General features: G+C 41.1%; 18 protein-coding genes, 1 long non-coding RNA gene and 7 other non-coding genes across 35 annotated transcripts in view; 13 read left to right on the top strand and 13 right to left on the bottom strand.

Moving 5' to 3' along the window:
- LOC116728243 (uncharacterized) overlaps positions 1-376 on the top strand; it is an 11,135-nt gene extending 10,759 nt beyond the window's left edge. The window contains exon 9 of the mRNA XM_032576181.1: positions 195-376. The gene's annotated coding sequence lies outside the window, so the exon portion shown is untranslated. The remainder of the gene's footprint in view (positions 1-194) is intronic.
- Positions 317-5,705, top strand: LOC116728803 (uncharacterized). Its single transcript, XM_032577121.1, has 6 exons — positions 317-736; positions 1,068-1,273; positions 2,845-2,944; positions 4,674-4,973; positions 5,393-5,539; positions 5,658-5,705. The coding sequence occupies exons 1-6, from the start codon at positions 317-319 to the stop codon at positions 5,703-5,705; spliced, it is 1,221 nt and encodes a 406-aa protein (XP_032433012.1).
- A 2,356-nt stretch (positions 5,706-8,061) lies between these two features.
- timd4 (T cell immunoglobulin and mucin domain containing 4) lies at positions 8,062-13,425 on the top strand. Its single transcript, XM_032576186.1, has 8 exons — positions 8,062-8,385; positions 9,077-9,255; positions 10,447-10,609; positions 11,676-11,780; positions 11,866-11,945; positions 12,201-12,312; positions 12,605-12,638; positions 12,797-13,425. Exons 1-8 carry the CDS (start codon positions 8,295-8,297, stop codon positions 12,879-12,881), a joined length of 849 nt encoding a protein of 282 aa, XP_032432077.1. The 5' UTR covers positions 8,062-8,294; the 3' UTR covers positions 12,882-13,425.
- On the bottom strand, positions 9,565-30,873 carry LOC116728251 (uncharacterized). Its single transcript, XR_004340968.1, has 3 exons — positions 30,290-30,873; positions 13,735-13,738; positions 9,565-9,578 (listed from the first exon to the last, which is right to left on the bottom strand). It is a non-coding gene; the product is annotated as an uncharacterized LOC116728251 (long non-coding RNA).
- Positions 13,773-13,845, top strand: trnav-aac (transfer RNA valine (anticodon AAC)). The gene has a single exon. It is a non-coding gene; the product is annotated as a tRNA-Val (tRNA).
- Positions 15,298-15,370, bottom strand: trnav-cac (transfer RNA valine (anticodon CAC)). The gene has a single exon. It is a non-coding gene; the product is annotated as a tRNA-Val (tRNA).
- trnav-aac (transfer RNA valine (anticodon AAC)) lies at positions 15,787-15,859 on the top strand. Its single transcript has one exon. It is a non-coding gene; the product is annotated as a tRNA-Val (tRNA).
- Positions 16,268-16,340, bottom strand: trnav-cac (transfer RNA valine (anticodon CAC)). Its single transcript has one exon. It is a non-coding gene; the product is annotated as a tRNA-Val (tRNA).
- On the top strand, positions 16,561-16,633 carry trnav-aac (transfer RNA valine (anticodon AAC)). The gene has a single exon. It is a non-coding gene; the product is annotated as a tRNA-Val (tRNA).
- On the bottom strand, positions 17,120-17,192 carry trnav-cac (transfer RNA valine (anticodon CAC)). The gene has a single exon. It is a non-coding gene; the product is annotated as a tRNA-Val (tRNA).
- LOC116728245 (early growth response protein 1-like) lies at positions 19,621-22,396 on the bottom strand. The gene is made up of 2 exons (XM_032576183.1): positions 21,911-22,396; positions 19,621-20,834 (listed from the first exon to the last, which is right to left on the bottom strand). Exons 1-2 carry the CDS (start codon positions 22,098-22,100, stop codon positions 19,819-19,821), a joined length of 1,206 nt encoding a protein of 401 aa, XP_032432074.1. The 5' UTR covers positions 22,101-22,396; the 3' UTR covers positions 19,621-19,818.
- drc2 (dynein regulatory complex subunit 2) lies at positions 23,853-27,969 on the top strand. Its single transcript, XM_032576182.1, has 9 exons — positions 23,853-23,976; positions 24,651-24,837; positions 25,165-25,332; positions 25,400-25,569; positions 25,780-25,930; positions 26,011-26,169; positions 26,412-26,630; positions 26,703-26,810; positions 27,506-27,969. Exons 2-9 carry the CDS (start codon positions 24,709-24,711, stop codon positions 27,818-27,820), a joined length of 1,419 nt encoding a protein of 472 aa, XP_032432073.1. The 5' UTR covers positions 23,853-23,976; positions 24,651-24,708; the 3' UTR covers positions 27,821-27,969.
- Positions 30,874-34,598: 3,725 nt separating the features above from the next.
- LOC116728478 (heat shock protein beta-11-like) lies at positions 34,599-37,588 on the top strand. 2 transcript variants are annotated; one of them, XM_032576620.1, is made up of 3 exons: positions 34,599-35,039; positions 37,154-37,231; positions 37,382-37,588. In XM_032576620.1, exons 1-3 carry the CDS (start codon positions 34,614-34,616, stop codon positions 37,490-37,492), a joined length of 615 nt encoding a protein of 204 aa, XP_032432511.1. In that variant the 5' UTR covers positions 34,599-34,613; the 3' UTR covers positions 37,493-37,588. The 2 variants fall into 2 exon arrangements, with proteins under 2 accessions (XP_032432511.1, XP_032432510.1); XM_032576619.1 differs by lacking the exons at positions 37,154-37,231; positions 37,382-37,588 and having other exon boundaries at positions 34,599-36,259.
- A 4,899-nt stretch (positions 37,589-42,487) lies between these two features.
- Positions 42,488-51,250, bottom strand: fam53c (family with sequence similarity 53 member C). Its single transcript, XM_032576618.1, has 5 exons — positions 50,753-51,250; positions 48,008-48,355; positions 47,872-47,929; positions 44,180-45,168; positions 42,488-43,830 (listed from the first exon to the last, which is right to left on the bottom strand). The coding sequence occupies exons 3-5, from the start codon at positions 47,876-47,878 to the stop codon at positions 43,543-43,545; spliced, it is 1,284 nt and encodes a 427-aa protein (XP_032432509.1). The 5' UTR covers positions 47,879-47,929; positions 48,008-48,355; positions 50,753-51,250; the 3' UTR covers positions 42,488-43,542.
- A 1,480-nt stretch (positions 51,251-52,730) lies between these two features.
- slbp2 (stem-loop binding protein 2) lies at positions 52,731-60,728 on the bottom strand. Its single transcript, XM_032577106.1, has 11 exons — positions 59,831-60,728; positions 59,677-59,697; positions 59,368-59,569; positions 57,895-58,050; positions 57,381-57,458; positions 56,897-56,977; positions 56,626-56,769; positions 55,622-55,783; positions 55,389-55,539; positions 54,312-54,438; positions 52,731-53,291 (listed from the first exon to the last, which is right to left on the bottom strand). The coding sequence occupies exons 3-11, from the start codon at positions 59,418-59,420 to the stop codon at positions 53,227-53,229; spliced, it is 1,017 nt and encodes a 338-aa protein (XP_032432997.1). The 5' UTR covers positions 59,421-59,569; positions 59,677-59,697; positions 59,831-60,728; the 3' UTR covers positions 52,731-53,226.
- zmat2 (zinc finger, matrin-type 2) lies at positions 59,652-62,975 on the top strand. Of its 2 annotated transcripts, none has more exons than XM_032577108.1 (6): positions 59,652-59,773; positions 60,728-60,810; positions 60,940-61,065; positions 61,143-61,216; positions 61,805-61,950; positions 62,513-62,975. In XM_032577108.1, the coding sequence occupies exons 1-6, from the start codon at positions 59,756-59,758 to the stop codon at positions 62,654-62,656; spliced, it is 591 nt and encodes a 196-aa protein (XP_032432999.1). In that variant the 5' UTR covers positions 59,652-59,755; the 3' UTR covers positions 62,657-62,975. The 2 variants fall into 2 exon arrangements, with proteins under 2 accessions (XP_032432999.1, XP_032432998.1); XM_032577107.1 differs by having other exon boundaries at positions 60,728-60,827; positions 60,942-61,065.
- Positions 62,976-71,460: 8,485 nt separating this feature from the next.
- lcp2a (lymphocyte cytosolic protein 2a) lies at positions 71,461-82,238 on the top strand. Of its 4 annotated transcripts, none has more exons than XM_032577186.1 (22): positions 71,461-71,793; positions 71,871-72,047; positions 72,838-72,900; positions 72,986-73,032; positions 73,178-73,240; positions 74,108-74,133; positions 74,430-74,467; positions 75,147-75,237; positions 75,432-75,523; positions 76,970-77,021; positions 77,418-77,495; positions 77,815-77,840; positions 78,049-78,068; positions 79,572-79,682; positions 79,756-79,774; positions 79,888-79,900; positions 79,985-80,069; positions 80,747-80,787; positions 80,912-80,982; positions 81,194-81,268; positions 81,351-81,500; positions 81,789-82,238. In XM_032577186.1, exons 2-22 carry the CDS (start codon positions 71,976-71,978, stop codon positions 81,933-81,935), a joined length of 1,380 nt encoding a protein of 459 aa, XP_032433077.1. In that variant the 5' UTR covers positions 71,461-71,793; positions 71,871-71,975; the 3' UTR covers positions 81,936-82,238. The 4 variants fall into 4 exon arrangements, with proteins under 4 accessions (XP_032433077.1, XP_032433075.1, XP_032433074.1 ...); XM_032577184.1 differs by having other exon boundaries at positions 75,147-75,324; positions 79,891-79,900; XM_032577183.1 differs by having other exon boundaries at positions 71,463-71,793; positions 75,147-75,324.
- A 349-nt stretch (positions 82,239-82,587) lies between these two features.
- On the top strand, positions 82,588-85,297 carry foxi3a (forkhead box I3a). The gene is made up of 2 exons (XM_032577052.1): positions 82,588-84,669; positions 84,741-85,297. The coding sequence occupies exons 1-2, from the start codon at positions 84,318-84,320 to the stop codon at positions 85,133-85,135; spliced, it is 747 nt and encodes a 248-aa protein (XP_032432943.1). The 5' UTR covers positions 82,588-84,317; the 3' UTR covers positions 85,136-85,297.
- Positions 85,298-89,799: 4,502 nt separating this feature from the next.
- nhp2 (NHP2 ribonucleoprotein homolog (yeast)) lies at positions 89,800-91,568 on the bottom strand. The gene is made up of 4 exons (XM_032576878.1): positions 91,276-91,568; positions 91,118-91,187; positions 90,784-90,889; positions 89,800-90,431 (listed from the first exon to the last, which is right to left on the bottom strand). The coding sequence occupies exons 1-4, from the start codon at positions 91,442-91,444 to the stop codon at positions 90,306-90,308; spliced, it is 471 nt and encodes a 156-aa protein (XP_032432769.1). The 5' UTR covers positions 91,445-91,568; the 3' UTR covers positions 89,800-90,305.
- A 780-nt stretch (positions 91,569-92,348) lies between these two features.
- LOC116728631 (cornifelin homolog B-like) lies at positions 92,349-94,673 on the bottom strand. Its single transcript, XM_032576879.1, has 4 exons — positions 94,341-94,673; positions 93,455-94,033; positions 92,990-93,144; positions 92,349-92,702 (listed from the first exon to the last, which is right to left on the bottom strand). Exons 2-4 carry the CDS (start codon positions 93,558-93,560, stop codon positions 92,577-92,579), a joined length of 387 nt encoding a protein of 128 aa, XP_032432770.1. The 5' UTR covers positions 93,561-94,033; positions 94,341-94,673; the 3' UTR covers positions 92,349-92,576.
- Positions 94,674-94,686: 13 nt separating this feature from the next.
- LOC116728629 (urokinase plasminogen activator surface receptor-like) lies at positions 94,687-97,664 on the top strand. Its single transcript, XM_032576877.1, has 5 exons — positions 94,687-94,834; positions 95,808-95,912; positions 95,998-96,153; positions 96,235-96,342; positions 97,252-97,664. Exons 1-5 carry the CDS (start codon positions 94,786-94,788, stop codon positions 97,524-97,526), a joined length of 693 nt encoding a protein of 230 aa, XP_032432768.1. The 5' UTR covers positions 94,687-94,785; the 3' UTR covers positions 97,527-97,664.
- Positions 97,665-98,721: 1,057 nt separating this feature from the next.
- LOC116728627 (hepatitis A virus cellular receptor 1 homolog) lies at positions 98,722-112,108 on the bottom strand. Of its 4 annotated transcripts, none has more exons than XM_032576875.1 (7): positions 111,949-112,108; positions 111,267-111,608; positions 109,178-109,246; positions 108,898-108,959; positions 102,578-102,671; positions 101,472-101,496; positions 98,722-99,871 (listed from the first exon to the last, which is right to left on the bottom strand). In XM_032576875.1, exons 1-7 carry the CDS (start codon positions 111,980-111,982, stop codon positions 99,718-99,720), a joined length of 780 nt encoding a protein of 259 aa, XP_032432766.1. In that variant the 5' UTR covers positions 111,983-112,108; the 3' UTR covers positions 98,722-99,717. The 4 variants fall into 4 exon arrangements, with proteins under 4 accessions (XP_032432766.1, XP_032432767.1, XP_032432764.1 ...); XM_032576876.1 differs by having other exon boundaries at positions 102,578-102,668; positions 111,949-112,107; XM_032576873.1 differs by having other exon boundaries at positions 108,898-108,962; positions 111,949-112,106.
- Positions 112,109-113,236: 1,128 nt separating this feature from the next.
- trnad-guc (transfer RNA aspartic acid (anticodon GUC)) lies at positions 113,237-113,308 on the bottom strand. Its single transcript has one exon. It is a non-coding gene; the product is annotated as a tRNA-Asp (tRNA).
- A 361-nt stretch (positions 113,309-113,669) lies between these two features.
- LOC116728802 (hepatitis A virus cellular receptor 1 homolog) lies at positions 113,670-122,623 on the bottom strand. Its single transcript, XM_032577120.1, has 7 exons — positions 122,530-122,623; positions 120,541-120,630; positions 119,859-120,200; positions 116,095-116,163; positions 114,978-115,018; positions 114,519-114,599; positions 113,670-113,987 (listed from the first exon to the last, which is right to left on the bottom strand). The coding sequence occupies exons 1-7, from the start codon at positions 122,621-122,623 to the stop codon at positions 113,913-113,915; spliced, it is 792 nt and encodes a 263-aa protein (XP_032433011.1). The 3' UTR covers positions 113,670-113,912.
- On the top strand, positions 117,080-119,479 carry LOC116727802 (uncharacterized). Its single transcript, XM_032575421.1, has 2 exons — positions 117,080-117,728; positions 117,820-119,479. The coding sequence occupies exons 1-2, from the start codon at positions 117,608-117,610 to the stop codon at positions 119,337-119,339; spliced, it is 1,641 nt and encodes a 546-aa protein (XP_032431312.1). The 5' UTR covers positions 117,080-117,607; the 3' UTR covers positions 119,340-119,479.
- A 989-nt stretch (positions 122,624-123,612) lies between the features above and the next one.
- Positions 123,613-127,482, bottom strand: LOC116727849 (hepatitis A virus cellular receptor 1-like). Of its 2 annotated transcripts, none has more exons than XM_032575495.1 (7): positions 127,331-127,482; positions 125,548-125,749; positions 125,256-125,317; positions 125,091-125,162; positions 124,855-124,928; positions 124,508-124,616; positions 123,613-124,412 (listed from the first exon to the last, which is right to left on the bottom strand). In XM_032575495.1, the coding sequence occupies exons 1-7, from the start codon at positions 127,362-127,364 to the stop codon at positions 124,333-124,335; spliced, it is 633 nt and encodes a 210-aa protein (XP_032431386.1). In that variant the 5' UTR covers positions 127,365-127,482; the 3' UTR covers positions 123,613-124,332. The 2 variants fall into 2 exon arrangements, with proteins under 2 accessions (XP_032431386.1, XP_032431385.1); XM_032575494.1 differs by having other exon boundaries at positions 125,256-125,395; positions 127,331-127,473.
- Positions 127,483-135,850: the final 8,368 nt, after the last annotated feature.

Here is a 135,850-nt window from a genome sequence, read left to right as displayed (position 1 = left end):
TAAACTTACATGTACTGAGCTCACAGAAAGAGTGAGAACTGAGCAGTGAAAGGAAAAAAATCTCAATGTTTCTCACCAGCTCTCATATGGTGCTGCTCTAAGAGCTGTGTGGTTATATTCAGCTATTCCTTACACTTATTCTTTAATAATCATGTATTGAAATATATGATTATTATATTTTGTTTTTTCTGCAGGCCAGAGCTGATTGACTCACTGGGTTCTGTCTGAACTGGTGAAACTGGTCTGAGAAAGTAGATCCTGACATTCTTGATTCTGGTTTTTCATTCTATTCATCTCACGCTGCACCATGGCAAAAATGGTTTTCCATAATCAGCATTTGAAGTTGGAAGACCTAAAAAGGCAACGTAGAGTTCCAAACAACTACCTGCATAAAGAGAACATCCCAGAATATCCTAAACCAGAGTTCTACGTGAGTCGTCTGAAACATGAAACTTCAGGATCAGCGCTACGTGGGATCAAGAAGGATGGGGGCTTCAGGAATCCAAGTGGAGAATCCCGGATATGGTGGAGTCTGGCTGTGGGTCCAGATGAAATAAATAACGCAGAGACGAGGCTCCGGGAGAAGAGTTCCTCAGACCGGGGGAGGGTGGCTCCTGAGCAGCAGAGCTTCCTGTGGAAGTTTGCCACGTCTCCAGCCTTCAAGGAGACGTCCAGGCTGGGCTCCTTCCGCTTCACCTTCCCCCTGCAGGAGGTGCTGACGGCCTACAAAGACCAGGTAACACCTCTCCTCTGGTCACACACCTCACTTTACCTATTGTCCCCTTTCCACTGTCTCTAATGGTTCCGGCTCGACTCTACTCTCCTCACTTTACCTATGAGACCCAGTCAATTTCCTCCACACTATTCCAGCCGCTCTCTGCTGTTTTGAGTTGGACCATCTCTGGAGCATTTCTGATCAGCCTCCATCTCATTTCCTGTCCCTGATCTTTGCACCTGTTCTTGTCTATCTTGGTTTATAACTTTTAGGTGTTGGCATAAATAAAAAATGAAGTTAATAATTTATATAAATGGTGAGTTCTATTAAAAATTGGTATTCCTTTCCACAGATTTGTTCTGGAGCTGATCCGGTCATGCGGGTTTTACGGACTGATTTGCATAAACAGGAAGTGGTTTATGCTATTCTGGTTCACAGTCCAAACTTAAATAAGAAGTTTTCAAAACACCCTCTACTGGAAGACGACCCAAACGCCATTTGTGTCTACAGAGATGGACGCTTCATCTGGAGGTCAGAGGCCATGTGTGAGACTCACTGGTAAGAACAAAGAAACCTTCTGCCTTGAAGTTTTACATTTAAAATCAGCCATTTTTTTTTTACCTCAACAATTTAGAAAATGCCTCACAAATAAAAAGCCAAAAGAAGTTCTTGCTGTTTTGTTATTGTACAAAAAAAGAATGAACATGTCACATCTAAAAATACTCAGTGCTTGTGCAAACAGTTTTTTAATTTATTTAATTAAAATATGTTTATTTAGAGTCATTTGTGTCTTTTTGTAAACTCCTGACACGTAGAAGATGTAAATAAATTATCATTATAGCGTTTAATATCAGTTGAATCAATCCCCAGGACAGGGGGAAGAAAATGTGGAGAGTAAACACTAAAGGAGAATATACATCAATATGATAAAAAAAAGTCACTAAAGTTTTTTTTAAACAAATATAGAATGTGATAAAATAGAACAAAGAAATAAGAAAAATAAAATACCAAACTAAATCATACTAGTCACGCAGTATAATTTTAGGAAAGTTCTTATTTTTTTGGATGCAATATTTGCCACATTAATTACTTTATCAAGCCATTTATTTCAATATTTTGGCAGGATCAGTACTCCATACATTTCCTCTTCACACTGCATCTGTGTCTCTTGAGAAGCATTAATATCACATTTCCTGCTGAATCTGCCTCATGTTTTCTTTTCACTGCTACTGAGTGAGGAAAGCTGTCTGAGCTGCAGAGCCAAGCTAATATTTTGTAGTCAGTTTTTACAAAACGAGCAGCTGATAAGCTGCTGTTCAAGCCAAGATAATATTCTGAGTCCGTTAGCCTGACACCTGTCTTTGGCCATTAGATAGAGGAATCACCACTGACCTCACCCTCCACAACAATTTGGGTCATTACCAGCATCTCTGGTGTCAGCGCTGCTTTCAGTGCTGCGTTTTGTGGTAAGAAAAACCTGGAGTTATGACAAAACTTTGTTTTATTTCAATCAATCAATCAATCAATCAATTTTATTTATAAAGCATCTTTCATGCTGGAAGCACATGTACAGGGGTGCTATTGGGAGATTGTTTTTCTGAACATTGTTTGAACTGTCCAAGGTCGCCGCCTGCAAATTCCAGAGTGATGAAATAAACTGATATGAACTTTCCTCCCCTCTTTGTGAATATTAAAAGAAATGTACTCTCTTCACTCTCAGTTAGCGAGAGTCACAATTGGTCTTTTTATTCCTCTTTAATCATTGAATAAAATAATAATAATGAATTTTGATTCATTCTTGATTGTCTCAGTGTTTCACCTTAAATAGGATTGAACTATTTCCTTTAGAGCGTCCAGAGAGAACCCAGTCAGCAGAACATGCATATTCCACTAAGATTGGGATTCAAACCTTTTTGCTAAACAAAACCAGTGGCACCCACTGAACTACTGTGTAGCCAGTTTAATTACTGTTTAGCTACCATAGGAAACACAAAATGTGTATTGGTTAAGGACATGACTAACAGATGGAAGCAGGAAGTGACAACTTGACGCCAAATGACAAATTGTACTTTAGTTTCGTACTGTACTTTAGTTTTTGTCCATGATTTTCTTTCCTGATATTTTCACAGGTATGAATTTGATAAAGATCAGATGGAAGCCAGACCTGTGTGGCACGAGTTTTACGTTTGGGACCACGTTGCTTTGGCCCTGCATGTGGAGAATAAACAGGTACCCTCACTGACCAACCTGCTGACAGACTAGAATCAGTTCAGCTGCTGGTCTCTAAAAGGTTGGGCATCCCTGCCGTTCAGGGTTGGTTGTCACACATGACAACTGAAAAGCAAATGGGGAAAAAGCTCTTTAGCTGACAGAATCAGTCAGTGTAACTTGTTCTGCCCAAGGCTAAAAGTTAGGAATAGTTCTTAATAATTTAGTGATAAAAATGTAAATATTTATGTAATAATTCATGCTTAAAATGATGGTCATTTAGTTAAAAAACTTCACAGTTAGTATTGGTTCATCTGTATTTTATTTGGTGAATTCTGGGGTCACATTGCATTATAGGTAGCAGAAACAGTTGCAGTCAAGACGACGTTTTTACAGAAAACGTTTGTTTATCTATGTGATAACTTCACCTCCTGTGTCTTAAATCTTTACTTCTTCCACCTCCGAAAGCAAAGGCTTTTCACTCAACACTTTCATTGAGCGTTTCCAAATAATTGTACAGAATTGTAAGCTGTCAAGAAGACAGTAATAAAGGAGCGAGATGCTCGGTTTCCTGGCTCATAAAAAGTGAGTTTGGCTTGCTGTTGATCTGCTTTAACATACACAGTGTATTCAACACATAACAATATGTAAGTTAAAAAAAAAAGAAAACATTTTTACTTAAGTATTAAAACCTTTACCATGTCCCAACATGAGGCAGACAATTTATAAAAAAACATTGAGCTCCTCTTCCTGCTCCCTGTGTTCTGTATAATCACACAGCCAGCACAGCCAGCCATGCTCTCTGGAAGTTTTTATTTACTAACAGGATTGTTTATGTTTTATTTTAATGCAGCCTGCATTAATTTATCAAGCGATTTATAAATTAATAAATGGCTTGATATTTATCAAGCCATTTAGGCTGCAGCCATTAATGCAGGCTGCATTTTAATGCAGCCTGCATTAAAATAAAGCTGTTTATTTAATGCTTTAAGGCAGTGCTGTGAGGTTTAGTAGAGTTTCTGTATAATTTAGGCTGTTAACCTTATTGTTTTCAATCTATTAAATATTATTGATATCAGGCGTTTCAGGCGTTCGTTTGACTGAATAGTTGCTGAATTGGGCCTGCAAGATTTTTTTTGTATGTTTTTGTATAAATTAAGGTGATTTTATACTTATTTTTGGCGGATGACAGACATTAACTTTTATACTGAAATCAAAAAAATTAACAGCCAATCCATGTGATTGGTGATCGGGATCAGTATTGGCAGCAAAAAGCCTGACTGGAGCACGCCTAGTTAAAAGTACAGCTGACGTAATTCTTTCCTTGCTGACATTCATGTACAAAAGGAGTTGGATGAGACGAGGAATGAAGAACTGATCTGTGCTCAATGCGAACAGAACCAAGGCCGCAGTACGACTGGGCCGGCCACTGCCAGGCTCTACAGTGCAGAAAGGCTTTTAGACTGATTTAAAACCAGACATGCCACGTTATGGACTGTCTCTGGAGGTTTTACAGCACCAGCAGGGAGACCAGTTAGGCTGTAGTCAGGGTGGGAGACAACCACAGGCTGAACCAGGAGCTGGTGGACTGTTGGTTAAGTTACAGTCCAACAAGCAACATGACCTAAATACAAAAGACTTGAGGTATTCGGTTATCTGTGGTTTTGTTGAAAAATAAACTATTCAGCTTTTCCTCATGTTCTGTAAGAAGCATGTTGCTCATCTTGTTGGGCTGCTTCCTTTTCATCAGGTGCTGGAGCTTGATATTGATAAACCAGAAGATTTCCTCACGTACTGTGAGAAAGATGATGTGCCATATCGTCAGGAATTTCAAAACCATCATGAAGCTAATGAATTGGTGAAGGAGGTGTGGCCAGAATGGGTGGGTCCTCTGGAGGCGGAGCGTCCGCTGCAGATGCATTACACAGGTAAGACACGTATGAACTCTGCATCACTGACTTCATTGCAACACAGCATCGATCTAACAGTTCCTCTCGTCTCTAACCTTCACCTGTTCCACAAAGTTCCTCCTTCGAGCTACAGTCCCCAGGTGAGCTTCCGCCTCACAGAGCAGCCCTCCTCCGTGACTGCACACGTTTGTTTAGTCTTATTTTATATTCTCCCACCCAGAACCTTTTCTGAGCTCAGTTCCCATTGTGAAAGTGTGATCCTGTTTAACAATAATATCCTGTTACTCTTCTCACAGGATTAGATTCAGTTGAGATGGAAGTGGACAACTTAGTGGTTAAAATCATCAATACTCCAGAGTTCTCAGAATTAACCTCAGAAGAAGCGAAAAAGAAAACTCTAGACGACATCAGACTCTCCGGCCCTGCTCTTCATGTCTACCTACTGGTCATCGGGCTGAAGAACATCAGTGCAAATCTGATCAGAAAGACTGTACAGGACTTTGAATCAATATTTCAGAACAAGGCCTTAAGACGCACCATGATTGTTTTCACCCACCAGAACCAGACAGAACCAGACATCCAGGAAATGATGCAAGAGGTTCAGCAATTCCTGACTGAGAAAGTAGGCAATAGATACCTTGTCTTCAACAACAGCCTGGAGGACAGAGATCCTCAACAGGCCTCAAATCTCCTGGAAGAGGTGAAGGTGATGTTAGGGGGTGATTGAATGCTAGAATGTTTTATATATCATCACCTTCATTATGGAACACCTAACCTCACTAATCGTTAAAGAATAATGTTTTTCCTACAAACCCAACTCTCAGTCCAGGCTCAGCCTCTATCTCAGCAGCAGGGCTAAAGAGCTGCAGTGACTGAAATCACTGCAGATCAGACACCAATATTTTATTTTTAATGTTTATGTTCATATATAAAGATACATGTAAATTGAATAATAATTTAAGTGCAGCAGATCATAATTTTAAAGCAATCTGTTCACTATTTGAGGACTGGGGTGACGCTCATACTGCCCCACACAAGATGCTGCCCTGGGTGGTTTCCCAAGTTTTCTACATCAGAAACCGCCATTGCAAATAGCCAATTTTTAGTTAATAGAAAAATGACAACATATTTAGGCCACCATGTTCAACTAATCATAGGTATTTTTAACATATACCTGGTTAATGAGAAAGTGCTGCCTCCCTACCAGAACCGTTTTCTGGAGCAAAGTTCTACCCTGGTGAATTCAGACAAACCAGAACCGAGCATGGTTCCTGTAGAGGAAACAAACTTATGGACGTTTGATAGGTATGACGTTTTAATCTTTGTCTCGGATCAGTGTCTTTCTTGGTGCTGTTCGGGTTTAATCTTCATTTAAAGACGGCCTAGAGACTCACAAACAATAATTTCTGAAAATGTTCCTCAGTCCTTGCAGTCAATAAATTTCTATATTTTACAGATCAATCACAGTTGTCTAAACTTATCTTTTAATTTAAATCTGATCCTGAACTGTGCTGCTGCTCTTCTGTCCACTTATAAAAGCTATTTCTGTTAGCATTTTAATCTTTATATAAAAGAAGGAATCTTTAATTATCTAAAATATTTTAATCTTTTACTGATCATTAGGTAAAGTAATTTTACTTATATAGCACATTTTCAGCAACAAGGTAATTCAAAGTTTTACATAAATTATGTTTTACATAAATTAGAGGAAATACAAACAAAAGAAAAGGAAAAGAAAGACAAAAAATGGCCATTTATGAACTAATAGGAGTTTCTCTGGATAAACTAATAGAAAAGTAAAAGTATAAAACTACATATTGGTTCCTCATGTGTAAGAAGAATAAGTAGTCCATAATTTATAAACTAGTAGGGGCTTCTCTGGATTCTTGTTCTGATAAAACTGGATGGTATTTTCTAAGTTTGTTCAAGTTTAGCAAACTAACAGGAGTTTCTTTAGGTCTTGCTCCAATATTAAAAGTCTAATGCTAAATGCTGATCTAAAGTAGTTTATCTGGATAAACTAATAAGACTTTCTCTGGATTCTAAGTTTCTTCTAATTTCTGCTCTGGGTTGAGTGAAGTATAAGACAAAAATATTACTGTTACTAATTATTACTATTTTATGGCTTTAGGGTTTACATTAATTTCTGCTTTAATTTAGGGAAAGAGGTTAAACTGTACTTTTAATGTTTTATGAAGGGTTTATAATGAATATATCTGAGCTGTTGTCTATATTTAGTGCAACAGTGTGGCTTCAATGATTATGTGACTTTAATGTCTTATGTAACATTTTAAATGTGAAATATGTTTTAAATGGAACATTTTTCTGTTATGATCATTTGATGGTGGTATGTGGGATATAATAAATAAATCAAACATAATGTTATGTTTTCCTTCATTAATTATGTGTAGAAACTGGTAGCAGCAGATTCAAACAGTTTTAGTATTTTCCCAGTTTGAGGAGTAAAGACTTATTTTTTTTTTTTAAAACTGTCCCGCAGTGCTAAGAGACAGGGTCCCTGTGCGTGGTCCAGGAGAGTTGCACTGACCTCAGATGTGCTTTCACTGGGTTTTTTTGTTTGTGTGGTTTTGGAAAATTAACGGTCTGGTTGGATAACATTGGTTCTTGCAGTGACGTGCTGCAACCTCTAGATGTCCTCATTGCCTCTTGTTTCTAACTAAAGCGCCACTGCTAGTGTTTTCCAGGTAACTAGATTCCTCCTGATCACCTCCACCTGCCTCACATTCACTTCAAGGTTACTTCTGCCATCTTATTTGAGTTTCCTGGGATTTTCAGGGATTCCTGCGCTGGTTGATTTCTTTTGTGTTAATCATTATTAAACGTCAGTGATTATTTATGTTAACCCTTTCTAGAAATACTAGGTTTACAAGCAGATTTTTAAAAAGGATTTTAGCGTCTCCACTTAAGGAGAAAGAGTCTGACGGTAACATCTGATGAGAATAAAGGAGTCCTCTGTGTGACTGCGACGTCTCCACAGTGTGTGTCTTACAGTGAAACAGAGTCAGTCTGTCTTCAGTTTTCTTCACTGTACACACGCTGCAGCCATCCTCAGTGATGTAGACATTAAAATCTGTGGCTTCATTTTTTATCTCAAACATACCCAACAATATTTTCTATTTACAAAAACCGAGAAAAACTAGGGGGAAAAAAATAATTATCAGCTCATATTCCTCAAAAACTAAAGTGTGATTTTAATAAAGATTCCATGTTTTAAATAGTTCGGCAGGTGGATAACATTAACCCTGTTAAATCCTCCAACTGTAGAATGATCTGAATTCTTTTGGAGACAAAAGTAAAATCATCATCGTTCTCAATTTGAGGCTACAAACATCGTCATCATCCGTCCAAACTGACACAAACGGACGCAGTGTGTGTCGCCCCTCCCTCAGTGACCCCCAAACCTCCGTCACAGAGTCTCACTGTTCGGTTCTCATCCAAACATGCAGCAAAAACACTCTTTGGTTGACAGGATGGCTGCAGCGTCACGTCCATCACCTCTGGCCTTCATCACCTTCATCTTCATCCTGTCAGGTGAGACCTGCATGCACTGATGGTGCCCAGCAGAACCAACCCTCCACCGTAAATCAGGTTTTCTCTTTGTTTCGTTAACAACTTTATTGTTTTGAGTTTTGAGTATGTTGTTTCATCATTAGCTGCTTGTCCATTTGAATCTGCTTAAAGCTTTTATTGTCTCTGAGGATGTTTTCCACCCCTCTGCTGTGCTTGTCTATAACTTGTTTCATGTTTTAAATGTAGTATCTCGGGGGTTCAGCTAATTTGTGTTTCAGCAGACGCTTCATTGTTGTTCTCTGTATTTCCAGGATCTAAAGCATGGAATCATATAGATTGGTTGGGGCTCCTTTAGCATGAATTACTGCAGCAGTGCAGTCTTTACTCCATAGTAGCTTCAAAAAGAGAATAATGTATTGAGAACGATGAACATAAATCACGGCTACGCAGACGGATAAACCAGACGTCTTTGGCTTTTCTTCCATTTAGGACTACAACCATGCTGAAAAATTTAGCTCTTTCCCATAATTAAAAATAAACCACAGGTCTGGATGACAAGAAGGCTACCAGAGACGTTAATCAGGTTTGACACTGTGGTATAAATATAACTGAACACCTGATAAAACCTTGAAACCTGAGAAACTGTCTGCTCTTGCATGTCTCCTTATCAAACAGGTGTGAAAATATAAAATCTGCTTTCTGTGTTCTTAAGGTGGGCCGCTGATGTCTGTGTCCTGTTTTAAAGTGACAGAAGGGGGCGTGGCCTCTCTGTCCTGTCAGTACTCCGTGAAGCGATTCGGTCTGAGTCGGGTCTGTTGGGGTCGAGGCTGCGGGACCTTCTGGTGCAACAACATCCTGGTGCAGACAGACGAGAACGGCGCCATCTCCAAGGTCTGCCGTCTTCCTTTGGTTCTCATTCCAGCTTCAGTCAGTTTAAACTGGCAGCAGTAAACGGCTCAGTCACACAGCAGGCAAATCCGACCCAAATCCGAATTTTCACAGCAGTGTGAATATCTCAATCCGGAATTTTCACCCAAAAGAAAATCTGATTTGTGCCACTATCATGCCTGGAACCAAACTGGATATGTTTCCAATAGTTTTCAAAATGACTGCAGTCAGAGCGATCATGTCATTTTATGTCATTGACGTGAGACTTTTGTCACAATTCTGCACAACAGGGGAAGCCAGACTTGGTAAATCTGGACATTAACAGACTTCTCTGCAGAAGCTAATGTCAATGCTGCACAAAAAGCCTTCTCCTATTAGCAAGGTTCCCACACCTGAAACGACGCATCGACTTCTTGATATATCTAGAAGAATCTGTCAAGTCTACAAGTCTTAATTGTATTAAATGATGAACTTGAGCAGAATAAGTTTGCGATTAACATAGCGAACTGTTAATTGCAGCCTGCGTCCGTGAGGTAGTGTCAGTGAAAATGATTGTGATGAAAGTAACTGCCCCATTTAATCAATAGCAAGAAAGACCACCAAAAAAAAAAAAATCTGATTTCAGCAACAAAAAAAAATCGCAATTGAGAATCAAAACTTGCTGTGTTAATGGAGCCAAAATGTTTTTCAGAAAAAGTCCAACATAAACCTGTTTCTGGCTTTTTCTTCTTTTTCTTTGATACAAATCTGCAAACATTATCTTTCTGGTCAATAGGGAATAATTTGATCATTTGTAAATTGCCTTTTTTTTTTTAAATAAAAACCTGAATTATTTAAGCAAACTAAGAAATTTGATTTTAGGTCTTTTAATTTTACGATTATTCAGATTTAGCTCAAACCTTTTTTTTCATCTAGTTAAATAGACACTTGCAAAATCCAGTTACATTTCTTTGGAGTTTAAAAGAATTAGTTTCATACTGATCATCATTATAAAACTTGTATTTAAAACATGTTCATAAATGTTCTGGTGCTGATTTATTTTACACACGAGTTAAAGTAGCAGCAACTGCAGATAGCTTAAAATCTGAGTAGTAGGAGAAAGCAGCAGAGAGGAAAGTGTCCTCCAAGAGCCTTCTAAGCCAGCGCAACCTTTTTCCAACAGCTAATGATCTGAACCTGACCTTGACCCTTCAGGTGGACGGCAGATATCAGCTGACAGGGGACATCCTGGATGGACAGATGGACCTGGATATCCTGAATGTGCGGAGGACGGACAGCGGGCCGTACTGCTGCAGGGTCAACGTTGACGGCCTGTTTAACGACAAGAAGATGATCATGAACCTCAGAGTGGTCAAAGGTGAATCAATCACGAGTTCAGTTTAAACAGAACTGCAACAAAACATTTTTCAAGGGAAATCAGATGCTGAAGCTCATTGTTCATGTTTCTTCAGAGTATTAGCATCTTCCTCCTTCATCATGTAAATGTACTGAATAAAACAGAAGGTTGGTCTGATTTAACTTCAGGCGGTGTGAAAATATATTTGTGTTTTTTTACACATTGTACATAAACATCTGATTTCAAGAGTATGTGGGAAAATCCCAATTTACAAAAAAGTCCAACAGACTAAATACATCCAGACTAAATGAGATCTGCAAAGGCTTTTCCACTGATAAAACCTGATGGTAGCAGGAGAAATGGCTCCAACTGCTAAAATCGGACACCTCCATTTTAGTTTCCATTTGGTGAAGAGGGAAGTAAGACTCAGTGCCTTCTTCAGAAGTTATCATGTCGTTTCCTCCAGTGGCTCTTGATGCAGCGCCCCCACAGTTGAGGAGGGGTACTGGTTGCTCAAAGGGTTGGCTAGTTTGTCTCAGCAGAGAGAAAGAGAACCACAGCAGCTGGAGCAGATGTTTGGGCTTCCCAAAGAAGACCTGCTAAGCCCGGTGGTAGGGGCGCTGAGGTCATTAGCAGCACAAAATGTTTTTGTGTTAAAGAAATGTCACAAGTTACACAAACTTAGAGGTGCACGAGGAGGCATCATAATTTGGAAATGTTAGCATGTGAAGTCAATGGGCAGGTCCACCTCAATGCCTCAACTATAAGCCTAGTGTAATCTGTTTTTACTGTCATTGTTACTGGTGTATAAAAAACCCTATTTAATAAACAGCCTGGTGGGGAGGCAAGTAAAACCTGATCGCCTGCCAGTCTTATAAAACACTGAGGGAAACCCTGAATGTTGCAATTTTGGTCTCCAACTGAACAGAATCTACCAGACTATCAGGAGGGATGTCGGCCTTAAAAACATGTAAATGTCAAATCACAGCCAACTGGTTTTCAGTTTCATCGGGCTACCTAACTTCAGGTTCAGTTAGTGTAGTGGGACCTCTTTCTTTGAACCCAGCTAACAGTGTCTTTCTCTCAGCTCCATCCACCAATCCTCCTCAAACAACCACAACCACGGTGATGACAACCAGCAGAGTCACAGAGGCGAGCGCCACTGAGGTCTCCACGGAGCTGACCACCACAGGTTAGTAGGTCCATGAGGACAGTGAGGCTGAAGCTCCTTCTCCTGTCTCTGGGTATCAACGTTGTCTTCCTCTGTCTCCTGCTAGTAAACTGGAAAACCCTGCTGTCGTCCCAGCTGGACCTGCTGAGGAGGAACTCCACGTTGCTGCGCTCTGACGCCATCGCTGTAAGGATCCTCACCATGTCTACTTTAATACTATGCAGCTTTTTGTGACGTTCTGCTGAAGCTTTGGCATTCAGAGAACCCTGAAGGACGTACTGCTGATTTCTGGTCACTCTGGGTTCCGTCTGAAATTATTTCCAGAAACAGTAAAAATGTTGCTCTATTGTGGAGCCTTAAAGGATAACAAACTGGGTTTTACAGATCAACCTCAGAGTGAACTGATTTGCCTACATGACTGACAGTCTTGTGTGGTTTCAGGTGGAGGATCCTCTACCGTCCCTGTCTCTTCAGATCAATGCTCCTGTCCTCTCGCTCTCCCTCAGCGTTTTGCTGCTCGTTGCTGCAGTTTTCCTCTTCCTGGCCTTCAAACGTACGTCACAAAGCTTTGGTTCACGGGACTTCACTCTTATTTCTCTGAATTGTTTTTCTGAAAATGAATTGTTTGATTTCTGTCAGTCTCAAAGATTAGATAATTTATAGATTTTGGAAAGTCTGAACAGTGGAATATCATCAGCGTATAAATAACAGGAAATATTTTTATAACATTTCATGATTTGACATTAAGGGAAAACGTATATTAAGAAGAGAACGGGACAATACAGCGTTAGGAAGTCAACTGTACTCCAGGTAGTTGTTTATTTTTCCTTTGGCTTTTGATGCAGGTAGGATCTACAGAGGCGGTTTAAAGACAGGATGGTGAGTGACCCGTCTACTAACTACTAACTTCTGGTTATTTCATTCTCTTGTGTTGTTCTGATTAGTCTTTAAAAGACCAGAGGATCACAGCTTATCCCGATGAAACACCCAAAGTCTCTGACCTACGCTGTGACCAGGTTTTCTTCTCTTCCCCCCAGTTTGTCTTCAGACGAACCTCCTCACATCATCTACGAGATCCGCATGAGGAGACCAGTGCAGGAGAACATCTACACTCTGGACTAGAACATTTATGGCACAGAAACAAACGGCCTCTTCACAAAGACAGAACTATAAAAGCGTCCGGATCCAGCCTGGGATTTTATGTTTTACTTTTAATGAGTCTGACTCTTTAACTGCGGCTTAAAGCAAAATTTGTCCATACGGGGATGATTTTGTTTTGAAAAAGTCTGTTTTCTTGGGTTGTAGATGTACAATGGAAAACATTGAAGATATGAGTGTATAATCAGGACTCAAACAGAATCATTCACACGGACCAGATATGCTGAATAAGAGCTGCAGTTTGCAGTTAACATGTTTTCAATTTTTGTGTTTTAAATGCTTTGTTCCTTCAGTATGATTTTACTGTTGGTAGAAAAAACAAGCAAGTTTCCGATGCTGTGTTTGCTGATTTCCGATAAAGCCCTGTGTTTGTTTCAGCATGTGAGACTGAGGCTGGAAGGATTATTCATAAAGTTTTAACCCCCCATGGACTTGTAGCTGCATTTCCATTGACCATAAAGTTGTACAAATTGCAGTTACAAAAATAAACTGGCTTAATGGAAACGCAGCAGTTTTTTGAAAAACTAATGTTTTTTGATAAAAACGTTTTTACGCTAGGATGAGGTGGTTTTTGGCTGTATTGAAATTGATGTTTGGTAAAATTACAATGGAAGAACTTTTTTCACATCACACGAGTCACAAAAGTTGGAAAGTGTTGAATCCATAATTGCTGACACCAATTTCCCAAAAATGCAGCAAACGCAGCTACTTCCAGGCGCAGATGCTGAGCTCTTCAGTGATCTTTCACTGCGGTTTTAAGTATCATGCTATACTTCGGTTAAACAATAAAAATACTGATGTGACCCATACTGGCCACATACCTAAATCTATACACATCGGTGAGTGAGCATGTGGGTTTCCGTAGTGTAGTGGTTATCACGTTCGCCTAACACGCGAAAGGTCCCCGGTTCGAAACCGGGCGGAAACATTGTTTTCCTTTTAGTTCAACATTTACTAAATGTAAAGGATTAACCACCTTTCCTATTCACCATTTTGTCAGAGTACTTCCAAACTGAGTGCAGCTCTTGTCTCTTATTTGACAGTAGCTTGATCAAAACATAGGAAATCAAGCAAATTCATGCATCTGGTGCATCAACGCGTTTTGGTTCCGATCCCAATAAGTGCGTAACAAGAAGTTACTGTTTGAATCAAAAAGGCAGAATCGGCTTCTCAAGAAGACAAGCAAAGAAAAAAAAAAGAAAATGTTTCCGCCCAGTTTTGAGCAGAAGGCCTTTCATATGAAACCACCATGCTACAGAAACGTTAAGAAAACACCAGCAACCCATCTACTAACCAAACATACATGAGAAACTGGAATGAATAAAGCAGAAAACTAAAACAGTGGAAAGATGGTAGAAATCAACGTTTGAAAAGGTTTTATTTTTTATATTCCTCCATATGACATCTTTACACCGCATCTGCATTCTCAGTAGCTTTGACCTTCACATACATGTGAATGTGCGCATGAATAGGTGAATGTTGTGATATATACATATGTAATTGCGGGCCATTTACTATTTCTTGTTGAATTTGCTGCATTTCAGCTAATAAGCTTATATCTTAACAAGAGGCTCATGTTTTGATTAGCTTACAATGACAGGCACTGAATTGGGCAACTCTTGGTTTCCTAGCAAGACAGAATCAAATAAAAACAATATTATTAACATGTGAGAGAACCAACCATTGTCTGTACTCACTAGAACTCCGACTATGCCAAAGAAAGTTAAAACAAGTCCATTGAGCTTTTGCCAGACAAGTCCTCATCACTGAGATCAGTGTATAATTAAGCCTTTTAAATGAAAGACGGCAACTCCTCCGTTTGTCTATATTGCAACACGTTTACAATATGCCAAAATAAATTCATCCTCCCCGCGTGACAGGCGGGGATACTCACCACTATACTAACGAGGAGTGACCTGAAGAACAATGGTCATGTAACACATTTAAGCCTGCCAGATCCTCCCTACAGGGGACATGGTGTTCTCTACAGCAGTGGTCCCCAACCTTTTTAATCGCGCGGACCGGTCAGCCCTTCGCAATTTTGCTGCGGACCGGGGAAGGGGAGGGGGGAGGCAGTACTCCGATGTTGTTTTGTTACTCATTCTGCTGCAAGTTGGCGGCTCAATTTTGACGCGCAAGACGTAACTGGTAAAATCCGGTTTAGGATTTTCAAAATAAAAGGTCCGGAAGTGGTTCATTATTTCTTGCTCGGCCCGGTACCAATTGGGGACCACTGCTCTACAGATCTGATAGCTGGGGACCAGCATACCAGGATTTCACGTTCGCCTAACAAATGAAAGATCAGAGAAGCATGTGCCGGAACATTTTAATGAACTATTCCAGCAGTGCGAACAGTAATAAATATAACTAAAAGAAAAGATGTTTCCGCCCGGTTTCGAACCGGGGACCTTTCGCGTGTGAGGCGAACGTGATAACCACTACACTACGGAAACCTGTAAGTTACTGTCAAAATCACCGTCTAAAAACACTTTTAGATAATTTTTTAATGAAACGTAATAACGGATTCAAATACGTTCCACTGTGCAGCCCTTATGTCTTTTTTTTCAGTTCCGATTTCAATTAATAGTATCGCCAAAAACGCGCAGTTGACTCCTAAAAAATTCAAATCTTCAATAAATGGTTACTGTGGACAGGGTAAAAAAACCCACCCACCCATCCTTGTACACCAGTACACCATGACATCAATGCTTTTACTTCCTGTCTGTTGACGAATAACTGCATATCTTCAACTATTTTGTATCTTACTTGTAATGAGTCGGGCTCTCCTATGACTGTTCACCGTAGTCAAACACATACCATCAGATAGTCACGACTACCAAAGTCTACATGTATTCATTACATGTCATGGGTTTCCGTAGTGTAGTGGTTATCACGTTCGCCTAACACGCGAAAGGTCCCCGGTTCGAAACCGGGCGGAAACATTTATGTTTTGTCTGAGAAGTATGTGTATGTACATTTTAATTAACTATTCCAGCATGATAAAAAAGCATAAGGGGAGAAAAGCAACAGATATATATCGCTTGAACCACCTTAATCTTAGCAGTTTTGAGAACAACTATGTCATAAAATACTTAAGCAAATAACATTTGACTTTTGAAATTACAGGTCTTTTCAAATGCAAACCTGACCACTTGTTTATCCGATATGTATCCAATTCAAATGTGACCTAACGTCCAGGTCGCATTCCTCTGACTTGAATGTCATTGATACTCGACAAATGTCCCCAGTCTAAAAATCCGATTTGACAAAAAATTAGAATTGGGTCACTTCAAGATGCAGTGCGAACGCAGCCTATGACCTATTTCCAGTAATAAATAACTAAATAAAACTGTTTCCGCCCGGTTTCGAACCGGGGACCTTTCGCGTGTGAGGCGAACGTGATAACCACTACACTACGGAAACTCATGGAAACGCCTTCCCACCCACTTATCCTTGTACACCAGCACACCATGCAGTAAATAACTACCATTACTTCCTGTCTGTTGATGAACAACTACATATCTTCATCTATTTTGTATCTTACTCGTAATGAGTCGGGGTCTTCTGTGACTTTTCACTTTAGTCAAACATACCATCGGAAGACCACCCTACAAAACCCACATGTATTTATTACCCACCAAGAGTTTCCGTAGTGTAGTGGTTATCACGTTCGCCTAACACGCGAAAGGTCCCCGGTTCGAAACCGGGCGGAAACATTGTTTTTCTTTAAATTCCACATAAAAGTGAACCCTCGCTCTAACGCGGTTCACCTTTCACGGTCTCGCTACTTCGCGGATTTTTTTGTGCAGTTTCTTTCACAGTGCATTGTGTTCTGCGTCCTGATTGGCTAAACAGTCTCCGCGCTTCTTCTCTATGTACCCTAACGTGCCAATAACGTTACGGTATTTAAATATACGTAATACAGCTTGGCAAATTTTGGCAAATATTTCGGAAAGAAAAGAAAAAAGAGCAACAACAACAACTACCGATAACTATGTTCTTCTCTCAAAAAAAAAAGGCAAATACAGTTGAATAGCAAAGTCTGTCTATGTCTCCTATTTAACAGGAGGTTGAAAGAATAGAAAGAAAATCAAGCGAATGCATGGAGCTGGTTTCGATTCCAAACCCAACAAGTGCGTAACAGAATTACGCCCTTGACAAACTTTGACAAAACTGGTTCCTTGAAAAAATTTAAATATAAATGTTTCCGCCCGGTTTCGAACCGGGGACCTTTCGCGTGTGAGGCGAACGTGATAACCACTACACTACGGAAACCTGTAAGCTACGGTCAAAATCACCTTTTAAAAATACTTTCAAATAATTTTTAAAAAATACGTTCCCCTGCGCAGCCCTTGTGTCTTGTTGACTCGCAGTTGACTCCTAAAAAATTCAAAATCCTCAATAAGTGGTTACTGTGGATAGGGTAAAAAAAACATAAAAAAAATTGCGACCTATCAGTTAATTTCTAAAGTACCATTTTTGATTAACATATCATCTCAACAATTAAACCCACCAGTCCAACTACCATGTTTAATTAAAAAATTATGAGTTCGTCTTTACATACTAAAATGTTATTTCTAAATAAAAAACTGTAACAACTTCGAAGCCGACAAAGTCAGTAAAGCTAGCTTAACCTTGTAGCTACTTCACCTCGCTAACCCGTATTAGCATCCTGCTGTTTTTTCTTTAATACTCAATAAAAATGCACGTAATGAAACATATTTCTCAAATGTTTGTCCGTCAGTTTTCACCACAACGCTCCAGCTCCACATTATTCCAAGTTTGCGAAAGCAATATAAGACTTCCGGGCAAAAACTAGCATAATCATTTCAGGGAACTTCAAAGTTATGCGCATTAATCCCCCTCTCACTTGGCACTTTGGCTCTGTATACGTCCGCACACACCTGGCTCTAAGGCCGCTGTAATTTATTATGTAAAAGTGAGTCCTTAGCTCGGTTCCTAAGCAATTTTCTTTCAGATCTATGCGAAATCTAATGAGGTCAAGCGAGATGTGAAGGAAACACACGAACACAACCGAAATTGACTGACCTCAATTAGTCAGATTTGGTTGTAATGGTGAGGTAGGGCAAAAAGCAGATCCCACAAAATTAAAAACTAAAACTAAAATCTTTAACCTCGATAAACTGTTATTACCCGAAATGTCTGTAGAAAAAAAAATACAATAAAAGCAACATGTAGTTAAGGTCTATTTTATTGTGATGGATGGATACTTTTTATAGGGTATCGGAGTAAATGGGGCAGAATAAAAGTAAAATGTATTGAAATCTTTTGGTCCTAAAATTGAAGAAGTAGAAAACTTATGAAATATTAAACATGCAAGATGTTGTGTCTTGATTTATTGTCAGATTGTTGGATTTTAGCCTTGGTTTAAATGTTGTTGTTTTTTTACTTTTTAAAACACCGAACCAGTTTGTTTGAAGCACAAAGTGCCTTTATTGTTTTGTATTCTGTTGCTTTAAATCAAACCAGGATGGAGACCAATAAGTGGACTGACTGTAAAGGTTAGAGACATCATGCTGCTCTGTTATTGGTCAACACCATCAGCTGATTAATGGCTCAACGAATCGGAATCAGTCAAATTGACCCAGATTAAAAACTTTATATAAAGAACAAGTTGTGACTTTTACTGAAAGTAACTGATCACTGTTTTTAGTTTATCGGCTGCAGAATCATTATATTCAGTCCAATCTGACCTGCCGTCCCAGTCCGTCGTTACACCTCACACACACACACACACACACACACACAGAGAGAGAGAAAAAGAGAGAGAGCTCGGCGTTCAGCCAGCAGGAAACTCCTTATAAGGACTAGAGGACATCCGCTGGAGCGGCAGGAAGCACCATATTTGGGCTGAAAGCTGTGTTGATTTTCCTGTAGGGAGCAGGCTGAGCCGGTGGTGACAAAGTCTGATCCCATTGGCTGTTTGACACACAAGTACACACGCACACACATAAACATAAACACACACACACACAGGATTTACTTCTGACATAAAAGCCTGCAGAGAGAGTCACTCTGTAATCTCCAGAATATTTTTTATACTGATGTTTTAACCTAAAATTTCACTAATAACACCAGTGTTATTTTCTTTCAGCTCAGTTTGAGAAAGACTAAAACCTTTCAAAGAAGTGTTACTTTAACAGGGCAGTACCATGTATTTTCCAAGCACATAAAGACATTTTATACCACTTATCCTCTGTGTTACCTTTAGTTGTTATAAAAATGCTGTATATATCAAATTTTACTTCCTTATTTACCACCTAGAAATTGGGCCTCGGTGTGGTTAAAAAGACAGAGGCCATCAGGACGTTTTCCCAACATGGCTCCACTATTAACCCTATCAACATTTTGCTCTGAGCAGTAGATCCTATAATGACCTCAGCACCTCCACCAGCTGTTTTCTAATTGCTGCAGGCTAGTCTGAAGGAGCTCAGTGGGACAGAGCTGCATCTTGAATGCGGGGCTAGGTCCAACAAGGCGTTTTGAAAAGCTGAATGGTAAAAATCTTCCTCAAACATGCATGAAATGATCAGCAACATGTTTGTTGATTGAATTACTTTATAGCATGACGTAAAGCTAAAAGCAGCTGATCTTATGTGATTTGTGTTTACATTTAATGTTTTCTGTCGTCTTGTGATCTGAGTGGAAGCAGCTAAAGGTAAACCAGAAAGCGGACGCAGTGTCAGGATTTAAACGGGTTTTATTTTCCAGCGTGTAAACACACAAACATCCCATAACCTACTCAGTAGGCGAAACACCACGTGCACGCTCCTGCACGTTCACGTATGTACAGTATCCACATGTATGCACAAAAGAGTCCAGGCTCAGGGCTCTGACCGGCAAGGTAACAGTCTGAGGTCAGAGGTCACGACGGAGTACGTCAGCAGATGTTGGAGCTGTGGGGGGACGGCAGCTCTGACAGGGGGCTTCCCATGGGGGAGGAGCAGGACGACGAGTACAGGTGGGGAGAGAGGGAGGAGGCGTAGACCTGGGGCAGCGAGGGGGGTGACGGCGTGGCGACAGAGGTGCACGGTGTGGCGGCGGCGCCACAGTCCGCCCGGCGGTCCCGCTGCCTCTGGTGGATCTTGGCGTGTCTCTTGCGCTCGTCGCTGCGGGCAAACTTGCGGCCGCACTCGGCGCAGGAGAAGGGTTTCTCCCCGGTGTGCGTGCGGATGTGCGTGGTCAGGTGGTCGCTGCGGCTGAAGTTGCGCATGCAGATGCGACACTGAAACGGCTTCTGGCCCGTGTGGACGCGCACGTGGCGCGTCAGTTCGTCGGAGCGTGAGAAGCGGCGGTCGCAGCCGTCAGCGGGGCAGGCATAGGGGCGCTCGTGGGGGGGCGTCTTGCACTGCCGCCCTGCTGGCAGCTTCCTGCTCCTGCAGGCGGCGCCCTGTGGCTGGAACTGCGAGGAGAAGGCTTTAATGGTGGGCAGCGGCGTGAGTGGCGGCAGCACTGGCTTCTGGTCCACCTCAGCATCCGGCTGTGGCAGCAGGTAGTCCGGCAGCATGGGGATGGGGGCCGGCTGGGCGTAGGGCGGGGCTTGAGGCGGGAAGGCCTGCGTGGCAGGGGGAGCGTCGCCCGGAGGAAGCAGCTCTGACCCGTACGCCGGCGTCACAGAAAAGATGGAGGTGACGTCAGCAGAGCCGCAGCTCTGAGAGGCTGATGGTGATGTCACTGATGATGTCACCGATGAGGAAGAAGTGGCGAGACTGCAGGAAGAGGACGGCGCCGCCATGCTCACCAACCCGGACAGTAAGCTGAGCAGAGGCTCCGCCCACTGACTGCTAGCGGCAGTGGCGCAGGAGGTGGACGGCTCGAAGGAGAAGCGGCCGCTGTAGGCGAGGCGGGGGGTCAAGGGAGGCAGGCTCTGAAGGTCAGGGAGGTCACACAGCGAATCTGAGGGAGCAACACAAACAGGTCAGATTGACTCTTACCGGAACATCATGATTAATCTAAGCTCTAACACATTTTCAGAAATATCACCTTCCATCTTTACACGGAAAATTTATTTTTACTTGTTTCGCTTTTATCTGTTTAACATCATTTTATTGAGTTTACTCACTTTATCTTATTACTAATGTTCAGCACTTTGCTGCAGCTCTTAAGCCGCTTTATCAATATATCATGATGTAAGAAGCAACTTTCATCGAATCGAAGGTAATTTTTCCACCAACAGGTTACCATACATTGGTGGTGTCCAAACGTTTTAGCATGGGGCCAAAAATGTCAAGCTAATGCTGGGTGAACCAAACATTTAGCATTCTTTTACTTTTATCATTTAAAAAACTAATTTGACAGATTTAAAACAAAAGACAGCAAATGACTTTTCTTACGCTATTCTTGAATTGGGCCGCCTAATATCATTCTGAGGGCCGCAAATGGGCACCCTGGCCTACACTTTGGACACCCCGTCATAAAAGTCTGTTAGAACAGCCAGATATTATTTTAAATTAGTGCAGTTTTTGTACACATTTTGTTTCAAACGTGCAGATCTAGGCCTGTCTCGGTAACAAATGTAGCTGGATGATAAATCATTCCAGAAGATTTTTCTATAAACCATGATGTTGTTGTTTTGAGGCCATTTTCCAATTATACAACATTAACGGCATAATAATGCAAAAACACATTCTCAAAGATCAATAAACCCTAGAATGAACATTTAACACAGGAACTGGACACATTTTAAATATCCAAAATAAATAAATAAATAAACAACAGAAATGTCTAAATTCAGATCAAAGCACCAGAGTGAAAACGTTTATCATCCAATTTCTGGTAGAAAGAAATAAAAAGAAATCATGCAAAAGGAAATTAATGAGCTCGTTGTAATTCTTGTGATGAATTGAGTTGATTACTTATTGGCACAAGTATGCACAACCTCTTTTCACGCTTAACCGCTCATGAAAATAACTTCTTGGGTTTTTTTGTTTGTGTTGTTTAGTTTAGTTGTTTGGTTTGTTTTGGTTGCTCACCTGTGAACTCGCTGGGCTCGGCGCCCAGCAGCCCGGCCGCCTCGGCTGCAGACGCGGCGTTGTGCAGCAGCATCTGCAGCTCCTCCAGCTTCGGGTATCCGTCCAGCGGTGACGGCGGCGCCGGGTGTCCGAAAAGCGGCTCTGAGATCTGGAGTGCGGACAGCAGCAGCTCCGCTTTGGTGGCCGCCATCTCTCTGGAGGAAGAGGAGGAGGAAGAAGAAGCGGTGGAGCTCCGGTCCTGCGGCGGGTCGGAGTCCGCGGATGAGCCCGGCGGAGAGGCGCTCTGGCGGGGCAGGAGCTGCGGCTGGGTTCGGTGGTGCTCGGAGGAAGCCAAGGCTGGAGGGTGGCTGGTTCTGGTTCCGGGTGTGTTCGGGTGTTTGTTAATCACCGCGGGACTTAAATGACATCAGGAGTTTTGGTACCGGCCGCTCTCAACCTCAGCTTAACTTCTGTCGGAACCTCAATGAGGATTCCCGGCTTTATAAAGTCTCCTTCGTGACGTATGTTCCCAAATATGGAGGGAGGAAGCCCATATATGGGCACACCGGGAAACTCGGGGCCCAGTTTCCGGGTGTTGCTGCGCTCTTTGTGCTGCGCTTTTCGGACCGCGGACACGCAGGTTCGGTTCAGACCCGAGCCCGGCCGCCGGACCGAACCCGGAGCGCAGTGCAGGCGGCATACAATCCGCCGCCATGGCCGGAAACCCCGTAGACACGTCACATCTTGTTTTCTCCAGACTCGACGTCACGTGGAGATATTCCAGCAACGTCACGACTTCCTCGAGCCTTATTTGGGAGTTTTCCTGTCAGACCGTTGATCTGAGAGCCAAAGCCATCCTGCAGCCCAGCTGCTGATAAAAAAAAATACAAATACCCGAGTGTCTGACCGCTTTTCAGAATAAAAGCTTCCAGAGCCGGGTTGTGAGAGTCAGTCATCAGAGGCTCCCAGCCTGTCCCCGGGTCTGGAGAAGAGGATTCTGGGAAATAACAACAGAATTCAAAAGATGAAACTAACGTATAAGTTTTATTCTCCTGTTTACCTGCTGCTACTTCTTTGGTATGGTTGAGTGCCTTTAGTTAATTTTAGTTGTATATATTGTTATTATTACTATTGTGTGTTTGTTTATTTTATTATTGTATATATTTGACTTTTTGCACCGGAGTTGCAATAGAAATTTCGTTGAATCCTGTTCAATGACAATAAATGCTATCTATCTATCTATATTCATTTATAGTTTATCCTGGTGGTTTTCTGGATATTGAATACTATGGCGTAATGTCATAGTTTCATTATGCACTGCCTCTCTGGTGTTATGTTGAAGGAAAAATAAAAACAATCTCAATCTGAATATCAAAACTTTTCTCTTTTTTATCTCGCAAACTTTCAATGTTTGGAGCTCAGATTTTTTTTTCTTTCTTCCTAGTAAGTTTCTTTGATTAATCTTAAAATTTCAGATCTTTTTTTTTTTTTTTTTTTCTTCATTTCAATTTTGGGGGCTTAGAAATAATCTTGTATTTTCTGGAAAATTTCAGAGATTAATCTTACAATTTGTCATTGTTTTCTAGAATTTTGTTCAACTTTTGGAGCTCAGAATTTTTTTTGTTTATTTTAGAAATTTTCTTGGATTAATCTAAAAATTTCCGATGTTTTTTTTTTTTTTTTTTTTTTTTTTTAGCAAATTGTTATTTGGTAGTCAGAAATGTAACATTTTCTCTAGAATATTTCTGAGTTCAATCTCAAAATTCCTGAGTTTTTTGGGGGGTTTTGGCGGAAATGTACTTTTCTTAAGTAGGCTGAGCAAACATGGCTTCCACGGCTCTGCGTGGGTCAGGACTAGATAATCACCATTGGCCCCCAGAGCTCCCAGACGGTATTTACCTGCTGGGCAAGTTCAAGAGTAAACACGCCGCTTCCCCGTCTTTCTTTCTTTTTTTTTTTTTTGTCGTCACGTGACTTGGGGTTGTATTCGTTGCTATGGTGACACAGTACCAACACAAAAGAGCTACTGCGACCTAAACTTTACAGGAAAACCTGGATCTGCGCAGAGGACGGTCTGAATAGGACAGGTAAGGCTCACCTGGGGGACCATCTCAGCAGTTACAGGTGCGTCTGAGTGACGTCACGTCCGAGGTAGGTTGATTTATTTCAGTTTAAAGGCTGGAGCTCTCCTTTAATCCATGCGGAGTGATTTGTTTCATAAGTTTACTTCACTTTAATCCAGAAATGTTCATTTGTGGGGACACAGTCCAGCTGAAATCTGCTGGATTGACATTTGTTCAGCAGACAGTCAATGACATAGGGGTGTTCAACATGCGGGCCACGGGCCATTTGCAGCCTTCTCAAGGTGCAACTCTGACCTGCAGGCGTAGGAGGCTGATGCAAATGGCCACTTTTTCATCTTTAAAGGTTACATTCCTTACAGATAAATAGCATATATAAAAAAATATTAATATGTTATTAGATTACTATTTATTAGCAAAGTGTTTGCTTTTTTAGTTTATTATTGAGAAGAAATTACAGAAGGCACAAAACCTAGTTTTAAAAATGTTGGAAAAAATATAACATTTTGTGAGCCCAACTGCTTTCACCAAAAGTTTTGGGCACCGCTGTCCTGATAAAAGAGAGCTGTAGCCACAAGTTTGGTGGAAGGAAGAAGTGTGTTCAGCTGAAGAGTTTGGTGGAGATTCAGAAAGTGAGGACTGAAACACTTGAAGTTCTGCTGAGTTGTTGCTCTTCCCAGTTTTAGGAGATCAAACCCAGAAGGTTGTGAAGCTGCGGCAGCAGCAGGAGGAGGAGTCATGCCGAAGAAAAAAGGGAAAAGAGAGCCGCTGACAGAGGAGGAGAAACTCCTGCAGATGCAGCAGAGAGCTCAGGCGGAGGAGGAGATGGCCAAGAAGAAGGAGGAGATGCTCTTGCTGTACCTGAAGGTAACACCACCTGGAGCAGGATTAGCATGTAGCAATTCATCCAGGTCGCAAACTGGAGAAGGAAAATGTTTAGATCAGAGATTACAGCAGATTACAGCCAGTGGTGGGCACCGCTAACAAAAACATTAGTTACACTAACTCTAAAGCGCTATGGCAACATGGTGCTTAGGGAAGCTAATTCTAAAGGGCCATATGAACTTGGTGTTTAGTGGAAGCTAATGATTAAGCACTAAATGTATCTGCTAATAGGTGATTAGCAGCAGAGAGTCCATCACTTATTATAAGAAACAAAGTGGCAGGTTCTGACCCGCGTCTGGACTGAACCAGGAGAAGCTCCAGAAGGAGCAGAAGAACACGGCCGTGAACCTGCTGAAGCTGACAGAGAGCTGGAGGAAGGTGCTGCGGCAGACTCGGGACAAAGAGCTGCTCGCCGAAGCCATGGTGCACCAGCAGACGTCTGACAGGAGGCTGGAGGAGCTGAACTTCATCATCCAGGTGAGGAGCTTCCCTCAGGTGCGCCTGGCGGCCCTACCTTCTCACTGGGACTCTGTTTGTGCTGCAGAAAATGATGCGGGAGCTGCAGCAGGGGCAGTGTCAGGCGGACCGGGTGCAGAGCAGCCACCTGCAGCACGTGGCGCACCTGTGGGAGCTGCAGGAGAAGCACCTGAAAGGTCTGCATCAGCGGTGGGAGAGCAGCCTGCGGGACCTCAACGTCATGTGCATCAACCAGGAGTAGGTCACACAGGCCCACACCATGCTGCCACCACTACCATGTTTTACTGCTGAGCAGGTTTTCATGCTTAGATTTCTTCAGAGCCTGTTGAGATCATTCAACCTACTTTGTGTTGCCAGACAGGTTTTGTTTAGGAGATTTCTGGGTTCTGCAAGTCAGGCGGTGATCTGTTGGACCGGTCGGATCTGAACTGTCTCTTTTGTCTGCAGGGTGAAGGCGCTGGATGACTTTCGGCAGCAGAACCTGGGCCTGGTGGACCTGTACCTGCCTGCTCAGATGCATGACAAGGCCATGTTTGAGTACCTCCAGAAGGTCCAACAAGAAGTCGTGGATGTGTACAAGAACGCACACCAGGACCTGGTACAGAGCAGGAATGCTTTTCTGTCCTCCTGCCTGGCCCTGGGGTGTGTCTCAGCTCTGCCTCTTGTCTCTGACCATAGGACGCTCTGAAGACCGAAGTGAAGAACCTGGAGGACGGATCTGCTCTGAACCGTGATCTTCTGCAGAAGACCAGAAACAGCCTGATTGAGCTGGACCAGCGGAACGCCAGAGAGCAGCAGGAGATCAGCATGGAGCTGAGGAACGTCAAGAGGCTGAAGGTCGGTAGATGTACTAGGAGGTTTGTGGACCTACTGGAAGGTTTGTAGACATTTTCGGAGGGTTGGTAGATGCTCTGAAATGGTGACTTCCATATGTGAAAAATATAAAAAGATACATAACTTATAAAGTAATTATCAGTTTTTATGCACCACAAGTAAATTTTAGGAAACCTATTTAGGCCAACCTGCTCAACTTGTCGCGGATCCCTTTAAGGTTCTGAGCCTCTGATCTCCTCCAACAGAACAAAGCCATCAAGCTGAGACAGCAGATCTTTACCTGTCAGGCTGAGAGGGATCTGATGCAGCAGAACTGGAACTTCACCACAGACAAGATCAACCAGAAGTGTCGGCATCTCCAGGAGCAGCTGGCACGAGACCGCCAGGAAGCCAGGCATAAGCTCACCATCCTCAGCATCCAGGGCGCGGCCGCCACCAAAAACCTACAGGCTATCATCACCAAGGTGAGAGCACCCTGACCGAGCCCCACGCCTCACCTGAGACTCTGCTGATCCCCCTCTGCTGCGCTGTTTCAGGGCGAGAAGGTCCTGCGACTCTCAGAGCTTTGCCGCAAGATAAAGAAACAGCAAGAGATCATGCCAGGAACATCAGAGGACAAACAGAAGACCTGCACAGCGGAGCAGGTAGGGCAAACCGGACCGACCCACTGGACTGAAACATGGCAAGAGTGTTAGGTTCAGCAACAAGGTTCAGGTCAGAGTTCATCACTGCACCCAGAGTTCAGCCTGATCTCTAGTTTCCAGCTGTAATAACTGAAGCTGTGGGTTGACTCTAGATCTATAACGCTAGATCTATAACGCTAGATCGTTCCTCTTTATGTCCAAAGATAATAACTTCAGTTTCTGTTCATATGGAGAGTTTTGGCACATCCACACATTTATCTGTTCTCAGGATCTGTTCAGTGATTGGATGGGGTCAAAGGTCACCTGGTGACATCATAATGTAGAGCTGTGTGTCATTTGCATAATTATGGTAGCTGATCTGATTGTTATGACCTGAGCCAGTGGGAGCATATAGACATTAAGTAAGAGGAGTCTTAGGATGGAACTTTGGGGAATCCCAAATGTGACTTCTGTCTGCTCCGATAATTTTTATTTAAAAATCTACAATTTCCCTGAAGGAAAATTCCAAAGGGGTTAATGAGGTTTCTATTTATCTATCTAATAAGTTTCTGCTTGAAACAAAGAAATCCCTGTTCTTTATGGAAGATTCAAACCAGTCCAGGTCTGGACTGGATAGTCCAACCCAACTCTCCAACAGTGGTCAACCGTGTAAAGCGCGGCGCTGAGGTCCAACCCGGTTCTGTTTCTGGATGCAGGAGGTCCTGGAGCTGCAGGACCTGCAGCAGCTAAAGGAGCAGCAGCAGTTGCAGGAGCTGCAAGATCTGCAGCAGCGCCTCAACTCTGCCCTGCTGCACCGGGAGGCTGTGAGGAAGCAGAACCAGATTCTGAAGCAGGATAACCAGCAGCTGCAGGTCCTGCTGAAACACCGTGATGACATGCTTGACGGACGCCACACCCCCCTGCCAGCTCTGCAGCCGCCGGTCGAGTCCCACCGCGCCGCCGGGGACATGCACCACAACATCCTGGAGGCTGCGCACGTCGCTAAGTACCTGGTGGACAGCTGGAGCTGAAGGCCAGGTCCAAACGGTCCCTGCAGAACTCTGCAGTACAGCAAAGACCTCAACAACAAGCTCCGGCCTGGTGACGGGTCAGAACCAGAACAGTTCAGTTACAGTCTGAGGCAGGATGGGTTAAAAATAAAATGTTGAATGAAATGTTCTACTACTCGGGTTCTTTCTTCCTCATTAACGACTGATTTATTTACTATAAAGCAGGGGTCTCAAACTCCAGTCCTGGAGGGCCGCTGTCCTGCAACTTTTAGATGCGCCTCTGCTGCACCACATCTGAATAGAATAATTAGGTCATTAGCAAGGCTCTGGAGAACTGATCTACACAAGGAGGAGGTAATTAAGTAATTTCATTCCAGTGTTTTGTACCTGTGGCACATCTAAAAACTGCAGGACAGCGACCCTCGAGGCCTGGAGTTTGAGACCTGTGCTATAAAGCTTTCTACATGTCGTAATATTTCCAGAGACACTGGTGTCTTTTGGACCATCACTGGCTGCTTAATTGAATTAAAATTTAAAAAAAGCTTTATTTGATCCCAACGCTTAGAGAGATCCGGCAACCTGACTTCTCTGACTGGGAGGAAGCCAGAATACCCAGAGAGAACTGGTGCAGAGATGGAGAGAGCATGCACGTCAGCTTCTGTGTTCGGGGACAAGCGGCTCGGTCGTTTCCAGTCTATTGGAAATGGCATTTTACACTCGGTGCAATAGATTAAAGACTGGTCCTAAGGATGTTATTTCTGAAACACAGACAGGTTTTATGTCCAAAAGATCCATACATGATAACATCAGACCGGTGCAGGATTTACTCCAGTACAGTGACCTGATTGAGGATAAAGGCTTCATCCTTTTCCTAGACTCCTACAAAGCCTTTGATATGTTGGAACATCAGTTTCTTTTCAAAGTTTTACAGTTGTTCGGATTTGGGCCAAACTTCTGTAGAATAATAAAAAGCTTTTATAACGGCACCACAAGTTCAGTTGCACCTGCCAAACGGTACGTCTCCACCGTTCACCATTAATAGGGGAGTAAAACAGGGCTGCAATATTTCTCCCTTTCTCTTCATCTTGGCCGTGGAAGTGATGAGTATTTTCATAAAAAACTCAAATATACCTAAATTGAAAGTTTTAGATGACGAAATTATAATCAGTCAACTAGCTGATGACACCACAATTTATTTTGAAGAGTCTAGACCAAACCCCTAAAGTACTTGAGTTAATTAATACTTTCTCCAAAGCATCAGGATTAGCCTTAAACCTGCAGAAGTGTGAACTGATGGCGATTCATGGCTCTGATCTGACGGAAGCTTACAGTATCCCCATTAAATCCTCAGTTAAATATCTTGGAATTTTAATAACTAAAGATGCTAAACGCAGTGAAACTGTTAACAGAGAGAATAAAATACAGAATTGCAAATCTCAGTTAAATAGATGGCTCCAAAGAGATCTGACTCTGTTTGGGAGAACCTATTTAACCAAAATGGAGTCGCTGTCCTGGTGCATATACCCAGCTTATTCTATGGCCATACCTAATAAATATATTAAAGCCATAAATCAGCTGAACTTTAATTTCATCTGGAAAAATCGAGTCTACTACTTAAAGAAAGCAAATATCGTTAAAGACTTTAAAGATGGTGGCTTACGAGCTATTGACTTTGAGTGTTTAAATGCAGTCTTAAAAGTAAATTGGTTGAAATCTTTTTTAATGACTGGAAATCTGGTATTGTCTCCTCAAAGGTTTGTTTAAAAAAATTGGATGCATAGATTTTGTTCTTAGATGTGACTTTGGTGTCGACAGTCTTCCTGTTAAGTTATCTGCCTTTCACAAGCAGGTTTTGTTGTGTGGGAAACTAATGTACACACACAACTTTACTCCTCACCAAACTCCCATCTGGAACAACAGATATGTGTTACACAGGAATAAGTCTCTGTATTTGGATCACTGGATAGAAAAAGGTATTTGGTCCATAAGACATTTTCTTAATGATAGTGGAGATTTTTTGTCTTTTGACAAATTTTGCTTATTGTATAATTTGGATTGCTCACCTACTCAATTTAACACAGTAATGAACTCTATCCCCACTGCAGTCAACTATCTGGCTCAAAATATAAACATTCAATTAGCTAACCTACAGTTACCAGCTCTTCAACTGTTTGGAGTTAACCTTTTGGATAAAAGTAATTCCAACAAACGGATGCGTCAGCATCTAACTAATTTTATATTTCCTGTCCGACCAAATAAAAACTCAATTTTAAATTTGTTTTCCGACTCAGAGGTTAACAAGTGGATACTGGAAGAATTATAACAAGTAAATAATTGTGTTATTTAAACAAAATCCAAAACCTGATGTCTTACCTTAAATACCCTCTAAGTCCTAAAGCTAAAGAAGTTCATTTTAAAATTCTCAATAACATTTTTCCATCCAGGGAACTATTAAGACAAAGATTCAACTTTGATACTTCAAAGCTGGACCTTTTGTGACAACGACATTGAAGCAACAGATCATCTCTTTTTCTATTGTGTGCAAACTGGAACATTTTGGAGAAACTTTCAGGACTGGATCTCATCAAAACTTTCCCTTCATCATCCCCTAAAAAGAGAGGATATAATATTTGGAACCACCCACAGAGACAGAAGAATCGACCTCATCCTTAACAACCTGCTGATCTTCTCAAAATTCTTCATCCACTCATGTAAATGGGGAAATAGAAAACCTGATTTTTCAGCCTTTAAAAACCTTCTAATGGACAATCACTTCAGTGCTTTAAAACTATGAAAAACAAGCATGGAATACAGCTCTTGAACGCCTATAATGATCTAATTTTTTTTTTTAGAACTAATGCCCTTTTGTTTTTTTCTGTGTGTTTTTGTCATTCTGGTATCCCTTTATGATGTCTGACAAATTGTATTTATTTATATTTTATTTTACTTTTTTTATTTCTATTTTTTTATTGTCTTATAATTATAAGTGTGCCTTAAACCTGTAAGACTTGATCTCTTCATGTATGTACATGCCACGTGATTTTGTACGATTGTTCAAAGTGTTTAATAAAAAAATAAAATAAAATAAATTACACTGGGTGCTTGCAGGGCTTGTCCAAGGTAACAATTAATGATGAACATCGATTCGAAGCCCCAACAAGTAGCTGGATAAAGGTTTTAAGATGTTCGCCTCGTTAAAGGTGAGTTTTACTTTCTTTAAACTTTGTGGCTAACATTAGCTTTAGCTTATGCTAGTAGGCAATATTCTCGGACATTTTTCTTGTAAAAATGTGCTATTTACGTATCTAAACATTTTAATCCAGTCTAACGGACAATGTTTTTGTGTGTGTGTGTTTTTTTTAACCGTATTTTGTACTTATTTTCAAGTATAGTATGTGTGTTTGTTGTCGTTAGTGTCAATCAGAGACCAAGTAACGGGGGATTTTACGGTTCGGTCTTTTTCCTTCCGAAGCACAACAAGCCTCATAGCTTAACAGTAGAGCAGCTCTGGTAGAGTTCTAGTTCAGCTGACTGTTCAGGTTCAAAGTCGTTGCTTTTAGAAAAATATGGCCGTGTTTCTTTAAGGACTCCGTGTTGTTTCGTCCTATTACTTTCGCATGTTTCTTGTGAAAAGCTGAAATAGGACGGTGTTTACAGCAATGTGTACAGGTGCATCAGTTGTCTGGCTCTGGTCTGCTGGTCGCTCCCATACACTCGCTCTATCAGGCTGAATACAGAAGTGATGCCATGGAAATAACACAGGAGGCTCCTTTATTTTTAGGCTGAAGAAACTGATTTGGAGTGAAGTGAAGGCTGCAAACTTTGCTGTGCAGCTTTAGCTTTAACTGGTAGAGACGAATATTTACAAGCCACCGTCTTCTTAATTCAGGATCTCTTGGGAATCCATGAAAACTTAAAAGCTCATTATATTTGGAAGACAACAATGTTCATTGTGTTGCTTTATTTGCGTCTTAAATGCGACTTTGTCTTTTCTAGTTGTTACGGTAGCTCAAAGCGGAAACAAGCTGAGTCTGACTGGGATGGGAACCCAGGACTGATATGTGTGAATGGGTAGCGCCCTCTGGTGGTCTTACTGAAAATAACCTGTGATTTAGCTGCTCTTCCTGATTAATCATTATCTGTTTTTATAACATAAACAGCTCTTATTGTTCGCATTTAATTTGGGAACAAAAAATTAAATTAAATTATTTATTGTGAAATGAATTAAAGAGTAATTCTTCTTGTAATATTAAAAAAAGATAATGCCTTTGCTATAATCTTATAGGAAAATCTAAAATTTGAAGTGAAAAAGCAGTTTTACTGTGGATTTGGATTTAGCCTTGCACTTTAAAACAAAATTGGAAAAAGAATAAAATCGAAAAGCTTGGAGGATGCAGGCATCGATCCCGCTACCTCTCGCGTGCGCCTGCGGCATACCAAAGTAAGCCAAAGCAAGCCCATAGTAAGCGAGCACTCTACCATTTGAGCTAATCCGCCGTTGCTGTTGTCTAGACCAGTGTTTCCCAACCCTGGTCCTCAAGGCACACTGTCCTACATGTTTTAGAGGTTTCCCTGCTTTAATGAGCCTGATTCAACTGATTGCAGTTCAGCAAATGCCTGTTAATCAGTCATCAATTGAAATCAGCTGGACTGAAGCAAGGAAATACCTAAAACATGCAGGGCAGTGAGCCTTGAGGACCAGGGTTGGGAAACACTGGTCTAGACCATGTCACCTATTTCACCAGAGAAGGGGGAGATAGTTCATTCTGTTCCCATTCTGGTGCTTTTGGGTGGCTGACACCATTCTTTCTTCTACTACTTCCTGAAGAAAGTTTAGTCACGCCGCCTGAGAAATGTCTAACCACAGCTGCGTCACCAGGTCCCATTTAAAGACCTTATGAAGCTTCCAGACCTGAATTAGCAACACGGTACCGTCATTCACTTTCCACTCACAGCAATCACCTGATTGGCTAATGGTAGACCAAGGACTAATACCATTGGCCAGTGACGCTAAAGGCGGGAGCACTCAGGCTGCTGGTGAAAATAGAAATGACAGCAGAAAATAAACTCAGAGGTTAAAGCGGGAGGTTGTTTAACACTTCAGAGATTACCTGTCTGGACATTATTGATATAAATTAATACATTACAAATATTAGAATCAGCTTAATAATTCCATAAAAGTAAATAAATGTTTTGTACTTATTAGAAACCAAGGATGCTAAATTTCAGCTTATGGACCCAGTTATTTTAGTGTATTGTATAATTATTAATTATTGAATAATTATTGTTCTAAATCACATGTCTTCTGGAGAAAGGTTTGATTTTCAAACAGATTTTGCTCTTTGATCACAATAGCAAGAATAATGTTTGAAAGCCTCACAAACTATCTGTACCGGCTGTCAAGCATGGTGGTAGGATCATGCTGTGGTGCTGCTTTACTTCCAGTGGCACCAGTGCATCAGAAACCTCTACATCACATTTTCAGATAAACTGTGGTGGACCTTGTCATCAAGACAAACTACAGAAATGAGGTGAATCAGATGGTCATATGGTCTAAGTCAAGCAATCAACTAAACAGAAAAGGAAAAAAAAACAAGCCAAACAGTAGAGAGAGTGAGCAGCACCAGATTTCAACCCTCAGATGCTAAGCGACTCAAAAAAGTCACTTTGCAACTACATCACCTAATCACGTAGAGGCGCCATTGAACGTAGCAACTCCAATTGTTTTCACAAGTTGTTTTTGCCAGTATAGCCATGGGGTTCTACTTGGTCAAATCAAGCTAACTTGCCTGTGGAAGTAGCACACTTAGATGGTGATCATAGCGGTGCTAGCTGACTTAGATCTGACTCATACCTTCTTCCCCAGACAATGATTTGATCAAATCACTGACTTTTTCTGAGTTCAGGCCAAATGATTTATATCACTATGTCATAAACGGTGTTTCCCCTTACACCAGAGCATACTTAAAAGCCTTCAAAAGTCTAGATGCTACATGGCAACACAATATTTGATTGTCTCTTTCTTACTTATGAAGTGTATGAACATTAATCTTCTTATCCCATAAAACACTTTAGCTGAAAATCTGCGAATACATCGAGGGCTGCCAGTCATTATGACTGATGGTTACTAGCTATTGCCGTCTTCTTTCCTCATCAAAGGTTTACAATAAACTGACAAGTTCAGTTTGCATTTTTGTCTCTTTGTTCAGTTGACTGTGCAACATCCTATTATGCTTTTTACAGTGAACTCAACTAAGTAAAAGCGATATAAGGCGACCAAATGCAACCAGACCTCCCATGTCATTCACTTGAGCTGATGGGAAAAATCAAACATCTTTAGAGAAATACATTCAAACGTCTGATGACAAGGTTTCAAACATTCCTAGAGAAACCTAGGCAATATCTTATGAGGTTTTCTGAATCAAAAAAGTTGACCAACAGATATGCTGTTGCCCTCAGAAGTGAGTGGAAACAGGAGACTGTGAGTGTTTTACACTTGTGTAGCCCTTATTGTGAGGGCAGTTGTCCAGTTTGGAGTTCTTCAGGACATTTTCTCTGGTTCTGGTTGAGAGTCCCAAGCTGATTTGGGAGTTATGAGTCAGAATGGCATTTGGGTCGGGGTGTGTTCCTCTGTGAGTGATGAACCTCATAAAGAAATCTCTGCAAACATGTGCCACATGCCGACCGTCTCAGCTTTGTTCTATTTCTGCTGCAGGACTCGGGTCATAGTCTGTATTAAGCAGCTGAACACACACACACACACACACTGAGGAATGCATCTGGAACCTTCCTGCTGAGGCGTGTTGAGGTATAAATGCAACCAGGGACAGACATCTCTCAGACAAAGCAGCAGCAGATCAGAGATCCTCTCAGCCTCCAACAGACCGACAGGATGTTGTGTCCCAGCATCTTCCAGGCGACTCCGGCTGCCATGAGGCCCTTCTTGGAGCTGCACTGGCCCATCCGCAGCCTGTGGCCCGAGACCCGGCCGCTCTTCTTCCAAATGGAGCAGGAGATGATTCGCCACATGCAGGAGATGAGGCAGAGCATGGAGTACATGGAGCGGCTGCACCAGAAGATCTTCGAAGAGATCGACCAGACTTCCTGCTCTGCGGGGGCTTTGAGGCCCATCGCCTTCCAGGAGCTGGGGAAGGACAGTGACAAGTTCGCACTGAGTCTGGACACGGCCGAGTTTGCCCCGCAGGAGCTGTCCGTTAAACAGGTCGGCAGGAAGCTGCGGGTGAGCGGCAGAACGGAGAAGAAGCAGGAGGACGGAAAGGGCTCCTATTCCTACAGGTGTCAGGAGTTCAGGCAGGAGTTTGACCTGCCGAACGGCGTCGACCCAGAGACTGTCAGCTGCTCGCTGGTGGGGGGGCGGCTGCAGATCCAGGCGCCCCGGGAGAAACCGCCAAGCGACGGGAAAGAACGAATCGTCCCCATCAACGTCACCTCTGCCCCGGCCATTACCTCAGAGAACAGCAGTCCCCCCGCAGAGAGCAGCCTAGCCGAGAAAAACTGAACAGAATGACACATCTCAACAGATAACCTATCTACCGGAGGAGCCAGGAAGTTTCTCTCATTGCACTTTGATTTTTAACAGCTTTAAAGTTGTTGCTTTTATAAAAATAAACAGCCATTATAAAAATTTCAAATATTATATTAACTTAACACTAAATAAAATTAAAAATTCATTCTAAATTTAAATGTAAATCTATTCATCTTTATACTTTTAGATATTTTTGTCTATAATCTGAAAACCTACCATCAGTGAAGCATCTGTTGATAGCAGGTCTATGAGCTGGTTAATCCTTTGTTCTTCTGACCTCAGAGCAGTTTGATATTAGTGTTTTTATTTTAAATTTAGTGAACTAAAGAAGTTCTTCATGTAGGATCTTTGTTTTTGTTTGTAAATAATTTCAGTCATGTTTTAACATTTCACATCAAAACTCTGTTGACCTCCTGACACAAACTAGGGTCAGAGAAGCAACCGTTGCTGTTCATCAACCTGGCGAGGGTCAAAGGTCATTTCCAGGATGCTCAGAGATATGAGCTCATCTCTGCAGGTCTCAGTTAGCAGGATAAGGTTAAAGATCAAGACAAATAACTTATATGGCTGCTTGAAAGGGTTGAAGAAGAAAGCCTCTTCTCTCTAGAAACAAGATGACGGCAGGACTGAGCGTATCAGTCCTGCAAAGACTTCTGGGACAATGTCCTCTGGACTGATGAGACCAGAGTGGAGACATTGGACCGTGATGAATAGAACCCAGATGGAAGAAACCAAACCCAGCATATCAGCAAAACGGGAGAGGAAAATAAAACACAGGACACCATTTTTTCCACTTTTCTTGTAAAATAATTCTCAGTAAACTTAATTTATTCACAAACTGCTTTTCAAATTGTCATGTTGACATTTGTCTTTTCTGGTAAATCACGTACAATAAAAAACATTTCTAAAAGACAGGAGATGTCTGAGACTCTTCACTAACTATACATGACTACTCCTCATCCTTATGGAAACAACACGGTTTTCCAACTCGATGTCTTCATGTCGACACCTTTACTGCGTTCAGACATCAGATTAGAAATATTAAGAAAAAACAGCAGAAAATGATCAACAGAAGGACTAAAAAAATTAACAGCTACAGTACACATTTTCCTTTTGTTCTGTTGGTTTATTCTTTTCCCTTTATTCTTTTAAATGTTGTGGTTACAGGATAACAGAATACGCTCAGTTAAGGCTTATGCTGGATGCTATGCATGATATTTAACAGAAACAGACCGGGTGGATGAAGACAAGAGAGTGAATGCAGATAACATAAGAAATGAAGACATTGGATCTTCTAATGATGAGTTCCTGTCATAAAAGTCTTTTCTCTAAGTTATTGGGTTTTATTGGGACGTTGCATTGTGTCGCGCACTCCAGGAAGTACAGAAATAACTGCAATCCTAAACGGGGTTTTCCTTCTGAATGTAACCATATGCTTCTTCAGCAGGAGGAATTGACTCAATACAATCTGCAGTTTCCTTTGATAGAAAACTTTTTACCAACTAAACTTTACTGCATTGTTTTATAAATAGGAAAAAAAGGACTATACTGCACTGAGTGCAGTGATGGCTGACCATTCAGCCCATGCTAACAGTTGGAACAAATATATTCTCCTTCAGAAATTAAATCTCTGAGAAGTGGACCTCTTGGTGCAAAAGCAAAAACATAGGGAGGCTAACCGCAAGCAGTTAGAAAAATGTCTCTAAAGTTTGAAAACGGCTTGACTTACAGGGATGTTTGATATTTCTGTTTCGATCGAGGACTCTGTTTTATGGGAACACTAAGCATTCCTCTACTAACCAATCAAGGACTCTATGTTTTACAGGGACACTAAGTGGTCCTCTACACATCGATGGAGGACTCTTGTGTTTTATGGGGACACTAAGGGTTCCTCTACCCACCAATTGAGGACTCTGTGTTTTACAGGGACAGTAAGAGGTCCTTTACCCGTCGATCGAGAATTCTGTGTTTTATGGGGACACTAAGCGGTCCTCTACCCACCGATCGAGGACTCTGTGTTTTATGGGGACACTAAGCGGTCCTTTATCCACCGATTGAGGACTCTTGTGTTTTACGGGGACGCCATGACCAGACCCGTCTTCCAGGGACCGTCCATGACTCCTTGTGACTATGAGACCACCTTCTGACACGTTTTGTTTAATTTATGTGTTCAGGTTTTACTTCAGCATTTGAGGGAAAGTATCTCAGATACAGTAAATAAATGTTACATGAGGAAACTCTGCTCACTTTGTAATTACTTCATGAGTTCAGTTAAACCTCGTCTATATTTCACCGCTGCCTTAACATTTACAATTCTTTATTTTACAGCAAAATACAGGTTTAATTTTAAATGCAATATTATCTTAAAGGAGTAGTTCAACATTTTGATAAATAATCTCATTTAGATTTGTGCCAATGCTAATCTGCTAATCTAGCCACGGTGGATAGACAGCCTTGAAGTAACGCATTTCCATCCTCCTGATGCCCAAAAAACCACTAGCTGATCATGTTTTTCATTAAAGGATGGTAATATAGTTGCCTTCAGTTTTGCTAATATTATTTAGCAAACAGGCCAATGTCTGTGCTAATACTCTATGGTCACATCATTGTCCATGTATGGCAAATAAAAAAAGTCATAAAGATGTAAATGAAAGTTTTTATAAAGGCAGCAGACAGTCGTTAGCTTCCAGATGTGTTTACGACCTTCTCAGCTAAGATGAACCTGAAAGACTGCAATCAGCTGTAGAGAGGTGGAGTAGAGATGATTTCATGCTTCAAGTTATAGTTGGGATTAAATGATATGGATGCTGCATGAAAACTCATGGAAGACCCTTCTAGCTCCGCTGATCACGCCTCCACTCCAGGATTCAAAGCTTAGGCACAAACATGAGGCTAAACTGTTCCTAAAAACATTGAACTGTTCCTTTAAGTGTTTTAAATTAGGAGCCCACAGCAGGCAGAAATTAACCACCTCACACACACAACCCAGACATTCAGGTAGCAACACTGCCCTACAAAGGCAGAAAGCAGCAACTGCACGCCGAAAATCTTTCCTTATGCAATTAAATGATCACCAACTCTACTGGTCTAACAAAAAGGCCTGCTTTTAACTGTTGGGGGAAAAAATCGACAAGGTGTGTGATAATTTAAGGATAAATTGTAATTTAAATTATAAAATGGATAAATATACAATTAAATGTTGATTTATCCCAAACACACAGAATTACATTTTCCAACTGATATAAAAGCGCCAATGCGCTAATGCAAATTAGCATTAGCGCATTGACAAATTTTTATATTCTTTTTCCAGATCATTGTCATGAAATGACTGGACTATATTCCGAGTTTCAGCCCAGTTTATAACTGCTATGTGGATCTTTGGAGGGCAGAGATGCTTCATAGCACACAGACACACAGATGATGTTAGGTTTAAATTATTTATAAAAGTTTAACAGTAAAGTAGCCACAGCAGAACGCTGATAATCCACCAACCAGCCTCTAAACAGCTTCGGCTTGAAAACGGTATAAAATCTTGTTTTGATACATTTAAGGGCGTTTCCCAATCTCAGATGCTGAAATACATCATATTCTGTTCTTTCTTATATCAAAAATCATCTTTATCATTGGATTTTTTTTTCTGAGTTGATCAAAACCCAAAAAAGGGAAATAAAATCACTGTGTCCGTTTTATGCGTCAAAGCTAATGGAAAAGCTGCTAAACAGCAACTGGGCTGGATTATCCAACTCTAACGGGTGAAGACAACGTCATAAGCCTGGCAGGATGTGAAACAATCAGCTCAAATGACCAGTGAAACTAAAATGTTTAACAGTTTCTGTGACTTCTCAGTGCTCAGATTGAATCCAGATTAAGTGGTTCTGTCAGATTAACTAATCACAGTTCAGCCTGGATTGTTCATTTGTGTGACTCAGATTTTGAAACCAACTGAAAATATTTGTTTCTTCTGCCATTTTCAGCTTATATTTGGATTCAACACAGACAAACTAGAAAATTTCGGAAGAAATTTAGCCGGGGCCTGCCAAGGCGCGCCCGTGGGGTTTGGGCCCGGCGTCGTCATGCTACAAATTGGCATCGACGCTAAAGAACGCCGCAACATAATCAATGGCACGCGGAGAACCACAAGAACGTTAAGTAAGGCGGACGTGCACCATTCAGTACGATTTAAAATTTTTGTCAAGGCTTTTATTTTGGAAGTTTAGTTAAACTTCATTTCAAAGGGCCAACCTAATCCCATGAATAACAGTCATTGGATAAAATCAGTTATATAGTGCTCAAAACAGCAATAATCTCATGTAAAAATTCTCAAGGCTTTTATTTTGAAATTTTCAGTATGCTCCATTTTAAAGTTCTGAACGAATCCCATGTGTAACAGTGCTTTGGATAAAAAAGTCACATAAAGCCAAAAAGCGCAATTACCTGATGTAAAAATATGCAAGGCTTTTATTTTGAAATTATTATTATGCTCCATTTTAAAGTTCCGAACTAATCCCATGTGTAACAGTGCTTTGGATGAAAAAGTCACATAAAGCCAAAAAGCGCAATTACCTGATGTAAAAATATTCAAGGCTTTTATTTTGAAATTATTATTATGCTCCATTTTAAAGTTCCGAACTAATCCCATGTGTAACAGTGCTTTGGATGAAACAGTCATATACGGCCAAAAAGAGCAATTACATGATGTAAAAATATTCAAGGCTTTTATTTTGAAATTTTCAGTATGCTTCATTTCAGAGGGCCAAACTATTCCATTGTGTAACAGTGCTTTGGATAAAAAAGTCACATAAAGCCAAAAAGCGCAATTACCTGATGTAAAAATATTCAAGGCTTTTATTTTGAAATTATTATTATGCTCCATTTTAAAGTTCCGAACAAATCCCATGTGTAACATTGCTTTGGATGAAAAAGTCATATACGGCCAAAAAGAGCAATTACATGACGTAAAAATATTCAAGGCTTTTATTTTGAAATTTTCAGTATGCTTCATTTCAGAGGGCCAAACTATTCCATTGTGTAACAGTGCTTTGGATAAAAAAGTCACATAAAGCCAAAAAGAGCAATTACCTGATGTAAAAATATTCAAGGCTTTTATTTTGAAATTTTCAGTATGCTTCATTTTAAAGTTCTGAACTAATACCAGGTGTAAGAGTGCTTTGGATGAAAAAGTCAAATAAAGGCAAAAAGAGCAATTACGTCATGTAAAAATATTCAAGGCTTTTATTTTGAAATGTTCATTATGCTTCATTTCAAAGGGCCAAACTAATACCATGTGTAACAGTGCTTTGGATGAAAAAGTCAAATAAAGCCAAAAAGAGCAATTACATGATGTAAAAATATTCAAGGCTTTTATTTTGAAATTATTATTATGCTCCATTTTAAAGTTCCGAACTAATCCCATGTGTAACAGTGCTTTGGATGAAAAAGTCATACAAAGCCAAAAACAGCAATTACATGATGTAAAAATATTCAAGGCTTTTATTTTGAAATTATTATTATGCTCCATTTTAAAGTTCCGAACTAATCCCATGTGTAACAGTGCTTTGGATGAAAAAGTCATACAAAGCCAAAAACAGCAATTACATGATGTAAAAATATTCAAGGCTTTTATTTTGAAATTTTCAGTATGCTTCATTTCAGAGGGCCAAACTAATACCACGTGTAACAGTGCTTTGGATGAAAAAGTCACATAAAGCCAAAAACAGCAATTACCTGATGTAAAAATATTCAAGGCTTTTATTTTGAAATTATTATTATGCTCCATTTTAAAGTTCCGAACTAATCCCATGTGTAACATTGCTTTGGATGAAAAAGTCATACAAAGCCAAAAAGAGCAATTACATGATGTAACAATATTCAAGGCTTTTATTTTGAAATTTTCAGTATGCTTAATTTTAATGTTCCAAACTAATCCCATGTGTAACAGTTACTGAGTTAAATCAGTTATATACAGCCCATAGCAGCAGGTAGTTCTAAAGGCCAGTTCTCAGTCCTGATCTGTTTCAACTGAGGATAGATAGAACTACAGTGATGCGTATTCGTAGTCCTAACCAGCAGCCAATAGCCTCTTGAGATCCGTTGCTATGGTAAATAATGGTCTCAGCAGGGTGTGAGCTCTGAGCTCTGAGCTCTCAAACACACAATTGTGTGTTTGAGCAAACACGTTTTACTGACAAAAAAGCATTGGAAACAAATCCTTCTTGTTCGGGAACCGTAATACATATTCGAAAAGCGTTTCGAGCGTATGAGAGGGCAATGTGTCTTCTGCGATAGTCCCGAGATTCATATCTGTACCTCACTCAGAGCATTTACAGCGATGAGAGAAAGAAATGTTGTGCCCAGATCTGAACCTAGATCGGCTGTCACTCTAATTTGAGCAAAAATGAGAAACTTTGGGTCGCTTAGAGGCAAATTGTGGACAAACCATAACTGGTATCGACGAGCCGTCTTCACTTTCGAAGAGATCACAGACGTATCTACAAAATGAAATTTGAATGGCATTTCTAGGTGAATTTGTGACGACACAGCAAATCCTCAAAAATAGGGTATTTCTAGGATTTTTCCCATTGACTTATAATGGGTTTTTTTTCGTAGTTTTTTGCGAATTATGTCGCCACGTTAAGCCCAAATCCCACCAGAAGTAATAGCTCCAATGGTGTGAATTTTCTGCACGTTTTGATACCTCATTTGTAGGTGTGCACCCAGCGGTACGAGCCGCATTAACGGTTACGGAAGAAAAATAAAGATTAAAGAGACGCTTCTCTCCGACAATAGTAATAGGTTCCTGCCATTGCTTTGCATGGCAGGCCCCAATAAAGTTACAACAATAATATTAAATATTTGTATTGCCCTCTATTGGCAGTGGCTGACATTACATTTAAGATTTACCAGTTAAAACAAAAACACCTCTGTGTAAAAATTTATAGTTTTAAATCAAAATTATTTCACCAAACCAGTAAGACTCCAGTAATAAACCTGCTGAAGTCTTTCACTGAAAACTTGAGGGACGTTGTTTGTTGCGATTAATTTTTCTGCTGGAGATTAAAACTCTCCATGTTCATTTAAATCCCAGATTCACCTTCTTTTATGCCAAATTTAACAGATTCATGGCTGTAATTTGCATTTCATTGCAACCTAAAGTTTTTTTTTCCAAGTTCCTTTTTGAATCCAAAGTTAATTCTCAGTTTGTATTTATATATTTCCATTATTTCTTAATTTGTTGTTTTTGTGGCAAGATTACAGAGCCTAAAACTGGAGATGAGTTAAAGTTTCTGCTTCACTCAACAGAAAATAACTAGAGCCGTTTTTTATGGTTGAACCCAAACCTAGATGACTGAACAATTTTAATTAAAACACAAACTGTTGTCACAAGGAAATCCATTGGATTCAATCTAAACACAGGTCACATGACCAGCAGGGTGTGATGTCACACACACACGCACACGCACACACACACACACACACACTCAGTTGTAGTGTCTTCAGTGACAGTTGTGTACAGCAGGAATGTGCGAACACTCGGCTGAACAACAGCATCAGTGGCTTTTTGCCCTCAGCGACGACTGACAGGCGCGGCCGCAGCGACCCTGAACGCATCACCACGACCGGGTCACATGACTGCAGCAACGGAAAATCATTTGTTTTTGGAGGAATTTAAATTCAGAAATCTGCAGGTTTTTCATCATTTAAAGGCCCTCGTGATTAAATTATTTTTTGGACTCTTGATTGTCATTAAATGCAAAACTAACTTTTTAATCTCTATTTCAGATCAGAACTCATCTAATTCTTTATATCTATGAGAGTATTTATGTTTCATTTCATCTTTGGTGTGAAGATTATTCTGGGTTATGTTTCTGTGGCGGTTCAGGACCGTTTGGGTCGGCCACTGCAGCGCCGCGTTCGCCTTGTCAGACGTGTTGGAAGTTACCTGGACCGCAGCTGGTACTGGTCCAACTGGAACGGACCAGTCTGTCCAGGTCTGCCGGCCGCCACATCATCACTGTTGCCAGTAATCAGCTCGTCCAATGGGAGAAGATGTTGTTCCTGAGAGCTCTGCTGATTGGTGGCGAGAACTCGCCGAGTGTTGAGAAGATGGTGGGACAGGAAGAAGGGCTGGGGTCAGGTCATTTCAAAATAAAACTCAGTTAGAAAACAGAAACAGAGAACAGCCTTCATTTACAACAAGTCAGTTTTCTTCTATCAAGTTCAGGTCCAGTTCTGTACAATCCCTCTCAAATACGGCCTGCTGTGCCGCCTCACGCTCCTCCGCCTCCTCCTCTTCGTCCTCATCGTCCTCACGGCACTCCTCGTCACTCTCGCTCAGCGGCCCGATGCTGGTGCGGCCCAGGCACTCGGCAGGCGAGCAGGAGCCCCGAAAGTCGCCCATAAAGGCCTCCATGCCCATGCAGACATCGCCGCCACAGGCTAACCTACCGCCGCCGCGCTCCAGGCACTGCGGGTCGATGCTGCGTGTCTGCAGGGACGAAAGGAGGCAGTCGAGGGGCTAAACACGGTGGGAAAAAATAAGCTAAACATAGAGATAAACATGGTGCTAAACTCGTTAAAGACACTAAGCAAAGATGTAAGCAAGGGGCTAAGCACTGCATTAAAGTTATAATAATACAAGAAGAAAGTCATAATTAGAATAGTCGTAATACGATAAGATGTAGTGAGAATAAAGATGTGATAATAAGACAGAGTCCTAATAACATAATAAAAGTCATAATAACACGAGAATAAAATAATACCAGCATAAAGTTGTAACAGCATGAGAATAAAGTCATAAAAAAAAATTTGTATTATTAGGCCAACCAATCGGCTACCTGCGTCATCTTGGTGAAGTCGAGGACGGGCCGGGCGCAGGGTCGGTCGGGATCGCGGCGCCGCTTCAAGCCCGGCTTCAGCAGCAGTAGGTCACAGGGCTGCGAGTGGCAGCGGGGCAGCTGCGGCGGGAGACTGCGGCGGAGAGAAGACGGCGTGCTGCAGGCAGAAGAGGGCGAGGGAGGTACCGGCCCCCCAGCGGCAGCGCCAGCGGCGTAGCCCGGCGGGGGCGGTGCCGCCTGGCTGGGGACCGGAGGTGGAGGAAGGAAGGTGGAGGTGGCCGAGTCTCTGATGAGCACCGGTGAGAGGGAGAAGCGCCGCTGGGGGGGCGGAGGCGGGTGAAGGGGGGAGGGCGATGACGAGCAGGAGGAGGGGGAGGGAAAAAAGCAGCAGCAGGCTCCACCCCCTGCCGCCGCCTCACTAGGGTCCCAGGGGAAGCTCCATGGCAACGGGGAGTCCGGCGACAGCGCTAGGCTGAAGAAGGTGGGGCTGGAAGAGGAGTGCAGCGACGAGGTCAGAGAGGAGCTAGGGGCACGCAGCGGGCAGGCTCCGCCCCCCGCCATGCCCATACCCCCTGCCGCCACGCCCCCGCCCGCCACGCCTCCGCCCGTGCCGCCGTGGCACTGCTGGCGGCTGACGGGAGTCCAGACGCGAGAAGCGCTGGGCCGCCAGGTGTAGCGGCAACGCGATAGGTCCTCCGGTACCGACAGCGAGCGGCAGTGGCGCTTGGGGGGCGGTGGTGGCGGAGGGGGTGGTCCAGGCCCCGGGGGGGGCGCCGCCGCCGCCCCAGACAGGGACAGCTCTGATGCCGAGGTGCTGGGTGCCAGGGGTCGCTGGGGCTCAGAGGGGCCGCCCTCCAAGGGGTCGCCGGCCTCCTGAAGGTGGGCATCGGGGGGCACCAGGGGCAAGGGGCCGGGGGGGAAACTAGAGCTCAGAAACCCCCCCTGCAGGCTGGTCTTAGAGGGAGGGCAGAGCTGCCAGTAGCTGCTCTCTGGGGAAACACAAACAGGAAGTGATTCTACTGAGATGAATTTCATTTTAGGTTTAATTCATGCTACAAAGTGAACTAATAATACACTGTGTTCCAAATTATTATACAAGTGATATTTTCTCAGATTTTCTTATATGGTCAGTGCAAATGATGGTCAGTACAATTTTCAAGTGATGAACTATTACAGTATAAATCAAATTTTACTGAACAAAGCTCCCCATGAGAACAGTATTTTTTTCAAAAATAAAAAACTCATAATGCACTGTTCTAAATTATTATGCACAGCAGATTTTCTAAACATTGTATGAATTATAAAGAACTGCAAACAGTCATTCTTTGAATGTGCAGCATTAGATGGTCACATATACTAAAATCAAAAGCTATTTCAATCAAAAACATCTTAACAGACCGAGTTACATGTTAACATAGGACCTTCTTTGATATCACAGCACAATTCTTGCATCCATTGAACTTGTGAGTTTGTGGAAAGTTTCTGCTTGAATTTCTTTGCAGGATGTCAGAAAACCTTCCCAGAGCTGCTGGTTTGATATGAACTGCATTCCACCCTCAGATCTTCTGCTTGAGGAAACTCCAAAGGTTCTCAATAGGGTTGAGGTCAGAGGTCACACCATGAGTTTCTCCCCTTTTATGCCCATAGCAGCCAATGACACAGTGGTATTCCTTGCAGCATGAGATGGTGCATTGTCATACATGAAGATGATTTTGCTGCTGAAGGTACGGCTCTTCTTTTTGAACCATGAAAGAAAGTGGTGAAGTCAGAAAGTCCATATACTTTGCTGAGGTCATTTTCACACCTTCAGGGACTCTGATGGGGCCGACCAATGATTCTCTCCCCATGATTTAGGTCCAAAAAATGACTCCACCACCTTCTAGCTGACATCACAGCCGTGTTAGGACGTGGTGGCCGTCCACCACCAATCCACTACTGCGTCCATCTGGACCATCCAGGGTTGCACAACAGTCATCAGTGAACAAGTCTGTTTGAAAATTAATCTTCTGGGCCCACTGCCACCGTTTCTGCTTGTCAGCTCTGGTTAGCGGTGGCCCAGTACGTAGTAGGTTGATGCACCACAAGCCTCTGGAGGATCCTCCACCTTGAGGTTCCAGAAGCACCAGCAGCTTCATATAACTGTTTGCTGCTTTGTAAGGGCATTTTAACAGCTGCTCTCTTAATCCGATGAATTTGTCTAACAGGAACCTTCCTCATTCTGCCTTTATCTGTACAAACCCATCTTTGTTCTGAATCAGCCACAAATCTCTTCGCAGTACAAGAACGCTTCAGTTTTCGTTAAATATCTAATGTTTTCATACCTTGTCATACGGCACTACACTAGCTGATGATTTTCGTCAGCAGAGATCCTTTATCTTTCCCATATTGCTTGAAACCTGTGGCCTGCTTAATAATGTGGAACATCCTTCTTAAGTAGATTTCCTTTAATTGAGCTCACCAGACAAACTAATCAACCCAGCTCTCTGGAATTAATTATAGTGATTCAAAGAACCCTGACACACAATACCATCTAAAACCAAAAAATTTAATCTTTGACACTTAAATCCAATTTGCACAATAATTTGGAACACTGTGTAATAACCTAAATAAGCAGAAATCTTTAAAGCAACCATGACAGTTTTCTGCCATACCTTCCTTCCTCTGTCTCCTCACTCTGATTTTTCTTCCTACTACTCTCCAGTTTGCTGGTATTTCAACTACTAACTCCGTTTTCTCTGTTATTTTTCTCTCCACAGAAGTGACGCCTGGTCCGGCATTCTGATTGGCATTCTGATTGGCCTAGCAACTCTGATTGGCTGGACTATTAATCAATAACAATATATATCACAATAGACACGTGATCAAGATCTACAGATATGACATTTGACAGAATATTCAACAAATGGGATATTCACAGAACTCCAATCAGGAACCGCATGGTATTCTGGGAAATATAGACATTAGTTGCTCAAACTCTCACAGCCAGTTAAGCTAGCTGGGTAGCTTCAGATAACTCACTCATTATTTGGTTGCCTAGCACCTCGCTTACTGGTTGCCTAGCAACTCACTTATTGGTTGCCTAGCAACTCACTTATTGGTTGCCTAGCAACAACATGTTGAGTAACTTACACGGTAGCAGTTTAAGGTTTCGCTGCTGTGCTCATAACTAGTGGTGGACATTTTTGTATCGTGGTAAATATTTTATAAGAATTTTTATTTATGGTTCTTACGTTACATTGTAATTAATTATGTTTAAAACCTTCCAAAACTGTTCTTATTGTCGGGTTTGTTAGTTTTACTATTTTCTTCACAATAAAAACATCAATAAATACCAAAGAATTTGAAAATGCAGTTACTGTTAAGTGTGATATAAGTCACATTTCTCATATCACAGATAGGAATGTTTTTAAAGAGCAATATTCATGTTTGTGGGGCTGTAATTGCTGTGACAGTTACAGTCTTAAGGTTAGCTGAAACAGATGTAATAAATAGTTCTTATTGTCGCTTTTAGTGTTATCACAATACCACAAAATACCATGATAAATTCATATTGCTCAGCGCTACTCAAAACTGCTTAAAAATAAAAAAACTAATTGCCAGAATAGTCGATAAATACTCGATTGCTAAAATAATCTAGTACTTCTTAAACCTCCTGCCTGAACAGCGGGCTGCCACCTCGGCCAAACACTCACCAGGCATCAAGCCATCTGGGGGCCAGCACTCTGGGAGGGTTTTCGGGTCCAGCAGGGACTGAAAGAAAAAGCTTTGGTGTCAGCGAAACTCTCGGATCTGAATGTTCATCTGGGTTTCTCTGGCTGAGTGCCTCACCAGGTAGTAGTCCCCCGGCTGAGCAGGGTCGCCTGCCAGAGTCTGTTTCCTCAGGCTCTCCACCAGCAGCGAGACCACAGCATGGTGGCAGCGGCCAAGGGGGGAGACAGGGGAGGGCGGCGGGGGAAAGGCGGGGTCAGGAAGGGGTAAGAACAGGGAGGAGAGAGGGGGAGGAGGAAGAGGGAAGGGAGAGCTCTGGCCGTGTTTTTCCCGTCTGTTTGGTCTGTGGCAGGAAGGAGAGGGGAGGGGCTTAAGGCAGAGACTCCGCCTCCTTACCCCCTCAGGCCCATGCAGCCCCACCCACTATCACAAGGGCATCATCATTCACCTGTTGCCCTGGGAACACACCTGGCGAAGAGAAACACACATTCAAGTTAGCATTGAAGAATCAAACTAGAAGCTGAATTCATCAATGCTTTTCCTCAGCCAACGAACAAACAAACAATGATAAAGAATGTTACAAATAGTTTAAAAACAATGCTATGCAAATTAACCGCAGACCCTACAAGACCATGCTACAACTAAACCATGATGCAACAGCTAGCTACGCTAGAATCAGATGTAATGGTTCCCATAGAGTCGAATCCAACGGTTTCCCTCAAGTGTCCCTCTATCTGGATCCAACTGTGGCCCTAGAGGTGGATGGAGCAGTGGGGTGCTAATGGGGCTTAAATGAAGGGGTAACAAAAAAGGGGCATCAAAGGGGAAGTATTTTAAAAGGGGGCTAACAGAGTGGCTAAAGGGGTGGCTTAATTGGACAGAATGAAGATTGGCAAGTGGCTAACAGTAGATAAAGTCAGAGTCTGTTTCCTCGGACTCTGACTGAGAAAACAGTCAGAGTCGGAAAAGAAAATAATGAATTTTCCAAAATAAAAGAAATAATAAAAAAACAACTCTATTTTCTGCCACCAGTATACAAAAAACTACTAAAAATAGCCATAAATAAATGTTTTTATCTCATGCAGCAGCCTTGTTGACATCTAGGAAGTAAGTTTCAATGAAATGCATAAAAAATAAACATTTTGGTCTAAGTCAAAAATCCTCTAAAATTAGACTTTTTTAAAAAACAAACAAAAAATCCCCATTTCCTACCAGCACTAACAAGGAAACTATTAAAGATGGCCAAAAATGGAGGCCTTTATTTTATTCAGCAGCCTAATTTATCTGTAGTAGAGAAGTTTTATTAAAATCTGATGAAAAATACTAATTTGGGGAGTGGTCAAAAAATACTCAATTTTTGAATTTTTTTTCCATCAGTTAAATTAGCTATGGAAGCATTTTTGCAGCCTAATAATTCATTAAACAGTCCCAACCCCTACAAAAAATGGAGCCTGTTAAGACCACATAGTAAACTGGGCAAATAGCTTTTGGGGCTTGGTTTCAACATATAGTTTTTAATATGGTATCCCAAAAATGCCATGTCTGCTATTAGGGTCAATATTGAAATTTGTTTTATTTTTCAAAATAAATTCTTTTTAAAGAACCTTCATTTTTAAAGTAAGCTATTTATATTGTGCATTTTCATATTTTGCAACATGATTTATATGTATTTAAAGAATGTCATTACAAATAAGTGTCAAATTGATTTATTTTTAAGTAATCGGCTTTCAAAAATCCCATCTTTTTCTACTCAAAGGTGGGTTTGTGGAAAGGTACATATATCCCCCAAAATCTCAAAAACCGTTAAGACATAATGGGCTGAAATTTCTTCAGGCTCTTTTCTGGTAATACACTTAATAGAAAAATGCATTTAGAGTACTAAAAATCTAAACAAAAAAAATTGACTGCCGGTACCTACTAACAGACAATGCCACTAATAAGCTAATGGGTTGGGTAAAAGAGGGGTAGGAGGGCAAAATGGGGTATTTTAGGGAAACAGGGTTAACTACATAGCTACCAGAGGGGTAATAAAAACTGATGGGATGGTTAACAGAGGGGAAATACCATAGGGGTTAATTGAGAGTAACAGGGACTAATTGAGTGATTCAAAGTGGGGGTGACTGAACAGAAGGAGGATTAACAAGGAGTCGGTACAGCTGAAAGGGCAAATGGGGCTAAAAGAGGGGTACGAGGGTCAAATGGGGTATTTCAGGGTAACAGGCACTAACTACATAGCTAAGAAATAGGTAATAAAGGCTAATGGAGTGGCTAACAGAGGGGGTAACATTAACAGGAGTAAACTGGGGGTGACAATGGCTAATGGGTTATAGGGTACAGGGGTAACAGGGTGGCCAACAGAGGGGGTAACACTAAGGAGGGCTTACTGGGAATTATAGGGGCAAATATGGGGGTGGTGGTGTGGGGTAATGGGTCTAAAATAAAACTATAGGGTGTATGGGGGTAGTAGAAGGGGTAACAGGGCTAACTGGGGGCTACTGGGTAATAATGGGGGTAAATAGGAGGCCGAATGGGAAGACTAATTAGGTGTTGGGGGTAATGGGGTGCATCGAGGGGGCTAACCAGGGGTAACAGCAGCAACCAGAGCCCAGCTAGCGGCAGCTAACGGCGCTGTTAGCGGCACAGCCTGAATAAACAAGCGGAGATCATCCGCTGATGCTCGGCTACAGGCCTGCTGCCTCCCCGCCAGCCTGGATGGTCACAGCGGCGCTGCTGGCACACACAGGCCGGTCCGCGGAGCCCCTTAGCGGAGACACGGGAGGGAAGCACGCCTCAGACCGACCCGAACCTCGACCGAACCGAACATGCAGTCGTCCCCCCTCCTCCCGGGTCCCAGCGGCAGCTTACCTGGTCTGGTGTCGAAGTGAGGCGGTTCCGGTGCTCGGTGTATTGACCCAGTATTACCGAGGAGCAGCGGCACCGAACCCACCGAAATGAATCAAAGCACGAACGATGTCGCTCGGCTCCGGTACCGACCCGCAGCTCGGTTCTGATCTCAGCGCGATGTCTCCTAATTATCCAGCATAATAATGGAAATCCTGCGCGCACACGCCCGTGAGCGGCGGGCATTCATAAATAACATTTACGGTGCCAGGAGGAGGATGAAGAGGAGGAGGAGGAGGAGGAGGAGGAGAAGGAGGAGGAGGAGGAGCGATGCTTCATGCTTCATCATCAGCACCTGCTCCTCTTCTCTTATTTTACTCCTCCAGCCTCTGCAGACCGCAAACAGCCGAACATTAGGCCAGAAATCCTGCAGAAATAAAAAATAATCCAGCTGGACCAAAACAAGCCCGCAGCGCAGGGGATGATGGGAGCTGTAGTTCCCAGGCCGACAGCAGCTTGTTTACAGCAGCAGCTCTGATCCTTCTGGAGGCTGTGGTTAAAGGACAAGCCTGCAGAAATCACAGTCCTGCAGCTCAGCACCTCCACCCTCACCTGTCCGTATCTGAACACCTCCACCTGTCTCTGCAGACACACACCTCCCACCTTCAGAGCTTCCAAAATACACATTACAGGTCAAAACAGAGCCAGGAAAAACTCATAACACATGAAAAAAGGTCGAAAATGCTCCTAAGCAGGTGGATCAGGCATCCTATGCTGCAGGGCTGAACTTAGAAGGACAGGGCCCCTGGGCTAAAACCTGTTTTGGTGCCCAAACCAAAGAAAAAATAATATGGTCTGGGACTTAAACACATTTATTTTGATTAATTACATAGATTTTAATGAAATTAATTGCGTTGTGCAAACAAAGGTTTTTAAATAACCCTTGTATTTGCATGTTTCTGGTACACCCGTAAATCTGACGCACAAGCGACATTTGTTAACAGCAATGGCCGACGAAGTGTCTTCTCTCGGCACACTAGGGGTTAATTTCTGCTTCTAAGCGATCTGATTGGAGACTGGAAAAGAATACTGTTGTGTTCAAGTTGTGCTAAAAGGTGTTAGCCTATCAGCAAAGCTATTTCACCCTAAAATAGCATCTCAATACTAACATGTAGCAGCTAATGCTAATGTCAGAGTCTACAGTTTTAAAGAAGCTCCATGAGTGATCTTCTTGAAACACCAGAAAGACGAACAGATAAGAAAACACTTTGCTCCAATCTGATGCTTAAAGAACCTGAACAGCAGATTAAAACTATAAATATCTGTCCTGTTCTGCTCATGTCTGCTTATTCAATAATTTAGCAGCAAAAATGTTTTTCAGTTAAAAATGTTCATTGTTTTGTGGATAATTTAATATGATTTTAGACTCTGAAATTAACTTCATTAAAATAAAAAAATGCAGTACATTGATAGATAGGCCAACACAACAGCAAAATGCCCCACCTGAAATAGCTCCACGTTCAACACTGAAATATTTAAGTTCAAATATTTCAGTGTTGTATACATTTATAGAACTGTAACATTAAAACACTTCGTGTGAGCTGCTCTGAGTTTTAAAGTTTGTACATGCCAAATCTTTTGAGCCGCCCCAAAAATGTGAGGCCCTGGGCGACTGCTCCAACGAGGCCTCTGCAAAAATCTAGCTCAGATCTTCTAACTTGGAGGGGAAAAAAATCCAAATGATCAATTTCTGACCAAAAGAAAACAAAATGATGTATGTTGAAAAAGAAATGTTAAAGACCAACCACAATAGAACATCTGCATGAAGAACTAATTCTGCATCCACTGGAACTTCAGTTGTAGAGCTGAACAATTCAGGAACATCTGGGCCATCCTTTTCTCTTCCAGAACCACCAGCGCAGAGCTAGATGGTCCTGCACTGGTAGCAGGACCAGTACATCTTCTCCCAGTAGTCCCAGTTTGAAGCAGAGATCAGGTCAGGTTTAAGGTTTCAACTCTTTATTTACATCTTTATTAATCACATTTCACTTTACTCAAAGCAGCACATAGAAGTAAAAGAAATCTCAGAACACAAAAGTGGCAGCACTTTGACTCCACTGATCAGGAGCTTCATTTTTTAAAAGAAACATGAGGAGGAGGAGCGGAGGATGAAGGTGAAGAACCGAGTGACGAACGGGACAAACTCGTGACGTTCCCTCAGTGCAGGATTCCGGCGTGATGCAGGTGACTGTGCTCATTCTGACGCAGTTCAAATAAAACTAGTGCTAACAGTAAGGCGTCCAACCGCCGGGGGCGGGGACCGGACCAGGGACTGGTCGCACGCCACCGGCGATGACGTAGGTTTGTGGTGATCTTTAAAAGACAAGTGAGTTTCTGGCTCCAAAGCCCCAAAATCTTGGTTAGAGTTCAGAATCAGCAGAAAACAGGTCAGGTCCAGTTCAGGCAACATCAGGTCCAACGGGGCTTGGATCGGGTCGTCAGTACGGATTCCAGAAGAGCTGGTCAGAAAACACAGGAACCTGCTGGTCATCAGAGCCGAAATCTGAGGAGACAAACCCGAGGAATAGGAGTTAAATCTAAAATCTGGAAAAAGGTTCTGGTCCGGTTCTGACCTGCAGGAACAAAAATGAATACCGAAAACTTCCGATTTAGATTTTAATCTGCTTCCAGAAAAAGTCAGATGGTTAAAAATGATTCTAGATTAAAGTTTTCATTCATTCAGAAACTGAAGTGAATCAGTGCAGGACTTGACATGTCAAGTGTTCAACAAGAGTTACTGCAGGTTCTAGGACTTCTAAGGAAGAAAGAAGACAAAGTCCCTGTTGGACCCACCTTGACGTTTGTTTCATGTTCATACATCACTTTTAGGCTACATTATCACCAGCCCTGTTCAGTCCATTTGATAAAGTCCGGTTCGGTTAGTGAGGTGTGAATGCTCATGCTAATGGACCTCTGGTTCTACAAACCTCGGTCTGGGTTTGGTTGAAGTGAACTCTGGTTCGGTTTGAATGCATATGTGAACGCCAAGCGGACCGGAGACTGCTCCAAAAGCAGGAAGTGGAATACAGTGCAGGGCATTCTGGGTAAATACAACCAAAGCTAATGTGCTAGCCTAGTGAGAGAAATTACTTGTGGTATTCAACCAAAGACGAGACATAAATCCTCCAACAGCTAAAAAGCACTCCAATTTAGTTTTCATTTGGTGAAAGAGGAAGTCAAGCTCAATGTCTTCAGAGGTTTGTATGTAATTTCCTTCAGTGGTTCTTTGTGCAGTGCCCCCCACAGGCCAGGAGGGGAACAGGTTGCTCAAAGGGTTTGGTTGGTTTGACTCAGAGCAGAGACAAAGAACAGCAGCTGGAGATGGAACAGAAAAAGAAGATTTGAACCCAATATAACCAAGTCAACCAGACCATCAGGAGGGAATACAACCTTAGATCCAAATCTATCGGGAATAAAACTCAAATTAATATTTAAAAAAAAATAAAAAAGTTAACCATCCTTTCATGACCCAGGTTCAGTTAGAGATTGAAAGGTGTTATATGAGTGATGAGTGTGGCCTCACCTGGGGTGTGGTCGGTCTCCATCAGGAGGCGGAGCCAGTCATTCATGCCGTCATCAGGGGTTAGTTGACTCCTGCTGGAGTAGCTGAGACCAGGAGGAGAGCGAAAAGGCCGGTGGCTTGTCTCCGGCTGCCGGACGAAGGAAAACAGGTCTGTCATTCAGAGTTCTGACTCGCAACCGCGTTCAGACATCATTAAGTCTACCTGCAGCACAAACCGATCGACTGAATAAAACCAGTTTTATCACCCCGCAGGGTTCTGTTATGAACCAGCCCTGAGGAGAACCATGCATGTCTCCATGTTGGAAACCAGGCTCACAGGCTCAACATGAAACACTTCAGTGATCAGGGGCCAGGCTCGGTTCCAGACCCGTTTAAATTGCCGAGCTGTTGCAGTTACGCTGCAGCTGGTTAATCAGCCTCTATGTGAGGACAAGCTAACCCAAGGCAGAGTCCATGAACCATGAGCCCAGATAAAGACTTTGGGATATCTACAGTCTGTCAGAATCCAAACATCAACCTATAAACTGGTTGGTCTAGACTTAAGACTTTAGTTTCAGTCAGTGAAGCAAATCATTTGAGTGTAGGATGTGGTTTAAATACCAAAATTAAGACTACTGCACAACCAGCAGTGGCTACTTCACATGGCACTACAAACACTGTATACCAACGATTTTTCTTAACATTTCCTTTAAAGAAGAAAGTACAAGTTGCAGGAGACCAACCTAGGTGAAGCTGCTAGCCAATCCAATGCTGACAAACAGCAGAGGAAATAGACAATCCAGTGGATGACCAGGCTAGGCATGTTAGCCACTTGCTTGGTAACCGGGCCGCCCATCATTAATGAGATCAGTAGATTGCTTTGGGACGGATATGGCCTCTTGCTACAAGGAAGTAGCCCCCGCTGGGTGGACAATAGAAGGATATATAAATACTGCCACATGTGACTGATCACCCCTTGACTTGCAGGACTGATGGGCAGCTGTAGAAAACTAGCTAGATGTTTACATCAGACCATCATTTGGAGGCAGAAACCACTTCCTCCTGCAATAATCAGCGAGTACAGAGGCAAGGCCTTACTGGGGACAGCGGGACGGTCCAGGCTCCAGAAACGTCCACAGACAGAAGAGACACCGAGGAGGCATCAGAGGCTGCAGGAGTCTCCTTCTCTCTCTGCTTGTCTCCTCCGTCCTCGCACAGGTCCGACGTCATCTTGGCCAGCTGGCTTTGCCTGCAGACACCAGAGGAGGGTGAGACGCTGCGCTTTCTGCTGCCGAGAGCGTCCAGCAGGGGGCGGCAGAGGCTCCACCTACAGCTGCTCCACCGGGTCGGGCGTGTCCGGCGCATCGCTGGCCGGAGGGTCCCACAGGTGCAGCGCGCGCCTCCACAGACGCACCTGCATGTCCCACGAGCGTCGGCTGTACTTCCGGTACTTGTTGGGCGTGGCTGGGTGGAGCTTCGGGTCCCGCAGGTGTCTGTGGAGGAGATCAACCGATCAGGGGGCGGAGCCTAAGCCTTCAGAGTACAGGTGGGCATTTATCGTGATAATTTATCATTGTCAAGAAATTTCAAATAATGATGCTTAAAAACCCCCTAAATTGTCCATATCGTGATTTAAGTATTTTCTCTACTATTTATGCCATGAGTATATCATTACATATCAAATTTGAAAATATGATTAATTGCAGCTACTGTGTGCAGTTCAGTGATGCTGGTGACAGTGGTGTCCTACAGCAGTGTTTTTTAAATGGTAGCCAACAGGGGGCGCTGTGGAGGAGACGGAGAGAAGATGAGGGGGAAAAAAGCATGCAAAAATTAAATGAAAAAAAAATTAATTAGAAATGTTTAAACCTTGCATTTGTCTTGATTTTTTCTGTTTTCCAAACTCTTTTTGTTAAATACAAGTTTAAATAATTTTTTTAAATGTAATGTACTTGGCTGCTGCCAGTCAAATTCATCAAGTTGTGTTGCTCCTCAAGCTAGCACAGCTAGAAATGGAAACATTGCTGACAAGACAAAGGACCCCTGCTGCAGCAAATCATAAGAACTTAATTTGTATTAATGCGATTAATAAAAATTACATATTTTCCTGTAATCAAAAGACTGGGCGGTGTTGAAAAATATATTCCAATAAAATACAATTTTCTGCCAAGGTAACTAAAATTCAAATGGTATGAGGTTAGCACTTATGCTAAATGAATTTAATTAAATGGTGAATAAAATCACCCTGAAAGTTAATGTTTCTTTACCCACTGATTGTGGGTTAATTAAAAAGTAATTAATAGTTTGCATCCCGACTTCAGAGATGGTTTCTCACTTGGGGACCTGCTGCAGGTAGTTCTGGTAGCCACTGGTGTTCTTCCCATACTGGATCTGCTTCTGGCGGCGCTTCAGGACCGCCGCATTCGTCTCGGTGTTGGCCGGGTCTGGCAATCGGGGGTAGCAGCGGGGGAACGAAGGCCTGCAGGAAACGAAGGCCGAGCCGTCACCATGGAGACCAAACCCGCCATAAAGCAGGCCGAAACATGCTGCGCAAATCAGCCGAGGTTCAAACAAACCCGACCAGTCCGGGTCACCGTCACGCTGACCTTTTCCCGTCCACGTCGTCCGTCCCCACCGCCACACTGCTGGTGGACACCTTGAGGATGCAGCGCTCCAGGATGGACGGCCTGCCGAGGACAACCTTAAGAATCAGCAACTCAAGAAAACATTTTTAAAAACTGCAGCCTTAAAAATGAGGGCGTTTCGACATTTTTGAACAATAAAAAGTAGAAGGTTTGGTTATTAAAGGATGAATACTTCATCTAGTAGATTAAAATTTTTTGGGTTATAGTTTTGTTCACAAATGGCCCCCGAGCCGCACTTTGGATACCCCTGATTTAGACTCCACGCATTAAAAACACTTCATTTTTCAGACTGAAGGTTTGTCCTGATCTACACATTTTCCTTCCAGCAGCATCAGGAGCCTGAAGTCCTGAATGAAATGATCCAGACAGTTTTAAGAGTCTGGATCCCAGGAAGAAAACAATGAAGTACTGCGGTGCAGAGAAGCGGCTTGGTGGAGATACAAACCGGCGAGGCTTGCTTCCGGTTCGCTCTCGTCCTCGAAATCCGCTTGCAGCCGAAGGAGACGGGATCGGAGACGTGTTGCTGGAAAACCAGAAGGAAAACCCTTATAGAGCAAATATCCAACACAATGCAGACAATTCAGGAGATCACTCAAGAGAAAAAAAAATCTGGAAACGCCAGCTTCCAGAAGAGATAAAAAAAACTTCCAACATGACGTTGAGTAAAAGTGAAAATTATGAGTGTAAAACTTTCTCTATGAAGTCTTGCTCCAGTATAATAATAATAATGACTTCCAGTTGGACTTTTATTTTTTCTTTCATAGCAGAAATTTGTCTCCATAAAAAAAAAAAAAAAAAAAAAATCCAGCTGTGCTGCCCCCTGGAGAGAAAGAACCTGAACTGCAGTCTGGATCAAAACCAAATAAGACCTGATGCAGTTTAATTATCCATCCCTTCCTTTAGGGGGCAGCACTTACCTGAATTCCCGGTAGTAGCCGGTGACCAGGTGAGCCACCTACCTGACCAGGGTGTCGAAGACGGAGCTGCAGCCGGGGAGGAGCCACGGTTCGGGAGAGGAGCTTCCCGGGGCAGCGGGCATTAGGTCGGGAACGCCGCTCCACATGGCCGCGGACCAAGAATTGGCACAAACACACGACCAGGGGCTGGAAGAGAAGCTGGCAGAACCGGGTCAGAGGGACATGTTTTACTTAAGTTCCCCCCCCCCCCCCCCCCCCCCCCCATAATATTTAGACTTTGTTTGATAAACTAGTAAAGTTTATTTAATCTCGAACCTTTCTACATTTTCACCTAAAGATCTGAATTCAAGTTAGAAAACAACTGTTCTGCACAGTGAAATATTTCAAGAATTTATTTATGCATTTTCAAGTTTAAAATCTCAAATTCGTGAAAAAAATCATTTCAAAGCCTGAGTTTTACATCCGACCAATAAAATTATTTTAATCCATAAACGTTCCTCCTCTTCTGCTCTCCGTTCTGGTCTGGGCTCCATGAGTTCCTGTATTCATGCGGTGTGGCATGGAGGAGGTTCTGCTGAGGTTTTGATTACTCTGATAGAACCTCAGCTCGTCTTCATTGTTGGTTCTGGTGTCTCATGTTCCTCTTGACTCCATAGATTCCCCATGAGGCTAAGGTCAGGCCAGTTTGCTGGTGTTACCATGGTGATTAAAGCAGGTACTGTAGGTTGGTACCAAGTCCAGCTGGAAAATGGAACCAGGAGGAGCTCTAAACTCCTCCGCTGCATTGACTGAACTCCAGGAGACCCAGTGGACCAGAACCAGATGATGTCATGGTGACCCAGATCATCACCAACAGGAAGCAATCTGGTTCTTTCCACTCTTCCTCCAGTATACAAAGAAAAAATCATTTTGCTTCATAATCCTCTCAAGGTTGACTTCAGTTTTATTACTACCACATTTTATCCTTCTACTCAACTTTCCATTATGTTTTAATACAGAACTCTGAACGGACAGCTTCTTTAGCTTTGACCTTTTGTCGCTTAAATGTGCAGAAAGCGAGAGTCTGGGTCAGCAGACTTCCTCATTAATTAATTAATTATCCATTTTATTGATTTAATTGTCTGAAAAACCCAACAGTTTATTACCCGTAAGAGGGGGAAAAAAGTTTTACATTTAAATTGACCAAAACCAGAAAGCCTTTGGGTGACGACACCGATGGAAATCAGTTTTATTTGACTGATTCTGGGTGATACCCTCTGAATTCACACAACTAAGCCTGGGAGGTGAAACTCAGGACCAAACACAGCAAGAGTCCGAACCAGCCGGTTCAAATGGGTCAAGAAATAAACCCAAAATAGGTTCAAAGCTCAGAACTTTAACATTTAGAGTGTAATCAGATTAACAGCCAACAGGTCAGAAAGACAGAGCTCAATGTAAATTACAGGAAACAGTTCTCCTCTAAATTAGAAACTGGTTCTACAAACTCTGCCTGCAGGTTCTGGTTCTGGTTCGTACCTGGAGGACAGCAGCGGACTCTGGGCTGCGGGTTTCACTCCGCTGGTTGACATTTCTGCTCTTCTCTTCAGACAGACACGCCATCATTCTGATTCTCAGCCTTATAATGAGGCGCACCTGCGGCGCTGGAAAGGGGGCGGGGCCCAAAGCTCACCTGACCACACCTGGGTTACCTTCCGTCTCTGGCGCTTCTCTTCTGAAACTGTAATCATTTCACAACCAGTTTACTCACTTCCGTTCACCTGTAGGACAGCATTTTACCTGTTTATATTTTCCTCTGTTAAAATCTGCCTGGTTTGCCATCACTACCTGCCTGTCCTGCAGGGGGCGCTGCAAATCACAAATTTAAAAGTCAGTTTCAGCCATTTCCGGTAACCGAGTAAACAAGATGGCGTCAGGCAGTGGGGTGAGTTTTTCACTATTATAGTTTAAATATTTAATTTGTACTTTTTAAACATCAAACCTTAAGTGTCCGTAAATATTCGGGTTTCACCGTCGACCGGAACCGCTTTCAGCTCCGCCTGAAGCCGTCTATAGAGCTTCTGAGCGCTGATGCTAGCGGCTAGCATGCTAACAGACCACGACGAAAACAATAATCAGGCCTTTAGTCACAGTTTGTGACCATATGTACATTTAAACTCGAGCTTCAGTCGGTACCAGTCGTTCGTGTGTTTCTGGTTTTATTCTGAAGCAAAACTGATGATAAATAAACGCTTAGCTTTTAGCAGGAGCTCAGCTAACCGCTACAACCCAACTTCCGGTCTGTCAAAATAAAATAATTCTCGGCTTGAACAATGATTAAAAAAAACTAATTGTATGAGATTTTAAAAGTAAAAGTTATAATTCTGTATTAAAGTAGAAAATAGTGTTTGCTATTACGTAATTGAATCTCACTTTGGGTTCTACATCATTATCTTTATCATCTTAAAGAATAAAAAATGCATGTAATTATTTATTCAATTCAACAATACTAAATTTATCCTAAAGGGAAACTAAATGTTGCTGTAACTGATCACCTGAGTATCTTCAGAGAATCCTTGTTCATCTCCAGTAGCAGTCATGCAAGAAATCTGTAGAGGCCTCTGACTGAAGACTTACTGTATGACAGTAATGTTTAATCTTTTCAGTTTCCTGAGGAGCTATAACTACTATAAAAAATATATTATATGATAAAGTGAAGTCACTTTTCATCACTGCAGAAAAAACACATCTGGTCAAAGGTTAATTTTGCAGAATTTATTTCAGTTTACTTGTCCCTGATTCAGGACAAAAATTGTTCAATCTGGAAAGGTAAACCGGAGGTTTCTGAGGATCCGTTTCTCTGGAAGCTTTTCTCATGTTCAACTTTGACCTCTTCCAGTCGAGTAAGAACGACTTCCGTCGAAAATGGGACAAAGACGAGTACGAGTCTCTGGCTCAGAAACGTCTGGTGGAGGAGAGGGAGCTGGAGAAGAGGGATGGTGAGGAGAACTGTCTTCAACATGGCTTCACTTCCTGTTTCTGTCTGCTGATTAGAAGCAGAGCTCTGATTTCCCAGAGGTCATAGGTTAAAGCTTTTCTCTGCGTTCCTCCAGGAAAGATTGCCCCGCCTGTCAAGCGGGAACTCCTGCGTCACCGGGACTACAAGGTGGATCTGGAGTCCAAGCTGGGGAAGACCATCGTCATCACCAAGACGACGCCGCAGGCTGAGATGGGCGGGTGGGTGTTCAGAGTTGGCGCCGCCCCCACGCCGCCTGGCCGGTGCTGACTCCTTGTTTCTTCTTCTGCTGTTCCAGGTACTACTGCAACGTGTGCGACTGTGTGGTGAAGGACTCCATCAACTTCCTGGATCACATCAACGGGAAGAAACGTGAGTTCTCAAACCAGCAACTGTTACTATGGAAACGCTGTGTTTTGGCTTAGTGTGAGTCCATCAGCTGAGCCATCTGAGTCAGACTCGTCTCTGTAGTCTGGACTTGAATCTTGTAGCCATAGCAGCCGGTTGCTAAGATCTAGCCGCTGTTAGCTGAAAGAGCAGCCATTTTGTTTACGGCAGTAGAGATGGTTGTCGCCATCAAAAAATATGAGTAAATTCAGAATTGTGATTAAATAAAGTATCTGGTGGTTTAGTGATATAAATCAAACTTCTTTCAGCATGTTTATGTGCATGTGGCGTCCTGAAGTCGTTTATTTAAAATAGAAACGGTTTAAGGTCAGCAGTTACCTAAAAAAGGAGTAATAGGTCTTATCATCATTTTCATGGTTATCACAATAGTACTACAAAATACTGAGATCACATTCTAAGTCCATGTTGCCCATGCCTTTGTTGACACCCTATTTTAGGGTCAGAGGTCAAGTTTGGATGTAGGACGTGAATGCAGGTACTAAAAGGAAAGGAAGTCAAAGTCCTTATATGTAAACTGTATGTGTGTGTGTATGGGGGTGTGTGTGTGAGCAGATCAGAGGAACCTGGGCATGTCGATGCGGGTGGAGCGCTCGTCTCTGGATCAGGTGAAGAAACGCTTCGAGGTGAACAAGAAGAAGCTGGAGGAGAAGCAGAAGGAGTACGACTTTGAGGAGCGAATGAAGGAGCTGAGGGAGGAGGTGAGTCAGGCCACGCCCCCTGCTGGCCCCCTGACCTTACTGCGCTCCACACATGCACAATAAAACCATCAGAAACAAAGCGGATTCCCGATCCAGACTTTATTTACCTTCTGTCTTAGAAATCAATTAATTTTTATTTTATCTGAATAATTAGTAGTTGAGTTTATCCAGAAAATAAAATGCTAATGAGGGAGCATTACTGCCAGCTACTGGTGAGGAGTTTGGGCCAAATGTTTCTACAAAAAAAAAAGAAGAAGACTGTTAACACTAGAATTTGCCCTGGTGGTTTTTACTTCTGAAGTCTTTCTGAGATAAAACAGCAGGTCTAGTCTTGGCTGTGATTGGTTGATACATGAAACAAAATAATACTCATTAAACCAAATCAGGAGTTTAAATTTCTTTTGGTTTAAATTTGCTCCTTTTTTCTATCTACAATGGCCCTAATCAGCCCGCTGCAGGTCCTGGTCAAACTGGCCGGTCAATGGTTTGTTCTGCAGTGTATTTAGTCAGAGTGACGCCTCTTGTCCTCATAGCCTATCTCTGCGGCCTGTGTCTCCTGCAGGAGGAGAAGGCGAAGGCCTACAAGAAGGAGAAGCAGAAGGAGAGGAAGCGGCGAGCTGAGGACGACGTGGAGCTGGAGGAGGACGACGAGATGGCCGCCGTCATGGGATTCTCCGGGTTCGGCTCGTCCAAGAAGAGCCACTGACTGCTGCACACTGGGACCAGTTCCTGCTGCACACTGGGACTAGTTCAGAGACTCAGATCAGGACTCGTCCTGCTCTGCATTCCCAGACAGACTCTTATTTTGGCAGGTTGTGTGGCTCTGAGCAGCCGGTTGGTCAGACGCCGTGGCCCAGTAGGCTGTTCTCCTGAGGAGTCGGACTGCGACCCGTCAGCCAATCAGCATCCAGCGTCGTCTGGGTTCGCTGCGTTCAGCGTTTCTGTTGAAAGTGGAAATGATTGGAATCAGGAGGAGAACTTCTTTTATTTCTGTTCATATTTTAATAAAATCTTTGACTTCTGGATGGTTGTTGTAGTTTCAGCTGCTGAAACGTTTTAATCGCATAATTCAGTTCATCTGCAGGATGATGGATTATTAATCTGATCATTTTAAAGCAGATTCTTTCTGATCCGAGACGCTGAGCGAGTTCAGCCTCTCTCTGCGGCGCTGCGGCGTTTGATCAACAGGAAGTAGACAAGGAAGTTGGTTGTTTCCTCTGAGCTGCTGAAAAATGACCAGAACCAGCTGATCATCCAGATCAGAACAAAATGTTATTTTTACTCTGCTGAGCATCTATATCCTGGATGTACACACAAAAAAATAAAAAATGACATTAAAAAAATGAAATTATTTATTTTTTTTCCCAGAAATAGGAACTCTGTTTAATCACACAGTGAAATATTTCAGCCTTCATTTGTAAATGGACTGAACTCATATAGCACTTTTCCAGTCATTTTGACCAGTCAAAGCACTTTACACTAGAGTCACATTCACCCAGTCGCACTCACACACACACACACACACACACCGATACGCAGATCGGTAGGCAATTTGGGGTTAAGTGCCTTGCCCAGAGGCACATCGACATGTGGCAGGAGGAAGCTGGAATCGTACCTACAACCTTCCGATCGCAAGACGACTACCAAAGAGCCACAGAATCATGTTCTGGTCCATGATTCTGGACCAGAGAACTCAACAGAAATCAGAATATTCCGTGAGATCAATAAAACAATTTAAACAGAAAAATGTTCTTCAGTTCTGGTCTGGGTTCCTTTAGCTTTAATTACTGCATCAGTGGCATGAAGGAGCTTCTGCTGATAAAACATTCATCTTCATCGTTGGTCCCTCCTCTTCCTCCAGACTCTGTAGGGTGTCTGTTCGATTTCTAAATGAAATGGAAACTTTTATGTTCAACACATTGCTCTTAGAGGCCGGTATCATATTTTTCAGTCACATAATTCCATTTTATAGCACAATCAAGAGACTATTTTACCTTCAGTTATTTATTGCCTAACAATTGGGCCTCTGTCTCTTTAAGAAGCTCCTGCTCTTTCCGACACTCAGAACATCATGAAGCTGATTACAACCGTTGTTAGGAGTTCAGCAGATGTGGAGTTCCTAGGTGTTTGCTAGTTGCTGCTGCCAGTAGTTTGCAGGAGCACAGTGGGGGTGGGAGGTGGAGCTTTGTTGAAATAGGCGCTTAGGCCCTCTGAATGGTTACCATGGAGACCAGGGCAACACTCCAGGTTTGTTTTTACTGAGAGTATAACACAACATGATGTAAAGCTCACAAAAGTACATTTTTTATAATACTGCCCCTTTAGATTTGTACACTTTTTCCTTCCACTCAACCTTCCTTCAGTAGCACAGCACTCTGAACAACCATCTTCACCTTATGTGTTCAGGAAACCTCTGCAGGTGTTTGGAACACCAGGAGTTTCTAATATTTAACATGTTTCTGAGAGTTTTTATTCTCTTTAACTCATAATCATCAAGAAATATTAACATTTTCATGCTATATTAATGTAACATGAGTTTTTTCTGAAATAAGAAACAGAAATCTTGAATAGATAGATTTTATTACACACTCAAAGTCCAAATTATATAAAAATGAAAACAATTAATACAATAGAAGAATAAAAAGTACATGAAAAAGGCCCCTAACCATTCAGGAGGCAGTCATACCAATTTCTCCAAAGTACAGGTGAGTACTTTACGTCACTGTATTTAACATTAGTCAACAGTAGGATAATTCCATTGTTAGACTCGTTTAGACGACAAATAAATTTATACATAAGCTTTCTTAAAACAGCCTTCAAAGTGCTGAGGCGAGCAGATACAAACAGTTCACAGGCACTGGTCCTTCTGGGCTTATTAAACAAAAGTCTTAATGCATCATTTTAAGCCACCTTCAATCTTTGAAGACTGGCTTTTTTAAAGTTGCACCACAAATGTGCAGTATACAGTGATGTACAATGTGCTCTAAACAAGTTCAGTTTCACTTCATCAGAACAGAATCCAAACTTACGGACCAGATATTTGCCTAAGCAAATATCATTCGAACCTGACGGTAAACGTCCTCATCATCAGACAGACGGTCTGTCAACACATGACCAAGATATTTTACTTCATTTGAGACGTTCAATAAAATCCCAGACAGCTTGAAATTTGGAAATACCCTATTTTTGTCCTCTTTAGTGTGACAAATCAAAATGAGACTTTTTGATGGATTGAATTCAACATCATTTAATTCACCGTATGCTGAACAGACATTAAGCAGCTTCTGAAGACCAGCTGAACTAAAAACCGGTAGGTCATCAGCGTACATTAAATGATTTATAATTGTATCTCCAACCATACAGCCAGTTCTACACAGGTTTAGCTGCTTAGAGAGGTCATTCATATAAAAATGAAACAATATAGGGCAGGGGTGTCCAAAGTCGGTCCTTGAGGGCTAGAATCCTACATGTCTTAGTTCTCTCCCTAGTTTAACGCACCTGGATCAAATGATGGCTCATTAGAAGGATTGACATGTTCTTACATGAAAAAAGTTGTTACTGCCACCATGGGAAGAACTAAAACATGCAGGATGCGGATCCTCGAGGACCGACTTTGGGCACCACTGATTTAGGGGATAAAATGCTTCCTTGTCTGACTCCATTACTGACACGGAAGAATACAGACACACAGTTGTCCCATTTGACCTGCATAGTTTGATTAGCATACCAATAGGACAGACATCTTACTGTACATTTGGGCACATTAGCTTGGCACAGTTTTAAAAATAGTTTTCTGGGGCGTGCTGTGGTGGCGTAGGGGTTAGCGCGACCCGTATTTGGAAGCCTTCAGTCCTCGTCGCGGGTTCGACTCCCGGACCCGACGACATTTGCCGCATGTCTTCCCCCCTCTCCTTCCCTGTTTCCTGTCAGCCCACTATCATATAAGGGACACTAGGGCCCACAAAAGACCCCCTGGAAGAGTAAAAAAAAAAGGTTTTCTGTGTTTTACACGATCAAAAGCCTTAGTGATGTCTAAAAAACCGTAGAATTTTTGCTACTGTAATTATTCAGTAATTCTTTTCAGCCATATATACACAAATCAGTGCCATGTTTGGACTTGAATCCAAATTGATTGTCTGTAGACATAACTATCTTAGCAAAGTTTGGCAAAAGAATTAGTTAAGACTTTAGACAGTGTACTTGCTAGGGCTTATAACTATGATAGGTTTATAACTATCAGAGCTGCCAATTGTTCCAGCTTTGTCTTTAATCACAGGAAATAGAAGAACCTTCGTCAAGGTGTCAGGAATACATTGTCATGTTTTAAATCGGGTCTGTACTTAGACCCGATTTAAAAGGGTTGTCAGTAAACAACCCTGACTGCTTGTTTACTGGCTGCTGCTAGGAGAAAATAGCAGCTAGCTTGCACGGTTCGCTGCAAGACAGGATGTGGCCGTCATTTGCGGTCTGTCGCCATTAGTCAACCCGACCTGGGGTTTTTATTTATGACTCAGTGCTTCAGTGAATATTTCACATGTTTACTTCCGTTGCAGTCAGAGAATTAGTCGATTGGTTTCTGTGAGGCTAAATAAAACAACCTGGTGTTAAACAGGCTCTGTTTAAACTGTTTTAAAGGCCTCACATCATTTCTGATTTTCTGCTTAGAGTTCGTAAAAGCACAAAATTGATTTTTGCTTAATTTAATTTTGTGCTTTTATGAACTCTAAGCAGAAAATCATCATCAATACCAGAAAAAAAGGCTTAAGAGCATCAATGTGTGTGAAATTAAACTCTATAATGTTTCACTGGGTGATGGAGTTGTTGAAATATTAATTTTTTTGGTAATAATCTCATTTATTGATGCAACCGCATGTAAAATTCATGTTCATTCATTTTGCTCCAGACTGCCCAGTGGTCGGTGGAAGTCGTCTCAATCAGAGGTTCTCTGAACTTTCTGAAGGTGTTTCAGAGTTTGTGGTTTCAATCTTAATCTCAATGGTGTGAAGTGTGCCAGACGGCTACAAATATTACCTTATGATGAGTATTTGACAGTCCAGTCTTTAATAGACACAAGAAGTCCAACATGATTCTAACCCAAGTTTTCTCCATAAGATCTGGTTTTACTCATGTAACGACACGTAGAGAGACTGTAGTGAAATGTTTCCCATTTCCAGCTGCTGCAGTTCTCTTTCTCAAACCAGTCAAACCCTTTTAGTAAACTGTTCCTTCCTCGCCTGTGGGGGCGCTGCACCAAGAACCACTGAAGGAAGCGACTCAAAAACCTCTGAAGACACTGAGCACAACTTTCTCCTTCGCAAAAGGTAAACAAAAATTAAGTAGCATCAGATTTTAGCAGTTGGAGCATTTCTCTTTAGTCTTTAGCTAAAGACCACGAGATATTTCTCCTGCTATCGCTAGGCTAACGTGTTTGTTTTGATTGTGTTTACCCAGAATGCCCTGCGCAGTAATCCACTTTCTGCTTTTGGAGGGGTCTGCGGTTTGCTTGATGTTCACATATGCATGACTCTAGAGGTCAGAGGTCGATAACCATTCACAACTCACCAACGTAAAGGGACTTCCTAGGCAAATGGACTGAAGTTAGATTAACAGTCTAAATGAGGATGGTGTGAACGCAGCCTAACTGATTCATATTCATTTCCTCAGTGACTGAAAATCTGCAGGCCTACCAAAATGTTTACACAAAACTGCTCAAATATTTTTTGTAGAGATAAAAATAAAATAAAAGAACATGATTTCAAAGGTGATTCAATCCGTCTGTCGGTGAATTCTGTCATCTAGACTGAATCAGGCCAAGAGATTCACTGGTGTTTGAACTCATAAAATTGAGAGAAATATTTTGTTAGTGGCTAGTTAGCATCACATAACAAGTCCCACAACTTGTAACTGGAATCTCTCCACTTGGAAATAAAGAGTTTCAGAAACAAACAGAGCAATTGGTCAATTTAGCAAAGGCAAGATGGGAAACTAAGGAAGAGACTAAGCCAGGGGTGTCCAAACTTTTTGCAAAGAGGGCCAGATTTGATCAAGTGAAGATGCCCGGGGGCCAATAGTTTGTTCGGACATTTTTTAACTACAAAAGTTTCACACACTGTTATAAAACAATTTTCATTGTCACAATTATCTTTATTTTTCAAATGACAAAAAAAACAAACAAATATAAGCCACTCAGGCAAATGAGAACAACTCTAAAAACCCAAATTCTGCCTTTCATTCATATCTGGAGAGTCAGATAACATTGAACAAACTGTATGAAATACCTTAAATTTACATGAGTTTAAAAATATCTTTGCCTCAAGAACATTTTAAACAGGAGTTATAAGTAATGCAAAGTTGTCTGTTATTATTAAATCTTAAAACAAGTGAATTTTGCTCGTCATTTACAATATCTACAGGTTCATAACCAAATCTTACTCAAGAGTTTAATAAAAATAAGTGCCATAAATCCAGGTGCATAAATGTTCTTTTGGCTCTTCACTGCTGATAGTGACAGACGTTGCCGTTCAAAACACTCAATTTCATGTCCTCAACTCTCAGTGCCACACTGTTACTGCCAGGCAAACATTTTTCTCAAATTCTTGCTTCTTCTCAGGGCAAAATGTTCTCCACCATTTTCATAACACAGTCTTTGATAAATGTACCTCCAGTAAAAGGTTTGCCATGTTTAGCTATTAACATTAACATCGTAGCTTGCTTTGGTGGTATTTTCTTTTGACTCACAGGCCCGCGTGAAGAATCGCTGTTGTGATGCCAGTGCAGGTTGGAGCTGCTTCACTTTTTCAGCACGGTCACTCCCTGTTAGCTTGTTCTATGCGTTAGCATGTTTAGTCTGGTAGTGTCTCTTTACGTTGAAATCCTTAAACAAGGCAACCGTCTCACAAATTAGACAAGCACAATTGCCTTGATTTTCAGTGAAGAAGTATTGTAATTCCCATCTCTCTTGAAAGCGGCGGCCCTCACTGTAAACTTGTTTTCTTTGCAGTGGCCATGGCAGAAATGAGTGGAGAGGGGTTCGCTGCACCGAGGCAGAGACTGATAGTATTAAAGTGGTGCTGCGACCATTTGGTGAAAGGAGGAATTACAGTTTCAAGTTTTATGATTTATTTATTCTGTTTCACAGTGCAGGCGGGCCATAAATAATACATTATAAGACCGAAGCTGCGGGCCGTATGAAATCTGACCGCGGGCCGTGATTGGCCCCCGGGCCGGACTTTGGACATGCCTGGACTAAGCTAATGCGGGCTAACATTAGCTTGGTATGCTAAACTGAGTTAAAGTAAATTTTGATTACATTTATCACAGTTAAGCAGTTTGGTTTCATCAAAGTTTTGTCCTTTACTTGCTTCATCAGAAACAACATCTGTTAATGTGCACAGGAAAACGAATCATTCACTTGTAAAATGTTTCATAATTCTATAAATACATGTAAGTGGGCTAGTTGATTATTTGTATAAATTTACATTTTCATGCCACAGTGAAGCTCTTACTATAATTGTAACCACTTCTGCATCTGAAGGCTCCTTATTTTCATGTTTGCACTCCTACAATGCACCTCCTCCCCCAACTGTAGGTATCTGAATCATGGCAGGATAACGTCAGAGAAACACTCCAGTTCTTAACGCAAGTTTACGAACTAAAACATAGTAGCTTCTAGCAACACATTTACTAATGGAAGATCACATACTGTAGAAATGACTGGCAACTAATTCATAGAGATACAAACTCACAGAATAAGAAATAATACTGCAGCAATCATCACATTTTGAAGTGCTGTGGGAGCCATATTGGATATTTAGGTTGGGGTTGGTGGGAAACCTTTGACTTTCCAAAGTTGGAATTGTGACTTTAGCAGGTGATCCATCCATCAAGCAATAATAAATGTTAATGTTGAAGCCTATGGTAATTTAAAAAAAAATTAACCAAAAAACACTGCAGTCGATGTAGAAAGTAATGCTATAAACAAAAGGCCCATTAAACACAGAGCTGAAGCATTAACACTAGGAAATACAGAATAAATGTCGATGCTAACATCCGGATGAAAGTTGAATAAATTTATTTGTTTTGTATCACATGGCATCTATCAATGAAGTATTTATTTATCTATATTTAGGACATAATATTTGAACTAAGTTTAAGTTAAAACAAAGAACTTCAGAAGAAAGGGTGATAAAGCTGTTTAAGCTAGTTCAGACTGGTTGAAACTGGTTCAGACTGGTTGAAACCACCAGCTGCTGCTGCCAGTGTCATCATGGTGATAAAACTTATAACAGGTAATTTATTCTTATTCTAAACTTATAAACTCCACAAACCATCAAATATATTTAAAAATAACGTTAATACAATATTTTGTAATGTATCCACATTCGTTTGTCTAGTTAGCATAAGCTAACCATGGAAGCTAAGCTAAATCAAGCTAAATTTACGATGCACATCTTTCATTCTGAGTTTTATTTTGTTCGTTACCTAAATCTGTTTTAATGCACTAAATTATAAAGGAGATTAATTTGCTGCTGCTTCCAGTATGTAGCTGCTAATTTGGATTTGTGTTTTGCCCCAAATTTTATTTGTTTCTGCTAAATTATGTAACATAACATTTCGTCAGCAAACGGTTTCTTTCTGATAAATGTTCCTTGGTAGCTAACCGGATTAAGTTGGTTAAATTATGCCAAACTGTGGTAATCATACCAAATATAATGTGAGTTTACAGATTCTGGCGCTCAGGATGATAAAATAAAAAATGCGTTTGATGACTGATTAATAACAGGGCAGGAACCAGGTAGGCCCGGGTAGGACGCATTCCAGGTCGAGCTGTGAGAGTAGATCGGGTCCATCAGAACCTGTAAAATCGCTGAAAGGTGATTTAATAGGAGATTTATTCCAGATTATGAACCAAGTGAAGCTTAAACTGTTCTGGTAGAACAGATTTACAAACGTGAAAGTTTTATTCATTTTAAATATAAGATGTTGATATTTATTGTTCAGTTTTGGCCTCATTGCAGCTCTGACTCTATTAGAGTCTCAATACTCAAATTAATGATTAATTGATTGTTAAATTAGTTCATTATTTCAATAATCGATTCATTTGATGAATTGTTTCCAACATAACTTCTTCTGATTGTCTTTCATCAACAGTTGTCCATAACGTCCAGACTTGTGATGGTCTTTCTCCACCTGAGCAGTGGATCTCTGCAGCTCCTTCAGAGTCACCATGGACTGTAGAGGAGGTAGTAGGTGTTTTTCTCTCCACTCCAGTGACCTTTGACCTTTGCCATTCAGACATTGACTCATTCTTGACAGATTTTTTTTAATTTTTTTATCTCTACCCATGATTTCCGTTTTCTCAATCTGACCTCGTTTTGTTTTTCCAGTTGAAGAAAAAAGAAGAAAAAATAAATCTTCCCTCGAAGTGTTTCGAGTTTCTACCAGGAAACAGGAAGTGAGAAGTGAACTCAGGACTTCTGTAATTAAAGCAGCGACGAGGACGTCTTCATGAATAAAGTCTGTTTTATTGCAGGAGTGTTCTGACGTGGACCGACCCAGGTCCGGCAGAACCGACCCGGGCCTGGCAGCATGGTGGCTTTGGTCTGAACCCTGAGTCAGTTTGCTATCGGTTGCGTTGCGCCGCCGTGTTGCAGTGAGTGGGTGCAGCTGCGGCGGCTGTTTGACTCTGCGGTCGGCAGGGGAAGGAGGAAGACGCTGCTGCTGCCCCCCCGCTGCACACTCACTTCCTCAAAGAGGGAGGGGAGAGACAGAAGGAAGCCATCTTGGGCACTTTGTGACATGTTTGTACCCTCTCTGGCGCTGGTTCCTGCAGACAAACAGACGGTGCGTTTGGGGAAGTGGAAGCTGAGGAAACCCGGCAGGTATTTGGTTTTTCTGAGTTTTGTTTTGCGTTTTGACAGGAAGGAGAGACGAGTCGCTGAAGGAGTTGGAAACTAAACGTCGGAGATCCGTGGCGTTTCGTCTGATGTTGCTCTGAGCGCCGAGTTCAGCTGGACAGACGCAGTATGAGTTCAGTTCCCCAGAGGTCGGTGGTGATGGGCTGGAGCCCCCAGCAGCTGGCTGACTACCTGAAGCGGGTGAGGAACCAGAACCAGAACCTTTCCTCTTTATCTCTGTTTCCACATCTTAAATCGCTCTGAACCCTGGGAGTCCCCAGAATCAGGTTCTGGAGGAACCAGAACGGTTCTGGTCCGTTACAGTGCAGCTGATGGTGGATGTGATGGAGAAGAGATTCCCGATGCATCCTGGGAACCGAACTGGGTCGGATAGAAGCTCTGAGATGGTTGTTTCTGGTCCAGAATGATGCAACAAACAGGAACTGCTTCCTGCTGATGCAGATGCTAATTATTTGCCGATTAGCTGAATTAGCTACTGAGCCTGGTGCTGAGCCTGAACTAGAACCAGGCTAGAACCAGGCTAGAACAGGGCTAGAACCAGACAGGAACCAGGTAGGACGCATTCTTGTGTTCCTGTGATTTTCCAGGTCGAGCTGTGAGAGTAGATCGGGTCCAGCAGTCTGCAGAACCTGTAAAACCTTTAGGGTTTTGGGTCGGTTCTTCTTCTCAAAGCTGCTTCAGCGTTTCCATGTTTGCAGAGAAATGACTGTATGGCCTACTCTGGACTTTGACTAGGCCATTGAAGCATGTTGATTCTTTAGTTTTTCAAGCAGCTGTAGATGAGCTGCTGTGTTGATGATCCATTCTGGACCCAGCTGTAACCGGGCCAGAACCAGTTCTGGGCCGGTGGTCCCAGATGGCCCCCTTTCGGCCCCTGTGGCCCCCTTTTGGCCCCCGGTCTGGACCGGCCCTGGCCTCTGTCTGTCGGTCTGGTAAAGTTGTGCTGAAGGACGAACTGTGTTTGTGGCAGATGAACCTCCCCGGCTGTGATAAGGTGGTTCTGAAGAACTCCATCAGCGGCTCCAGGTTTGTGGTGAGTGTTTCTGGCCGAAGAGGAGGAGGAAGAGGAGTGACGAAGGCCAGGATCATCATCCTCACTGATGTTTTTGTTCCTGCAGAACCTGACGGATAACGACCTGCAGAAGTTCCCCAAGCTTCACGCTCCGTAAGTCAGAGGAAGGTTTTCATCTCCGACTGAACACAAACAGCTTCTCTACCTCCTTCACAGTATTGATGAAGACATTTAAGACATTTATCTTTATTTTGTCTCCATGGCTGCTTTTGCTTAACGTGTGTTTTTGTGTCTGCAGGATGATTTCTAAGATCAGCAATGAAATCTACAAGAATGAGAAGAAAGGCTTGTTTTCTAAAAAGTACGTCTCACACAAACAGAAACGTCTGTTAACTGCAGGCTGCTGTTTATAAAAAACAAAAATAATTTGAGTCATTCAGCCTGCCTGGAGAAAAAAATCATTTCAGTCACTCTCATCTGGTTATTCTAACTAAATATTCAAATTAAATAGCTAAACATTTAGCTTGAAGATAAACATTATTTTCTTTCTTCTTTGTTTTTCCATTTTCTTTTTTTCTCACTTTACTTTTAAAAAAAAAAATCAGTTTATCTACAGGTTTTGCCAGAGCTTTTACTTTGATAATCTACTTCAACTTGAAAACACGTGAATTTGCACATTAGTTTAAATATTTAGATGTAAACAAAAAATGACTTTTTATTTCTTTTCTTTGTTTCGGTTTCTTGTTTTGCTCCTTTTTCATTTCTTCTTTTTTCAGTTTATATAGTCAGTTTGCAGATCCAGCTTCTACTTTCGTTATCAACTTCAGAACAAGAAGCTAAAATATTTATTCAGCTTATTAAATTGTTAGTTTCAAACTGTGACACGAGGAAATGAATGAATAACTTTGACTTTGAAAAATTAATGAAAACTAAAATAACCTAAACTGTTGTCATTTTTGACTGTAACTTTTTGAACAATTTCCCATAACTAACAGCTCTAAGCTAAGCTTTGTCTGTCGCCATGACGACAGTCCTGCTAAAACCTGAAACTGGACCTGAGACGTAAAGGAGACGACACTCATCCCAGCTGCTGAACTAATAACCCTGTTTTTCTGCTGATTTATTTAAACAGGAATGAAGGAAAAATGACTTTTAATATGAGATGAACAACACGTCTGGTTCATAACTGAACTGATTCACATCCTGTTTGTGTGTTTCTGCTTCACAGATCGACTCCTAAGTATCATGAACCAGGTGAGTTAGTTTCTGTCTCCTGAGCTGATCAGGTTTGATTGGGTTTTTGTTGACAGAACCAGAACAGGAAGTGATCGTCTCGGTTCTTTCTGTTTGGCTCCAGTTGATTTATGATCAGTTAGTATTAAACTAGTTTGTTACTCTGAGGTGACCGGTCCTGCGAGGTTCTGGTTTGTTCCTGAGGTGAAACACAACAACAGTTGGTCTCCATGGAAACGGCCTCTAAATACCGAAGGGGTGTAGCGATGCAGAAGCTAGTGTGAGACGCTGGTAACGTGTTTCTTTGTGTTTTGCAGAGATGAACGTTGATGGAGGATGGGGCGAAGACGAGTTTGTGAGTCGGACCGGATTTCACTTTAACCCTGTTTTTCTGCTGATTTATTTAAACACGAATGAAGGAAAAATGACTTTTAATATGAGATGAACAACACGTCTCGTTCTGCTGCGTTGTTATTTATCGACAGAAACACGAAAGATCCGACAGCCTGTAGGATTCACTAAAACATGTCCAGTCTGTCCAAAATGATTCACAAACTCTTGCTAAATATTAAACTAAATATTAAACTTTTTAAATATATATTTAGCCTGCTAAGTAAATTATTATCTTCAAACTGTAATTCATTTTTCAAACTAATTGTTTAGTTTGACATTTATAAACTAAAGAATAAGATGGTGAAATTAAAACCTATTTTTTCTCTAATGACTAAATGACTCAGATTATTGCTGTTCAGTTTTGACTGTAACCCCAAAGCGATTTGGGATTCTGCTCGTTTCTCTGAGCTTCACGCGCTGACGTCTGACCTTGATCTGAATGAAGATGTTTTCCTCTCAGACGGTTTGGAGATGACCTTTGACCCTTTCCTAGGTTGATGTTTTCCCTCCTGTCTATTTTTTCTCCTTCCTGGCCTTTGATTGGGGCTTAATGAAAATGAACGACGCAGTAAAGCTGCATGTTTCATCGTCGGGCAGCATGGAAACCCGACCTCTTTATGAGATGATCTTCTGCTCTGCAGGACGACGAAGAGTTTGACGATGACTACGAGAGTCCGTACAGCGACGAAGACGACCGGGACTACGAGTCCCCGAACGACGACTTGGACGCGGGTAACGACTACGAGCCGCCGCCCTCTGAACCCGCAGAGGACCACAAGCTGTGCCCGTCCCAGCCCATTGGGGACGGGGACTACATCGGTACTCACATGGCGCAGCAGTCGCTCAACGCCGACCGCATCAGCCCCACAGCGAGGTCACCAGGTCACAGGTCATCAGAGGTTAACGGTTTCTGTTTCTGTGTGCAGACCGGAGGGACAACAACGTGGCGGCCAGAGGCCCGCCCCCCACTCTGTGTCCCCGCCCCCCCACCTCACTGTCTGCACCCCCAGCCCGCATGGTCAGTCTGAACAGCTACACTGGAAAACAGCATCAGACCATTTAAAACTTCATTTCTACATTTATAACAGTTCTTCTGCTGATTCTCCTGCATTAACATTCATTCGTTCATCTGTTTTATGTTTCTATAAAATCTCGATTCAGTTCAGCTTTTCGTCTCTGAGTCGCTCCTGAACTCATTCAGTCATTCGGGACTCGCAAGCGTTTCCATCAGCCACAGAATTACACAAACTTATACCAATAAATTCGCTTAATGGAAATTTAAGAGTCACGTTTTTTGATAAAACATTGAGGTGGTTCTTTGTATTGAAATAGATTTATTTTGCAAAACTGCAGTGGAAACTGTTTATTCGCATCACGAGTCACATGATCAGCAGCCCGAGGTTTCTACTGAGGGAAACGCAGAAGAAGACGACAGGAAGTAGAAAGTCAATGTTTATGTAAACTTTTACAAACAAGTTCAAACTTCACATAAAAACTATAAAATCACAGTGGGATAAAATGATTAAAATAAAACTAAAACATCAGAACAGGAAGGTTACAGCGTCAGACCTCGGCTGAAATAAGTTTTAAGAATGGATTAAACTGATCCGGGGTCAGATCTGATCTGGAAGGTAATTTATTCCATAGCAACAACAGAGAAAAACATGTAGATGAATCTGAGGAACAGTTAATAACAACGGATTTTTTTATCTGATTAGTTTTGAGCCAAACCGTTTAAAACTTCATAAGTTATTAAAATGATCTTAAATCTATTCAATGTGAAACCGACAGGCAGATCATCACTGCAATGGTTTTAATGACTTATCGCCTCAACAAACTTATTCACCTGAGATTTCAGCTTCATTTCCTAGTTAATGGAAACTCAACAAATGCTGAATCGTGTTTTTTTTTTTTTTTTTTTTGGTTTATCGACATTAGAAATGAGAAAATACTTAAAGATTTGCTCACATTTGTAATGAAATTGCAGCCAATAAGACAATTTCAGGTTCGTTCTGAAACATTTTGGCTGCATTTTCTGCTCCATTTCCTGTGAAGCCTCCAAACAAATATTATAGAAAAAATAATGCAACCCAAGAATACAATTGATCATAAATTCAGAAATACAATAGAAAACAAAATCGCATGTACAAATGTTGTTTTCAGGTTGATGTGAAACTGGATGTATTTTAGGAAATGAAAGTTGAACCATCACATTTTTTTTATAAAGTCCTGAAATGATGAAGAGAATGAAACCTAAATGAGGTCTAGTTAAAGTAACGTCTGCCACCTTACTGACTAATGAATCATTCTGTGATTACGTCATACCAGCGGCGATGCATATTATGTGGATGGAATACAGATTTTATTTAGAGGAAACAAGCTGTTCAGATGTGAAGTTTAGAGTTGAACAGTTCTTCCAGCTGATTCATTTTTATTGAACTTTTTTGTGTTTGTGTTTGTTCAGCCTGGAGAGTCCAGAAGAGACCCGTCTCCTCACGGACGACCGCCAGGTAACTGTACGTTCATAAAAACAGAAACAAACAGATTATTTTCACTACAGGAAAAAAGTTTAAATATTACAGGGGTAAGGTAAGAACATTAGCAAAGTAAAGATGCAAAATATGAGAAAAAGTTTGTTAAAAACATTTCAGAGTTATTCTACTGGAAACAATTTAATGCCGACGTGTTGAAAGATTAAATATTTCCTTATTTATAAACTGAAAATCACTAGATGTTAAACATTCCTCATTTTAATTTATTGTTACTTTTTATGTAAGAGTTATGAAATTACCACTTTGATTTACTAATATTACAACTTCATTCTCATAATATTTTGTCTTTTTTCTGGTAATTTAAAAACCCTTAGTATCCTGGCCCCAGTATTTTGTCATGTTCATGTTGTTGGTGTTCAGTTCCCTCAGGGCCTCCCAAGGTGTGTCGCGACATCAAACCCGGCCGTGAGTCACGAAACACCCAGTCCCCCGTCAGAGGTAAACCCTCAGACGTTCAACCAACAGCTCCGGCTGCCATCGCTGAAACTTTTAGAACACAAGTGTCAAACTCCAGTCCTCAAGTCTTGCAGTTTTTAGATGTGCCACAGGTATAAAACGCTGGAATGAAATGGCTTAATTACCTCCTCCTTGTGTAGATCAGTTCTCCAGAGCCTTAATGGCCAAATTATTCAATTCAGGTGTGATCCAGCAGAGGCACATCTAAAAGTTGCAGGACAGCGGCGCTCCAGGACTGGAGTTTGACGCCCCTGGTTTAGAATAATCTGTGGACGTTTACTCTGTTCTCTCTCTTTCTCAGGCCATCAGTTCAACTCAACGGACAGAGTGAGTGTCCTTTAAATCTAATTCAGTCGCTGCACTTTTATCAACGTTGTACAACTCAGTACAATAAAGTTTATTATGAAAAAAAAGGGAGTACGACCACTCGACCCTCAGGAACCCCAAACATACACACACACACACACACAAACACATATCAAACTAAAATGTAAAGTTTAATGTTTCTAACTTCATGTTGTTTTTGTTTTTGCAGCCTGGTGCACAGTCCTGGAGGTGTGTAAACTCACGCACACACACACCCACACACACACACACACACAGAATACTTATTTTAACAAAAACATGAAGTTAAATCTTGTTCATAGAAACCAGATTATAATATATAATATAAAAATGTATAACTGGTTTAAATGAATTAATGAGAAGATATAAAACAGTTGTAGTTTATATTATTTATCTTTATAATATATCCAAAACACTACAATGGAAAATAAGCTAATGCACTAAGGTTAAGCTTTATGCCAGTAAATATTTTTTATAGGGTTGAAGTTAAAGTACGCAGTTATGAAATGTGGATATGACTCTACAGAGGGCGTGAATTGGCCCATCGCCATCCATCTCATATCACTTCCTCTTTTACTTCCTGTTATAGTTTTATGAAATCTTTTTCATGGGCGGTTCTCTAGCATTTCCAAAAGTCTTTGAGTTTAGGTTAGCTAACATCTTGGTGCTTGTTTATTCATCTCTCTACATGTGGAGACATGAATATTCTTAATCACTTTAGCAGCAACTGATCAAAAGTAAAATAAAATTAATAATAACTCACAAAAATGTGGTAGGACATGAGAGTTAATAGATTCACTGGGTTGGTTTTATGCTAAACTAAAGTAAACTAAGCTAATGTAGAGCATGCTTCAACAAATTAATGTGAGCTAGGCTGGGCTAAACTAATGTAAGCTAGGATAAGACAAGGTGTCTAAAGCTATGATAAAGTAGTGTAAGCTATGCTTAATTTAGCTAAGCTAAGGGAAGGTAAAGTCTGTGATACCTTGATGAACTAGGGCAAGCTAGGCTAAGTTAAGGTAAGCTAAAGTGGTAGAAGCTAGAATAGCTAAATAGCTAAACTAAATGAGTTTTAGCTAAAAGAGGCTAAGCTTATCTGGTGTAAGCTAAGCAGAAACCATTTTTCTTTTGAAGAAATGAAACAGAGTCTTGTTAGCAGTAAACCACATATAGAGCCAATAATAGCTGGTTTCGGTAAATTAAGTCTACACAACAGAAATGTATTTTTGTTCTGGTTTTTCACACTTCATTACAGCAGAAACATATTTAGATATTTGGGGATTTTTTAAAATAAATTTTTCTAAGAAAACGGGAACAAACTGTGTCTTTATGGCAAAACCTAAAAGTGAGTGACACGGCAGAAAAAGTCTATAAATAAAACTGAAGACCAGCTTAAAAGATTACAGCTACGTCTGGATCACAGGCGTTAAACATGGCCGCTTACGTCCAGCAGGTCAGGTTTCACGTTAAACTGCGGCTCCTGTTGACTGTTGGAGAACTCCAGTCACGATGTTGTTGCAGCGATGCGCTCGCAATGCAGAGAGAAAACAGACGATGGAGGCAGACCCAGCAGGAGGAAGTGAACAGCAGCAGCTTCTAGTTTAGATTGCTACGTGTTGAATGTTTCCTGTTCTAGATGCCCATGTTTAGCTTTAGCTGCTCATGTTTAGCTTTAGCTGCTCATCAGGAGTTTTAATGTGTCTGTCCTCACAGGACACCGGCGGACGCATCGGAACCGCCAAGATCCAAACCTCCGGTTCTTCCTCCTCCCACCTCCTCCGTCAGCAGGAGTAACTCCTCTGCCAGAGTAGCGCCCCCTAGCAGGTCCTCTGTGGTTCAGGTCGAATCGTTTGGTTCCAGAAAGTTCCTGATAATAATTTGATGTTTTTGTTTTCAGGTTCGATGGACACAGAGAGGTAAGCTGCTCCGGTTTTTATTGATTCCTGTTAGATCAAACATGATTGTTCACTGCTACCTAGAACAGATTGTGATGGAGACTGACCTTTGACCCCTTTTCTTCTCTCTTCAGCAGACACAAGATGGTGAGTTTCATTCTCCAGTTTGAAACCCTGAAGCTTCGCAGAGCGAATAAAAGAAGCTTCCCCCTCCTGCTTGTTTTCCCACAGTCCCTAAACACAACACGTTCCCTCTTCACAAGAATCTGCCGCCGCGCCCCGGGATCCCCGGGCCCCAGCCGCAGCACGCCGCCAGGTCAGCCTTCACTCCTACTCACGCGTCTCATCAGAAGGTCGTAAATAAATAAATAGTTTGTTCTTCGTAACTCACCTGCTTAAATGAAGAAAGGAAATCAGAGTAAAGCACGGAGCAGTTTGCCCGGGGCCCGGAGGCCTCGGCTGCGGCCTTGGGGGCTTTCCACTTAAAGCTGCAGTAACTTATAAAAAATTTGTTTTTACATGGATGTTAAAACTGTCACCATGTCATGACAGTTTATGAGACAGATTAAGCTCCACCTCCTCCTTACCAAAAACAACCAATCAGAGCCAGGAGGCATGGCTTAGCGCTGTCAATCATCCTAATGTAGTCACTGCTAAATGTGCTAATGGTGGAGAAGCAACTTACCATTACATGAAAACTGTTCATCTGCAATGAACAGATGGCAGATGAGCAGTATTCACAGGCTCGTTAAGCGGCGTGTACATGAGGTGATTGACAGCTTTAAGTCCCGCCTCTTTGCTCTGATTGGTTGTTTCCAGTAAAAGGGAGAAGCAGAGAAGATTGTTGTTTTCACGAATTATCTGTATCATATTAAACATATTAAAGTGATAGTTTCAACACATATGAAATAAAATATTTTTTTTCCTGGAGCTTTAATGTTTCTGCCTCAGACGATCTCTAACAGGATTTTTTTTTTTTTTTTTTTTGTGCAGCGTTTCCTCCTCGGCTTCTCTGCCTCACAAGCTGCAGTCTGGTAAGAGAAACCTGAAGGAGTCCGAGCGTTTTCTGGTTGAATCTGAATAAAACCTTCGGTTTGCTCCAGCTGATCTTACTGTGAATCAGAAACCGGCTGCTGAGTGTCTTCTGTCTGCTTTCAGCCATAGCCGAACACAGAGGCAGCATATCGGCGCCCAGCCGTCCTCCACCTCCCACCGCGGCCGCCGGCAAGGTGAGAGACATCCTCAGCTCTAAAACCAAACCTCGAACTGCTGCGAGTCCAGGATAATCACAATATTCTGTTCAGACCCTGAAGATTCAAAATTTGACACAACCAACCAGGCTGATCTGCCCTGGTTGGGCAGCAGGGGGCGCTGTTGCATTGCATTTGCAGGCCTGAGGACATTCAGCAGCTTCAGCAGTGTGTGTGTATTGGTTTGCAGGCTCTGGACCCAAACTGGTACGTTGGGAAGGTGAGCCGTGGACAGGCTGAGGGATGCCTGAAGAAAGTCCAGAGGGTGAGAATCCATCCAGCATCAGGACTCTGATTACAGGTTGAGCTGATAGCCGGTGATAATGTGTTTCTGTGTGTGTGTGCAGGACGGGGCCTACCTGGTGAGGGACAGTACCCGGCAGCAGACCAACCAGCCCTTCACCCTCATGGTCTTCTACCAGGACAAAGTCTACAACATCCAGATCCGGCAGCACAGTCAGCAGTTCCAGCTGGGAACCGGACTGAAAGCCCAGGAGGTCAGAACCACCGCCGGCCTCTGGAGTCACAGACAGGAGCCACAAGCAACTAAAACACATGCATTAACGCCTGCCTGTTAGCCTGTAGAGGGCAGCGCTCTGACGTAGTTTTTAATTTAGCCTGTAGGGGGCAGCGCTCTGACGTAGTTTTTAATTTAGCCTGTAGGTGGCAGCGCTCTGACGTAGTTTTTAATTTAGCCTGTAGGGGGCAGCGTTCTGACGTAGTTTTTAATTTAGCCTGTAGGGGGCAGCGATCTCAGCTCCAACTGTTCTGTTTTGTGTCTCCAGTTCTTCCCGTCAGTCAGTGACATCATCAACCATTACTCCCAGTCCCCTCTGGTCCTCATTGATGCTAAAAACCGGAGCTCCAGCCACCAGAACCAGTGTCTGCTGTCGGACCCGGCCGGTTACTATTTGGAGCAGAGCTGGTCCTGACAGACTGAACCAGACCGAAGCCGGCTCCAGTCGAACCCGGTTCAGATGAATGTTCAGATGGCCTCCATCTTTGCATGTGTTGCTTTGTTTTCTTTCTTCTCTTTTCAGTTTCAACTTTTAAACCTTTAAGAATATTCTTCAGAAATATTAGAGCTTATGTTGGTTCTACTCCATTTGGACCCACAAACAAACTCTAAGACTAAAGCAGAGCTTCTATGCACCTCTTCTTCTTCTTCTCTTTTACTGTAAATGTGTCGGTTTGCCATCAGCTGATCTCATTAAAACATCTGGAAACATCAGAAATGTTCTGGAGTTTTATTTCAGTCAGGCAGTTTCCAGAACTCTGAACATCAAGTGGTCAGGTTCAAGGACTGGACTCAAAATAGGGAGAGCAAATTAGCATTAGCTTCTGCTAAATAATGTTTTGGTATAGCAAATTAGTGTTAGCATCTGCTAAATAACATGTTAGTATATTGATTTAACATTAGCTTTCAGTAAATATGCTGGTAAAGTTCTTTAGCTTTACGGGAGGAATCACTGTTGCCACTTACAAACTTTGTTGCAATATTTAGTAGCGACATTTCAGATATATATTTTTATTTGTATATTTTTATTTAAAAAAGCAACAAATTTAGCAACTTTTTTTATTTTGGATACGTTTATTGCGACTCCTGAGAGCTGCTGTGAGAAACGCTGACAATCTCTGCTCCCCACACTCGCTATTCCAGCTCCTGATTCGCCACCAGGGGGCGTGCGTCTGACTGAGATGCTTTAAAACCTGGACAGGATGTGATGTAACAAACAGGGAAACTGCAGTACCACCGTTCAATATAAAGAGGGCAACAATGAGACGTTTTAGGCCTTTTAAACAAATTTACACAGAAATATCAAAATTAGTTCAGAAACATGAAGCTAGTATCAGTTTATAGAGTTTATTTGGAAAAAAACAAATTTAGTTTGAGGTTTAGTTTCACTGTAAAAACATTCAGTTTATTAGCTTCCTTTGCTGGTTGGAGGTTTTACATCTGGAGACAGTTGAAGGTGTTCAGTTACCTGTTCCCATGGTAACACCCCCTCAACCCCCTAACCCTCACACCAAGTGGTCGGTTGCTGATGTTTTGACTGTTCCCTCCGCAGATTACTGCCGCTCGCCTCCAACCGCCAGCAGCCTGAGCGGATCAGGACGTGATGAGATAACGAATCCGTTAGCTGCAGCCTGACTGATGGAGATGAATTAACGATCTGAGTGTGTGAGGGGTAATCTGTAAATCCACTCAGCGCTCGCTGCTGACAGACTGGCAGTTCATTTATCAGCTGGGAACTGCGTGTGTTTTAACTAGAAATGTCTGAACAGAAATCCAGCAGCTCAACATCTGGAGTTCCTCAGGGTTTCACCCTGGATGTTTGACCAGCTTTACACACCAGATAAACAAAAGAAGAAGAAGACAAGATAAGAGGATCAGAAACAAAACAGAATAGAGCTCCAACTTTTAAAGATTCAGTTAATTTGTTACATTTAGTTTATCAAACAAATCTATTTACTAGACTGGTTTTCTGTTTGCAGTGCTGTGAGCTCAGTGGGTTGTGTGGAGTAGCTCTGAGCGGTCAGTATGTCCCAGAGTGACCTCAGTCTGGAGGAATCATTCGGCTGACCTTTGACCTCGTTAATAATCTGAACTGAGCTGCCATGTTTTTAAAGATGGTGCCCAGAAACCAGTAAAGCCTGATATGATCCTAGTTTCAGCTGCAAACAGAAAACCTGCTGAGTCAGCGTTTGGTTCTGGTTCTGGTTCTAATCCGATCAAGGAGGTTCTGTCTGATGGCTGCAGATTAAAACGTCTTCAGGAAGTCTCCGGGTCCAATCCGGTTTCAACGTTTATTCCTGGAAACGTCAACAACTGGAAACCTGGGAACGAAAACACCTGGAGGAGAGAACCGATTCAACCGTAATGAACTGATAAATGAAACTGATTGATAAATAAAGTGATAATCACTTTGGAAGAAACTGGTCCAAACACGTCCCAGTTCTGATCCGACTGCTGGTTCTGTTTACTTCAGAGAAACTTGGCTCTGATTTCAGGGATTAAATGTTTTTCACAGCTTCTCAGGAAGTGAGTAAAACTATGTAGAACCTGAACCGGATCAGAACCTGGACTGGATCAGAAACTGAACTGGATCAGAATCAGGACTGGTTCAGAACCAGGACCGGTTCTGGTGGAAGAATCTCCCCCTGGCTGACTCAGGTCCTAACGTGTCACCCTGTTGCCCCGGGGCAAATATTCTGCCTGTTCTTATTCAAATCAAGCCAACAGCCAATCAGTGGGCAGTGGGCGGGGCTTGGGGCTATAAGAAGCCCAGGTGAGCAGCAGGTGTTCAGACAGCATGGACCAGGCTCTGGTTCTGGACGGGTCCACCTGCAGCCTTTACCCCAGCTCCGCTCCATCTTCCTGGCCGGTTCCGGACCCGTTCCCCGGCACCGCTCCGCTCTGGTCCTGGTTCTGCTCCTGGGATCTACTGGGCCCGGTGCGGCCCCCATACTCGTACTCAGCCCTTATTGCCATGGCGATCCAGAGCTCGCCCAATCAGAGGCTGACGCTGAGCCAGATCTACAGCTTCGTGTCGACCCATTTCCCGTTCTACGACCGCAACCGGGCCGGCTGGCAGAACTCCATCCGCCACAACCTGTCGCTCAACGACTGCTTCAGGAAGGTCGCCCGCGGCGATGACGACCCAGGTCTGCACCTGCCTTCATCACTTCCTGTAAGCCGTTACGTCACTTCCTGTAACCTTCCTCTTCCTCCCCAGGTAAGGGCAGCTACTGGACTCTGGACCCGGACTGTGGGAAGAGGTTCGACAACGGCAGCTTCCGCCGCAGGAGGAAGAGGAAGTCTGACAGGAATCCATCATCATCATCATCAGAGCCCAGCTCCAAATGTCCCAGCATGCACTGCAGCAGCTCTGCTCTTCCTCACTCTGACTCCTCCTCTTCATCGCTGAACTTCCTGGTTCCAGACTCCACTCCTCCTCCTCTTCCTCTTCCTCCTCCTCTTCCTGTCTTCCCCCCACCCCAGGGGACTCCCCCCCCACTCTCCTGCCTGGCCGACCATCAGGCCTGCATGGAGCCCGGTTCCGGTTCTGATCCGGGTTTCTCCGAGTTCTTCAGCGATGCTCTGCTGCTCGACTTTCTGCTCCTTCAGTGAAAAGACTCCACTTTTATATTTATCTGATTAAATCTGAAATAAGGTGATGAAGTTTGAAAATAAAATCACCTTTAGGAATTAAAAAAAAAGGGAAGAAAAAAATTTGCTCATTTTTATTGTTTTTTAAAAAAAAAATCAGATATTAATTAATGTATCCATTAAAAACAAGTCTACAGTCTGACTTTAATTGTTTTATGTGTGTTTTAAACGCCATAAACTGTATTAGTGTAAATATATTGGTTTTCCTAAAAACTGTTGCTTCTGTTTCTGTCTGTGGTTTTGGTGTCACTCATTCTGCTAAAAGTGTCCATTTTAGAGCTGATTTACTTCGTTTAGATTTATAAATACAGTTTCTGACACAATAAAACATCTGAAAATGATTGATTGAGTTATTTAGCCTGTTGAAGTCATAATTTCACCATGTTCATTCATTTATAAATCTTACAGTTTCAAAGTAAATATTTTATTGGCAAGCAACATATTTCGCTTCAAACTGAATATTAGTTTGTAAACTAAATATATAGTTTTCAAGCTGAATACTTACAAAATAAAAATATTCAGAGCTAACCATCTAGCTAGCACGGAGCTAGCTAGCGAGGAGCTGAAGGCTACTGGCTTAGTTCTAAAGATCTGACCTAAATATTTGCTTTACAAACTAAACGTTTATTTCGCAAACTAAATGCGTAGTGTACTAACTAAATATTTAGATTGAAGCTACATATTTAGTTTATAAACGAAATATATAGTTAGGAAGCTACATATTTAGCTCGGAGCTAGCTAGCTAACTAGCTTCCTCACATCGGCCTATTTAGCTGGTATTTACAGCAGCACCCCATAGTATAGATATATTGGATTATAATAATAGTCCCAATGAATCTTTTTTGTCAGATTAAATGTATCCTTTGAAAACAATAACCTTTAAGCAGATATTAAACACACTTTTCATTAAGTCTACACTTCAGTATTAAAACTTTTGTTTGTTTTAATCTTTTATTAGTCTTATGTGATGTTCTAATTTAAATGTCAAGTTTTCATTATAATTAAGAGAAATAAAGGCTTTCAAACATCCATTTGTATGTAATCTATATAATACTTACTAAGTGATGAAGTTCCTGAAATAAATGGGCTTGTCAATAATATTCCAATGTATTGAATGAGTTTGTATCCAGGTGATGAGCTGTACCTGAATGCACCACAAAGGTCCAGTTCATGTTCTGGTTGATGACTACAGTTCTGACCCGGATCACCATCAAAAACACAAACCTGATTTTTTTTGGTTCCGTAGCGTTCCTGTAGATCAGGGATGATTTGACTTTCATCAGCCTTGTTTCTTTGATTTTATCTAAAAATCACATAAACTTCCAGCCACTATTCCCCCAGAAACCGATCCGGACCGGTCCGGTTCAGCAGCTTCAGCTTTTAAAAGAAAATTCTTCTCAGTGGAACCAAAGAACTTCAAGTCATCAATAAATCTGTTAATGTCTGAACTTTTAAAATGGAAACTTGTGTGTGCGTGTGTGGGGGTGTGCGCGCTCGCATGTGTGTGTGGGAGATAACATCACGTAAGTGTTGCGTCTGTTGACACTTAACACGTCGTCACACTCAGCAGCTATCAGCGGCATCAGGATCACAGACTCCAGAGTGTGCTGCTCGTTTACCCCCAGCTGCTGCGGTGAGGCCCCTGGCCATGGTGAGGCCCCTGACCATGGTGAGGCCCCTGGCCATGGTGAGGCCCCTGGCCATGGTGAGGCCTCTGGCTGCAGCCACAACTTACAGGCCGCACAGCATTTACATGTGATGGTGGGAGGTGAACAAGGAGATCAACACACTGTTGCTGGCTGAATTAAAAATATTTATTCAACACTATCTTTAGTTTTATGTTAATTATGTAACAGAGGAATTAATGTTATTCTTTATTCTGTTTTTATATGTTTTATTTTCTAATCTTTGTATGAATCTTGCTTTGATTTATTGATGATATTTTAAAAACTGTTTTGAAAACCCTTCTGTTGTCTTTAGCTTGTGACCCAGGATGAATGGAGGCCATTTTGTTTGTCAAGTTGTGTTTCATCTTTTCTGTTGGTTTTATTTTGCTCTTTTTATATGATGTTGGTTCAGTTTTGTTGTCTTTAAAGGGCTTATGAATAAAATTGGCTTAATTACCTTTCACTTTGCTACTGTTGCACCTTTTCTACTCTAAAAGTATTCACACTGCAAGAACACAAAATCTTACCAATCTTTCCAATCTTAGTCCAGATTCTAATGCAAATGTCTCAGTACACTTAAAATAAGGCGAAACTTGAAATTAACTTTAGCTGAAAAACAAATGAAACTAATTTAAACTATATTTTCAGCAAGACAGATGAGTGTTCACTGTAAAAACTGCAGTCCTTCGCAAAAGTTTTTTTTGTATAGTGTTCGGTTCTGATTATTATTATTATTATTATTATTTATTTCAGGTTTTCCTCCTGACTCAGAGATAACAAACTGAGGTGATGACGAGTCAGACAGACGAAGGCTGAGATGTTTGGTTCATCCTGGAGGCTCCGTCAGGGTGGGGGTGTGTGTGTGTAGGTGTGTGTGTGTGTGTGTGTGACGTTATGCAAATGTTAGGCAGTAATTTTGTTTACTGGCAGTTATATGGTTGAACCCCCCAGACACACACACACACACCAGCAGCAGCAGAGTGTGTGTGTGTTGAAGCAGAACACACCCATCACACAGACAGGACGATAAAAATTTAAACTGCCAGAAAAAGTTGATTTTCCAGCACTAAATGTAAAAAAGATTAAAATTTAATCACAAAGAGCCAATAAAACTACTAGAGCTAATAAAGTCACACAGTGAAGATTTAAAGCAACAATCAGGTTATTTATCTTGCTATTTAAACTGACATTTATAGATGAATCATTCAGTGAAACATGACTGGATGAATGAATTAATATTTTTCTTCTCACAGGCAAAATAACCCAAATTAATTCTGTTGTTGCAACTAAAGAACCCAGAAACACCTGCAGAACCTTCAGAACCAAATAATTCTTCCAGAACTTCTAACACCTTTAATGGACCCATAAACACATCCACCTGAAACCGCATCAGAACCCAACAGAACCAGCAGGACTAAATGATTGGACCAAACTTAAGAACCTTCAGAACCTCTCCAGACCCGGTCCAGACATGGGAGGATGGATTTAATCTGAGCAGCTCTTTCTGGGTCAGCAGAAACTTCTAGGTTCTAGAACCTTTGGGGTCCATTTGAAACTCTTTAACGAACGACACAAAGCTGGAAAATAAAAAAGAACCCAATGGAACCACGAGACGATCTGGCAGAACTTTGAGGTTCTTAATGAAACGTCAGAACCACTGGCCCGGTTTAACGGAACCGACCCTGTTGACAGCTACCTGTTGACAGAAGGATCTCTCTCTCCTTCGGCTCGGCAGTGGAAAGTTCCCGTTGCCCCGGGCAACGAGTGGAGAGAGAGACAGACAGAGAGAGAGAGAGAGGGAGAGAGAGGCGGAGTTTGAATTCGGGTCGGTTCGGGACCAGCCCGGGCAGGTCTGCAGCAGTTCATGAGCCGTCGGGACCCGGCCGGCCCAAACGGACCCAGTAGTCCCGGGGTCAAAGGTCAGGCCAGCAGGTGTGGGAGATAAAAGAGAGAACTGAAGAGGTTCAGGACGGGTTTAGGGTTATAGTGAGAGCTCAGAACCGGTTCTGGACTCACAGAACCCGGACTCTTCAGAACATCTGAGAACAAAGTTCACGGTTCGACAAATGGACCGCAGCAGGACCGGTCCAGTTAACAGAACCGATCTGGAGGTCAGGTTAATTATTTTTATTTTATTTTATTTTTTTTTAACCCCTCCAGGGGGTCTTTTTGTGGGCTCTAGAGTCCCTTTTCATGAAGTAGGCTGACAGGAAAGGGGGAAGGAGAGGGGGGAAGACATGCGGTAAACGTCGCCGGGTCCGGGAATCGAACCCGCGACAGCCGCGTCGAGGACTTGAGGCCTCCAAATGTGGGCCGTGCTAACCCCTACGCCACCACGGCACGCCCAGGTCAGGTTAATTATAAATAAATAATTTTAAAAAACTATTTAAAGTTTATACTTAAAATAAACTTACAAAAAAATATTTAAAAAAACTCATATGAGTATAAGTAAACATTTATAATAAATTAAGGAAAATAAATCGGACTTGTTCTTCCGCAATCAATCTCGGCTTAAACTGAGATCTGCTGCCACCACGTGGCCAAACTGCAGTACTGCAGGTGATTTTTAAAAATCTTTATTAGATACAAAAAGTTTTTAAAGTCGCACATCACAACTAAAATTAGTTCCATTTAATAAGACAAATCGAGCAGAAAAATTTAGTTTTAAGAAATAAAAAAGAGAGCTCATTATAAGAAAACTGATTTTCAAATGTTAAATGAAATTGATATTGGTGGAATGATTGGGCTTTTTATGTTGTTGCAACAATTTAGCACTTTCTTAAACTAACTCACTTAAAAATGTTGACATTAACCACAACTTATGAATTAAACTATTATAGTTTTATTCTTTTTCTGTTTAGAAAACCAAAATGTATTATATAAAGTGGAAGAAATGTTTTAAACAAAACTGTTTGGAAAATCCTAAAAACATTTAATGAGGTTATAGTGAGAAACAACAAAAAAAACACCTCAGTTTTTTAATATTTGTGTTACAAAACACACAGGAAGTGATATTTATATTGAACTAATTATTTTACTTTTTGTGGCAATGAAAAATAAAAATATTCTGTTAATTTTAAAAATACTTTCCTCCCACGGTTCACAAAGAGTAGGGGGGTTGAAGACTTTTGCACAAGAGAAACTGGAGAAATCAAGTTCCTGCAGCATTTATCCTTTAAACACTATGAATAATTTTTATCCAAACAAATAACTCCAGAAACTATAGTTTTAACATTTTTAATATAAAAAAACTAGAAACATGGCTTCCAGTGTCCAGCAGGGGGCAGCGTCCTTCAGTCCATCATTAGCTTAGCTTAGCACAAACACTGGAAACGGGTGAAAACTGCTAGCGCAGTAGAGAAACATGAGATTCTGGGAGAAATCAGGGCGCACTGCGCCTTTAAATGTAAGGCGGGCGCTGCGTCCTGATTGGCTGAGTTCAGATGAGCTGCGTCCTGATTGGCTCAGAGCGGTTTGGGCAGGTGAGACACCTCATCCAGACACTCATCGTAGGCGTCCTGGTAGTCCGCGTGCGGTTTGATCAGGATGACGCAGGTCGGCCGCTTGGAGCCGGCGGAAGAGCCCAGATCCTGCACAGGCATTTCAAAGTAAGAGGAAGATAATTAGACTCTAAAATAAGAAAAAGTCAATTAAAAGCAGAAGATTTCAAAGTAAGAGTCGTAACAGACCAGCTTTTCACAATAAAATACATCAGGAGTCTTTAAAATGCTTCAATAAAATGTGTGCTTTTCAAAATAAGCCCCTTTGAAACTTTTCACAATAAAAGCCGGAAATAAACATGCATTTCACAATAAAAGTTTGCAGATGGGGAAAAAAACATTCAGGTTGTGGACCGGGATCTTTCCCCAGCGGTCAGACGAGACCGGACCGGACCGGGTCTTTATAGCAGCCGAACCGGACCGGATGTTTGGTCCCACTCACCACTTTAGACGGGATGTAGGCGTAGGGCAGGTTGCGGTCCTCACACATGACCGGAAGGTGGCTGTAGACGTCGATGGGCAGCGTGTCTCCGGCCAGAACCACGATGCTGCAGGTAGAGCAGCGGCGTTAGCACACCTGAGCCCCAGTGCATGATGGGTAGCTATACCTGTTCACATGTTTAAAAGCCCTCAGAGCTTCAGATGTTCTCCATTAATATTTGGTATCAGAACCAGTCATTATTAACGTTTTCCGTGTTTAGCGTGTGAAAACTTTCCCCGAAGTTTTAGCACCCTGCAGCTGCCAGCCTACATGACCTCTGACCCCTGGGACTCACCCTTTCTCTCCTTTGTTGATGAACTTCTGGACCTCCTTGACTCCCCGCCGGATGTTCTTCCCCTTCGCGGCTACAGAAGAAACACAAACAGCAGCTGGAACCTCCGGTACCAGATAACCGGGACGCGGAAACGTGCAGAACCTTCCCGGGCTTCCTACCTTTCTTCACGCACTTGTAGAGCTTCTTGCTGAGCTTCCTGGAGGCCAGCGGCTGGGCGATGGGGTTGAGGTGAGCGACCAGCTCGGCGTAGCTCCGCTCGGGTCCCCCCGCTTCCGCCGCCGCGGCTTCCTCTCCGTCCGAAACCTTCTCCTTCTTCACTTTAGTCATTTCTGATCGATAATCGATGATCTGCTGCCTGGATTAGGATCCCAGTCAATCACAACATCCAGCCGAACCACTCCAGCAGGCAGACACACGAGGTTCAGCTTCTTCTTCTGCTCTGAAAGGAAAACAGCACGACGACAGCGCCACCAGCGACAAGACACTGAACTGCACTCATATTATTTTTATATTATAATTAATCTTTCCACATTAGATCGGAGCAGAATATCATTTTAATAAAACTTTGTTATTAAAATTACTTTGAGTTACAGTTAAAGTTGATAATCTGACTCTGTTTGTGATGTTTTTAGAGTGTTTAAATTAGTTTATAGATATATTTCTTTGTATTTCCTGAAAAGCTGTTGACATTGATATATTCTATTCTATTCTGTTATAATATATTGACGGCTGAGTACAGGTTTAAAAAAAAAAAAGTAAAACTAAATTTTTATTGAGCATTTGTCAAAAATATTTTAGTATTTAGTAGATTCTGTCTGAGACCCTTCAAAAAACTTTACATTGTTATTTATGTTTTCCTTTTTATTCGTGGTATAAGAGTAATTTGTCTGTTTTCTTATGTTTTTTTTTTAAATAATAAAAAAATAAATGTTTACATTCTTTTGTTTGGTGAAACAGGTCCTATATTTAGGATGGTTTTCCAGTACCAGTATTCTGGTTCTGCTTCATCTTATCTGAACATTTTCTTTTTCTTTAATCACAGTTTTCCTCCAACGGTCTTTCTCCGCTGAACAAAGCTTTTAACATCCTGGTCAGGGTGCCGGTGTGTTAGATCTCCCAGGAAATATTCTTTAAGGGAGAAGCTTCTGGATCCGCTAGGCTCCACTGTCATGTTTCTATTACATAATTATCATATTTTCATAAGGAAATAAACCTAAATAATAGACAGTTATAAAATGTATAAAATCTTTATATGAAGCATTTCCACAAAGTTTCAAGGTTAACATCAAAACATCAAATAAAGATTTCAAATAAAAACAGAAACAAAGTAAATTAAATAAAACTTGAGAAACAAACGGAATAAAAATGAGAATATTCAAACAGGAGGATATTAAATCAATTAAACATGTTGAAATAATTCATTAAAGGCGGCTGCTGATGACATCGCCTGTCGATGACGTCATCGCCTGCTGATGATGTCACTGAGAACAGTCGGAAGTTTCCTCCTCTCCATCTCTGTGGCCATCTGGCACCAAACGCAGGAAAGGCAGAAGGTGGAGCACAAGCAGTCTCTGCACAAGCTGCCCTGAAAACGACCAGAACCAGAACCAGTCAGAGGGTCCAACCAGAACCAGAGCAATAATAACAACAAACATTATTATTATTAAATAATGTTTAAATAAGCAGCTAATTCAATAACTCAAATTCAATTCAGCAAAGAAACAAACTAAAGATGAAAAATCTGTTTTGTTGACCAGTTTATCAGATTTTTATGTTAATTTTCTGAGCTGTTGATGTTAATATTTAGAATCAGTAAAATATTTTATTGAATCATCAGGAACAGAAACTGAAGCAGCAGCTTTTTGTCCTTACTCTGATGCCATAGCGCTGGCGCAGAGACACCCTGACAGACATGGCGATGGGACGGACGCAGCCCAGAGCGTCCAGCAGGGGGAGGCAGAGGCATTGGCCGAACTTCTTGGTGGTCCGACAGGCGAAGCAGGGGCAGCACCAGAAGGCGAAGCAGCCTGAGGACCACAAGGAGGCGCTCAGGGTCTGGACCTTCACTACTAAACATCTTACCACAGATTCTCTGTGGGATTTACATCTGGACTTTGACTAGGCCATTCTAACCCATGAATCTGCTTTCTCATAATAACTCTGGCTGGATGTTCGGGTGGTTGTACTGCTGGAAGCTGAACTTTGACCTCTTTCTCGGGTCTGCAGCTGCCAACAGGTCCCACAGCATAACGCTGCCACCACCATGTTTCACAGTGCGGTTCGGGTTAGCGTTATTCTCTCTCCTTCGTGACTTGTTAGTGTGTGCTGTGTACGTACATTGCTTCTTGTCTTGGCAGCAGTCGCAGATCCCGGTGGACCAGTCGCCCTCCTGAGAGGAAACCAGCACGGCGGTCTGCGGCGGCGTGGAGACGGTCCAGCTCATCCTGCAGCAGGATCTCACCTCGGCAGCCAACAGGTAGAATCTGCTCCTGAACGCCAAGGAAGCTCACCTGGGAGCGGCTGGACGGAGCGCTCTGATTGGACGGAGCAGGGCTGCTGGTGAACCTGATGGGCGCGTTCCGCTGGTTTCCTCCTGAGTCAGTCACTGCATTCGTCTCAGGAGAATCTGTCATCCTGACTCATCCAGAACCACTGATTCATTATCATGAATCAGGTGATCCTGAATGCAAACAGATATTCATGGGAATCCCTTCCTCTGCTGGGTCCAGTCGGTCCAGTGAAACCAGTCCAGGGAGGAGCAGATCTGACGATCCCACATCGTTCAGATGAGGCCCAGAAAAATCTGGTGTGGTTGAGTCATGAAGCTGTCGGATCTGGAGCCTCAGTTGTTGTTTTAGCTTTTCTACAAAAATGTCCATCACCTAAAGCTGCGTCTCGCCGCTGGGCTGTCAGTTCCTAAAAACAGTTCATAAAGTTCAACAGTCAAAAATTAACAGCAAAACGTTGAGTCATTTAGCCTGTCATATGAGAAAAAATGTTTTCCATAGATGTCAAGGTTTCAGACTAAATATTTAATTAGCAAGCTGAAGTTTAGTTTACAAACTAGATATTTAGCTTGGTAGCTGACTAAATATTTAATTTTGAGCTAAATAATTAGCTTCCTAACTTAATATTTGCTCCAAACTACATGTTGCTAACTAAACATTGTGTTTGAAACTGTAATTTATAAATTATACTATAACATGATGAAAATGTGACTTACTGAAACCCATTCCTTCTCTTCTGAGAGTAAATAATCCAGGTTATTGCTGTTCATTTTTGGTAACTTTATAAACGCTGCTCCGTTTCTGATCTGTTATTGTTTCTAAAGTTCGTGTCCCATTTTCGGCTCCCTGATTCCTCCATGATGCCTCCTGGGAGTCTGGATGTGATGAACAATGGAGGCAGATAAAGACGCCAGGGGAGAAGAAGAAGAAGGAAATTACATGTGCGTAAATGGACATAAAAGGAACATGAAACATGATGAAACCAGTAGAAGGAGATCCATCTGGACCACCGGTTTCTGGTTTTAGCCCAGGAGGAGAACCAGCTGACCCGGGCCAACGATCCAGCCCTGCTTTTGTTTGGGGTCAGTGACGCGGTTCTGTCCTGGATATAAATGCAGCTCAGTTTGTGTGTTTGGTACCAGAATCCAGCGGGACATCAGGATGAAGCTGATCGGTTCTCTGACTCTGATCTGGACCCTCTGTAGAACAGGTAATCACATCAGAACATGATTCACCAGGGAGAGACGAACACATTCTCTGCTCGTCTGGATCACTTTGGTTCAGTCAGAACAGAACCTGCACTGAAACCAGCAGGTTTCTGCTGACTGGAGGGAATATTAAGGTTTTGGAGCGGTCCAGTCAAAGTCCTGACCTGGTTCTGATAGAGAATCTGAGGTGAAGATTAGGGAGAAAAACCAGAAGAAAAGTTTATTTTACTGTAATGTTCATAATGATATTTCCATTTATTATTGCAAAGGACATAAATGATTTCTGGCATATAATTAAAAAAAAAAAAATCTAATTAAAAACAGGATAATTTTCTTTATTCAAAAACATTTTAACCATCTGTAAAGTTTTTTATTTTTAACTTTCTGAATCTGCAGGGCTGTGAATAGTTTTAGGAAAACACCAAAAGTTTCAGGACCCTAAATATTTAAATTAACGAATGCTTGTAGGGTTGTTTTCCGTTACTCAACTACTGGTGGAAACTGGCCAGGCTGGTTCTGTTGGACCGCTGGCACTCCACCAGAACTGTACCTGCTCTCAGCAGTTGATCTGGGCTCCTTTTACATGAATTACTGTATCAGTGCAGCATGTGTCCACCATGATATGGTCAGCATGTAATATTTCTCTTTTAACAATAAAAAAGCGGGTTTTCAGAAAGAATAATCAGAGAAAACACTGAAACAGAGGATGAATCAGTTTATGGTTTACTTCAACTTGGAGAATTGGAAGTCTGAGTTAAATGTGTTGGTGCAGCGCATTAGCATTAGCTTCTCCTTACTACTGTGTTGGTGGAGTGAGTTTGCATTAGAGGAACTAAAGTTTACAGTTAGTGCTTTAGGATTAGTGGAACTAAAGTTTACAGTTAGTGCTTTAGCATTAGTGCAGCTAATATTCTGACTAGTGGTGTGCACCACTGGTTGACAGTGTGTCTCTGGATCTTCCTCTCCTGATTGCAGCTGAAGCTCTGAGCTGTTATAACTGCACAGACCCGAGTTGCGCCAGCCCAGGAAAACAGACATGCTCCTCATCGGAGGAGATGTGCATAACAGCATCTAGCCGAGGTAACGTCCTCCTGGTTTTCCTACATGATGATTCTGCCTGGTTTCCATCGACTCTAACAGCTCTTTGATTCTCCTGTTGGTTCAGCTTCAGGAGAACATCTCATCTATAAAGGCTGTGAATCTGCCTCTGTGTGTCTGAGCTCAGGCAATACGACCTTTTCACTCAGCACAGGTGAGACGACTATCGTAGCATCTGTTCTGTGCTGCAACACCAGCGACTGCAACGACCTGACACTGCCTGGTGAGATCCATAATAACACGTTATAGCCGGTTCTGATCCAGGTTTCTTTTCCCTTGAGATGTTCTCTTCGTCTCGTTTCAGTCCCTGCTCCTCCAGTGCCAAACTCCCTGCAGTGTTTCTCCTGTAGCCTCAATGACTGCAGAGAGGCCATGTGCTCAGGAGAGGAGAGTCAGTGCTTCACATCAATCTGTGAGTTTCTGCTGGTCACAGTTGAACGATTCACTGAGAGGAACAACCTGATGTCAAACTAAGTACACCCCTGGTCCAGCAGAAGGTTTCTGCCTGACCTCAGCAGCCTCCTGTGGTGGATTTCTGCTCAGCTCCCTGTAGGTCCCAGACCTGTGCCTGACTGAACCAGGCACAGGTCTGAACTTTGACTGGACCAGGAATAATTTCAGCTGTTCTGCTGTAGATTAGCTCCCGGGTTTGTTGATGACCCAGTTTTAACTGTTGGACACCTGGTCCAAACAATGACGCCAAGCTGTCCAGGTTCTATGGCTGCAGAACAAACCCAGCCATCACACCTCCTCCACCAAACTTGATAGTTGGCACCAGAGCACACTTCTGCAAATCCACTAGCAGATTAGCAAATTTTTGGCTTAGCTTCTCCTCAATTAATTTCTCCAGATAAAGTCTTGGCTGTTTTGTAAACTGAATAAAGTTCAAACCCATTGAGACATGGTGGGTATGAACATGGTTGAATTTAGCACTTTAACATTAGCTTATACTAAATACCATGTTAGCATTAGCGTTAGGTAAAATAATGTATATGATGCATTATGATTAATGCTTTAGGGTTTAGCTGTTTTAGCTGTTTAGGTTCTGATCATTCTGGTCCAACATCTCCATTCTGGTCTCATCTATCCAGAATAAATTGTCCCAGAGGTTTTGTCCTTCATCCAGACACAGATAGATCACATGATCAGCAGATCCTGGATCAAACTTCAGGCCCTGCAGTCGCAGTGAGGCTGAGAGCAGCTGGAAGCCAGGGTTTCCCTCCCAGTGATTCCTGGACATCGGTTGATCTAATCAATCAGTCCCAATAGTTGTTGAATATCGGTTGATCTGGTCGATCAGTTCTGCTTTTTCTCTCCACAGTGAGTATGGACGATCAAGAGTATCCATTTCTGGGCTGCATGACTCGTAACCTGTGTGACGCCGACCTGGGTCGCCTGTTCCAGGAAGACAACGTTCTTTTCAACATCAGCGGACTGAGCTGCTGTGGAACCAGTTTGTGCAACGACCCACCAGTACCACCAGTGAAACCCACACAGACCAGTGGCGGTTCTGGTGTGAGACTGGAGCTGCTCCAGCTGCTGCTTGGTCTGCTGGTCTGCGCTCTAATCAATGACAAATCAATGCAAGGCTGGTAAAGTGTAAATATTACACTTAATATGTTTTGAATAAGTTTAATTGTATAAAACTATATAAAACAAAGTTTTAATTTCTCGTTTGTCTAGTTTTCTCAGCCTTTAATACCTGATAAAACAGATTAAATGTGTGATTTTTAAGACGACTCGTTTTTAAAGTGATCCAGATCCCTCTGAATTTAAAATCTCTTTTTACTTGAACATGATTTGTAATGAATCAGCCGACGACCGGTCTAGATTTCATTTTTCTGTTATATAAGTCAGATTTTGCCAGTCCTTCACGCGGAGTTCCTCAGGGGTTTGTTTTAGGGTTTCTCCTGTTCTCAGTATATTAACCGACACATAGTGGATAAAATGTTTTATTATCTTAGTTTTTTTAACGTGTCCAGGAGAAGCTGAACAGATTTCATTTTCTAGAAGCTCCCGGCTGGTTTTTCGTCTCCTGGGAGCCTTTATGTCGTAAACAACAGGGAAATGATGGAGACTGTAACGTTATATCTGGAGAAATCTAGCTGGCAACGCAGGCAGCTGGGAGGAGGAGACATGAAGAATGAAATGACGAGGGTAAATATGAGAGGAACATGATTTCATAGACAAACTGTTGCTATCTGCTGCTGTCACACTGAACTGGAAACGTTTCTGGGTCAGCTTTTCTTTCCTCTGGTTCTGATTCACCGTCTGAGTCATCCGACACCCTGGGACCGGCCGGGTTCCAGATACTCACTTTACCAAAACATATTGTTTACTTTTCAGCATTATGAATTAATCTGTTATCTTCTGTCTGCTGAGACAGTTGGAGACCAAGTGAAAATACTAAACACTTTAGATTACTCGATGTATTACTTTCAAAAGTTTTATATAATGTTTAGAATAATTTTAGTGCTTAAAACTCCAGAATTTGGACTCTAATTTTTTTGTCTAATTACATAATTTTTATCATATTAAATTGGATGATCTGATCTGTTACTCTTTTTTGCCAAATACTAACTCATTGGATTCATTTTTTAAAGTGTAACTAAAACCTAAATCATTTGTTTTTTGTTTGCTGATAAATTGTCTAAATAGTTTATTTGTTTTTTCTTTCTGAATTTGGTCATTTTCCTGTAAATTTGCTCAGTTTTGCCTTATTTTGTCTAAATCCGTCTCAGTGCTGGATTAATTTTTCAGGGTTCAACTTTAAACACAAATAAGAAAAAAGTGAATTTAAACAGATTTTATTGAGATGTTAAATATAATTACTGATAAATAGCAAAGTTATTTTAAAGTAGGAAGAAGACCAAAGCATCCAGACAGTCTGACTCCCAGCTCAGCTTTAGAGGAGCAGATTAGGGAGGGATTATATGGATTATATTCCAGGTTATTGTTGTTGATTCATGTTCAACGTCTCAAATGATGGCAGGTGAGAAAAACCGTCAGGTTTTATTTCTACATTAAACCAGACGGATTCACAAAACGACAGAAAGAAAAAACAAAAGAGACGAAACATCAAAGAAACATTTGTTAAAATACAGAAACACTTTAATCTGACTTTACACTGGGATTAATATTAACTAAGAGCCTTCAGTCAGTCAGACTCTGTGTTCATGATCCACAGTAAAAAGTTTTCAGTGGATTTAATGGACCAACAGTTTCTCAGGTTTCCAGGCAGAAATTAATAAGTCACATTTATTTCTATAAACACAGAAATAAAATCACAAAGTTCACAAACAGAAAAACAAGAACCAGCTTCCTCCAGGAGGTCCAGAACCAGAACCAGAACCTCTGGGTTCCCCCACCAACCAGAAGCGGTTCTGATCCAGCAGAAGGTTTTCTGTTTCCCCACAGAGTTTAATGGTTTCCCGCAGGAAGTTTCTTCTCTAATGATGTCATTCCAGTCTCTGACCTCTGACCCCTGACCTTCCAGGTTTTGATTCATGAGCGTTTCACTGTTTAGCATCACCGTCAGAAACGAAGCTCAGATCGTTAAAAATGATTCATTAATCCTCGTTTTAAACATTTAAACCCTGAATCAGCTTCATGTCAAACGTTAGTAACAATAACAATGATAATAATATTAACAATAATATTAATGATGATGATCCTCATCCCCTAACCTGACCTTCTGACCTGAACATCAACCTGCCAGCTGAGCTCTGATTGGACGGCTCCCGTTATGTTTCCTGTCTCCACGGCGATGCTGGAAGTGGGCGGAGCCTCAGGGGCAGAACTCGTAGTCTCCTCCCCTGTCGGCGGCTCCGTCTATCTGGTAGACGTTCTCCACGGCGGAGGCCCGCTGGTGCAGCTGCAGGGTGGAGGAGGTGGAGCTGAACTGGACCTGGTGCCACAGCTGCTGCTGCTGCTGGGGAGGCCTGGACCAGAACCAGAACCAGAACCAGTTGATGAAGCAGAACCCACTGAGATTTAATAACCACTAAAGCTACAAGAATCACAACAAACTGCAGAGAAACTCAGCAAATAGAAGCTGGAATAATTCAGTGATATAATAAAAACTGAAATCCAGGAAGTAACAGGGGAAATATCAAAAACAGAAAAATGTTCATCAGCAGTTTAACTTTTACCAGGTCAAGAAAAAAGCAACAGAAGGCCAGTAATACATGCTAATGGAAAACTGACTGGAAGGAAAAACTGTGGTAGGAAACACTGACACATTTTGAAGTTTATTACTCTGAAGGTAATTACTGACATAAATTAACCCATGAAGCACATTTAAATTGATAACTTTTTACATTTCAGGAGAAACAAAAATAAAAGTTTGACTTTAAATCTTTTCAACACCTTCAGACCCAAATATAGAAATAAAATCAACATCTTTAAACCTCTTCTATGTTTTTCTGGCTGTTTTGTACAAAATATTTTATATTTTCCTAAAACAAACAGACAGTGGAATATCAAAGGTCAAAAATGAATGACACTGCTTTTTATGGATTATTATTTTTAATGAGAGATAAAAGAAAACCTTGAGGTGGTCAGAGTTATTTATTTTATTTTATTGGTCAGATTTTTATGTTTTTTTTTCTCTGAACTAAAATCATAAAAATGAAATGAAGTAAATAATTTTAACTAGTTTGCTCTTCTGTTCAGAATGAATCTAAATGTTTTTCAGTAACTGAAATGAATGAGTGAAACTCCTGCTGTGGTGATTTGGGTGATTTAGAGAGAAATGCTCTTTTAAACGTGCAGATGTGGGTCAGTGTGTGGCTGACTGAGAGGAACATTAAAGGTCGTTTCTTCTTCTGCAGCTTGTTGTCGCCCTGCGGTTAACGCTTTGTTTCCCAGGTGGTCTCGTGACGCTCGGCTCTCATCATAACGTTTGAACCGTGACATTTTAAACTGTTTGCATCAGCTGAACGCTGACAGGATGACATGAGTCAGAGACAAACGCTCAGGCTTCGCTTTCTTGTGAAAAAGGAAATCTGACTCAGAGCTTCACTTATTAAAGGGTCTCAATATTAATGCTGCAGAGTTTAGTTGTTTCTATCTGCATTAACTAGTAAGATATGAAATATTCTGCGTATTAAAGGCTGAGCGGTGGAATCAGATCAAACTGGTTTATCAGATTAATCCAGGCAGTAAAGGGTTAATGGGTTAAACCGCCGGCAGAACCACCTGATTGGAAACCATTAAAAGTCCGGACAGTTCCACCATCTTAGCTCAGACCTCTTCGGATCATGAAGCAGAAGCTGATGAAGGCCGCATTGCATCATGGGAGTTAAACGGCTTGAAACCTGCGGTGAGGTTCGAGGCGTTTTGCCCGAGTTTCACTCTGAACACCGAGGTGAGCGATGATGATGATGATGATGCTCTGATGAAGATGCATCAGCGTTTCCAGGAGAAGCCAATGAAGCCGAGTCATGAATGAATCAGCGGTTCATTTAACGGCGACCTTTAACCTCTTGGCAACAGAAACAGTTCGGTTTATAAAAATGAACAGAAGAATCAAAGACTCACAGTTTGAGCTGCTTCCATCTTCTGGCTGCAAACAGAAACAATTTTAAAAGCACCAAAATGTTTGATTCAGTAATAAAAAAGAAAAATAGTACAACTTCTGACAGTTCACACTAATCTGGTTGGTTTCGGATTATAAAATTAATTACATGTAAGGATCAAAACACATCAGATGCAAAAACAGGGAAAGCTAAAACGAATGACCCCAAACCCTGAACCAAGGAAATAATGAAAACTGAAACATTTTGTTAACTGAAATAAATAAAAACAGTATTTAATGGAAAAAAACTAAGACTAACTGGAATAGTTATAAAATTAACTGTAACATTCAGAAATTATAGATATAATATCCTTTGTGTTTATGAATTTATTTATTAGCCTTTCAAAGGGTACGTTTGAGTGATATTTTAGATTTTTAGCTGTCTGTAAATTATGGCTTCTATATTCCTCCTGGCGGCTTCGCTATGCTAGGCTAGGCTAGGCTAGGCTAGGCTACACTAGGCTAGGCTAGGCTACACTAGACTATGCTAGGCTAGGCTTCGCTAGGCTATGCTAGGCCACAAAATGCCAGCAGCAGAAGTTGTTAGAAAACTCCGGAGTCAGCTGGTTGTTCAACAAAAACCAAACACATTTTTAGAAAATGGATTCTTCTGCTGAGTATTCATGACCCAATCCATGTTTACATAATCACAACACTTTCACCATTTTTAAATTCTGCACCTAAAAATCAACCAAAGTGTGAAAAAACTAAAACTACCACAATAACTCAACAATATTTAACTAATAAAACCTAGGAAACACTTTAAAAACTAACTGAAACCAACTGAATTAGACAAGCTAAAGCCTCACTTCTGACTCCAGGAACTCGGTTAGTTGTGAAAATTTGACCCGTTCCATAAACAAACGGTCTGTTTTCTAGTGCTGATTAAATAGGAAGTTCTGGGCGTTTATGTGGTTGACTGAGTTCTGCTTCAGCTGAAACCTGTGAAGTTTGAACCAAACTGTGTCAGCATTAGCATTTGAACCAAATTAGCAGCTAGCTCTGGTCGTTTCCTCTACATGTTCACTCTTTGCTCTTTATTCTGCTAAATCAGCCCCAGTAAACTCACCCATGATGAAGAGTCCTGCTGCAGTGAGCAGAACCGCCAGCAGGAACAGAACCAGCACCAGAACCACGGTCAGCATGTTGCCCTCCTGCTGCTGCTGCAGACAGAACCATGAAGCATCATCAGATCAGAACCAAACTCCAGCGGACCTCCTGCTGCTTCTAGAACCATCTGCTCTCCAACAGCTGGACCAGCAGAACGGATCGGAACCAGAACTCTGAGCAGCATGCATGTAGAAGCAGCAGGACTGGAGATCTGAAGGAACTCCTTCCATCAGCATCTGGGGGCGGGGCCATGGACAGCAGCAACCAATCAGAACGCTGAGAGCTCCATGCTAACCCTAAGTTAGCACAGCAGATAGAAATGGAGCGAAACAAAGAGTTTCTATAAATTATTAAGATGAATTTATGACCAACATTAAATATGAAAAACAACATGAATATAAGGAAAAAGTTTATATTCAACTTCCATTATAGCAGTGGTGGGAACTGCTAGCAAAAAAGCTAGCTGCGCTAACCCAAGCCCACTAGTTACAAATATTAGTTCAGTTACTGCTAAAGCGCTATACATGCATAATATTTAGCTAAAGCTAAGCAAATTCCTTTGCGCCGCCATTAGTGCATCAGCGGAAGTGTTTCCACCGCTGCATTACATCTTCAGGAAGCCAGGCTCTGCAGTGTCAGATGGTGTTTTCTAGCGCTTCCATGTGAACTTTGACCCTTGGTCACTCAACTTCAACAAGTGCACATAGACAGTTTCACAACCGTTAGCTAACTGTCCACTAGCCAATATCATGCAGTCATGATGTAGATGATGCAAGATGTTTTCAGGAGGTTGAAAGCAGGAAAAAGTCGGGATAAATTATCTGAATTATGGGGTTTGTAGTTCCATCATAGCTTTAGTTTTCAGCTACAACAAACCTGGAGGCTAGCTAACACTAGCATCAGTTTGGTAGCGCAACGAGTCCAGAGCAGAATCCTCATCTGCAAGCTCTGAGCTTCAACACGACTGAGAGTTCATGAGCTTTTGCTCCCGCCTGATGATGATGCTGTGATTATAAAGCTGATCTGTTTGCTGAGATCCGACAGGAACTGGACGAACATGGCGGTCAGTCTGATCTAGATGGTCGATGTGGTTCTGAACCGCATCTGATTCAGAAAGCCACAACTCTTGTTTAAACTATGACTAAATTTTTCATGTTTTCGACGTCATACTAAACTATGACTAAATTTTTCATATTTTCGACGTCATACTAAACTATGACTAAATTTTTCATGTTTTCGACGTCATACTAAACTATGACTAAATTTTTCATGTTTTCGACGTCATATGATACTATGACTAAATTTTTCATGTTTTCGACGTCATACGATTCAATGACCAAATTTTTCATGTTTTCGACGTCATACTAAACTATGACTAAATTTTTCATGTTTTCGACGTCATACTAAACTATGACTAAATTTTTCATGTTTTCGACGTCATACTAAACTATGACTAAATTTTTCATGTTGTCGACGTCGTACTAAACTATGACAAAATTTTTCATGTTTTGGACGTCATACGATTCAATGACCAAATTTTTCATGTTTTCGACGTCATACGATTCAATGACTAAATTTTTCATGTTTTCGACATCATACTAAACTATGACTAAATTTTTCATGTTTTCGACATCATACTAAACTATGACTAAATTTTTCATGTTTTCGACGTCATATGAAACTATGACTAAATTTTTCATGTTTTCGACGTCATACAATACTATGACTAAATTTTTCATGTTTTCGACGTCATACGATTCCATGAACAAATTTTTCATGTTTTCGACGTCATACTGAACTGTGACTAAATTTTTCATGTTTTCGACATCATACTAAACTATGACTAAATTTTTCATGTTTTCGACGTCATACTACTATGACTAAATTTTTCATGTTTTGGACGTCATATTAAACTATGACTAAATTTTTCATGTTTTCGACGTCATACTAAACTATGACTAAATTTTTCATGTTTTCGACGTCATATTAAACTATGACTAAATTTTTCATGTTTTCGACGTCATACTAAACTATGACTAAATTTTTCATGTTTTCGACGTCATATTAAACTATGACGAAATTTTTCATGTTTTGGACGTCATATTAAACTATGACTAAATTTTTCATGTTGTCGACGTCATACTAAACTATGACTAAATTTGTCATGTTTTGGACGTCATATTAAACCATGACTAAATTTTTCATGTTTTCGACGTCATACTAAACTATGACTAAATTTTTCATGTTTTGGACGTCATATTAAACCATGACTAAATTTTTCATGTTTTCGACGTCATACTAAACTATGACTAAATTTTTCATATTTTCGACGTCATATTAAACTATGACTAAATTTTTCATGTTTTCGACGTCATACTAAACTATGACTAAATTTTTCATATTTTCGACGTCATATTAAACTATGACTAAATTTTTCATGTTTTCGACGTCATACTAAACTATGACTAAATTTTCATTTTTTCGACGTCATACTAAACTATGACAAAATTTTTCATGTTTTGGACGTCATATGATACTATGACTAAATTTTTCATGTTTTCGACGTCATACGATTCAATGACCAAATTTTTCATGTTTTCGACGTCATACGATACTATGACTAAATTTTTCATATTTTCGACGTCATATTAAACTATGACTAAATTTTTCATATTTTCGACGTCATACTAAACTATGACTAAATTTTTCATGTTTTCGACGTCATACTAAACTATGACTAAATTTTTCATGTTGTCGACGTCATACTAAACTATGACTAAATTTTTCATTTTTTCGACGTCATACTAAACTATGACTAAATTTTTCATGTTTTTGACGTCGTACTAAACTATGACAAAATTTTTCATGTTTTGGACGTCATACTAAACTATGACTAAATTTTTCATGTTGTCGACGTCATACTAAACTATGACTAAATTTTTCATGTTGTCGACGTCATACTAAACTATGACTAAATGTTTCATGTTTTCGACATCATACTAAACTATGACTAAATTTTTCATGTTTTCGACGTCATATGAAACTATGACTACATTTTTCATGTCTTGGACGTCATATTAAACTATGACTAAATTTTTCATGTCTTGGACGTCATATTAAACTATGACTAAATTTTTCATGTTTTCGACGTCATACGATTCCATGAACAAATTTTTCATGTTTTCGACGTCATACTGAACTGTGACTAAATTTTTCATGTTTTCGACATCATACTAAACTATGACTAAATTTTTCATGTTTTCGACGTCATACTACTATGACTAAATTTTTCATGTTTTGGACGTCATACTAAACTATGACTAAATTTTTCATGTTTTCGACGTCATACTAAACTATGACTAAATTTTTCATATTTTCGACGTCATACTAAACTATGACTAAATTTTCATTTTTTCGACGTCATACTAAACTATGACAAAATTTTTCATGTTTTGGACGTCATATGATACTATGACTAAATTTTTCATGTTTTCGACGTCATACGATACTATGACTAAATTTTTCATGTTGTCGACGTCATACTAAACTATGACTAAATTTTTCATGTTTTGGACGTCATATTAAACTATGACTAAATTTTTCATGTTTTCGACGTCATACTAAACTATGACAAAATTTTTCATGTTTTGGACGTCATACTAAACTATGACTAAATTTTTCATGTTTTCGACGTCATACTAAACTATGACTAAATTTTTCATGTCTTGGACGTCATATTAAACTATGACTAAATTTTTCATGTTTTCGACGTCATACTAAACTATGACTAAATTTTTCATGTTTTCGACGTCATACTAAACTATGACTAAATTTTTCATGTTTTCGACGTCATATTAAACTATGACTAAATTTTTCATGTTTTTGACGTCATACTAAACTATGACTAAATGTTTCATGTTTTCGACATCATACTAAACTATGACTAAATTTTTCATGTTTTCGACGTCATATTAAACTATGACTAAATTTTTCATGTCTTGGACGTCATATTAAACTATGACTAAATTTTTCATGTTTTCGACGTCATACTGAACTGTGACTAAATTTTTCATGTTTTCGACATCATACTAAACTATGACTAAATTTTTCATGTTTTCGACGTCATACTACTATGACTAAATTTTTCATGTTTTGGACGTCATACTAAACTATGACTAAATTTTTCATGTTTTCGACGTCATACTAAACTATGACTAAATTTTTCATGTTGTCGACGTCGTACTAAACTTTGACTAAATTTTTCATGTTTTCGACGTCATACTAAACTATGACTAAATTTTTCATGTTGTCGACGTCGTACTAAACTATGACTAAATTTTTCATGTTTTCGACGTCATACTAAACTATGACTAAATTTTTCATGTTGTCGACGTCGTACTAAACTATGACTAAATTTTTCATGTTTTCGACGTCATACTAAACTATGACTAAATTTTTCATGTTGTCGACGTCGTACTAAACTATGACAAAATTTTTCATGTTTTGGACGTCATATGATATCCTATGACTAAATTTTTCATGTTTTCGACGTCATACGATTCAATGACCAAATTTTTCATGTTTTCGACGTCATACGATACTATGACTAAATTTTTCATGTTTTCGACGTCATACTAAACTATGACTAAATTTTTCATGTTTTCGACGTCATACTAAACTATGACTAAATTTTTCATGTTTTCGACGTCATACTAAACTATGACTAAATTTTTCATGTTTTCGACGTCATATTAAACTATGACTAAATTTTTCATGTTTTCGACGTCATATTAAACTATGACTAAATTTTTCATGTCTTGGACGTCATACTAAACTATGACAAAATTTTTCATGTTTTCGACGTCATACTAAACTATGACTAAATTTTTCATGTTTTTGACGTCATACTAAACTATGACTAAATTTTTCATGTTTTCGACGTCATATGAAACTATGACTAAATTTTTCATGTCTTGGACGTCATACGATTCCATGAACAAATTTTTCATGTTTTCGACATCATACTAAACTATGACTAAATTTTTCATGTTTTTGACGTCATACTAAACTATGACTAAATTTTTCATGTTTTTGACGTCATACTAAACTATGACTAAATTTTTCATGTTTTTGACGTCATACTAAACTATGACTAAATTTTTCATGTTTTTGACGTCATACTAAACTATGACTAAATTTTTCATGTTTTCGACGTCATACTAAACTATGACTAAATTTTTCATGTTTTTGACGTCATACTAAACTATGACTAAATTTTTCATGTTTTCGACGTCATATGAAACTATGACTAAATTTTTCATGTCTTGGACGTCATACGATTCCATGAACAAATTTTTCATGTTTTCGACATCATACTAAACTATGACTAAATTTTTCATGTTTTTGACGTCATACTAAACTATGACTAAATTTTTCATGTTTTTGACGTCATACTAAACTATGACTAAATTTTTCATGTTTTCGACGTCATACTAAACTATGACTAAATCTTTCATGTTTTGGACGTCATATTAAACTATGACTAAATTTTTCATGTTTTCGACGTCATACTAAACTATGACGAAATTTTTCATGTTTTCGACGTCATATTAAACTATGACTAAATTTTTCATGTCTTGGACGTCATATTAAACTATGACGAAATTTTTCATGTTTTGGACGTCATATTAAACTATGACTACATTTTTCATGTTTTGGACGTCATATTAAACTATGACTAAATTTTTCATGTTTTCGACGTCATACTAAACTATGACTAAATTTTTCATGTTTTCGACGTCATACTAAACTATGACTAAATTTTTCATGTTTTCGACGTCATATGATACTATGACTAAATTTTTCATGTCTTGGACGTCATATTAAACTATGACGAAATTTTTCATGTTTTGGACGTCATATTAAACCATGACTAAATTTATCATGTTTTCGACGTCATACTAAACTATGACTAAATTTTTCATGTTTTCGACGTCATACTAAACTATGACTAAATTTTTCATGTTTTCGACGTCATACTAAACTATGACTAAATTTTTCATATTTTCGACGTCATATTAAAACTGGAACACGTGATAAAATCTGCCACTGTGGTGACCCAGACCAATTATTTCACTCTAAACTCGTGTTTGTAAAGCAGCAGATCATTATGACCACTGGTTTAAAGGCAGACACGAGTTTAACTGGAACCCATCAGCCACTGAGTGACCCTGACTGGCTTTTCTGGTTGTTGTCTCAGGATGACCTCATGGTGCTCACCTCCTGTGTGACGCTGCTGCTGTTAGAACAGGAAGTCAGGAGGCTCTCTGTGGTCATCTGATCTGCTGGAAGAGGAAGTGAAAGCAGATGAGTTTAGAACAGCAGAATCAGCAGCATGACAACAGAGGAGAGAGTCATGCTGAACCAGACACATTACAGAACAACAGGGTCTGATGTTTCCTTCTCAGAACCAACTTCCTGTTTTAAAAACAAGATTTAATCTTTCACACTTTGATCAGACTGAGTCATCCTGGACCCTGCAGCCTCCATGCACAGATACCTGCAGTCTGAGCAGCAGCTGGTCTCTCTGAGGACGTCTGAGGTTCTGATGGAGCCCAGGGGGTCGGAGCTGGACACAAACACAGCATCACCATCAACATCATCGGCGAATTAATAGATCAATATGAGACACGATGTTCAAACATCTCAGAAAACTCTCCAAAATAATGTTAATAAAGTACAAAAGATCAAACCTAAATGATTCTCTGCCAGTCTCTCTGCTCTGGGTCGATACATCGATGAGTTTTAGGTTTTTGGACTTTAACCAACAAATATCTGAAGAACTAAAACTATTGATGGTGTCCACAGTCAGTCCTCCAGAGCCGCTGTCCTGCTGCATCTTTCAGTTCTTTCTCTGATTCCACAAACCTGAATCCAGTCATGGCTCTTCAGCAGAACCTCTGCAGAACCTCAGGACATGTTGAGGACGTATTGGACCGACTGAATGAGCCGTGATGGAGCAGAGACTCAACTAAAACTGACAGGACGATCAAAGGGCACGCCAAAGCTTAAATCTTATTGGTCAGTTTGCTTTTGTTTATTTGGCGGCTTGGCGCTTTTTCTGTGAGCTAAAAATGAATGACAGGAGTTTGAACCTCCCGTAGTTCTAAGAGCGGTTTGGATCCCGGTTTTTACAGTGTGTGGTTCTGGCGGGTCGTCGGTTTCTGAGCTTCTTTGATGTTTCCCGAACTGGAGAGCTGATGGGTCACCAGTTAGCTGACATCTGCTGCTCTTCCTGAGCGTCTCAGGCTGCAGGTTAAACAATCTAATCTAGTCTTAACGTTCCCCACAAGAGTAAAAATTAAGCAAACATTGTTGCTTCACCTTCTCCTCCTTTGGACGTCTGACTCCACCTGAACCTGGGAATCAACATCCTCCTCTTTCCGTGGATCACACGGGTATATAGGCTTCGCTTCCATGTCTTTATTATTTAGCATCGTTTGTGTAAAAAAAACAACGAAAAAGGGTGTCCTGCTTTAGTGGTTTAGGTTTGTGCTGCTTTGGAGAGGTGGCTGTGCTCTTGCAGGTCAGGTGCAGTGATAGTTTGGTACCTTCCGATATGTTGGACATTTTTGTTCGACATCTGCTGGTGTCAGCCAGCTGGTGACCCGTCAGCTTTTAAGTTCACAAAACCACAAAGAAAAGCTAATAAACCGGCAACCCGCCAGAACCACTGTAAAAAACTCAGGCAGGATCTTATAACTATGGGAGGTTCAAACTCCACTCATCATTTTTAGCTCACAGAAAAAGCAAACTGACCAATCAGATTTAGGCTTTGGTGTGCCCTTTGACCCCCACAGACTCACACTGATGTGCGCTACATACAAGATGTTTTGGCACAAAATAACTTTTTCTTCTCTCTATAATTTTGTTAATAGTAAAGAGGGTTGGATAATAAAAAACACAAAAACTTCTCTTTTCTTTTTTTCATTTTAAGGAAAATCTCAGTGCGTCCAGCTGAACAGCTGCAGCTGCAACAATCCAAACTCTCAGTGACTTTAGATTCACACAGAAAATCTCCAAAAGGGAATCAAACTTAAAACTCTGAACTAAGAACTTCTGATCACATAATTAACCAAAGCTGCCATGGTAAATTATTACTGATAACTATTGTCAGTAGTCCCTAACATAAATATTATTAGATCGCATGTAATAATATATACATATATTATTGTTATAAAGGCTGAGCCAAGAAAATTCATGTCTGTATCCCAGACAGAGTAACCCTTTGTGTTACTCTGTACCCGTGAAGAAGCTCCCAGTCTCAAAAAGGTTGGTGACCCCTGGGCTACAGACTCCTCTTTGGGTTCTAAAGGATTAAGACCTGATGTCAGTCTGTCATATGTGAGCCATAAATCATAACCATTCAGGTAAAATAAAGCACCAAAAATCAGCTGCTGTCACTGTTTGGGAAGAGGAGATGCTTTATACTTTCCTTCTTCACTGATAACCTCTCAGAGTTAAACTAAACTTTAGTCTCAAAGCTTTGTGAATTTTAAGAAATTAAAGTTTTCATTAACAGTCACCACTGTTACCCTGATCCACAGACCTGCCGCCTTAAGAAAAGGAAAATCTGAGTAATTTCTCACCTCTTTCAACTCTCAAGTCAAAATGATGTTTTTGATCATTGAATAATCCGTTTATCTGGACTCTGCAGCCGTATCTTCCAGCATCTTCCTCTGTGAGGTTGAGGATGGTCAGAGAAACGTCTCCTTGATCCAGTTGTCCCAGTAGCTGATACTTGCTGGAAGCACTGGTCTCAACTTTATGTCCATTTGTAGAGAGGAGCTGATTGTTGCAGCCATATGTTGGTATTTCTCCTTTTCCCCAGCAAACATGCACTGCTCCATGGTATTTTATATCATATTTACAGAGCAGAGTCACATTCTGACCCGTCTGACCAACAACGCTCCCGCCGTCACATCCTGACACTGAAAACAGAATATTGACAATCAGTTAAACGTCTCCATCTCTGGCTCATTTCACAGACAGAAACCAGTTTATTGTAATTAAGTGGTTTAATATGATTTTATGGTCATCATTGACTTCAATGAGTCATAAAGTCTGAAACTAAAGACCAACTGAAACTACAACATGTCAGTGATCAGCAGAGCTTCGTCTCTGCAGCTGATTTGATCTGAGAAAGTTTCTAACAAGAACCAGAACCTTCAGAGACAAGATGGAAGTCCTTCATTTAAAAGAACCAAAATCCTGCATGTAGAAACACACAGAACTGTAGCAACACAAACTGGATCAGAAAAGGATGATTACCTGTGAGCAGCACAATCAGCAGCACGACCTTCATGATGAACAAGCAGCACGTTTTGACTACCAGCTGCTGAAACTCTGCTGTCACCACAGCTGCTTCCCACGGGGCGGCAACAAGAACTAAACCTCAGAGTGGCCTGAGAGGAAGTAGAGGGCTGAGGGACAGAGAGCAAGTCTTCAGAGCTTCCAGGAACTGGAGACACCAACCCAGACCTGCTGCTTCCTCTCATCTCTTAATAAACATCTAAACGACAGAAACAACTTTAATCTGGAACAGCTTCACGTTTCATAGCGTCTCAAAGTGTCTCTGCAGCTAACAGTTCTAATATAAGCTTTTAATAAAATAATAAACATTATTTCCAACTTTACAACTCAATTTTAAATTATTCATGCAATATTTTCTAGGTTTAGTGGCTTCATTTAGTCTTTTTGTTCACCAGAATCAAGCTGTTGTTGTTATTATGTCACAATAAGTTTAGTTTCACATTAACTGAATCAACAGGATGTGCAGAAAAGCAGCATCTTTGTTTTATTAATGATCAAAAATAACAGCTTAATTCATTGAGTCAGATTAAATTAACAGCACATCACAGCTTAGACCTGCTGCTTCATGACGATGCCAGAGAGCCACCAGGTCTGGACCTCTGGACTCTCTGTTCTGATTCTGTATCTCAGCCTCAAACTGCATTTTACATCATTTTTCTCTTCAGAGGCGAGAGCAGAAACCATCTCTACAGAGAACACCTGCTATGAATACAGACAGAGACCACAGAGGTCTCAGTTACTGCTGTGGTTACAACATGATGGTAATTATTAGACAAACAAAGCCGACAACAAGCTGGTGAAATAGAAATTAATATCTAAAAATAGATTATAAAGCTTAATTTGATAACATCACCAAATTAATAGATTTCATCAATAAGAGTTTACATTGTAAACACCGTCTATTTGCCTTAGTGTCCACTGGGGGGCGCCACTCATACAAAGTAAAAGGACCAACATACAGCGTCACAGCTGCCCTTGATACAATCATAAACTAACTCCTGTTGACAGGACAATCTAATCCTCATCAGTTCTTATTAATGATCAAATCTACCTAAATAAATTCACTGTATTTGTTGTTGATCTCCATTTAATTAATTGCTTTTAATAGAGCAATGACAGACTATTTTTAAAAGTAAATGGGCATTTTTACTTCCCTCAGTAGCTACTGTGCAATAATTGTTACTTGGTGTGGAAACTCGGCTCTATGCTTCCAAACTGTTCGCATAAAAAAATGAAAAAGTTGAGCCTCCCCGTCGGGGAATCGAACCCCGGTCTCCCGCGTGACAGGCGGGGATACTCACCACTATACTAACGAGGAGTGACCTGAAAACACATGCTGTCAGCACCAGTTTTATCCACTGTGAGGACATTAAGGCTTGGGGTAAATCGGTGTCATTTAGTTCAGGCTGGCTGCATGTGGGGTATTACCCGCCCACAGAATCAGCCGAGACTCTCTTGGCCTGGAAGCTGTTTGTTGTTTTTACCTTTTACTTTGGTTTTACTTCCGACTGTTTGTCATGTAAAGCAAAGCTTTTTTCCCTGATCGTATTCAAATATGCAAAATTCAGCTTAAGAGTTGCGTGTGTGATTTTACAAAATAAACAAAACCTACGACCACAATAGGGTTCAAGTTAAGTCTTAAGTTAAGTTACAAGCAGAGTCATGAATGAATGAATGAATCAGTTTAATGGCGACCTTTAATGTTTTGATGTCAGAAACGGTTCAGAGTTTCTAGAAATGAACAGAAGGAGAATCAAAGACTCTCAGTTTGAGCTGCTTCTTGCTGCAAACAGAAACACCAGAAACATTTTTAAAAATATACAATAATTGACCCAAACTCTGATCCTAGAGCTGGTAGAATCATGTGCAGCAGTAAACGGCCTCATTGGTTGTTTTCCTCTCTAGCTGCTGGACAGATCGGGTCACTTCTGACTCCAGAACCGTCTGGTAAACACAGGAGGTTCTGGTCCAATCACAGACTTCGAGGTGTTCAGGTCCTGTGGGGGAAAAACAAACCCAGATCACCATTCCTCCACCACCGTAATTCACCATGTGCAGCAGGAGTAGGAAATTTAGTCTAGTAAAGCTGCGTTCAGACTGCAGGCGTATGAGAACCATGTCAGTTTTTTCACAGCAGTCTGAACGGCTCAATTCTGATCTTTTCAGAACAAGGAAAAATCTAATTTGTGCAACTACTATATGTGGAACTAAATCAGATAAGCATTTAATAGATTTCAAAGCATCTGCAGTCTGAACAGTTAGATCGCATTTTATCTCATAATTTTATCTCATAATTATGTCATAATTGCTGAGTAAAGAAAATGAACAGCCTTTGTCAGCGCGCCCAGGTTGCTCAGCAGGTGGTGGGACAGTTCTGATAAAACTGTGAGAGAGGTATATCGCTGATCCGGTTTGCAGGGTTCAACAAACATGATAACTGGCTCTCATTTTCAGTAATTTCCCTTTTAAAGGTCCACACATTCACTGTTTGTCCTTGACTGATGCTAAATCAGCCACAGCAAACTCACCCTGTGCCCAGAGTGTCCAACTGCAGCGACCAGAACCACCAGCAGCAGAGCCAGAGACATCATGCTGCCCTCCTGCTGATGCTACAAACAGAGAGACATGAAGAACCATCAACTCCTTCAGGAAGTGATCGGCTCGATTCCTGTTCAGAAACGTTTGATTGGTACAAAAAGCACGGCTGTTTTTAAACGTCTCTAAAATCAGCCCCGGTTTAAAACAGGGACAGGTTCGACGAAAACTGTCACTGTTTGATTATTTCTATCTAAACCGATTCTGGAGAAGCAGCAGATCATTATGACCACTAACTGAACTGATCGGCAGTGAAACACACCAAGTCTGCTGTCTGTGTGTCACATCTATTATTAACATCCAGGTTTTAACTGCAGTTTTTCCTCAGTCACATCAACTCTCTACGTCACATCAGACATTAAGTAAAGCTGACTGGTTGGTCATGTTCCTACCTCAGCTGAAGTCAGGAGGCTCTCTGTGGTCAGCTGATCTGCTGGACGAGGAAATGAAAGCAGATCATTTTAGAACAGAACAAACTCTTAAATCAGGGGTTGTGAATACTTGTAGAAAGATGTGAATCCTATTTGCAAGGTCAAAAATTGCAGGCGACTGAACAGTGTGAGAGCGTTGATCATGTGAATTGAACTGAAAGGTTGAAGTATCATCAGAACCGGTCGTTTCCTGGGGAGCTTTAGCTGTGCCAGGGCAGAACAACTGAGACATTTCTGGTCTGTTTGTGTCTCTGGGCAGCAGCTGTGTGATTCTAACTCTGCATATGGATCTCTGCAGCCTAAACCCCGTACAGCCGAGTGTTTAGAACCTAGCATTGTACGGGTTTAGCAACAAAAGTGAGGATCGTCCAGCCAACTGATGACGAACTTGGACTTACCAATGATAGGTAGCAAAGGTACATTAGCAGCTAGTTAGCGGTAGCCGCAACCTTAACAAAACACAATGACAATTTCTGAGTGCAACTCAAGCTTTTGCCTGACAGAAAAGTGCAGCAAGAACAAAAAAAACAAACAGAAAAAATCCTACATGGATCATAATACTTTTCAAAACAAAAAATAAGGCCTGAGATTAATGGATTTAAGGCCGACTTAATTAATTTAAGACATTTGAGTCATGTATCTAAAATGAAGGCTTTTATTTTAGATACATGAATTTAAGACTTTTTAAGGATGCACAGACATCCTGTCATAAAAGCTCCTCATATGTCCACAAAGTATCTGTGTCATGATAAAATGGTTTCAGGTGGAGAAAGAAAGAAATTTGTTGAATCGTTATGTTTAATCAGTCATAATTTCGCTGTCATGTCTCAAAATATAATGCTTAAATAAACAAATAAGTTTTTTTAAAAGTCAAGCAGCATCAGAAGCTTGATGACAGATGAGGGAGAGATTCATGCAGACAGAACAGGACAAACATGACAGTTTCTGATGTTTCTTTCTTAGAATCAACTTCCTGTTTTTCTAACAGGAAGTTTCACACTTTGATCAAACTGAATCATCTGGACCCTGCAGATTCAAGCTCCTTGCTGCAGATCTGATGGACCAGCTGAGTTTCTACCTGCAGTCTGAGCAGCAGCTGGTCTCTCTGAGGACGTCTGAGGTTCTGATGGAGTCCAGCTGGTCGGAACTGGACACAAACACAGCATCACCAAGGATCAGGTTCAATCAAAACAAACTTATTTCCAGATCGTGTTCTACTGAACATCTGAAAAATCCCAAAGTTAGAAATTAAATTTTAGTGATTGAGCTGTTGGCTGAAAAGAAGACATTTTCTACCCAAACGAGTTAAGATGCTTCACTTCAGACTAACAAAGTGTCTAAGCCCAACTCTTTAACTAATGTTTAGATTTGAGTTCTTCTTATAATAAAATATTAAAGGGGTTACTGAAAAACAAGAAAAGTGTTTGTGTCATAAATTAATAATTTTAAGAGAGAGAATTTTAGCTGCTGCTAGTCTTTGAAATTAGATGTTTGGTTGATAATAAACTGAACTGTTTCGGCTGACAGCTCACCGTCTGCTACAGTCCAGAACCAATTCTACCCATCAAAGCTCACAACATTTTAGGAAATTAAGCAATTAATTAATTAGAAGATTTTATTTTTATCAAAATCATTTACAGTAGGAGTACTAGGTTTTCGATTTCTCCCCATAATTACTGAAACAGTGCCAAAAGACCCTGAGTCCAAACTGAATACTCTGATGGCTCAAATTAGCCTCCATTCATCCATTCTTCTATTCTTCTATTGTACATGTGGTCGTTGACCGTCGGGCCAGAAGGTGGGAGTGTGAATAGTCCATGTTGTGGGGTGGGTATCTATGATACCTACAACTCGTCAGTTTAGTTTTGAAGCATACATGAAGTGTTTTTGGAGAGATGTGACCTTTTGCAGCTGATCCATGATGTTGTGCTGCATTATCCAGGTCATTTTGCCAAATGTACATAGAGTTTGCAAAACATACATTCTGTTTCAAGAAATGTGCAAAGGTTTTTCTAAAAGAAATTAGTAATGTTTTTCTTTGAAATAAAGCTAAGAGGGTATAAAATGACAGTTTAGAAATAAACTAACCAAATTAATTGTGTTGATCCACCTCAAAAAAACATGAAAAAAGTGTAAGCAAAAGAGATCTGGGTCTCAGGAGGTTATAATGAATTCATTGTGCTTTGGTGCGCCAGTAATGGCTTTATTTACAGAACAATAGCGCCTGACGAAACCAGATTATAGGATGCAGGCTAAAGTTCTTCAGGTCAGGTCAGACGACCCATCTCTGGGCTCCAAAAGGTAGAAATGTAAAACGACCCATATCTGGTCATTACCGGGGTTTTCGACCTCCCCCCTGAAGTCCTGATAGAGGGTCAAAAGACCCTGAATACAAAAACTGAGATTAGCATCCCTTCTTCAATTGTGAATGTGGCCATTGACCGTCGGGCCAGAAGGTGGGAGTGGAAAATCATGCAAAAAGTGTAAGCAAAAGAGATCTGGGAGACTTTGCACATGCAAATTTGCATGCAGCCTTTTGTGCTGTGGAGTATAAATAGGGGACTGCTTCACTGTAGTCCACAAGAAACAAAATGCAGAAGAGGATCTCCGCTCAGCAGGCATTGGAACTGATTCAGAGCAGTGCCAGCCCTTGGGATTCAGATGGAGAAGACATCGACCTTCAACTGGATTCGGACTCTGAGCTGTCTTCAGGTTAGATTTCTCAACCTACCTAATATATTTTCCTGACTATTTCTTATTTAGAACAAAACAAAAAGTTAATTTGAAATTGTTTATCTTGCAGATGAGGAGACTCTCCCTCCACCTCCACCACAAAAGAGAGCTTGTTTGGGGAGTGAGCCGTCAGAGACAGCGAAAGATGGCACAGTGTGGCGTGAACAGCAAGTGGGGACACATCTCCATTTCACTCCTATAGAGCCGTACGCCACAGATGGAGAGCCAAGCGCTAAGGCCAGACGAAGTATCCAGAGTCGCCTTCAGAGCTTCCTTTGTTTTATCACCATTGACATGCTTCGTAGCATTCAAGAATGGACTACTCAACATGCACGTCACACGGAGCAGCAGGATTGGTTCATGGGTCTCCCGGAACTAATGGCATTTATTTCCGTCGTCATCTTGCGGGGGGTGAACAAGGTACCATCACTATGTGACAGCTGGTCAGCAAACCTGGGAAACCCAAGGATCATTGCAACTATGGCCCGATGCCACTTCCAAAACATCATGCGACACCTACGTTTTGATGACATGCTTACACGCAGAGAGCGAGCGGAGACCGATAAGTTTGCTGCAATCTCCGATGTTTGGGGATCGTTTGTCACCAACTGCATCGCATCCTTCAACCCTGGTCGACACATCACTATTGATGAACAGCTTTATCCATCAAAGACTCGCTGCTGTTTCCTGCAATACATAGCAACAAAACCGGACAAGTTTGGCATCAAGTTTTGGGTGGCTTGCGACTTGAAGTCAAAGTATATCTGCAATGTCTTCCCATATCTTGGCAAGGACCCCAGTCGTCCCAGCGGGGAGAGACTGTCCGAGTCTGTAGTGATGAGGCTGATGGAACCGTTCATGGACAAGGGCAGAACTGTAACCACGGACAATTTCTTCACATCACTGTCACTTGCACAACGACTGCTTAGCCGGAAAACCACCATCCTCGGAACAGTCAACAAGAGACGCCGGGAAATTCCTCAATCCGCTTCACAGATGGATCGCACTGCATTCACCACTCAGGTGTTTTCAACCACTGGTGCCACGCTGACGGTGTATGCGCCCAAAAGGAAGAAGGCCGTTTACGTTCTCAGCAGCATGCACAGCGTGGTTGAGACTGAGGATACCACCAAAAGGAAGCCAAACACGGTCACACAATACAACAAAACAAAGTGTGGTGTGGATGTGATGGACCAAATGGTGCGGGAGTACAGCGTGCGTGCAGGAACACGGAGATGGCCAGTTGCGGTGTTCTACAACATGATTGACATGGTAGCACTGAATGCACATGTGCTTTATCAGGCATGCTTTGGGGTGAAGGAGAGACGGGTAGACTTCCTTGTTGAGCTTGCAAAAGAGTTGGGTAACTCTCATGTGAATGAGAAGAAGGCACACAAGGAGAAACTGCTTCGGGAACAACCTTCCACACCCAGCCCAGGCAAAAGGGCGAAGTGTCAGGTCAACCATCGATGCAAGACCAATAATGCGACTGTGAGATGTGTTGACTGCTACAGGTACACATGTGGCAAATGCACCAGGGTCATACCCTGGCAGTGCCAGGTATGTTCTGACAGTGCAGACGGACTGTGAGTGCTGAAATGCCAGTCACACAAGGACATGCCACTCAGCCCCCCACTGTGCCTAGTGTAAATATGTGTGGAATTGTTTTATTTCTTGTATTTTTTGTGTCGTTTTTAAATGACAAGAATAAAACGCATTTAACCAAATAACAGTTGTTCTTTTGTATATTTCTCATGCTGGAATTTCAGTCCTCTTGACTTAGACACAAATACTTCTGGTCATTGCTCACAGCTGTACCTGGCTGTAAAATTTCTAATTCTCCATTTAAAATATTATAATGAATTCATTGTGCTTGGGTGCGCCAGTAATGGCCTTATTTACAGAACAAAAGCGCCTGTTGAAAACAGCTAATAGGATGATAGCTTAAATCCTACAGGCCAGTTGGACTATCTCTAGACTGCATAGGTATATGTCAAAATGGACTACCTCCAGCACTTCTAGTGAATTGTAATTTGATGGTTTTGTCCAGTTTTTGATAATTGGCTTCAGAAAATGAACATTTAAATGAAAATCTGAGTAATTTCTCACCTCTTTTAACTCTCAAGTCAAAATGATGTTTTTGATCATTGAATAATCCGTTTATCTGGACTCTGCAGCCGTATCTTCCAGCATCTTCCTCTGTGAGGTTGAGGATGGTGAGAGAAACGTCTCCTTGATCCAGTTGTCCCAGTAGCTGATACTTGCTGGAAGCACTGGTCTCAACTTTATGTCCATTTGTAGAGAGGAGCTGATTGTTGCAGCCATATGTTGGTATTTCTCCTTTTCCCCAGCAAACATGCACTGCTCCATGGTATTTTATATCATATTTACAGAGCAGAGTCACATTCTGACCCGTCTGACCAACAACGCTCCTGCCGTCACATCCTGACACTGAAAACAGAATATTGACTATCAGTTAAACGTCTCCATCTCTGGCTCATTTCACAGACAGAAACCAGTTTATTGTAATTAAGTGGTTTAATATGATTTTATGGTCATCATTGACTTCAATGAGTCATAAAGTCTGAAACTAAAGACCAACAGAAACTACAACATGTCAGTGATCAGCAGAGCTTCGTCTCTGCAGCTGATTTGATCTGAGAAAGTTTCTAACAAGAACCAGAACCTTCAGAGACAAGATGGAAGTCCTTCATTTAAAAGAACCAAAATCCTGCATGTAGAAACACACAGAACTGTAGCAACACAAACTGGATCAGAACAGGATGATTACCTGCGAGCAGCACGATCAGCAGCACGACCTTCACGATGAACAAGCAGCACGTTTTGACTACCAGCTGCTGAAACTCTGCTGTCACCACAGCTGCTTCCCACGGGGCGGCAACAAGAACTAAACCTCAGAGTGGCCTGAGAGGAAGTAGAGGGCTGAGGGACAGAGAGCAAGTCTTCAGAGCTTCCAGGAACTGGAGACACCAACCCAGACCTGCTGCTTCCTCTCATCTCTTAATAAACATCTAAACGACAGAAACAGCTTTAATCTGAAACAGCTTCATGTGTCATAGCATCTCAAAATGTCTCTGCAGCTAATAGTTCTAATATAAGCTTTTAATAAAATAATAAACATTATTTCCAACTTTACAACTCAACTTTAAATTATTCATGCAACATTTTCTAAGTTTAGTTACTTCATTTAGTCTTTTTGTTCACCAGAATCAAGCTGTTGTTGTTATTATGTCACAATAAGTTTAGTTTCACATTAACTGAATCAACAGGATGTGCAGAAAAGCAGCATCTTTGTTTTATTAATGATCACTTGAGGTTCTAGGAAGAAGTACAACAGTAGAATCTGCATCAAGCTAGAACTGTTTCACCAGATTGTGGGTTTCAGAACATCATCCACTGTACAGCATCTTCTGCACATTTCTGTCAATGGCGTTCTGTGTTTTGGAAGAGTCAGACCTGCAGAGTCTGCGGCAGGCCTACGTCTAGGCCTAGTGTAATTAATTGCTTTTAATAGAGTAATGACAGACTATTTTCAAAAGTAAATGGGTATATTTAATTCTCTCAGTAGCTAGGGCTGCGAAAATAGTTAAGCTTAACTCTCTAAACTCTTCCTATGCATTCTCTATGGTAGTTCTTAACACTATGGATGTAATGCACTGTTTGACCACAGGCGGGATTTTGGGGGCGCTGTTTCCACGTCTTCTCTGTGATTACAATAAGGAAGAACTTTAAGGCTGTTTTGATTGGCCGGCTGTATCTAAGCGACTGTAGTAGCGTCGGGGAAATCCCCAAAACACTTTAATCGCCGATCGACTTTCCCTCACAACCGCATCCGAGGTAAACATCCTTCTCCAAATAACGTAAGTGATCATTTTCAGCAGAATGTGAAAGTTCTATAAATCTATTGTTACGGCCCAAGGCCTTTCCTCTGGGTCTCTAGCATCCCTGTTTTGGATCTTCTAATTGGTGCTGATAGGAAGTGGAGGCAGCTGGCCAGTGTCTCCACAATGACACCAGATCCAGTTTAAGATGCACCATTTTTTCTCCCTCTCCTCTCCAACCAGTTATGATTTTTTGTTAAATAAATCCCATTTTAAGTTATCCCATGCGTTGCTTCCCTTTGATTTGTTATGGTTCTAGAGCCAGACCATAACAGTGTGTGTATATATATATATATATATATATATGTATATATACGGAACGAGTTAGCAACTTTAGCTTATATTAAAATCCCATCGTGAACGAGGTAAGATGTTAAAAGTTTTTAAAAATCTATCAAGTTATAGCTAAAGAAACCTGTGTATTTTATTACTATTTAGTCTATTAGTTAATTTATTTAAAATCATAAGCGATTTTGTTTGAAAAGTCTTGCTTTTAAAGTACACTTCTACATCAGACTAATACAGAAGCTGTTTACTGACGGTCCATCACAATATCCCTAGCAAGTGTTTATTGTTTCATAATAAGGCATAAAGTTCATTCACTGGCACAGGCATCACAGGGTGCAGGCTCCTGCCCCGTGATGTAGGAGGTACAGGATGTAGGAGGTACAGGACGCTTCGAAGACGTTTCTTCGAAGCGTCCTGTACCAGTACTTCCAGAGTTTCTTGCTCTCAAGATTTCATTAAGCAAAACCACACCAACCTTACGACCAGAGCCTGTTTTGGGTCTCAGTGAGTATATTGTTTCAAGAATAAAACAGATAATCATCATTGATACATTTTTGTTTAATTATGCTTACCTACATTTTACAATTGACCTCCCAGGAGCCCCTGCAGCATTCTCAAGTTCCTCTGCATCACCTGCAGCTTCTGGTCAGCCAGAGGAGAAACACTCCACTGGTCCACCTTCATCATTCTCTGCAGCCTCAGCAGGACATCCTCCAGCTGTGTTTGGTGACCAGCCAAGACTTAACAAGTTTTGTTAGAGCTTTCTGTGTGTTTTATTTTGAAATGTTTATATATGTTATGAATTCATTGTTCAATGGTCATTTATGCACCAGACATAGACCTGCAGCCCAGGGGCGGATCTAGACGGGGGCCAACGGCGCACCAAAGAAGTTATACTAAATAAATGTTTTATGTTAATGCTCAGTGGTGATTTTTTTTTTAACCTTCACAATTTTACTTTAACAATGAATTAAAAGTTACAGTGCAGCTGCTGTATAGGCTCACGCTTTCCATCTGCAGGGATCTGGATCTCTGGAGACACAAGTGGCTCTTTGGCTCACTTAATATATCAAATGATGAAATATTGCTCTGTTTTGTTTTTTATTTGTTTCATTCTTTTTTAAGTGTTGCCATAAAACAACACTGACTACCCTGGGCCTTGTGGTAAATTTGGTCTAGAACCAGCCTCCAAGCCTAACTCCTTATTTGTATAAATATTTTAGTAATACTCTGTAAAATGCCAGAATGTTCACAAACCTTTTATACTTTTGGCTGCCTGAGGATACATTTTGAATATTAAATCAGCTGTTGTGATCAGTCACTCAGTACTTGAGTAGTTGACCAAATGCTTTTTATACTTGCTTAATTAAACGTGTTTAAAGTATGCTACGCTGGTTGGAGTTAAATTTTGAGGTACTCTTAACTGACCTCTATGAACGAACGTTTGCTCTATGGATCACTTTTTAAAACCAAAAACACTTCCATAAAATAATGTCTGTCGCTGCAGCAAACGTCCCGACCCATGACAGCGGGGCGACGCGCCGTGGTGGGCGTCCCATGTTTTGATTTCTGAAAGGTGGCAACCCTGAGTCCACCTGCACATCCAAATCACTTAGAATGGTCAAACCTCAGTCAGGATATTAACAACATTGAATGATAGAAAACACAGTTCATGATTTGACACATTTATTTAGACTCAGAACAACTTTACTGGCCAAGATTTAGTGCTAAAATGAGGAAACAGACTTTGGTCTCAAGCACACGCAGTATGCAGACAAAGTATTTAAATGTATAAGCTTTAGAGGAAATAAAATAAGGATAAAAGAATGATATGTACATGTACTATTTTCCATCATTTTTTAAGCAAAAAAAAAAAAGTTTGATGTTACAGGATAAAACTTTTGTTTCCTAGCAGAAGAGCTGAGTACTGGGGAAAGAAACTGCATGGTCTTGACCAGTTGTCTGTCCCAGCCAGGCCACACAGTGATTGATGAATACATGACAGACTGAATAACAGAGACAGAAAACATGATCAGCAGCTTCTGTAGAAGGCTGAACTTCTCGAGTTGCTGTAAGAGTTTAGAACGAAGATAGAAATACATCAGCACTTACTGGAGAAAACTGGCCTCAAGAACCAAAACCAAAACCAAAGATCAAAACCAAAATCTCATTTGTATACAATAAAATAAACACAACGAGGGTAAGAAAAAAAAAGGCAATCTTTAACATCTTTCTGTTCTTAAGATGAACGCTTCATGCTTCAGTTCTGACAGAGAAAACAACAGATGAAGACTTTGGTTTTATGGCACTCTGACGTTTTAAGTCCTGAAAGAGGAACATTGGAGAAGCTGCTTAAAGGTCGGGGATCACAGTAATCTGATGATCGTTCATCTTCACGCGGAGCTGCTCTCCTCATCCTCTGATTGGTCCAGCCTCCCTTCAGTCTCTGCTTCCCGGTTAGATCTCCAAACTCCTGCAGCCAACAGATGAGTTTTAAGAGTTCAACTTTAAACCATTTTGAACAATGTTGCTAAATATTTTGGATTCAGTTTGTTATTTTGCACAGACTGTAACCAGCAGCAAACAGCACAGCAGGGATGAAGGCGATGAAGGCCAGTCTCAGAGTGCTTCCAATAAAGTTCTGCAGAGAGTTCACCGGCTCCTCCTGGACCGGAGACTGACCGGAGGAAGAAACAGGCAGGAGATCAGGAAAAACATTTAAAAAAAAAAGAAGAATTATGAACATTTTTTTTGTAAAAAAGACAAAACAAAAACAAATGAAAAACACACTTTAGTCAAGAAAAGCCGTTTACTAACTTATTAAAACTAATGAATTGATAAACAATGATTTGAGTTTGTTCTTGGTGCAGAAGATGATTCCTGCTGTTGATGTTGAATTGATGGTGTAAGCCCACCTGAACCTGAGCTACCATTGGCTCTGTTCCTGCACCCCCTGTGACATCACTTCCTCTTTGATTTGTGTTGAAGCCTGTCAATAAGTCCAGAATTGTTTAGAAATCATGCATGAACGTGTCAGTGTATGTTTTTGATGAGGGTATAACATTAAAAATGTTAAAAACTATAAACAGTTGATTTAGCATAATACTGCCCCTTTAAGCAGCCGCCTGCTCTCAGATCAGATTGCACCTACTCGTTGTGGTGTTGGGTGTGTTGAACGTCTCCACATCTTCGCGGCCCGGACGTTCGGAGGTCACAGATCGAGCTGCAAGACGGCAGAAGGCAAAACGATTCAGGCCAGCAGCTGGAGACGCAACAGCCTACATCATCAGAATCAGAGGCGGAGGAGCGAGCGTACGGCGGATGATGATGAGGTGGACGGTGGACGTTTGGTCGTTGAAGGGTCCGGGCAGCTGAACTCTGCAGTGATAGAAACCGGCATCTGAGAGCTGAGACCCAGAGATGGACAGAGCGGAGCTGGAGGGGGACACCGAGAACCTACAGAGGACAGAAGGACACCGCCTCACTCGCTAGCATGATGAGGAGAGGACAATCAAATAAACATTTTGGTCTCCTTAAAAAGTTTGAAACGTTCAGGCGCAATCAGAATTTTCCTGCTTCATGCACCTGTGTGACCATCAGTGGCGTACCTGTGTGACTGTCGGTAGGTCACCTGACCCCCGGCGCCGTTGATCAAGGTGTTGTGGCAGGTAAACAGTGATGGCTTCCCCCTGCCCCAGCACACCTCCACTCCGCTCTGCCTTGCCTCCTCCAACCGACATGGGAGCTTCACCACCTGCCCGGCCACACCCACCACCGTCTCCGTGGCAACAGCTGACACACATAGCGCCGCTGATACAGAAACAGAGGGATGCTTCAGTAATTTTTCCATTTCCTGTTCTTCTGAAGACTCATATTTGGGTTCCTGATGTCATTGTCCAATCCAGAACTGAATGAGTTGATCCGTGTAGTTAGAAAACGCCTAGTAGTTAGTTTGTAAACTAAATATTTAGCTGGACACTAAATACCTTCGTTTAGTTTTCAAACAAAATATTTAGTCTTTTAATTAGATAGTTTGAAACAGAAATTTATAAATTAAACATGGTGGAACAATAGCTGAAAAATGAACACCTACTTTTTTCTCATTACAAAATAAACCCAAATTTAGGATTTTTCTAAAAAAAAAAAAGTATCTCAAATTTTGAACATTTTTATCTCAACACTCAGAAATTTTTGTTTTTCTAGAAAAATTCTGAGGTTAATTTTAACATTTCTGGGCTTTTTTTTGGTAAAATGTTGACTTTCTAAACTCGAATTTCCTTGTTTTTTCTAGAAAATGTCACAGATGAATCTCTAAGTTTCAGAGTTTTTTGGTGTAAATGTACTCCTGTTTTTTCTGCCGTCGTACAACATTCCTGCACATGTGTATTAAAGGAAAGAAATCATATTTTCAGGCTTAACTATCTGCATTTAGACAAGTTTTATGAAATTTGATTTGATGATAATTTAGTTCAGACAGACATTTCACCAACAAAACATAATAATAATAATAATACTTTCATGTTTTTAAGTGTAAATACAATACCTTACTATCAAATTTACATACTCAAATACATGTAAATACACCACTTATTCAGTGACTGTGAGTCTGAAAAGGAGTATGATGAAGTTTAACTTATATAATCATACCTCTTTTCCATTCATTAATTCATAGCATAAATAGTCTTCCTGTTTCCAGTATCCTTTCCAAAAAAACTAACAAAAAACCTCCAATAATAATAATAATAATGACTATAATAATATTTCCTGAACCAGATGAAAGTAATACATACACCCATATATACACAAGTATCTATGTATATATGCATATATTTATGCATATATACATAAATAATATATACCTATTTACACACACACACAAACCTGGACCCAGTTGCCCAAGTCATCCACAGTGCTGTAATTCCCAGCCAAATTCGTCATCCATGTTCATCCTTATACTTTTGAATAGTAACCATTTTGAGTCTTTAACCATTTTGAGTCTTTTCTTAAAATTCCTCATGCTTGGACTTTGCTTCAGCTCTTTAGTGAGTTTATTCCAGATCTTCACTCCGATGACAGAAATGCACATTCTTTTCATTGTTCGAACATTCAAAGTTCTGAAGTTGAGGTTTTCTCTGTAGTCCTGTCCCCCCACTCTATCAGTAAATAATGTTTGAATATTTTCTGGTAATAGTTTGTTTCTAACTTTATACATAAACTGTGCAGTTTGAAACTCTACCAAATCTGGGAGTTTCAGGAAATAAGACTCTATAAATAGATTGTTGGTATGACGATAAAAATCAACCTTGTGAACTATTCAAATGGCTCTTTTCTGTTAAATCCCGATTTAATCAAAGCGCCATTTAATGACCTCTACCCCCGATGGTCTCTCACCTGAAAGGAGCCAGACGGAGGTGAGCAGCAGCATGTTGCTGTGTGTCCTGCAGACGGACAGAGAGACGGAACAGATGACTAAACTTCCTCACTTCCCTTTTCCATCCAGCCGGGTATTTATAGAGCCAGACTGTTGTTACCAAACGGCCTGGAAGTTTAACTCCAACTGTCCAACATTCAGAGTGAAACATCATAAAACATGGCCTCCATTAACTGGTTTAAACTGGGGTGAGGGGCGGCCAGCAGGCGGCGCTGTGGGCTACTCTCCCTGATAAAAGAAACATGGAGTAAATTTCACTGCCAGACCCAATATTAAACCAAACCATCCTTAATCCTTTCCATCGGTGGGTCACATGACCAGACAGGTCTAATAATGTGTTATATTTTTACTGGTTTAAATCAATCAAGTCATATGTTTGGTTGACCTTATTCACAGACTTTATAGAATAGAAATAAACTCGTTAAATATTTAAAGGATGATGTGAGGCGCACTCAGTCTGAAGTGGAAACATCATGACATCATGGTGAGAAGTGCTTCTGGTTTACCAGGAGGATTAAATCATTTAATATCGAACTGAAATCCTGTTGGTTTGGTGGCTCAACAGAAGCTAAATCGATCCTGATCCAGCTCAGGTCGCCATCCACTCCCTTCCAGCTTTTACTTTGTGCTGGTTTATTTTATAGCCTCAATATCTGGAGCATCATCATCTGGTCCAAACTTTAATGTTTTACTTACTTATTTTATCCGTCTCTTTAAAATGTCCAAATCTCTCCATTGTCTTAACCAATCTTCACCATTTCCAAAGTAACTGATCAATGTATCTTCATTTTTATTTGGTGTTTTTATTATTATTATTATCAATAATTATTTGTTATATCTGCTTATTTGCATGATTTGGTCATTTTTGTAGGTAACGAATGTTTCTTAGCCTCCGTTAGTCACTTTGTTACACCTGATTATTGGTGAAATGTGTTTAATAAAATTTTAGTGGCTGATCGGTGTGTGAGTGTAAAACATCACTAGTAACAGATGGCTGGGAATGAATGTGATAGAAACCAAACAGTTTCCTCGAGGAGGGAATGAAATCTGCGCTGCTTCGCAGGATGCTGCTCAGACTGCAGCCAATCAGAAAACAGGCCTGCAGTTAGTGGACTTTCACAATAAAAGTCCAAATAAAGTAGAACTTTTGTTTGTTTTGGTGTCTTTGAACCGTCTCTACCAGAACCACTGCTCTGCATCTCTGGGCAGAAGATAAAACTAAAATTAACGTTAGTCATTTTAATGAATGTTTATCCAATTATGAAATGATAAGCTTTACAATTTATCAAATGCACTTATCAAAATCATCAATACTGAAATATATTGATCAATGTTCCAGTTATGAATGAAAAGCTGCTCTAACTAACTGGGTTTTACTCTAGATTTAAAAGGAACTCAGTGTTTCTGCAGTTTATTAGTTTTCTGAAAGTTCCAGATGTGTGGTGCATAGAAGCTGAATGCTGTTTCTCCATGTTTCACTCTTCAGATGACCTGAGAGGTCTGGAAGGTTGATACAGCAGCAGATCTTTAATGCATCCGAAACGTTCTTCAGCTGATAGAAGGCCGACTTTGTAACCGTCTTTTTGTGACTCTGAAGGTTCAAACCCAGAGTTCGTCCTGACCTCTAGTTTCCAGCTGGAACAACTGAAGCTGTGTGCTGCCTTGAGGTCGTTCCTCTTTAATAACTTGTTTTTAGTTTCTGCTCAGCTGGAGAAAGTATTGGCACCCTTGCATCGATTTGGGCGGGTTCAGAGTCACCTGGTGACATCATAATGTGCATAAATTCATAAACAGATGGATGAGAGCCTGACTTCAATCTGATAGAAAACCTTTGGGTTGAATTAGTGATCAGACCTCCTCGTCCAACATCAGTGTCTGACCTCATAAGTGGTCAATAATTCCCATAAGCAATCCTAATGCTCTAGGAAAATCTTCCCAGAAGACCTGAAGTTGTCATAGATTTAAAGGTGGAGCCTCTTTGGCCACATTGAAAGTCGATCCTTCATCTCAAATGTTTCTCAGTTTGGTTCCTCTGGTAAGGCAGTGCAGCACCGCTGGATGAATGTTAGTCTATATGGGCAAGATCTTTGCTTTGTATCATTTTCAGTTTTTTTTTTCCAGTATGTTGTAATTAAATAAAAGTTAAAGCTCAGAAAGTATTGCTTCCTCTACTCCGTCAGTCAGTGAAAACATTTGGAAGGTCAAAGGTCAGTCATTTTTAGCTCCTGCTCTCGCCAACATGATTTTTGTGCCACATTCCTGTTTAATGGCATTCCTACAGCTGGGAGGAAAACACTGCATGTATTTTTGTAGCATATTAAAGTGAGTTCATGTCGCGGTGGAGCTCCCATCATCTGCCCAGTCCAGATTCAGTTCAACCTTTATTTATAACCTCCGTCTGAACAGCAGCAGAGAGGCAGACGTCTGTTTGTGGACTCAAAGCTCATCACGACACAGAAACAAACACTGCAGCTATTAGTTCACTTTGGTATTTACACAGAAGATTCAAAAGCCGACAAAGCGGAGCGGATGGGAGTTCATGTCAGCAGATCACAACAAACATGGAGGAAGGGGACAACAAGAGCTGAGACATTTCAAGAGTTTTATTAGACAGGAAGAGGAGAATCAGCTGAAAATTACAGAGTCATATTTCTTCTATTTTAGCTAGGAGTAAAAAAGCTCCCCGTCAGGAATTAGGTGTTAATAAACAATTTTATAAATGTGAAAATAAGTACATTTGTCTGTTTGAGGATCCTATGAAGGATCAGCCAGAAATTATGATATAAAATGACCAAAAAAATCAAAGCCAACATTTGACAATTATGTAAGTTTTGTTTGGAGCCATAACTCCAAACAAAACTTTTATTTTTTATTAAAAAATAAAAGTGTGATTTAACCGTTGGATTTGGAAGCTCCACGAATGATCAGGACTTCCTGAAACACTTTGCTCCAAATCTGATGGTAGAAGAACCTGAACAGATTAAAAACTATAAGCATCTGTGCTGTTGAGCTCGTGTGGCTGTTTATTCAACGAGTTAGCACTAAAAGAAGTTTCAAATTGAAAATGTTGCTTATTTGGTTGATAAATGGTTTGATTAACGCTGGTGTGTTTAACTGGTGACTTTTTATCCAGTTCCTGAACTAAAACCAAAGCTCCACAAGGAGCTGCTGGTCTGGTCATGTTTGTTGTGATCATGTTAAACTGTCTGAAAGGATCCAGTGGATCCTGGGAAGTATTTATAACCTACGGAGCCTCCGACTAACTGTGTGCAGCTGTGATGATGACGAGGAAATGAGGACCAGGTGTGCAGGAAGGAGCAGAAACCAGCAAGCTGAATATTCAGAAATAAGAAATAAATTTATAAATTCTGTTCTTGTGTCGGTTTTAACTCTGCAGAGTAGCTAATTTAGCTCAGACCTTCTTCAGAGGTCTGAAGAGTTTTTATTCCACAGACAGCGAAGATAAAACACACTGCAACATTTTTAACTGAATTGAAATTCAATTATTGTATTAAAACCTGCATTTTTTTCTGTGTGATGGTTTTCCAGTTGTAGATCTATGAAATATTACGTCACTGAACTCGCTCAGGAAATCACTTTTTACTAGATAATCAGGCTTCTTCTCATTCTTTGATCATTTTTAAATTTATGTTTTTATGTGTTTTTTTCTTACGGATGTGACTTATTTTTATTTTTATCGTAAATATTTACTGTGAATTATTCTACTTTTAGCTATACTTTGAAATCTGTCATATATTATAGGTCATGCATGTTATGTGTGTTAATTGTAATTTTTTTCATATTTACGTGATTTATTCATGTTAATTAATATGCACTGTCCCCTTTATGAAACAAATCAAAATTCTAATATTTCAAATGAGTTCTTAGAGTCAAAGGTGAAATACCAGTCAGAAGGAGGTCAAAGTTCAGCTGCTGGGAAACATTTAGTGTAACATCACTGGGCGTGTATGCATATATTTTGATCGTGAAACAATAATTTCCTGTCTTAACAGAACCGTTGTAGTAAAAGCAGCAGAACCGGCAGCGGATCTGAATGTAAATATTTATATCTGAGTTATGCAGAACCTGAAATGCTCAGTTTGTGCTTCATGAAGCAGCGTCTCCTGACTGACTGAATACTAAACTGCAATCAGCTTCAATTTGAGCGGCAGAACATCGTGTCGCCGCTGCTGCATCAACAACAGGAACACAGCGCCTGCTGGGAGGAGGAGGAGGATGAAGGTCAGGGACTCGTTAACCTGGCCACGGATACGAGGCCAACCTGCAGCCGGCTGATGTCAGGTTATTGGTGGTTGCCATGGCGACCTCAGGCAGCAGCTTGTGTTTAAATGTTTATTTCTTCCAGCATCTTAAAGACAGAAAAACAGCTCTGAGTTTCCAGAATGAGCTGCAGAGAAACTCAGGCTGAAAACTTTGGATGAAGCAACAAAACATCCCACATGGAGGAGAAAACATTCTTTATTTTTAAATTTTTTATTTTTTTTTTTACCAAAAAAAACTAAAAATTCTCCCCTTGTTTACTCAAATAAACACCATTTAAACCTGCAGAGGTCAGAACCCACCAGAGGCCCATTTAATCTGAGATGTTCTGGTTCTGGTCTCAGAGATTCTGTAGAGCGTTTGTCAAAGTGGGAGGGCCGCCAGAAAGTTGGAGAGAAGAGAAAAAACATGCAAAAAAAAACAAACATGGAACCCCATAAACGTGTTAATTTTGTCATCATAAATTTTATTTTCTGTCTTTCTGTCATGTTTTCCCTTGCCTGTTTTTTGTGTGTCAAAATAAGGAAAAAAAAAATCTACAAGAAAAAGTAACTGCTGACATTTCACCAAGCCGTTCATTCATCCAGCCACTGGGGGCGCTGTCATTAAACTGCCGGCTGTGAAAACTTGATATGGACGTACAAAACTCAACATTGATTTACTTGACATCGTTTTGTCGACGGTTGTTAATTTTACCGCTATGATCTGTTTTCAGGTCCAGTTTTGTTCATGTTACCAGTTTTGCGTTAATGGAACTGCCTTGGATTATCTAAAACTGGGATTGTTTGTGTTATTGGTAAAATGTTGACTGTATGTAATTGAATGATGTCCATTTATTAATGTGTTTATTTCTACAACATTTAAATCAAGTTTATTGTTTTGCCTGTTCATTCACAACAGGCTCTTATAACAAATCTACAGCCTGCAAACCACAGAACGTCAGTCAAACGTGTGTGGATGGAAATTAAATGTAAAAAGAGCAACAAATGTACAAAAATAATGGCATTGCTTTAGTTGGGGGGGGGGGTTGTGGTGAAACCCTTTGATTAGACCAAAGCAGATTCAGGGTTCTGACCCAGTAGACCTACAGAGGAAAGTGGTTCTATAAAGTTCTGATTCTGAGGCCTGAATATTAATACACATCATTTGTTAAAACTTTCCAACTGACTCATCTCTCTGACGTAATGTTTTGTATCCTAAAGTGATGAAGAATCGTCCTTCAGCTCAAATTGGAGAGGATTGATGGATTTAAAAAGCTCTTATTGTGACTGATGTTTCCACACTCCTGCATCAATACATATTCCTCAAAAATACAAAGTCTTTCTGCCTGGACACACTGGTGCTATAAAGCTCCAACAAACACATCTCTGCATGCAGATGGGAAACACTCGTCCAAACTAAACGGGACCAATTACTGAGATTAAACCAATTAAACCGGGTCTGTGTTGAATCAAAGCTGCTAAGTTTCTGGTTGAGGATGAGATCAGAGATGATGGGAGCGACGTCTCAAGTGTCATCAGCGACTCATTCTCACATTAGCGGCTTAATTAGCCGCATGCAGGGCAGCTGCAGGCCTTTTAGCAGCAGTGGCTCATGGAGCCTCTCAGCCTTAATGATGGCCGCCGCCACCGCCTGCTCACATTAGCATAAAGCAATCTGTGGCTAGCTGGAGGCTAATGCATGCTGGAGTGGATGAGGCATGGAAGAACACGTCACACCTGATGTTCCTATAGCAACAGACGCAGAAGATGCACACAGTCAAGTCCAAAATACATCACTGAAAGCAGAGTTTGGATCATGAGTCAAACTGATGGCGCAGGGGCCCAATCTGGCCCGCCACAGCTTCTCATGTGGCCCTTTAGTGATACTCACAAACAGCTGTGTGCTTAAATATTATTTTTACCAAGCAAATCCAGGTAGTTTTTATCCATTTTACAAGAATCATTGCCTGCCACAATAGCAAGTTTTAGTGGATGATAAATTATCCCAATGATTATTGCAATAAACTGTGATATTGTCGAGACCATTTTCAAGTAATATACATATAATGGTATAACAAATCCATGTTCACGCTGTTTAATAATAAACTTTAATCTTGTAAAGATCACTTCACACTGGAACTGAAAGATATTTGAGAAATCCAAAATAAAATACGATATCCAAAAACATAAAAATAAAACCGGAAATAAAAGTTAAAAATCACAAACACAATCAAAATGAAAGGGATTCTGCAAACAAAATTACCCTTCAAAAAATATGAATTATCAGAATGGAAATTATTGAACTCATTTTAATTTATTGTCTGATTAATTGGTTAATTGATTGGACTGAATCTGTTTAAATTTCTGAAATGTTTTCCTCTCTCTGCAGAACGATGAACCAAAGTTCAGAAAAATTATTTAAAAACTACTTTATTTTCCTTCCATTTCAAAATTATTCACTACTTCATAAAAAGAGAAAGCCAATACAATTTAAAAATGAAATAAAAAAACGGATTCATTTCAAACTTCAGATGCATTTCAGTTAAACAACAATGTTAACAGATAAAAACAATCTAAATCTTCCTGCATTTAAAAGACATTTGAAAATCATGATCAAGTGATGTGGCATTAAATGAACTGATATTTTGTCATATATTTAAAATATGGTCTTATAGTCTTCTGAGATTAATCCCTAATATTCTCTTTATGTAGCTAAATAAGAAACTTAATTAGAGGGTAAATTTAAATACAATAAGTTTGTACTTCTTTCTGCTCCTTTTCTTTCAGGATTTCTTTTAATTGTTACACGAACTGTTCATATTTATTTATGAATAAATTAAAAAATAAAGTGAAAGAAAATGGAAAACTGTGACATTAAAACTCAATAAAGTACATAAAAATGTTAAAATATGAGTAACTGTCCATAATACTCATAAAGATGAGCTGCTGGTCCCTCAGCTCATATTTTTATATTCCTCATGGAAGTGATGAAGGCACCTTGCAGCGACGGCTCAGGGTTGACTTGATGTGAAGATGTTCCTCCATTGTTAGCTTCCCTGTGTGATGTTGGGGCTGCTCAGTATTCATGTTTTCACCTCCTTCCTTAATGCGAGCACTCAGGGCGGCCGGCTGTTTACGGAGCGGAGAGGACATCAAATACCTGGATCCTTTCAGAGGAGCTGTGGATTAAAGACAGCAGCTGCTTCAGATGTTCGCTCTGATTCTCTCTGATCTGCGCTCGGCCCCAAAGAGCCGAGATGGAAACATGCCAGCCGGCGCTCATAAAGTAAAGTGCTTTACGACTGGAGGCTGCTGCATTATACTGATCGCTGCTGATGTTTTACACGCTGTTTACAAAATATTAAACCTCACTTTTATTTTGCTGAATTTAATGTACAGCTGTGGAAACGTTGAAGCACAATGAATGATTTAAATTTTCATAAACCAATCAGTTGCATAATCCAAGGGATGAATCGTGTTAAAGATCTACTACAGAAGAAAGAGGCAAGGCGATACCTGTATTAGATTTATTTGGGACCAATTCTGAAATGAACATCAATTATTAATCTTAAGAAAAACCCATCAATGCAGTCAATTATATAGCTATTATTTAATTAAGCTAGACACATACAGATAAAAGTATACTAAGACTGATTCTACTCTCTGACTACAGACTGAAATGATAATTTATATGATAGAGGAATGAACATTTTAAATATTGTTAAACTCTCACACGTCTAGATAAAGTAAATTTCTATCTTAATTTGACCAGGTCTCTATTTTAACCTGATGAGGGAAAGTGTAAAGGCTGGAAGCATTTCAACATCTTTCATCCACCCTATTTAGCTCCAAGCAATATTTAGCTTGGATGTCAATGCCAATGTCAATTTATTTATAAAGCACCTTAAAACATCTATTAATTGCCTCAAAGTGTAGTACAGTATTCTAAGAACCACAGATAATGTAAGGATTTGTTTTTTTCTGTGTATTCATTTAAATTTCTGCGTCTTGAGTCTCTGTGTTGTCTTGTCTACCCCGTGATTGTTCCCAGCTGTGTCTCGTTTCCCTGATTACCCTCTGTTATTTAATCCCACCTGTGTTCGTTGTTGGGTCCTTGTCTAGTTGTCTTGTCAACCTGTCTGGTTTTACGTCTGTTCTGCTGTCAGTTGTTTGTTGATACCAGTTGCTACCAATATTTGAGCTCTTAGTCTTCTGCTC

The sequence above is a fragment of the Xiphophorus hellerii genome, chromosome 11 (genome assembly GCF_003331165.1).
Source record: "Xiphophorus hellerii strain 12219 chromosome 11, Xiphophorus_hellerii-4.1, whole genome shotgun sequence".
Classification (NCBI taxonomy): domain Eukaryota; kingdom Metazoa; phylum Chordata; class Actinopteri; order Cyprinodontiformes; family Poeciliidae; genus Xiphophorus; species Xiphophorus hellerii.
The sequence above is the reverse complement of the archived record's forward strand: the minus strand, read 5'-3'. Positions and strand labels throughout refer to the sequence as shown.

Excerpts from the sequence above, each read along its gene's own strand:
- LOC116728803 (XM_032577121.1), top strand. The coding sequence starts at position 317 with ATGGTTTTCCATAATCAGCATTTGAAGTTGGAAGACCTAAAAAGGCAA. Across the intron at positions 737-1,067 it reads TGACGGCCTACAAAGACCAG|ATTTGTTCTGGAGCTGATCC; the intron begins GTAACACCTCTC and ends TCCTTTCCACAG. Across the intron at positions 4,974-5,392 it reads CTTCGAGCTACAGTCCCCAG|AACCAGACAGAACCAGACAT; the intron begins GTGAGCTTCCGC and ends TTCACCCACCAG.
- timd4 (XM_032576186.1), top strand. The coding sequence starts at position 8,295 with ATGCAGCAAAAACACTCTTTGGTTGACAGGATGGCTGCAGCGTCACGT. Across the intron at positions 10,610-11,675 it reads GAACCTCAGAGTGGTCAAAG|CTCCATCCACCAATCCTCCT; the intron begins GTGAATCAATCA and ends TCTTTCTCTCAG. Across the intron at positions 11,946-12,200 it reads TGCGCTCTGACGCCATCGCT|GTGGAGGATCCTCTACCGTC; the intron begins GTAAGGATCCTC and ends GTGTGGTTTCAG.
- LOC116728245 (XM_032576183.1), bottom strand. The coding sequence starts at position 22,100 with ATGGCGGCCACCAAAGCGGAGCTGCTGCTGTCCGCACTCCAGATCTCA. Across the intron at positions 20,835-21,910 it reads CGAGCCCAGCGAGTTCACAG|ATTCGCTGTGTGACCTCCCT; the intron begins GTGAGCAACCAA and ends TTGCTCCCTCAG.
- drc2 (XM_032576182.1), top strand. The coding sequence starts at position 24,709 with ATGCCGAAGAAAAAAGGGAAAAGAGAGCCGCTGACAGAGGAGGAGAAA. Across the intron at positions 24,838-25,164 it reads TGCTCTTGCTGTACCTGAAG|GAGAAGCTCCAGAAGGAGCA; the intron begins GTAACACCACCT and ends GGACTGAACCAG. Across the intron at positions 25,333-25,399 it reads AGCTGAACTTCATCATCCAG|AAAATGATGCGGGAGCTGCA; the intron begins GTGAGGAGCTTC and ends TTTGTGCTGCAG.
- LOC116728478 (XM_032576619.1), top strand. The coding sequence starts at position 34,614 with ATGCAACCAGGGACAGACATCTCTCAGACAAAGCAGCAGCAGATCAGA.
- fam53c (XM_032576618.1), bottom strand. Across the intron at positions 43,831-44,179 it reads ACTTCACCAAGATGACGCAG|ACACGCAGCATCGACCCGCA; the intron begins GTAGCCGATTGG and ends TCGTCCCTGCAG.
- slbp2 (XM_032577106.1), bottom strand. The coding sequence starts at position 59,420 with ATGTCAACCAGCGGAGTGAAACCCGCAGCCCAGAGTCCGCTGCTGTCC. Across the intron at positions 55,784-56,625 it reads TACCTGCAGCAGGTCCCCAA|ACACCTGCGGGACCCGAAGC; the intron begins GTGAGAAACCAT and ends TCTCCTCCACAG. Across the intron at positions 54,439-55,388 it reads GGACCGTCCCGCTGTCCCCA|CCGGAGACAAGCCACCGGCC; the intron begins GTAAGGCCTTGC and ends TTCGTCCGGCAG.
- zmat2 (XM_032577107.1), top strand. Across the intron at positions 60,828-60,941 it reads GGAGCTGGAGAAGAGGGATG|GAAAGATTGCCCCGCCTGTC; the intron begins GTGAGGAGAACT and ends GCGTTCCTCCAG. Across the intron at positions 61,951-62,512 it reads TGAAGGAGCTGAGGGAGGAG|GAGGAGAAGGCGAAGGCCTA; the intron begins GTGAGTCAGGCC and ends TGTCTCCTGCAG.
- lcp2a (XM_032577183.1), top strand. The coding sequence starts at position 71,976 with ATGAGTTCAGTTCCCCAGAGGTCGGTGGTGATGGGCTGGAGCCCCCAG. Across the intron at positions 80,788-80,911 it reads GCCTCACAAGCTGCAGTCTG|CCATAGCCGAACACAGAGGC; the intron begins GTAAGAGAAACC and ends GTCTGCTTTCAG. Across the intron at positions 81,501-81,788 it reads CCGGACTGAAAGCCCAGGAG|TTCTTCCCGTCAGTCAGTGA; the intron begins GTCAGAACCACC and ends TTGTGTCTCCAG.
- foxi3a (XM_032577052.1), top strand. The coding sequence starts at position 84,318 with ATGGACCAGGCTCTGGTTCTGGACGGGTCCACCTGCAGCCTTTACCCC. Across the intron at positions 84,670-84,740 it reads CCGCGGCGATGACGACCCAG|GTAAGGGCAGCTACTGGACT; the intron begins GTCTGCACCTGC and ends CTTCCTCCCCAG.
- nhp2 (XM_032576878.1), bottom strand. The coding sequence starts at position 91,444 with ATGACTAAAGTGAAGAAGGAGAAGGTTTCGGACGGAGAGGAAGCCGCG. Across the intron at positions 90,890-91,117 it reads ATCAACAAAGGAGAGAAAGG|CATCGTGGTTCTGGCCGGAG; the intron begins GTGAGTCCCAGG and ends CTCTACCTGCAG. Across the intron at positions 90,432-90,783 it reads CCTACATCCCGTCTAAAGTG|GATCTGGGCTCTTCCGCCGG; the intron begins GTGAGTGGGACC and ends ATGCCTGTGCAG.
- LOC116728631 (XM_032576879.1), bottom strand. The coding sequence starts at position 93,560 with ATGAGCTGGACCGTCTCCACGCCGCCGCAGACCGCCGTGCTGGTTTCC. Across the intron at positions 93,145-93,454 it reads CTGCCAAGACAAGAAGCAAT|GCTGCTTCGCCTTCTGGTGC; the intron begins GTACGTACACAG and ends TGTGGTCCTCAG. Across the intron at positions 92,703-92,989 it reads GCCAGCGCTATGGCATCAGA|GGCAGCTTGTGCAGAGACTG; the intron begins GTAAGGACAAAA and ends GGTCGTTTTCAG.
- LOC116728629 (XM_032576877.1), top strand. The coding sequence starts at position 94,786 with ATGAAGCTGATCGGTTCTCTGACTCTGATCTGGACCCTCTGTAGAACA. Across the intron at positions 95,913-95,997 it reads CATAACAGCATCTAGCCGAG|CTTCAGGAGAACATCTCATC; the intron begins GTAACGTCCTCC and ends CTGTTGGTTCAG. Across the intron at positions 96,343-97,251 it reads TCAGTGCTTCACATCAATCT|TGAGTATGGACGATCAAGAG; the intron begins GTGAGTTTCTGC and ends TTCTCTCCACAG.
- LOC116728627 (XM_032576873.1), bottom strand. The coding sequence starts at position 111,982 with ATGAAGGTCGTGCTGCTGATTGTGCTGCTCACAG. Across the intron at positions 111,609-111,948 it reads GCTGATTGTGCTGCTCACAG|TGTCAGGATGTGACGGCGGG; the intron begins GTAATCATCCTT and ends TTCTGTTTTCAG. Across the intron at positions 99,872-101,471 it reads AGATGGAAGCAGCTCAAACT|GCCTCCCCAGCAGCAGCAGC; the intron begins GTGAGTCTTTGA and ends GTTCTGGTCCAG.
- LOC116727802 (XM_032575421.1), top strand. The coding sequence starts at position 117,608 with ATGCAGAAGAGGATCTCCGCTCAGCAGGCATTGGAACTGATTCAGAGC. Across the intron at positions 117,729-117,819 it reads GGACTCTGAGCTGTCTTCAG|ATGAGGAGACTCTCCCTCCA; the intron begins GTTAGATTTCTC and ends TTTATCTTGCAG.
- LOC116728802 (XM_032577120.1), bottom strand. The coding sequence starts at position 122,623 with ATGAAGGTGGACCAGTGGAGTGTTTCTCCTCTGGCTGACCAGAAGCTG. Across the intron at positions 120,201-120,540 it reads GCTGATCGTGCTGCTCGCAG|TGTCAGGATGTGACGGCAGG; the intron begins GTAATCATCCTG and ends TTCTGTTTTCAG. Across the intron at positions 114,600-114,977 it reads GCCTCCTGACTTCAGCTGAG|CATCAGCAGGAGGGCAGCAT; the intron begins GTAGGAACATGA and ends CTCTGTTTGTAG.
- LOC116727849 (XM_032575494.1), bottom strand. The coding sequence starts at position 127,364 with ATGCTGCTGCTCACCTCCGTCTGGCTCCTTTCAG. Across the intron at positions 125,163-125,255 it reads CCACCTCATCATCATCCGCC|CTCGATCTGTGACCTCCGAA; the intron begins GTACGCTCGCTC and ends GCCGTCTTGCAG. Across the intron at positions 124,413-124,507 it reads GCTGTTTGCTGCTGGTTACA|GAGTTTGGAGATCTAACCGG; the intron begins GTCTGTGCAAAA and ends TGTTGGCTGCAG.